Source organism: Esox lucius, chromosome 16 (assembly GCF_011004845.1).
Source record: "Esox lucius isolate fEsoLuc1 chromosome 16, fEsoLuc1.pri, whole genome shotgun sequence".
Taxonomy (NCBI): Eukaryota; Metazoa; Chordata; class Actinopteri; order Esociformes; family Esocidae; genus Esox; species Esox lucius.
The window spans coordinates 19,787,857-19,926,458 of record NC_047584.1 but is presented as its reverse complement, the minus strand read 5'-3'; the positions used below and the strand labels follow the sequence as shown (position 1 = coordinate 19,926,458).

General features: G+C 40.5%; 3 protein-coding genes across 5 annotated transcripts; 1 reads left to right on the top strand and 2 right to left on the bottom strand.

Annotated features, from left to right (window-relative positions):
- Positions 1–6,506: 6,506 nt before the first annotated feature.
- Positions 6,507–20,981, bottom strand: wnt6b (wingless-type MMTV integration site family, member 6b). The gene is made up of 4 exons (XM_010902930.4): positions 20,329–20,981; positions 16,363–16,583; positions 10,551–10,876; positions 6,507–9,479 (listed from the first exon to the last, which is right to left on the bottom strand). The coding sequence occupies exons 1-4, from the start codon at positions 20,406–20,408 to the stop codon at positions 9,018–9,020; spliced, it is 1,089 nt and encodes a 362-aa protein (XP_010901232.1). The 5' UTR covers positions 20,409–20,981; the 3' UTR covers positions 6,507–9,017.
- A 6,591-nt stretch (positions 20,982–27,572) lies between these two features.
- Positions 27,573–42,465, top strand: chpfa (chondroitin polymerizing factor a). Its single transcript, XM_010902929.3, has 4 exons — positions 27,573–28,086; positions 29,571–30,135; positions 38,178–38,360; positions 38,565–42,465. The coding sequence occupies exons 1-4, from the start codon at positions 27,797–27,799 to the stop codon at positions 39,825–39,827; spliced, it is 2,301 nt and encodes a 766-aa protein (XP_010901231.1). The 5' UTR covers positions 27,573–27,796; the 3' UTR covers positions 39,828–42,465.
- A 989-nt stretch (positions 42,466–43,454) lies between these two features.
- Positions 43,455–131,428, bottom strand: asic4a (acid-sensing (proton-gated) ion channel family member 4a). Of its 3 annotated transcripts, none has more exons than XM_034297634.1 (11): positions 130,470–131,428; positions 56,495–56,639; positions 56,011–56,138; positions 55,741–55,894; positions 54,962–55,015; positions 53,559–53,712; positions 52,914–53,005; positions 52,615–52,694; positions 47,596–47,703; positions 47,197–47,231; positions 46,721–46,838 (listed from the first exon to the last, which is right to left on the bottom strand). In XM_034297634.1, the coding sequence occupies exons 1-11, from the start codon at positions 131,043–131,045 to the stop codon at positions 46,823–46,825; spliced, it is 1,542 nt and encodes a 513-aa protein (XP_034153525.1). In that variant the 5' UTR covers positions 131,046–131,428; the 3' UTR covers positions 46,721–46,822. The 3 variants fall into 3 exon arrangements, with proteins under 3 accessions (XP_028981607.1, XP_034153525.1, XP_028981606.1); XM_029125773.2 differs by having other exon boundaries at positions 46,729–46,838; positions 47,089–47,231; XM_029125774.2 differs by lacking the exon at positions 47,197–47,231 and having other exon boundaries at positions 43,455–46,838.
- Positions 131,429–138,602: the final 7,174 nt, after the last annotated feature.

The following is a 138,602-nucleotide window of genomic DNA, read 5'->3' as shown; positions in this document are numbered from 1 at the left end:
ATTCACATTTCTGGATAATTTACCATTATTTAATGGGACCTTATATTCCTTCCTGTCATTTGTAATTACATGGCCACTTTTTCTATCCACATACTATTGTCTTGAAGTAGTTTTGCTGGTGTTTATGTCCTTCATTACACATTTACGACAGCTCTCTGTTTAGGAGTAGCCCCTTGTGTTCAAACTCTCCCATTAACATTGGCTGAAAGGTTGGACAGCACTGCTACTCGAATGGGAAGCAATGGTAACTCTCACAATGTCAAATATCACTGTATAGAACAGGGTATAACACAGAATACATTTATTTTTCCCAGATGAAATGTCAGTTCCTTTTTTATGGTAATGCTGTACTTTTTCTGAACATTTGTACTGCAAATATTTCTCATTTTTGAACAGCATAAAGGAAAAGGGGGATTCAACACATTTGAGTGAATGTATGCAGTACTATAGTGCGACTCTTGCAGCTGACAGTTCAAAAGTTCATACCAAGTTCATGTTTCTTGGAGAGTTTTAAAAAGGAATGAGAAGAAAGCAGAGGTTAGACAATTACAAGTCTCTCTTGAAGTAACAATCTCACAGGCCAACAGGCAAATACTTCAGAGTCCAGCATGCGAGGTGGAAAAACTACAAGAAAAACGTCTCTGTCTGTACAGAAGGTAGGGTAGACAGTAAACAGAGGGTTGCTGGTTCCAATCCCTATGCTGGTAAGGTGAAAACTCTCTGAGCAAGACAAATAACCCAAAATTGCTTCCAGGTCATTGCTGAATATGTGTTATTAGTCATAAAAAGTAATGACAATAAAGAAACATGCTGGACCATGTGGACAATGGAATAATTAGGATTTGGAATGGATGGGTAATAGTGCAGCTTAATCAAATGCTGTAAAAAAAATAAATCCCTAGACCCTGTGATTTAAATGATTGACTCATAGTGTACATCTCAAACAGTTGCAATAAACTATAGATTCAGCCCAGTACTATGTTCAGAACTTCTGCCTATGCTTTTCTTCTCCATATTGACAATACATATTGAGGTGTAAAAATATAACTGAAAGGATTTTTGAATGTAACCTTTTGAGTTTATTAATAGTAGAATATCATATGCGATTTATTTTATTAATATAAACATTTATATAATATTTAAAACTGCAGTAGTAACTGTTGCATGGTGCATCATAAAGTCTAGGCTGATCTTGTTGTTCCTTGTGTATCTGTGCTGAAATCGTCTGAGAGAAAGCACTATATGGTTTTAATCAATTAACTAGTGGAACAATATTTTGGACAGGTCTTAACGACTCACAGAAGGTACACTAATCTGTCACGGAGGGGAGGGTTTAAAGTTAGTGAAACATTTCATGGGCTTTTGAAGGAAATGTGTTGTGTTTTGTTTTGATCTTAGCAATTCAGAAGTTGGTTAAAATAAGGAAGAGAGAGTCTGGTGTCTATGCAATACTATTCATACTCATTTATCTAGAAAGGACATGCTTGAGGTCAGGCTTTAGGTATTGCACCCAATATGCTGTAGGTCAGAGGTATCCAAGTGTCATTTAAGTATGTCCGGTCACACACATTTTCTAGATGGCCAAGGTCAAAATGGCACACTGTTACAAACCTCCGACCTTGCACACCATGCAACTCCAACATTTTCAAACTGTCCATTCCCCTCTGTTGGCAGAGATACAGTATGTATTTTTAGGACATAGCAGCTTGCAGGCTCTCTCTGATGTCCAATATGTACAGTATAGGAGCAAAAGAGAAAACAAGCGCTGTCCTTCACTGCAAATTATCCAGTGCTAAATCAACATAGATTTTTGTTGCATTCATCCAATTTCAGTCCTCACTTCACTAAGTGATCCTGAATATTTTTATATTTAATTTTACATACAGTATGTATGTAAAAGCCTTGCTTCCATATTTAATTAGTCTTTATTTTGAGGGACTTGTTTTACCCTAGTATGGTGGTCATGATCTTATACATAACTTTGTCCGAATCCCTGCATATCATTATCAGATATCTGTGCATGTTCTTTCACAGATTGATTTTTGTAATAGATTGTTTCATCGGTTTTAATATTTTGATTTAGGTACATTCATTTATTTAGCATTTATTTGTTTTTAATCAACTATGTTCCCAGACTACTGTAAGAATCATGGATTTCTTGATCATTCCCTCCAGTTTCTAGGAAACCAGTATTTCTGGGAAACCAGGGTATTTTGGAAAAGTTACCCACATTTTGAAACACACCTGTGACTTATATTATATTTGCTTGCAATGGGATTTGTAATTGCTATTGGACTGAATATGGTCCACTCCAAGTCAGGATCACAAACAGTTAAAATGTGTATTCACCTGAAAGCTTCTGTTAGAATGACTGCCAGCTTCAGGAACATCGTGAGCCATCCTACTAAGCCAGAGGCTATTCAACTCCAGCCCTGGAGGGCTCAAACACCTGTTTTTTCATCCTCTCATAATCAGGGATTGATTCAGACCTGGGACTGAAGGCAAGTACAATTAACTACCAGTTAGAAACACAAAATCAGAATTTTTTCTGTCCTTCAGGACTTGAAGAACACTGCAAGCAATGGGATATAGAACAACGAGTTGGTCCCAAAGACCAAACCTTTATATATGAAACAATGTCTCTGTCAAGTTATGGGAAGCGACAAGAAGAGGCCCTCTGGGATATATTCACGTAAGTTGGTACATTAAGTGTCATTATTTCAAGCTGGTTCCAGCTTGTTAACATTTTTATTATTGTTAACTCAGTAAAATTTGCCGTGCTCATATGACATTTTGGTTTTGTCATGTTTCTATTGGAAGATATGATCTTGCATCTCTATTCCATTTATAGTCCCTATTCCATTTATTCTACCAAAAAAGTGGAAAACATAGTGCTGTATAAATCATATTATGATATTTTAGTCTGTGTGTGACTAGCTAGTACAACGGCTTTTCATGCATGAGTTACAAAAAGACAGTGGGTACAGGCTGCATGGTCACGTTAAACTGGGAAAAGTGGTTATTGGGAAAACAGTCTCCCTCTTCTGGACAAGAGTAAAATGAAATATAACAAATGCCTTCTGGTGCTTTTTTTCCAGCCTAAATATGATCCTCAAGTTGAACTTCTCTCTACATTCTATCACGTCCTGTACGAATTTGCTTTTCATCCTGGTAAAGGAAAAAGCAAGAATCAACACTATTCCAATGTATTAGTTAATGTTGTATCCTATATTATATTCTACTGCATCCTAAAGCCTTCATGTATGGCTATCCCCAGCTATTCAAATCCATCCCATGACCAGGTAGTTTGTTTTCATCCCCTGAGGGCAATAAGCCTCTGTTCTGGTGTTTCTCTATAAGCTGGCTCAAGCACTCAAAACCATTAAGGGGAAATCAGAACATTGCTTATTTTCTTTAGTGCTTTAATTACTCCCGGGTATTCCTAATTGGACATAATTACCCAATGTTTGCCTGCTATTGTTATTGTGTAGTAACATGTGTGCGTGCAGTGCTGGTGATACGACTAGAGGCATTTGTACAAAACAGAGGAGGTATGAGAACTTTCAAACCATCACTGTTTGTTGCTTTTGCTGTAAACATAAAACAGCTATGTCGGTACATCTATCTCCCTCTCCTATATGATGTGTATACCTCTTTCTCTATAAACTTGTATATAAATATATATATATATATATCCAATAAATATATATCTCTGTATCTGTATTTATCCATTATTATTATAGACAGTGGACACTCTTTGACATAGATGTTGGACTTTGTCTCTCTGTTTATCTGTCTTTCCAAGGTGGACTGTGCTGATCCAACCATCTGGACTCCGTCTTCTGTCTGTGGAAACATCCACCAACGTCTTTTATCTTCAAGACAAGGATCACAACAAAATACATATTGGCACTTTTACAACTTCAGGTGAAAGGAATGGCTTGAGGCATTATTGATAAAAAAAAAAAAGAAATCTGAGGGGAGAAATGGGTTAGAGATAGAGATCAGAAAGAGATGCTGATCATTGGCTTCCCTCAGAATGAGCTCTAAGTGGAGTGGTGTCAGGTCATGGAGATAAGGATGAGTCTGTGGAAGCACCTGGTCCACCAGGACACTAGAGATGTCCCAAATGCCATTCTATTTACTACAAAGTGCATCATTTTTTAGCAGGACCCAGAGGGTAAATAGGGAGCAATTTTTGTCGGGAAAGCCCATTCTAAAAACGACTGTTGCTGGCTGGTGGCATTGAACAGAGAATTGGTCCTAGTGGAGGGTTTGAAAGGTCCACAACAGTCGACAAGAAGCTCCAAAACCCAGATGTGTTGATGTTGCGAGTAATCCCCCCTGCAATTAACCAGCAGCTGTTCCATGACACTTCAAGTTGTCTTCCAAGCATGGCACCGTGTTTTCTGTTTTATTCAAACACCCTGTTCAAACAGCGCCATCTTGTGTTCAAAGATCATCATGCCTCCTTCTGAGATGAACCGGCACTGAAGTGCTTTTGTACGGTAGGGTCTGTTATAACTTCTAGATCACAATGGACATGAGAATATCGGGGGGACTGAGCACAGAGTAGTACTCCTACTCTGAGACATTCTAAATATGTACGTCCCATAGACTGTCTCCAATTGTACCAGGTATCATAAACACGTGACAAACACGGCTGTACAGGGAAATCAAAAATCTATATCAGACAGAGGCACCACCACATTAGGGAATTCCCATATGGAATGTTCGCAAACAACATTGTTTATTGACACAGTCCTGGAGTGACGGTCCTGAGGCCTGTTTTCTTTTGAACAAGCAGTGCCAAGTCAACCTAAAACAGCAGGTTTCTCAATCACCCCCCGACCAAGCAGCAATGTTTTTACTGTGAGCAATAACAAGGAGGTCTACTTTTACTACACAAAGAGTGCTCAATTTTATGTTCATCCAGCCAAAGTAATGATACACTGCAAGCAATTGTGCTAGGCATGTAACCTATTGCCACCGACCTAGGTGGGCTTCTCTTACACAGTCCACCAGGAAGACAACAGCTGAACTTCCATCTCCAGAGGCATATGCCTCGCTCGTAAATATCATTGTTTCATCTGAACCCTGTGCTTACACACCACTAGAACGGAGGTTTACACTGTGGGTTATAATTAGACTGATTACAATCAGATCAAACCTCACACAACGTTTCTGAGTGGGTTTGGAGTGGCGAGGATCCCAGTGAGGAACAGGACCAGTTCGCAAAGTTCACGGAACATTACGGAGCTGAGTTACCTGTTACACTTAGCTCTCCCCCTCAAATGTTCTGAGTCAAGCCGAATGACGTCCGAATGATAGCTCCCTGATCGAAGGAGCCAGCGAGAAGAGATCTAAGTCATGTTAACCAGCTTTCATATGTTCTCATGTCAACAGTTAATCTGTGTCAAAGGCCCAAATGGCACCCTGTACCTTATTTTTTCCCTTTAAGGGGTCAGCCTATGGCCTTTATAGTGCACTTTTGATCAGAGCCCTTGTGGTGAGTAGTACTAGACCACCAGGAGTTCACTGCTCTTTCTGATAATCAGACGCTACCACAGGAGGACTCCTATTGGCCTAATTGATCCAAGGAAATTACTGTCTGCCTTCTGACACACACTGTGTATCCATTTACCGTGGCAGGCCGTCATTATGCAAAGACAGACATCTCCAAACACTGCATTCCCCTGTCTGGAGCGGGGACATGTGGAAAAGTACACCTCTATTGAAACACGGTAAGCAGGTAGGCAGGCAGGCAGGCAGAGTGAAAGGCAGCTACGTTAATACCAGGGCTTCTATAAATCTGTCCACTGTTTATGCAGTTCCCCTGGCTTTACCCACGCTGAGCCGTGGCAGCTTGAGGAGAGAGCGCTTCTGGCGCTTTCCCTGTCTGTGGCCTGCCTGCCTCTTGAACACTGCTGGCTCCACTACAACCAGAATTCCTGGAAAATATGAACTTGTGTCGACTTGCATGGCTCAAACTAATACAGACCCCCCCCCCCCCCATCCAACAGCACACAAAAACTCTAAACAACACCTTTTTGCTGAGTGGCAAAACGATAGTTGAAGAAGTGTCGAAAATATATTTTAGGGAGTAGCCATTGGACAGTGGTGAGGTGAAACCCTCAACCCTGACCAGTATGCAGTCAACCCATCAGAATAACACACAAGATGCTAAAGGTCTATGGAAGGAAAAAGTGACATAGGTTTCTACTAGTTTATAAAAGGGTAAATATATTAGGTCTCTGCTTTGGCTTGGTCTTGGTCTAACAAAGTTACTTAATGAATTTCACATCAAATACATTTTAAAACAAACACTTAGGTGAGACAAAAATAGCTGGAATGAATTGCAACAAACAGGGATGGAAACTGTTGAGGAAAGAAAAAGGTGAATATTCTGTGAGGAAACAATCGGTGTAAATGATACCAACATTTTATTTACAATACGATACTGCTTTAGTGATTATTCAAGCTAGCACAATTAATGTTGTGTTTGCCCCACCCACTATGACAGCTGTTTCCATTTTCGTTCTGCACATGTGCTACAAAAAACCTATCCCTGATACTCTTCTAGTCATTACAACACATTGAATTTAACTTCACACTGCTCATTGTATAACAGAATAGGCCACTGCAAACAAGTTTCGGTTTTCTAATATCCAAAGGTCTGCCAGTGATTTGGCAGGAGAAAAATCATAATGATCAGTTTAGTTTTCTGATAACTTAACACACTCCCCAGCTGCGCACGTTCTCTCACACCATACTCCTGACCTAAATACAACAAACAAATAAATAAACTACAGAAAAAAGAAATAGTTGAGAGAACAGTGTGATTTTATTTATATAGTAAGTGCAGAAACATCTCAATTTACTCCAAATTTGAATAATTCTGTAACTTGAAAATAACAAAAATGTGGATATGAAATTAAGTCTGAAGAGTAGAAAGGTGTATTCAATAAACAACCAAGTATGAGACTGTTATTATGTCTCTGAATCCAAAATGCTGACAAAAATCTTTCAACATGCCATGACATAATTACTTTTTAAACTTGGAAATTATGTTTTGTCTTAATCCAGGAAACGACAAATAAATGTTCTTCCATATTTACAAGGGCTGTTTAACAAAGATACAGTACTAGTGAACCACCTGGCTGCCTTAGTCCTTCAGCTGTTCTTTGGCGAATAGACAGGCCCAGTCCTTGCATAGTGATACATTGCCTCACATGTGAAATGCAACAGTTGGTCTAATAAAGTGAGAAATTCTACTGCTAATCTACATGCAAAAATGCCTGATATTGTCGTAGAACTCCTTCAGAATAGTCCAGTAATACATTATTCTTTTTTTCTCCCTTTAGTACAAAAGTTTTTACTTAAATGAAATTAAACATCAAATGGTGTTGATTCCACAGAGCTAGTAGCTGAGTAATGCTGTGTAGCCACAGTCACAGTAACAGTATTAGGTATGAACCCCCTGGCAAGGAATCATCTGGTCACACACCATGGTATATTTGCAATAAATTATAGCAACATCATCTCTCATTGTACTCTGTTTTCCCAACGGTTTCTTGTCTTACAGATCCCTGAATGGTAAGTAGCAAAAATTATCTAAAGAAAGTGTAAGAAAAAGTACACTTAAAAACCTTACATACTGATACAAGTAAACAGTGAAAATATTCAGCAAGATTTGGAAAAACACATTTCTGTAATAATCACTATTTTTAATCAGCGTAAAGATTGAAGAATTAATTTCCCCCAAAAACAAGGAAAGAGATCAGATCTGTCTATTCTAGAGAAATAAATGGACTTTTAGTATTAACTACCTACAGCAAGTTGACTTTTCGAGGAGCCAGATGTATGTATTCGCTGTCAGCATTGTATGTGATTGTGACTGGCCATTCTTCACAACATGACTATATGTGACAAATCTATATAGTACGTAACAAATGCTTTAATTGAAAGTGCATACAAAAGCCCTGTATATTAAACAGATAAACATAATATCATACTTTCTCAATACTGCACCTCATACAAAACCTACTCAAACAAAACAAAAAAAAAAGTTACATATGGTTTACATAGATAGCTCCCATATCAAAGTGCTTTTCAGAGAGATGGTAGGCACGTTCCTCATCAAACTATGAGTAGTTTTGTCATAAAATGTGCATAAATAATAGTCTTGGATGTCAGTTCAGATTCTCGTTGATGCAAACGTAATGGGGTTTGTCCTCAAAATAACTCCACAATTCCCTTTTTCATAAATGTTGTGCTTGATACAAAATCATTCCATGTGGTTGGTGCACGTCCATTCACCTTTCTTATGAAAGAAATATTTGGTATATGGGAACGTATCTGGTGTGGTTTTTATCTTATTACCACAAGCACTGTCTAATTTTCCAAACTCAAAAGTAATTTCATTTTTGTGACAATGTATCACGAGTTGTTAATACACGGTTAACTGACTATGAAAAGTGTTTCTAATGGTGGGTTGCAGCGTGTTCCTGGATGTTCAAGGCATTGGGCTTGAGGCTAGAAACAGTTGTTCCGCTATTTTCTGGGTCAATAGCTAAAGGCTTAAGGTGGGTCACTGCGCACACACGTTTGGAACCACTGCTTCAGGCGCAAAGACCTCCGTATCAACGACAAGGAAAACACCAAGCTTTCTGATTGGAAATGTAACTTTTAACTTTAGATGTGACATTCAATATTCCACAGTAGAGAGCTAGACCAGACGTTGGAAAGTTCCTCCAGAGGGTTTTCAGAGAACAAACTTCCTTAAAGAGCCTTGGTTTCAGGGTTCTAGTTCTCTACGCAGCAAAGTGTTGCAAGTGTTGCAAGTGGCCTTTCTGGACTGTTCTACAGCTTAAGGAGAGCCGCTGCAGCCGTCTGGCCAAGTTGACCCAAAAGATACACTAATCTCTCAGCCTGCTCCTGAAGCGCCCTACAGGACCCTAATCTCAGTGCATCTTTCCTGTGAGGCCTGAAACCGACCAAGCTCCTCATTGGTGACGCTATTTGCAGAGACTCAGCTCTTTTCTCACCGAGCACTTCTTACACTGCACCACGCAACACCAGTGGAAGCGGCAGAGGCAGTTCTCCTCAAACACCACCGTTTCGTCACGGTAGCCTCGCTCGCAGCACAGCAGGTCACAGCCGCTCACGTCCATCGCTGTGCTGTTGCATATGCGGCCCCGCGTTCCCAGCGAGCCCGTCTTCCTATTCGGCAAGCAGAAGTCGGGCGACTCGGCAGAGTAGATCAGGTCTTGTTTGTCCGGAGGTTTGATGTTCTGGCCCACGGGAATCAGGGTCTTGCCGTCGTTGCCTCCCATGACCTTGGAAGCTCCGTTGAACCTCTCCAGCAGGCGATCGCCCACCTCACGGAAGTGAGGCATCTTTTTCCAGCATGTCCGCAGTGTGCAAGATCCGGACAGGCCATGACATTTACATTCAGTCCTCATATAATTCCTCACCGCCTGTAGTTATAATACAAAGATAGATAGGGGAGATAAATGCACATGCTATTCAGAAAGAATTTACCTCTCCCTCTTGCCTCAGGCCTTCCTTGAGCTTACAGGCCTTGACAACAGAACAGAACAGAGAACTTTCAGTTATACTTGTGGTAATTAACCCATTCTGCATGCAAAGCTCTAAGCTCCAAACTCTTTCACCTCACTCATTCTACTCACGGGCACCTTTTGCATTCTGGTTGTTGTGTTCAAAAGCTATCCTCATGAGACTATAATTGGCCCAACTAAACAGCCACTCCTCCCATTTACCTGTCTCTGACCCCTTGGAAAGGTTTTGGCTTGTGTGCCAGTGTAACATACTGTGATGAAGCAACACTGACAAGGGGAAGCAAATGTTAGTCCCAGGGAATTCAATAACCTGTAATTAGCTTCTACAAAGAGCAGACAACTTCCAGACTGTGTGCAATCTTCCTCGGTCCCTATCAACAAGCAGGCCATTGTAAATTCAGTATTTCACTTTGTCAACGTGCACAATGTGTTTAGTTAAATATTAGCAGCTACTTGCCTTAAAGGCTTAAAAACAAACTGTGCGGCACACACTTGTTTTCTGGTTTCAGACAGCTGTTAAAATATCAGTTTACAGCGTTACAGAACTATGACTAGAGGCTGTCTTGGATGATGTATGGGATGGGAAGAGGAATTTTATGGCCGGCTAATTTTCACCGTTGTTTAGAACAAATAAAAACGAGAAGAAGCATCATGTGAGCATGATCCCTGGTCCAAGAAGGATAAGAAGCCTGCCATCCTGTCCCTGAGCAGGACAGTTCCCAGGTTGTTGCCGCAAATAAGAATATATTGTTAGTATACTTGCCTTGTAAAATAACAATAAAAAGGGATAAAACTAAAAGTTTGCTGTCTAAGCTGCTGCCTCCAGAGCATGTGTACATTGTACCGGTGCCAGCATGGCTTCCATTCCAACCCACTCTCTTCACATTCTCTTCTCTCTCTATGACCTTCGTAGTAAAGGATGAAAAGTATAAAAGTACAAATGAAATGTACCAAAATAGAAAGTCGTACCAGTCGCCCTGCTTCATTGTTGTGGAGGTCGATCAACGTCCTGATGTCACTCTTGCCTTTTTTCCTTTTGGCATCCATGAACTGCTTGGACTTCTCATATCCAAACTCCACGTCATCTCCACAGCCACCCCACTCCCACTTGACTCCTTCGCCCGTGTCGGCGGAGGAGGACGAGGGGGAGGAGGAGGAAGCTGGCCCGGGAGGAGCCCTACTTCTCGTCGCCTCACAGCCGCACTGCAGGAGCTCCCCCATGCTGCAGGCCTGCGTCACTGTGTGGGTGACCCCGGCCGCCGTGACGGCGTACACAAACGCTGTCTCCCGGATGTCTGGAAAACACACACACACACACAGACAGGGAGACATCAGAGACATGTGGTGACCCAGGTCACACAGCATGGTGATAGTCCTGGTATCTCAGATAAGGACAGCTGCATGTCTATTTCTGTAGCGCGGCAGCTTACCACCCTGGTCTTCATCTAAGGGACCAAAACATCAATGTAATCTGTGTTGTCCTTCGCTGCTTTGGACGAGGTCCAAGTCTTAGTCCATTTGGGCAGTTGTCGACGGCATCTCCTATTTGTCTAGCACTCCTGGCTGCTAGATTACATCCAGAACGCAGGGGGGACGGGTGGGTTTGGGGGGGGGCGGGGGTCCATTGTGTCGGAGCTGAAATGAATAACTTTTATTTTCTGGAGCTGGAAGACTTGAGCGTGCAGTCACCGCTCAGCCCTGTGCCAACTCCATATCGCATGATTCAGTGAATGGGATTCATTAAATCTAGTGAAACGGAATCGGTGCCGTGCAAGGGCCCTTCAGACCAGCACCACGGGGATATTAATACCAGCTGTCCGTCTGCACACCCAGTGAGGGCTCCATACAGGCCTGGTCTGTGTCTGCCGTCCCCCTGCCAGCCCATCCTCATGCAGGCCGGCCCGGCCTAACCCAATACAGCCCAGCCCTGGCCAGCCAAGCCCCCGCCCAGGTCTACCTCTAGGCCAGCAGCTGAACACACCTTCGCCTGATTCCTTCTCTCAGTCCTCCTCACATTCTGATCCAGAAAAGACGCTCCCTGCCTGCGAGTGCTGTGCTCTGTGCAGGTTATCACACAGCAGCATTTCTCCTCATGTTCGTCAGTGGTAATTTTATCCTTTCAGGTCAATTGAGTGTACATAATGGGAAAAGCTTACTTAATAACTTCTGTTGAGACCTGTTTACTGCTGGAGCAGGGGAGGTGGCAATGAAAAGGATGCAAACAGAAAACCACTGTAGACAGCTAATGAGCCTCCACAAGAATGCCTCAGTAGGTCACTGTCTAAACAAGTTACAGTAATAGTTGTTTCAGCCAATAGCTATGTCCCCCAGGCTGGCTTTTCAACAGCTCGAGCTTGCTTATCTTTACCCCCAATGTGCAATGCAGTTTAATCATCATGTCTCTATTGGACAGAAGAGATTCAATGAAATTAAACTATTCATTACAAATATAAATTCTAAAAGTCCATCTGTCACTTGTACAATGTAACCAACCGTCAGCACCTAAGCAAATCACATGACTAAGAGATAGGAGGTTATGGAAAAGTATTACAAATCTTTTGATTTGAACACCCTTTTATATTTTTCTCTAAGACACAAATTCCAAACAAATTTCTTCAGCTGCCTATGCCTGGGCCTGTCTGGCAGATCACTTAGTGCCAGAAGGGGCTTCGCCAGGAATTAGCAAATATTTTTTTAATACTCAATCTTTGAGTCAATGATGCATAGGGGCAGGTTAAAAAGAACATTGAGAAACTCAGGGCCCCTTCTCTACAGCAGTACATGTGACACAATCTAATGAGGGTGAATCTTTTTTGATGGATTGATTTTGCTGCCATGTGCTGTAGTCCAGGAGAAGTTCAGGTCTTGTACAGTCTCATTGCATACCTGAAATCCATTCTATCAACTTGGAACAGAAGTTATCCAGAAAGTTAATCCTCACAGCTAAGCACAGGGTCAGGGTAAATTCAGCCAATGAGTCATAGACTCTTCAACACGTTAGTTCTACTTTTTTGTCAATGTAGCTACCTCCTCTGTGTTGTTTTGTCAATTTTTTATCTCTTGCTGCTGTTTGAACAGATTTTTTCTCTAACATTACATTACATTACATTACAAATGCACTGTACTGTATACACTGGGTCTGATGTCTGCTCGGTAACAGTACAAATACACTGTATACAATGGGCCTGATATCTGCTCTGTAACATTACAAATGCACTGTACACACTGGGTCTGATGTCTACTCTGTAACAGTACAAATGCACTGTACACACTGGGTCTGATTTCTGCTCTGTAACAGTACAAATACACTGTATACACTGGGCCTGATGTCTGCTCTGTAACAGTACAAATACACTGTACACACTGGGCCTGATGTCTGCTCTGTAAGAGTAAACAATATACTGTACACACTGGGTCTGATGTCTGCTCGGTAACAGTACAAATACACTGTATACAATGGGCCTGATATCTGCTCTGTAACATTACAAATGCACTGTATACACTGGGTCTGATTTCTGCTCTGTAACAGTACAAATACACTGTACACACTGGGCCTGATGTCTGCTCTGTAAGAGTAAACAATACACTGTACACACTGGGTCTGATTTCTGCTCGGTAACAGTACAAATACACTGTATACAATGGGCCTGATATCTGCTCTGTAACAGTACAAATACACTGTATACACTGGGTCTGATGTCTGCTCTGTAACAGTACAAATACACTGTATACACTGGGCCTGATATCTGCTCTGTAAGAGTAAACAATACACTGTACACACTGGGTCTGATGTCTGCTGTGTAACATTAATCCACAGTTTATTCATTATTATTTGCATATACATATTTTAAATTTTAACATGGTCACTACTGATTTGATTGTGGTTTCTTCCCTCACAAACTCCATTACATGAGAAACTTTCCCTAAATAGGTGGTAATTTGATTGATTTGTATATGATTTTCTAGAAAAAAGGGGTGTCTCAACAAACTCACTCTCCCCTACACCACGTAATCCCTAAGCATGCATCGGACAAACACACTGTAAAATGACACACATTCCACCCTAAAAATGACGTATAACATAAATAGCACAGCTTTTACGATAATCTGATAATTGACTCATAAATAATGCACACTTACTCCAAAATGATATACATTCCACCATAAAATGATACATAGCCCTGTATTGCAAAGCTTTTACCATAATCTGGTAATTGACTCAATGCAGCTGCTCTGCTGATCTCGTAATGGTGGAAACATATTTCTTTCATCATGCGGAGTCCTAGGCAATATTACCCACTCAAACACTAAACTTTGAACCAGAGGAAAGTTCAAGCGTGGACTGATTGTATCTGGACATTGGTGTTGAATAGGCGTAGCCTACACTTCTGTGACGCAGACATGGGAAAAAACTACTGTATTAAAGAAACTATGGCGATATAACTCCTGGAGCAAACGGGGTCCATAATGAAGCAGTGAGAGTTTGATTGGTAGTTAAACGGTGCTGCCTAATTGAGACTAGATCATTAAATCCTATTTCACAGACTTTAGAACCAAAGGAAAGAAACAGCATCTCCACTTTGATAGTATCAGTGTCAGGGCCTGATGTAGGACCAACCCTTTGTAATTAACCCTTCAGGGCTAATTGGCCCTAACATAACAAAGATCAAGGCAATTACGGTAATAGATCACCGCAAAGAAATGTGATCTCCAAAGAATGTGGGTAGCGCACAGCTTTGAGTGTACACAGTGGCATGAAACTGTTGTTCAATGTATTTGTCCAACTTATCCCATGTCAAACTGGGATAGTTTTATAGACATCATCGTGAAATGATGCCACAACTGCTCTCATCAGCCAGAGAGGAGTGCATGCAATGCCAAATAAATACCTCGCATCCCAAATGACAACTAAATCCAACAGATCCAATACACTATGAGGGGAATAAGATGCCATTTGGGACAAAGACCAAGTGTGTCACATTGATAAGTTAGGATAGCGACTCAGGAACCTACAACGAGTGGGGGTTGTTTTCTCTCCAGGAGTCTCCGCCCAGCCAGACGATGCAAAGCTCCCAAATGATGATTGACAGAGAAAAAGACAGAAGCAGGAACATTTTGACAGCGGCAATAACGACCCACATTCCTGAGGTGGCGGTGGGAACAACATTCAGGCTGCGTCACGATCACTCCATTTGATCACAAACACAAATTTGTCTTTGAGCGCGTCTAATGACTTCATTACAACCGTGAGACATGTCGAAGCAGCCAGCAGGGCTCGCAGTATACCTCTGGCACGGAAAAGCCAACACAACAACAACAACTCTGGTTTATATGATTGAATAGAAAAAGAAAATAGCCTCCAGTTATTTTTTCAAAGGCAGAAAAATGTATGCTACCCTGTGGGTCAGCCCCGACCGGCTGTGTGCATGTGAGGAAGTAAACCTGTCTTTACAGAGCTCCCTGCACTGACAAATGGTCATTAGAGGAGCATTTTGGTAATTGTGCTGAATGCTTCAAAACAGAAGAGCACTTAAGCCTTACCTAGAGACAAGGAGGAATTTATGATTAATTACCGTTTTGCCTAGCATTTTCACCAAGTTCTGTGGTGTTCAGTGAAAGGAGTAGCCAGGGTTGTGGCCTAATCCTGACAGCAAAATCTCTTCGCTTACAGTAATTCACACTCATATGAAGCTACAAAGATACTATTTAGATCAGTCTGTCTGGGACCAGGTCAGTCCAATGAGAGTGGTCCCAGGTCAAATCCATGTTGTAGCTGTACCAGAGGAGCCATGCCGCATCACAGGCACTCTGCCCTCTGCTGGTTATCAACATCAAAACAGGAAGGTAGCAAACCACAGTTCACATGGAGATCGTGTATAGCATATAATCTAGCACTTTACAAGATATCATCTTAATACCCAGATCATTCCTAATTGAGTGACCAGAATTCTGTTAAAACGCCCGCAGAATACTCAGCTCTGCCACATGGAGATTACAGGATTTGTCTAGGATGACTTACAGTGTGTGGCTCGTCTACAGCAGGAGACGTTTCATTCGGAATTTGGTCTTAAGAACTAAGCAGTAGTTCTTTGAAAGAGAAAAGCTGTTAAGTGAATGTTATAACTGATTACTGTACGGAAATTCTATCATTGCCAGCAGTTTGTTAGTTTTCAAACTTTTTGGAATATAAAGGATATACTCTAAAGAGTCTTCGAACCACTGAGGCCATGTATTAGCTAGATAAAACCCATAAAGGATACACTGTATTGGATCTCAAGGGTGGCATGTTGACAAAACACTTCTTTGTTGGTACACACAGAATGGTATATATGAGACATGCAAAGGAAAGTGAAAAGGGACCAGACAATACACAAAAAGCAGGAAAATAATTACATAGTAATAAGGCCCTACATTAGTTTTATTACTCACTTCAAAGAGCAGAGACAATGTTAGAGATCAATGGTTATGAGAAGCAATTTGGGGGATCAGTGTGCAATTTGATGCAAAAGAAAAGCAGTCAAGGGTAAATCTGTGTAGTTAACATACAACAGCTGGCCTTGTTCTGCACTGCACTTGGGATCCGACCTGAAGTTGAAGTGAGGCCAATGGCTGTGCACTCAAAGGTCAACGGGTCGCGTCCTAAGTGAGACACTGTCGGCCCATGAGAAAGGCATTTAGATGATCATTCTCTATGTCCGACTGTGTGCGAGTGGAGGTGAAAACGTCGGGAGTAACTATCAAAGGGTCCTATTCATTTCCATAGCGACAAGTCCTCACTCACCTTGTTGGAGGATTTTGCCAAAGTACTTGTTCTGACTGGTGCAGTTCCAGCGGCGAAAGCGAAACTGGTACTGGCACTCCCGAACGCCCAACTTGGCACCCTTGGCGACCTCGTTGACGATCTCTGGCTGGGTCTGGCATAGCTCGGCCTGCTTGCCCGCTAGTCTCTTGGTCTTCCTGCAGATACTGTTAGGGTCCATGTGCAGAGGACTTCCAACTGCCCTACGGAGAAACCACGCAACACAGACCGTCACTATAAACCCTGTGTCAAAATGTGGTGTCGAAACATTACTGCAAGGTCTTGTTACATTTCAGAAAAAGTATCTTACCTAGAAGTGGCACCTAAGCTAAACGTACGTGTTCTCTCAGGTGTGGAGAGAAACAGTTAGGCAGCAGTGAATGATTAACAGTGAAAACTGGAAGGAGTGGAAAGGCAGCATCTTAATTGCTGGGTTTCTTACATTGCGTTGACAGACGTATGTTTTACAGTATGGTAAATTGTTTATTTAAATTTCCCATGGGAGTACGGGGCCTAAGGTCCAACACTGTGAGCTCTTGCCAGTACTTCCCGTGACAGTTGCTATGACCTAATGTGAGAACAGCCCTTTTCCCCTGGTCCTCCGTTCAATAACTTGGCCCCTGACTCCAGTTCAGCCAGTGTGATCTGTAAAGCTTGAGTCCATTTTTATTGTTATGTGGGAGTAGGAGTGTGTGAAAATACCTCATTGCTTTTCATTCACCCCTGTCAGAGCTAATCTTTCTGACTAATAACATTCATCTGCCTCGTGAGTTTGTTTTAAGAAGTCAAGACAAGCACTCTTGCCAATCCCTAGCATGGCGGTCTGATAACAAGGGTGAGATACAGGATAGTTGCTCTTAAAATGTAATTCATCCCATATCCGGTAAGTCAATTACTTTATTAAAGCCATTTATATAAATCAATGTCTAAAATGTAACTATATATCAGTGATTCAATCAAAATACCTATTATTTACACAATTAGATGTACCTTTTTTAGCCATAGCGTCATGGAAAACCACAAATTGAACTGCCAACATAATGTACGCTTGTCCTTGAAAGACTGAAAAATAGATTAACGGCTGCACAGATAAAGTAGAGCAAAATTCTTGAAAGCCTAATAATTCATGTTGTCCTTAAACTGGGGAGTGAGCAGCAACCGGATGCCTACAACGTGAGTTATCTACACTGAAGTGTGAGAACCTGACTTTCAGTCCAGCCTTCAACTGCTTCTGGGATCCTGAAATCCTCCTGCCACTTATTGACTATGTATTGACAAGGTCTCCATGGAGACGGATCGCGGGGGAACACATCCCGAGCATGCTCCAGTGTTCCTACACAGATCCGACTCCAATGAATCCACACCCCTGTGTAATTAGCAAGTGCAGATACAGTACTTAGCAGACACACCAAGTCTTTACAACCCCTGATTATGTGATGTGTCATGGCCTTCAAACCTGTGGGAATCTGTTTGCCAGGATCACAGCTTTGAAACCGGCTCATCGAGCTGCTCACAAAAAAAAACGGAGCAGAATTTACAGCAGGAGGTGTAGGCTCATAAAAAAGCAAACCATCTCGGAGGGCATTTCTTCCCCAAGTTCTATGTCACTGACAGAGCAAAAAGTAAACCCCCCTGGACCAATTCGAATGAAATGCTTGACTATCACACAGGCAATAAGCGTTAACACTTTCACGGACGAAGCATGCAGACAGAGTATGGTTCCAGCAAAATGTACATGAAGACATTTGTCTGTTTTGAACAAAACTTAATCCAAACCAAGACTGACCTGAACGGGCCCTTAAATGGAACATGATGCTATCAATGTTGAATGGATAGGAATCTTTATAAACGCACAAATAAAAAGAACTAACTAAATCAGATAAGCACTTAATCTTCCCTGCCATATGCCATTATTCTTTCCCTGTATCAGTGACAGTGAAGCTCCTGGACACGATAAGGCAGAAACAGATTCTAATCATAACAGAAACAAGGATGTACAGACATCTATGCAATCAAGTGCCCTCTGAACAGCGTCTAGCCTAAAATATCAGGCAAATAATCAGCAATCAAAATAAAGAGAACCTGATAAATGATTAGTATCCAAATAATAAGTACCAAAGTAGGCTCACGTGACCTAGTGGCGATACAATGTTCTTCTAGCTGTGTGTGGATCTCAGATTACACTATGAACTTCACAGCCATACTGTACGTGGGCTTTTTGTCACGTTGCAACAAAAAAAAAAAAACTGAATTTCATTCTCCTTAATCCTGTAAGTATGCTGGATATGAAGTCACTCACGACAACGTTGGAACGCTATCTAGAGAGCAACTTGTGTTCAGCTCTGTGGTCTGTGGCTCAGAGCCACGGGCAAAATCTTTGCTAGAACTTAACACTAAATCAAGTGACTGGATCTGGGGTCCTGCACGACACAGGCGCAGCGCTGCAGTCTGTCACGTGTGTCCTGTGAGGACAGCAAAAGGCGTACCCGTGCACCGGGAACCCCTGACGCCCAAGAATCAGCAGAGGCTGCAAACACGCTTGGGAATAGTAGTCTACATTGTCATCCCAGCCATGTAAATAGACATTTCAGCCGAGTCACTGAATCTGATTCCATCTTGACTGCAAATCATGCAATTTTCCAGAAGGAACTATTGCTTTGAAATGGGAGTGAGAACGATAATGATCTGATACAATGAAGTGCTTCCACGCAGGTGATGCAGAGCTAGAGATTGGCCCGGGGACCCATGCAGTCCGGATGAGTGGTAGTGGAACGTGCTTTCCGCACACCTGTGGGCCACACTCCTGGCTGTCTGCCAGACTTTGACCCACACTCACACAAGAGTGGGAGGTTGCTTGTCCTGAAAAAGGCATTCCATACTCACTGGTCTCCCTGCTCTCCCTCCAAATGATTTGAGCCTAATCAAAGAAGCTCTGAAAGAAGAGGTTTATCTCAGGGACGTTTCATCTCCCCCACAAATGACATCCTGTCTGTAAGGTCTGGTTGACAACCGTTTGCTTTAAAAGACATGGGGCAGAGAGACAGGAGTGAGACGCCATGCCCAGCTCTCAACAGAAAGCATCTTTGTCTTGTCAACCTGCAGGACCTCCAGGTGTGCTCATCCGGGTGCTCCAATTTTGTCTTTGGGGAGAAAGGTTCACAGTTCAACAGCACTAATGGCCTGCCTTGATCAAGAGTGGATGAGAGGCAAACTTGAAAAGATTTAATTTGGCTAAACATCCCTTTTCAGATGAGCATGTCAAATACATATATCATAATGTATACAAAAATATCAGACTCTGTCTATTTAAATTTCATACTTTTTTTTATGATAAGATATCCATTGCCTCAAGGTCTACCTAAAATTCCAGCTGTGACCCTAATAATATCTAGTTTTACACTACAGGATACCTCAGACCTCAACGAGATGCAGCTGAGCCTGTCTTTCTAGCTTAGTCCTATCTATCATTAGGGTCTTTCATTTTATCCCAGATTTTTCAGCACATTTCCTTTATTTGTCTGTCATCAAAATAAAGAATGTAATCAAATTTTGTAGTTGGCTAAGAAATGTTAACAGAATGATCATTGATTGATCAACTGATGCAACTTCTTGAAGTAAGTTTGTATAACAGTGTGGTCATAGGTTGTGAGATCCACAACCATTAATTAGATCGTAACTGTAGATGAATTACTACCACATGGTTCAAAATGCGGTCAAGGTCATCAGACGTGCTACCATGGTTTAGCTTGCACTTGTCAAGACAACTCTATTTCAATAAAGGTTAGTCTAATTCACATTTGATGTATCTAAAATCATGCCAAGCAAAATATCAAGAACATGGACATACGTTCATAATCTACGTAACATCAAATGACTTAACACCTTATTCTGAAAAACTTAATTCCCATTTGCAAATACAGAAAACATGTTGTGTATAGCATGACTTACCACCATAACCCAATGATATTGACCGGACATAAGAGGATGAAAAACAGGGCAAGTTGAGTACGAGATAATGGAATAGTCATGATAAGAGTAGCCTATCCGTTAAAAAAAAATACACGAAAGTTCAAAAGTGAGAGCCGCGAATCCCCAATTCAATTAAGAAGGTGTTGTTTTCATAGGACGTCCTGCAGAATTTGTTATCTGCAGGATTCAGCACCCCAACGAAACAGGCAAAAAGTCCATTGAAGTCATCTTTGGATGCATCACTAACGTTCGATTATTCGTTCAGGAGAGAAGCGACATCCGTGATTAAAGTTGTTAACCTCTTCATAGTCGTCTCTCGGGTAGACAGATTCACAGCTCAAATACCACAGGAAGGTGACAAGCACGTCCGAACTAAAACACGAAATTCCAATAGCACAGCGATTTTAATCTGGCAGCGAGGATACTACAGCCCGGGGGTGATGGAATGTAGCCAGACTTAGGGCAGAAAAGTAAACCCAAGGACCCAGCAGATTCCGTGAGGACAATCAATGCTAACGTTATAACCTATACCGCAATATAAATAAAAATGTATTGGCCTTGGTGACATCTGCTGGATTTGTGCTTTGCTCCGCATCGAAGTAGTCGGTAGTTATCGATTCACAGGTAGGCGACGGGCGTCAAAGCGCACACATTTACCAGGTTGTCTGCGCGCTCGTGCACTTTTCCCTCTCAAGTGGGAATGTATTTTCCTTGGACAAGAAATGCGCTCATCTCCCACCCGGTATGACGCGCTTCGGGCCAAGTTAAATCCTTACTGACACTCAGAAAACTGGATAATTTGTGTAAGGAACCTGTCTGTGTGCAGAAAAGGTATTTTAAAGTGGATCGGGAGAGAAAGGGGAATATTTCCCCGCATGTTTACAGTAAAGAAATCAGAGCTCTCAGGAATGGATGAGCTCATCTCGGGTGTTGCAGATGTCTCTGTGATATTTGCCAATATCTGTTGATAACGTGAAGCTGCATAATTTGGGGAAAACTACTTAGGCCTTTTTTGAGCAGAAGTTGTTTTTCTATTATATAGTAGCCTAAGATAATTGAGAGGTAAACCCAACTTGCACTGAAGCTGTTAACAGCTGCGTAAAAAGCGAAAACATATTAGCACACACTTAATTTCCAGCCTGATAACAGAGAATATATTTTGAATAAGGCACATCTATAAATCTATATATGTTTTTATTTCGACCAACTACCGATAGCCAGACTATTGGCTATATGTTTTTATTGCGACCAACTACGGTAGTTGGTCGAAATAAAAACATATATAGATTAATAGATGTGCCTTATTCAAAATATATCCTCTGTTATCAGCCTGGAAATTAAGTGTGTGCAAGTATGTTTTCGCTTTTTACGCATCTGTTAACATCTTCAGTGAAAGTCGGGTTTACCGGTCTATAGCTTAGGCTATATAGACCTGTGCTGAAATGATCTTTTATATTTTGTTCCTATAAGAGGTAGTACTGTATGGAAACACCTGCTATCGGAGTTTTTTCTTTGCTGAGTTCACAATTCATTTTTTTATATACTAGTCGTTAATGAAGAATTTACTAAACTTATAAGATAATATGAGACTTTGTGCCCGTATGTCATACATGTCTAATATGGATAACGTTACCATCTAGCAGCCTATCAATCTCCCTTTAGACTGCATGGCCATGGGCATCCCAATTGAAACGTAAGCTGTTCTTTTAGCCCATCCAAGATATATCCCTACATTCCAATACAGTTAAGCAATCAATCATGATACAGACACAACACAAGCCATTTTTTTATTTCTCTCTATAGCCCTGAGCAGCTTAGTGGAAGGAAGAGCAGTTGTTTCTTTCCATTCTTTGCTTTCTTCACTTTTATTGAAATGTAAGTGTTCACACTCATTTTAAAGGTGAAAAATCAAATAGATTTGTCCCATCTATGAATGGATTACAGATTTGTATCAAACAGCTGATAAACAATCATACTGTAGGTATGAAAAAGTAGATATTCAATCAAAGATATGTTTTAAATATGTTTTAAGACAGTAAAGTTACGTGATCAACTCTACAGATGTAGCATGAAGTTCCATCCTTAGAGGATTGATTTGTGTGATCATAATTACTACACTTCTCTCTTCAAGTGCAAAATTACATTTCAGCTAATCTAGTAAATACACCTAGGGGTTTAACTATGCATTTTTGGAATTCCTGCGAGAAATGCCCTTCTGTTTATATGAATAGTACTCAAAATCAAATAAGAACATTATGAATATTGCATTATCATTCTATATTTAACTGAAGCAAAATTGCAAGCATGACTACTCCACTTGTAGTTCCCCTCGCCTATGAGTGACTGTTTTTGTTAGAGGACTGATTCTTCATACTTGGCTTAAACTTTATGGACAATAAAGATCCCATTTCAAAGTACAGCAGGGTGTTGAACCTGGGGTCTTGGCTGAGTGTTCCTGGGAACAGCCCTTAGCAGACCCAAAGTAAGTCTTTAGCCGGCTTACTTGCAGGGCTAGTGTGTACACCATACTTCAATACCTTGCAGGGCTAGTGTGTACACCATACTTCAATACCTTGCAGGGCTAGTGTGTACACCATACTTCAATACCTTGCAGGGCTAGTGTGTACACCATACTTCAATACCTTGCAGGGCTAGTGTGTACACCATACTTCAATACCTTGCAGGGCTAGTGTGTACACCATACTTCAATACCTTGCAGGGCTAGTGTGTACACCATACTTCAATACCTTGCAGGGCTAGTGTGTACACCATACTTCAATACCTTGCAGGGCTAGTGTGTACACCATACTTCAATACCTTGCAGGGCTAGTGTGTACACCATACTTCAATACCTTGCAGGGCTAGTGTGTACACCATACTTCAATACCTTGCAGGGCTAGTGTGTACACCATACTTCAATACCTTGCAGGGCTAGTGTGTACACCATACTTCAATACCTTGCAGGGCTAGTGTGTACACCATACTTCAATACCTTGCAGGGCTAGTGTGTACACCATACTTCAATACCTTGCAGGGCTAGTGTGTACACCATACTTCAATACCTTGCAGGGCTAGTGTGTCCACCATACTTCAATACCTTGCAGGGCTAGTGTGTACACCATACTTCAATACCTTGCAGGGCTAGTGTGTACACCATACTTCAATACCTTGAAGTGCTAGCATGTGCCCTATACTTTGAACATCCACCCTGGCCCAACACACTTCCCTTTTCAGACTGCTTTCATCAAACCATGAAATGGCTACCTGTCTGCCACAGGTTTGCACCTTCTATCTCTGGTTATCAGGGTTTCATCGTTCTACAATACCACATCCTTTGTCTAATCCTTCAATTCACGGGTGTTGGCAAAAAGTCGGTCGATACATTTCTCTAGGATTATCATCCAAAATTATTAGAAGTCCAAACACACTTCAAATTTTCAATGATGAGTTGAATTAAGGCTGAATTTAAAACACATGACAGCTATTTGCCTCAAACTTTCTTGAACAATCCACAGTAATTTCTGGAATCCCCTTGAGAAGTCAAGTTCATGAAATTCCTTTACAACTGGCAACATAATAATATTATAAAAAGCATTCATATGGCCACGTGATTTCCCATTATCTGTAAACACTATGTCCGTTTGAAAGACAAAACATAGGTCCCTGACTACAGAAAATGAGCAAAACAGACACCATGTTTTTAATAGAATTGGGTATTTGTTTATAAAAATAATAATAATACTGACAAAGCATTATTGTTTTCTCACATACAGTAGCCAAGGCCTATTGGTGGGGACACCTGTCACTATTCTGCCCGCTGACCTGTGGGGTTTTGCAGTCACTGCATGCTTCCTCATCACAAGCTTTATACCAGTGCAGATTAGCTTTTCTTGCTTAAAAAAAAACAGTGTTACATTTTTTACTGATCATGAGGTCATCCCCTCAGCAGCAAATAGTCCCCTCAGAAATGGTCCAGCCTATCGGAAACCTAATTAAATCCAGCAGCGATCTTCCAACTGCGTCACATTTAATTCTCAGTAATAACATCACTGTTCAACTGAAGTTCATTAGATTTAAGTTTGTTCCAATCGATGGTGTTGTGTGAAAGGGAAACACGGTGTGTTTCGATCAGTTACACTCTATGTAATAATTATTTTATATTACCACATTCTTACTGGACAGTCACCATTTACACATAGAGCTACAGAAAGCAGTGCTCTTATCTCAGAAAGGATGACCATAAAAAAACACAGACGGAAGGAGATGAGTGGAGCTGCGTCTTCATTTTCTGTCACTGAGCATGTCTTCATGACTGCAGTTATACAGGCAGCCCAATATTTTGAACCAATCTGATCAACTGTGAAAAATATCAAATGGGAACAGACTGATGGGTCAATTACAGAGAAAACCATCAGAATTGGGCTGCCTGGGTGTACCCAGCCGTAGTAGGTCTCTCCTGCTAAAAATGCTTAAAGGGTTTTTGTTGTGTTGTACATTTTCAGGGAGATGGCCTGAGTAGATATCAGGGTATACACAGATGGTTGGAATGATAAGCCCAGGTCATTCAAAGTGCACACAGTGAGAGAGAAAATTTTACACCCCACAGTGTGAAACTCCGGGGGAAATGCATGATCCAGCATTTACAACAATGTGTACGTTTTCTTTACTTTTCTTGCCTAACCTTTTTCAGCATTATTTTCTTATTGGCAAACAGCAACTGATGTAGTATACAAAAATTATGTAGTATACAAAAATCCACATAAACAAGCCTGGCACTTTTTGTAGTTGTTGTTTGATTTGTAGACGTATTAGCCTATTTAATACAGAACAACATGAAATTCCCTGCATGTAAAAGGTTTATAAGTATACAGCGCCACCTTGTGGAAATATATGTAAAGAACGCTTCAAAGAGGAAAGAGGAAATGACTAGCCTACTTGAGTGAGCACTTGAAAAACTCTTACATTTATTGTTATAAGGCACAACCTAGAAGAATGAATACTCTTCATTGGTAATTTCAATTAAAGACATAGGCTTACCCATGGACTATTGAATAACATAACCAATAAAACAAAGATTAAAATATCAGCATAATTCTATGAACACAACCCAAAATGTAAAGTATTTTTATTATTTGTACAGCTTGAAATAATGTCTATTACAGTATCAGAGAAGCTTACTCAAAATAGGTTTACCTGCTGGTAATCTGTTGACTATGGCACAAATGCTGTGTGTAATGGGCTTGATTCATTCAATGTTGTCATATTGTATTTTAGATCCGACTGAAATGTTCATAAAAAAGGCATTAGCATAGACTATTGTGTTAGAGCAAGGGCAAAGCTATGGGGGAAATGTGAAAATATGTGTACAATTACATGCTGCTTTTGGATGCATGTTGGTTCATGTTGTTTGTCAAACAGCTTTCGGGAGAGAGTGCAGAAGAGCAAGTTTAACCACCCAAAACCCTTCATTTACTCTATCGTAAAACTGATGCACCATGTGGAAAACAAGACCCATTCATTAAGTGTAATTGTTAGTGTCAATAAAGGCTGAGTTTGCACACGTAGCCCAAATATGATATTTGTCACTTTAATTGGGCTTTTATTCAATCACATCATATCTTTTCATATCAGATCTTTCTAAATGATCGAGTTTGGGCTACATGTGTAATGCAGCCTAGATGTCCCATGTTCATTTGCTAGTCAGTAATTTGTCAGGGCTTAAAGACAAATTAACATTCCAGAAGGCCCCTACAGACTGGAAAGCTATGCACCAAAAAAAAAAAACACATCTAACCCTTAATTTATAATTTAGCACCAGTTTGGAAGGCTTTTTGTTTTTTTACAAAATTAAAAGAAAGTAAAAATGTCACTTAGTCACCATTTCTGATAGTCCTCTATCCCAACATGAGTCAGGAAATGTTGCAGTTAACAGACTCATCGCCGCTTGCTTTTATCAACAACCTACCAGTTTGGTGGAAAGACGCCTTCGGTGGGATACATTTTATTTAATGAATGCTGACTTTTTAATACTAGCCTAAAAAAAACAGCTGCAGACCGAAACCTAGCTATTTACAAAAACTGAGTGTTTTTCTGATTAGATGTGTTACAAATATCTAAAATAATAGACTCTGAGCGTTTTCGTTATAGACACTAGTGCGGGAACTATTGCTTTCAAGCTTCCATGGCACAGATGTTTGATATGTAATTCAGACTGAGACACACTACAGACAAAAATGACAGGTATTGTACCAAACAAAGCCATCCGTTTTGGGATCAACTCTAATCGGTTTGATTATCAAAGCCAATGTCAAATTTTCAAAATGTTGCTTTACTTATGAGGATCTGAACCAAGCCATTGATTTCTGTGATCAGTCAGGTGGTCACAGATTTGGGAACCCAACTTTGATCCAGACTCTTTGCAGAGAAGACACAAACATCTATGGACTTGGCATAGCATTTCTGAAACACAGTGTTATTTAAGTAATTGGAAATCAAGGATAACCATCCGTGCACTTCCTATCTTGACACAAAGCCTCTGTTTTAGAGGACTGAGGTTAATTCAACACTCTAAGAGTTTATAATAAATTCTATACAATATTGTGTGCATGTCTGAACATTTTCAGCATTAAAGAGTAGAGATAAATATTGCCACATGCCAAAATGCTGTTTAGAAGATGTTTAACAAGCATATACTAAAGATATCTAAACAGAGCGTGCATCACAATACGTTTCTCATCTCTTTTGGTTAGTACTCCCAGGCTCTGGCACAGTGTTGGACAACATTTTCAGGAGAATTGTTTCCATAATCCAGTTACTTATCTCCTTTAAATTGATGGCAACTCAATTTTTTTAATGCTGTGATCTTGAAATGTTTTACTCAGAAAACATGTGTCATTCACAACCACAATGAATCATTCAGCACAATAACCTATTGTTTTGTCTTATACGCAATTCGGGACTGGAGCTGAGATTGAAAACATAATACTCTAGGTTGCCATCTAGTGTGACAATCAGTGCACGGCTGTAATAGGCTTTTCAGATGAAGCTAAGATCTACATTGCTACAGCCACTTATTTAAACCAACATTGAAACAGGCCACATAATAGAATTGTGATATTTTTAAACCTGTGCGTGTAAAATCTTTTTTATTCAAAATTCAGTTGATTCTTTAATTCATTTGTGAAAGGGTGGAAACGTCTGCTTTCTTGCATTTCTGACGGTTTTTTTTTAATAAAGGGGCGGAGCTAGAGACCATTGACACGTAAGAATCCAGCACTATTTTTAACGAATGAGGCTAGATCTTTTAGTATGAAATAATGTTCTTTTTAAATATCGCCAGGTGCTAAAATGCCCTATTTGACTTAATGTATATGCTTATCCAAAGCGTCTGGGATTAGTCCGGGTGTAGGCTAGGCTGTAGAAAGGACCGACGTAGTCAACGTTGAAAATGAGATTTTCTATGTTTATTTCTCTGCTGAGGCCGATCGGGCCGGTAATTATCGGTATTTCTTTGGGATTTACCTTGAGTTTACTTAGTGTGAATTGGGTAGAGGAATCTTGTGTTCTCGACGGGAAAGCAAGTGAAGAAATAAGTTTGGCCCAAGATGGGAATTCGAAAGGAGCGAGGAGACCCAATTCGATATCGACAGCAAACGATGTGGACGCCGATGAGAATTTTGAGCCAAGAATAGTGCCATATAAACCAATCCAACAAAGCCAACCAAAGAAAGTTTTTAGGTAAGCGCTAAATATAATTGATACCCGACGAAGCCAAATGTAGTTTTATAAATATCCTATAGCTACATCGTACTTTCATTAGTTTTTTTTGTTTTCTCCATTTGACTGCATAGAGGTAATGTTCTGTTCCGCTGTGCCAAGATAACTTAAGAATTCATGTTACCAGGAAAACTGTGTTAAATTGCAATTCAGTAGGAGAGTAGGCATTGGTTGTGTGCATGGTTTTTTTATTTAAAAATCTATATCCCTATTTCACATTATATTATCTCAGGCCTATAAGACCAAACTAAACAACACCATCCAAAGATTTACGAACAATAGGCCAAATGCCTTTTTAATGGAGCCAGACAGACTGACACGTGACATTACATTGAAAATAAGTCAGTCTTTGATTCAGATGTTACTGTGTCCACCAACAGAGAACAGTTTTGAAAGGCCAACGTTCCTGAAATGTTTAACTATTTTTAAATACTTTGCCTTATCGGTAGCCTTCAGTCTCCACTTATCAGACTACAATATTTTTGTACACAACAAATTATTCAAAGTTGTGTGATGTAGTCTGCCTACTGTCCAAGACTATTTTAAGAATATATTGTAGTGAACATATTGTGATGTACTTGCCCAATACTGTGTAGCATTCACAGCAACGTTTGTGGTGTATTATTATGTTATTGTCAGCACAGAATAAAGTGGTAAATACAAGGTACTGGTAATAATTAGTACTATGATATGACTTGGACCTCTTCATCCCCCGAGGGGCATGAGGCCACAGGTATTATACCACTGCCTTTGGCTACAGCTCTCTTCTCATTCAGCCTATAACATGAACAACTAAATGTAACTAGACAACATTTAAGGAGATGTTCTGATCACGAAGCTAACAGCAGTGTCTTTGTAACAGCGTTTGGTATGATCTGAATAAAAAGTTAACATTTTAACACCAGCAGGATTATGTTAAATCTGCTACTAGTGTCCTGGAGTTTGAGGACATTTTGCTTCTACACATGTTATGTCATCATGGCCTGCCAGGTAGAGATGCACAAAGTAGATTCTGTGTTTTTGCCCTTGTTACACAGACATGGCCCTCCATTGCATGAGATCAAGCTTTGAGGTGGCCTCCTTTGGTGCTGTTAAACCTTGGACTCAGTCCAACTTGCAGGTTTCAAAAGCAGACCATTCTAAATCATGTCTCAGAAGGGCCCTAGAACCTGACTTCCATTACTATTATCTACATCAGACTGTGTATGAAAGGGTGAAACATTTGCTTGTGGAACAAATACCTTCATCGTTCATTTTTAAATAAATGAAATGCCACAGTACAGACAAAGTACAAGAACATTAGCAGTATGGCAGTGGTTAATGACATAACTGTATAGTAGGTATGCTTTTGAAAACTTTTTTTTTGTCACATAAAAAATAAAATTACAATAAAATGTAAATTTGTCCAGTTACTGTTTGAATGTATAATTACATTTTTTGTCCAGAGCGAAGTACATCAGTACGGAGTTGGGGATCCGGGAGCACCTCTTCGTGGGCATCCTGACATCCAAAAACACCATCAACACAATGGGAGTGGCAGTGAACCGCACCATTAGCCACCACCTGGACACGGTAGTCTTCTTTACGGGCACGCGCAACCGCAAAGTGCCCCACGGCATGTTTGTGGTCACCCATGGCGACGAGAGGCTCATATGGAACATGTTCCAAACTGTCAAGTACATCCTCGAGCACTACGTCAATGAGTACGACTGGTTCTATCTGGCCCAGGACGACACGTACACGGAGGCCGACCGGATCAAGCACCTGGTGGCACACCTCAGCATGGACCGGGAGCTTTACATGGGCAGTCCTGAGGAGTTTATTGGCGGGGAAATGGAGGGCAGGTACTGTTACGGTGGGTTCGGGTACCTGCTGTCCCGTACCCTGCTGCTCCGACTTAAACCCTTCCTGGAGAACTGTCGCAACGACATCCTGAGTGCCAGGCCGGATGAGTGGCTGGGCAGATGCATCATTGATTATGCCAACTCCCACTGTGTGGATGAACACGAGGTAAGCTGTGTGTTATTAGTGTTCTAGGTGATCAGATCTAGTATTAGACTAAGAAAAGTGCTCCATAGGCATTGTCCTTTCAGTGATTTTAGTCCGTGGCAATGTTAAATCTGTGTCCAGGAAAGACGTTTTCCCCCGAAGCAAATGTTTTGTTTTGTTGATGAGCTATCTCTGTGTGATGTACTTAATATGTTAAGTACCTGAGCTACTTTTGATTTAGTTAGTGCATCTGCTCCAGCACAATGGGACCTTAGATGGGCCGCACAAAGCCTAGTTGTTAGAGCATTGAGCCAGTAATGGAAATGCTGCTTGTTCAAATTCCAGAGGACCACATGTCGTTGAGCAAGGCACTAAAAAGTAACTGCTCCTGGAAGTACATTTTTATAATTTAACCAAGGCAAGAGTTCTAGAAGTGGACATGTGTATTTTGCTGTGGCATGCTGTGAAATGAAACCGCAAGTCAATTGTCTTTCAGTGAGAACTCCCTCAAAAAGATGAAACAGAGTCTGACTTTATGAGCCCTTAAACTTTTCACTGCTCCCTACATGTAATGTAATTTCTGTGTAATAGCCTGGTTCCTGCTTAGTGAAAGCTTAAACATAAACACACACATACACTTGTTTTTCTATCCTTGTGAGGACAAGTTCCTTACCCTAATCCCATTCGCTGTGAACATTAATACCTAAACTTAACCTAGCCCTAATTCCTAAATCTAACCCTTTATTTTATAAATTTAAATGTAACTCCAATTCTAATACTAACCCCAATTGTAGGTGTCACTCATTCTAACCGCTAAGCCAGTTTCCTATTGGGAAACAGCTAAAAAGCCTTATGGTGACTGATTTGTCAGGAATATATAAAATAAGGGATGTTGTGTCATAGTGGTGCTACAACATCTGTCAGTGTTTCAGAATTGCATTCTCTGTAGAGAACGAACCTTGTCTATCAACTCACTGGTCCCTCAGGTACTTGTCCTCTGCTGTAACAGGGAGCTTCGCTTCTCCGCTTTTACACTTGACAGCTTGGACTCCCAGTAGAGCCCTGTCACAGTCACTCTGTTGTCCAAGTGACAGTTGAAAGACTGTGTAGCTAACTATACTGATGTAGCCCCATACCGGTTTTTTTTGTAGCCCTGAACCTAGCAGTGTTTGGAATTGTATCTGCTGTCAGCAAGGCTAAAATCATCTGGAACTATGATGCCCTCCAGGCTCTTGATTTTCTGGCCCTTTCACAAACATATTTCCCAAGAAAATACTGCCACTCTGGCTGCTATCTCTTCATCTATGTGTTTTTCCATAGTCCAAGAGCATCTGGTTGCCGCGGTGGTGGCACAGGGCTACTTGTTTTGTGAAATTTGATATTCTCTCTTCTTCCTTATTCAACTACCCATTTCCTCTTCTGAATTCCATGCTGGCATTGTGACCTTTTCTTATTCTAGCTTAATATTGTTGTCATCTATTGTCTGCCAGGCACTCTTGGTGACTTCATGAATGAACTTGACATGCTGATTAGTTGATTCTGAGATGATGTCTCACCACTCATTATTGTGTGACTTCAACCAAGAGGACATCTGTCTTTGAGTCGTGTCTTTCCAATTCTTTTTTCCCCTTAACCACTCCTACTCAAAAAGCAGGCAATGCACTGAATTGAATCTTTACTAGATGCTGTGTGTCAACTACTCACCACCACACTGCTCCAGTTTTCTGACCACTTCAATATCGTACCTCATTCAGCTTTTCGGGCCCACTGGTCGCTCACATGCCAAACCTGGCCATTCATTAACCACTTTGAGTGATGGCTAGCTGCTCAAAATCATGCCCTCCTGACCCTATCCCCTCCTCCCTTCTCTGGGCAATCACCTCCATCATCGCTGGTTTGCTTAGCACTGGCTGTGTCCCAGCAGAATTCAATATGACCAGAGTCTCCATCCAACACTCTTCTTACATTTCTCTGAACAATCTCTTTGGCCCTACCCGGTCATTGATTCAAAATGGGCCACTCCACCGAGGCTGCGCTTCTTTTAACTGTTTGGGTAACTAACCCAAGTTAATCTCCTCTTGTCATCCTCTTTGATCGGAGTGTGCTATGGTTCACAGCTATCCGCTGCCTTTGACACTGTGAAACCATAGCACACTACATTCCACCCTCTCTGATTTGGGCATCTCTGGCACTTCTCCCCTTTTGATTGCTTCCTACCTGGCAGACTGCTCCTGGCAGACTGCTCCTGCCAGTTGCCGTGGAAAGGATTGGTGTCTGCTGCGCAGCCTCTTACTACTGGTGTTCTACAAGGTTTTGTTCTTGCCTCTCTCCTCTCTATAGAACACGTCTCCTGGCTCTGTCGTATTCTCGCACAGCCTTTCCTATCGCTGCTATGCCGTCTGGGGTTCAAGTCTCCCAAGTTGTCCCATGCCCCCCTCCTGCTTCTTTGTACTCTACACTGGATTCCAGGTGAAGCTCGAATCTGCTTCAAGTCTATGCTTCTTGTTTATGGAGGAGTAAAGGTAGCTTATTGGCAATGCCCTACCTTCAGACAATGTTCAAACCCTACATCCCTACCTGAGTTCTTTGTTCAGCCACCTTTGGGCTCTTGGCTATCCCACCCCTTTGGGGCAGTTCCCGATCCACACAGTCAAAACAGTTTTGTCCTGGCACCTCAATGGTGGAGCCAGCTTACCTTGGAGGCTAGGGTTCAGAGTCTCTACCTATCTTCAGAACATGTCTGATAACTCACCTTTTCATACAGTACTTAAAATAGTCCCATTGCCTCAACCTCTGTCTAGTCTTTGATGTTTATTTGTATGGTCTTCTATTCCGCACTGGCCTTTGTTGATAACTAATTTATTCATTAGAGTGCACTTGCTACTAAACTGTGGTGTTTTCACCTAGGTCTTTTAATATGTTTGCACTTACTCTAAGTTGCTCTGGATAACAAATTGAAGTGTTCAATTTGTGTGGGCACCAATGGCATCAGCCTTTGTATGTTTGTACATACACTATTGTTCAAAAGTTTGAGGTCACTTAGAAATGTGCTTGTTTTGAAAGAAAAGCAAATCCATTAAAATCGCATCAAATTGATCAGAAATACACTGAAGACATTGTTAATGTTGTAAATGACTATTGTAGCTGGAAACTGATTTTAATGGAATATCTACAAAGGCATACCAATTGTCAGGCACATTGTCAGCAACCATCAGTCCTCTGTTCCATTGGCATGTTGTTTTTGCTATAGTAATCCTGGTATATCACTTTAAAATGCTTCTTGATCATTAGAAAACCCTTTTGCAATTATGTTAGCACTGCTGAAAACTGTTGTGCTGATTAAAGAAGCAATAAACAGGCCTTTTTAGACTAGTTAAGTATCTGGAGATTCAGCAATTATAAGTTTGATTACAGGCTCATAATGGCCAGAATCAAATAACTTTCTTATGAAACATGTACGTCTATTCTTGTTCTAAAAAATTAAGGCAATTCCATGCAAGAAATTGTCAAGAAACTGTAAATCTCATACAATACTATGTACTACTCACTTCACAGAACAGTGCAAACTGTCTCTAACCAGAATAGAAAGAGGAGTGGGATGCTCCGGTGTGCAATTGAGCAAGAGAACAAATACATTAGTGTCTAATTTGAGAAACTGATACCTCACAGGTCCTCAACTGGCAGCTTCATTAAAGAGTACTCACAAAACAATTCTTAACGTCAACAGTGAAGAGGTGACTACGGGATGCCGGTCTTCTAGGCAGAGTTGCAGAGAGAAAGCCGTATCTCACACTGGCCTATAAAAAGAAAAGATTAAGATGGGCAAAAGAAGACCAGAATTGGACAGAAGAAGAAAAAAGTGTTATGGGGAGACAAATCCAAGTTCAATGTGTTCAGATGACAAAGAAGAACATTTGTGATGTGCAGACCAAATGCAAAAATAGGCTAGTGCAGTGCTTGACACCATCTGTCATGCATGGTGGAGGCATTGTGATGATCTGGGGGTGCTTTAATGGTGGTGAGGTGGGATATTTGTAAAAGTGATTTTGAAGAAGGAAGGCTATCGTTCCATTTTGCCGCGCCATGCCATACCCTGTGGAAGGTGCTTGATTGGAGCCAGTTTCCTCCTACAATAGGACATTGACTCATAGCACTGCTCTGGACTATTTAGGAAAGAAGCAGTCAACTGATATTCTGTCTGTAATGGAGTGGCCAGCACAGTCACTGGAACTCTGCCCTATTGAGCTGTTGTGGGAGCAGCTTAACTGTATGGTACATAAGTGCCCATCAAGCCAATCCAACTTGTGGGTGGTGCTTCAGGGGGCATGGGGTGAAATCTCTTATTGACATCTAGAATGCCAAAAGTTTGCGAGGCTGTAATTTCTGCAAATGGAGGATTCTTAGACAAAGGCAAAGTTTGAAGAACACTATTTTTATTTCAATTAAAAATCATTATTTCAAATCTTTTCAATGACTATTTCCTATTTACTTGCTATAATTCCTTTTCAAACTCATGTTATGTATGTTTTCATGGAAAACAAGTACATTTCTAAGTGACCCCAAGTTTTGAACGGAAGTGGATGTAATATATATGTGACAAAGTCAGCTGCCACTTTACGGTGAAGCAGGTTGCCATGGTAACAAAGTCACTGCACTTCTCTGTTGGAGAATGTACCTGTCACTCACTAGCTTAAATCCAACTAGTCTTTGCTTGCACTTAACTCTAACAAAAATGTCCACAAAGCTTGTAAACAAGAGCATGTTAGAAACACAGGATTAAGTCTCATTTAAGGAAATATTCTCCTGCAGGATTTATATTTTAACTTTCCTTTTTCTGGTCACCTACAACAGTCTCGTTGCCACTGTGTGCTGTTGAATAAAATGAAATACAGCTATTAAATAAATGACAGAAATACTTTGAAAACCGCTATGGCATTTTGGGATTTTGTGTACTATCAATCGCTACCAATTCACTTACCCATTTAGACAAGTGCAGGCCATATTCTCATTGTCCTGCTGCTGTTGTTGCATACAAGCTTTAATGTCATGCCCTTTCAGCAAATGCAGTGCATGTAAAATGTGCCCCGAATTTTGTATTTTGATAGTCTTGTTTCAGACCATTGACCTTATAACTTCTCTTTAGTCACATAACTGTTCCCTTTCAGTTGGTACCATGGTATGCATATGCTTTTCATATCTGATGTAAAAAAAAAAACATCTCAGTATAGCCCTCTCTCCATATAGGCCAATTCCCACGAGTGTAAAGGGTTACTCTGTTTGAATGTGGTTCACGTTTTGGCATGTAGTGTGGCTGCATTCACATTACATCTGAATTGGTTGCAACAAAGTCAGTGGTTGTACACCATTCCACCGCTATACCCTTTTAGAACTTCGTTGTTCATTTATGAGAGTTTCTGAGTGTGCTTGAACATATTTTTTTTTCTGTGGCAGGCTGTCTTCTATACCCTCTCTAAATGGGCTTCCATTTTCTCTTCTTTGGTCTGGCAATTGAGCTGGAGGAAACAATCTTTTTTCAGAGCCTGTAGTCGAACAGAGGGTTTGTTTCACTGCGGCTTAGTCATCATGCCTCAGGGCCAGCAAAATTCCAGCCGGGCAATCTACGGAGGGATAACGAGGGAAACGTTAAAAAGAAACGCAGGAGTGAGTTATTTGGGACTCCCGTTCCATTTCACTGCCTTTGTAACAAAAACATACTAAAAATGGCTCATAATTTTAATAAGAAGGGAGCACTGGCTTATATAGTCATTCATAAATCATTGTTTAAATGATTTGTACATGTAGCAACTAGATGAAATCTGAAGCAAATAAGCAGGAAAAAATGGCTGAGGGGCCTTCACCAAGAACACTTGTACATCAGACCGTGCCAGATGTTCTGATAAAGCCTGCCAGAGAGGCTGAGCGAATGTCAGGACATCAGTAGCTACAGCTTGCCACATATACATTCAGTATGCCCTTTGCATCCAATCAGATGTTAGTCACTTGACAGAAATGTGTTTAATGCACAGCCTCAATTCTGTCGAACATTAAACGATAAGTCTGCTATTTTTGAACCTGGGGCCTATTTACAGATTATTTAGCATGATCATAGTATCTATAGACATTTTCTTTCGAAAATGATTACAGGTTTGGCATTTTCTTTTCGATTTCTCTTGCAGTCTCTCTCCTGGCTACAATGGAAGTGAACAGGGCAACCGATATAGCATTCGAAAATATGATACATTTGGTTTTCCAAAACGGGAAGATCAGGGTATATTGATATAATCCTCTGTATGTTCTTCTGAAAAAATTGTGCCAAAACAATCATTACATCAATGGTTATTGTTGTTTATTCTTTCTGGCTAATGTATTAGTGGCTGCCACATGGATGAATCTGTCTGCAGCTTTATCCGGTCACTGGCTTTGGTTACAAAACTGTAGCCCACGTTAGCTAGTTGTCTATTAGCTTCTGTTTACCAGCAGACATATTGTTTAACCGCTATATAGGTTGCCCCGTTCACTTCCATTGTAGCCCGGAGAGTGACTGCAGGAAAAATCAAATAAAAAAAAATTAATGTATCACAAAAAGGCTCTAGATACTAGAATAATGCTAGATAATCTGTAAATAGACCCCAGGTTAAAAAATAGTGAGCTTATCCTTTAATCAAAATTAGTGTCATACAATGAAAATTATGTATACTGCTGAAAGGGAATGTATAAATATTCTAGTAAGAATTATTATTATTTTTATTTTTTTTATCGCTTCTTTCTGAGTTCTTGTCTTTATTCTGTAATGCTTGCTCTGTTTATCCCAAATTGTTTCTTTAGATTAAGTAGAGTCTGATTACTTTACTTGGCCACACAGGTGTTACTAATTTCTCTTAAGTTGCAGACGCCATAAATTCTATTAATATTTTTTCTACAAGGCCATTTACAAAAGTATGTTAAACATTGTTTAACAGTGTTTGTACAGAAGTTTCAGTTGAACCAGTGGGATGAGTGTATAAAAAATACAATCAAATTCAGTACTTGCGTCATTTAGGATTTTCAGGAACTTTTTCTCTAAAAGAATGCTGGATGATGGATACTGACACAGTCATATGGGTTAATGTGTTTAGAAACAGCCATTAAGGATTGTTTTTCTGTCAGAGAATGTCAGAAGACCAATGTGTCAAACTGGAGCATCATTAGGGCTAAACATCTGTATATCACTGAAAGGTTGTTTTGGTGAGGAAAGAGGATAAATAGCCTCAAAGTTGTATTGTTACCATTTTGGCAGAAGTTCCAGTGGATGTATTAAAATCTGCCCAATAAGCAGTGCATTTCATCAAATGAAAAGTATCTAACATTAAAAAGTTGACATTAGACAAATTACGGTCCAATCAGTAATCCAAATAATACTTTGACTTTTTGAAGTTGGACTGTAAATAGGATATAAATAAATGGATTGTGACCAATGCTCATTTATCATGAGAAGGATTGAGAGACTCTTATTGGTGTGTCTGTCTAAATTAGCTGGAGTGTGTATTTTTTTTGGGTGCAGGACATATGAAGTTTAAAAGATTTTTGGTCTGGAGTTAGTCTCTTTGACCTGGTTATGACACTCCTCAACAGGCTCTGCTGCTTTTAGTAGATGGCAGCCACATGGCTGAGGTCCATAATGGATTCTAAGGCCCTGTGTTGAGTAAATGTCCTCAAGGGCTGGGAGTGTGCTCCTGTCAGAGCTTGGGCTTACCTCACCATCCGCCAGAAAGCCATACGACCGCGGGCCGTGTGCAGTTGCTGTACTCGTGATGCAGCCTGAGTATCTGTAGAAGTTTGTAAGGCTCCTCTGGGACATGCCACATTTCAGATGTGAGGTTCAAGTGAATTTGGACTTATACCCTGTCGAGTATTTTTCATGACCTTCCTGCTTTTCAATGAACCCCTCTTCTCCACTCTTATGTTCATTTACTTAATCTAAATAGATTTAGTTAGTAAGGACAAATGTAGTTTTAAGTAAGCGCTTTAACCAACTTTTAACCATAACTGATAAGTACTTATAACTCTGTGCTATCTGTTTACAGGGACTGCAGTACTTCCACTATGAGATGGGCAAGAACTCCGATCCGAGTAAGGAGGATAATGTGCAATTTAAGAATGCCTTGACTGTCCACCCAGTGTCTGACCCTGAGCAGATGTACAGACTGCACAAGCACTTTACTGAGATTGAACTGCAGAGGACGTATGATGAGATTGAGAAGTTACAGGTAAACTGTCTGATTCTGAAGGCTGCAAAATTTCCCCTGTTCTGTGAACTCTAGTCCTAGTCAGTCTCCTCGCCCATTTTGATTTAACTTGAAGCACTGAAGACTGATTTATTCCAATTGAATAATTGTTCTGTAAATGCCTCTGTTGTATTAGTTGATAATCAGTTTTCAGTTTATGAGGTATGTCTCCCATTGTCTCCACAGGCAGAGATTAAAAATGTGAGTGAAGTGGCTTTTGATGGCAACAGGAGCTCCCAGTGGCCAATTGGGATCAATCCTCCCTTTGAGCCTAAGTCTCGCTTTGAGGTCCTTCGATGGGACTACTTCACAGAGGAGCAGGTGTATTCCTGCATCGACAGCTCCCCCAAGTGCGAACTGCGCGGTATTGATCGGTTGGATGTAGCCGACGTCATTGAGATAGCAATGGGGGAGCTGAACAAGAAATACAAGCCCATCCTCCACCTGAAGAAGCAGCAGCTGATCAATGGCTACCGGCGATTTGACCCAACTCGGGGCATGGAGTACACTCTAGATTTGCAGCTAGAGGCGGTCAACCAGAAAGGCCGCAGTCGCTCTATCACTAAGAGGGTTCACTTGGTGCGTCCTTTGAGTCGCATTGAGATCATTCCCATGCCTTATGTCACCGAAGCCACCAGGGTTCACATCATCTTACCATTGACCCTTCAGGATCGGGACTATGTGAATCATTTTCTTGAAGTGTTTGCGGCAAATTCATTTGAGACCAGTGAAAATGCGATCTTGACTTTCCTGTTCATATATGACCCATTCGAGGCCCAGCAGGTGAACCAGAATGACATATTTGCCAGTGTTAAAGCTCAGATCAACGCCTATGAACGCAAGTATCCAGCTGTGAAGATCCCATGGATAAGTGTCAAGACAGAAACCCCTTCTCAAATCAAATTCATGGACATTATCTCGAAGAAGCACCCAGTGGACACCTTGTTCTTCATCACTAATGTCAACACCAATGTCAACTCTGAGTTCCTCAACCGTTGCCGCATGAACTCCATCAACAACTGGCAGGTGTTCTTCCCGATCCACTTCCAGGACTATAACCCAGATATTGCCTTCCATAACCAGGAACCGCCGCCCACAATGGACCTGGTCAAGGACACCGGGCACTTTGACCGCAGTTCGTTCGAGGAGGCGTGCTTCTACAACTCGGACTACATGGCGACGCGCACACGCATGGCTTCCGACGTGCAGGAGAACGAGGAGATCCTCGAGACCTTGGACATCTATGACACGTTCGTCAAGTACTCAGTTCTGCATGTGTTTCGGGCTGTGGAACCGGCCTTGCACCAAAAGTACCGCTACCAGGCCTGTAACCCGCGACTTAGTGAAGACATGTACCACAGGTGTGTCCAAAGTAACTTGGATGGCCTGGGTTCACGCTCCCAGCTCGCCATGCTATTATTTGAACAAGAGCAAGGAAATAGCACTTGATCATACCCACCTGAAAAACATATGAGTGTTTGTGTGTGTGTTTGAGTGTGCGACAGTGTGATTGTGTGCGGGTTTGTGCGTAAGTCATAGTGTATTAAAATGAATGCAGTACATTCCCAAGAGGACTTTTTCTTTTTTTTTTTTTACAGAATGTTTACAATAAAATGTGCTGCCGTACAAACAAATAATGCTGGAACCAAACATTCATGTTTTATACATTGACATTATTTGAAACCTTTGATTTGGCGGTCATGCTGGGAGGCTTATCTTATTATTTTAATGTTACGAAAGTTCTAAGTACCTTAGATTTTAGGGTTTAGCTTTAAACCTGCACAGCTTTTAAAACTTTATTTGCAGTTAAGTAATCACTACTAAAGCACATTTTAAAGGGGAATTTTTCCATAGCTCAGCTAGTTCCTAGAATCTTGCAGTATTTATTTCCTCTGTACTTGTCTGTTGATGGAATACCACAAGGTCCAGCGTTCATTGTGAATGTAGATTATTTCCCGATTTATGTGCACTAAAAATGTTGTTGCTTACATCGACCTTTCTAAGTTAGACCTGTCTGCAAATCCCATTTATTGCACCAAACCGATCTCCTTGGTTGGTATAGCTGTAGAATTACCACAAGTTCAATTTCCCCACCATATATAAAATCCTCTTCAGTTTCCTCCATTTCAAACAAATATGGTTTAGTATCAACATGTATAAGCACATCAAAATACACTTAATCCGACCTCAGTCTTGATGAGATGCCAGTATGTTTTTTTTTAAGTTAGTTAGCTAGCTGTCTGCCAAGGATAAAAACAAACTTGACAAAAATAAGTTTAAAAAAACAATGTGCTTTAGCGGTGGACTGTCCATAGCAGGAATCACCACCCCTCAATTGTTGTAGCCAGATTATGGAAGAATGTCGACAGCTTGTATATTCATCAATATATCAGCTCACAGGAACATTGCTGAAATACATCCAGTGGCTCCATCAAACAACCACAATTGCGACTACACATAAAATGACTCGTAGCACAATCAGTAACACATGACATTTTTGCAAAATGAAACAATGTGACAATTATTTTTCTGATCTTGCTTGCCCATTAATACACATTCTGATGTCACATTCTGACTTTCGCCATTCCCGCACTCCGTCTTGTCAATTATGCATGAATCCAATCTCGCTGATCTAGAAATGTCTCTAACCACCTGAAGCTTAATTTATACCTCCACTTAAAAGCGAGTGCATAGAATTCTGGGCTAGTTTACAGTTGTTGCTGGTTTGGTTTTGTTATAAACTGACATGTTATCTCTATATTAAAGTAGGTATTTGAAATTAGTTGAAATCAGAATATAGTTATTAAAGGTATTGAACATTGTTACACGATACATTTTACATTACGTTTTTATTACATTAGAAAATACCAAAAAATATATAGTTTAAAATAACATTGATATTGACATTTCCCTGCAATATAAGTATGATTATTGTATTTATTTAAATGGTACCACATTGTAGCCTTCAATATGTAATAGTTTGGCATCAAACTATTAATAATTTTACATTCAATTCCCACTCTATATTGTGCAACCAGAGGCCTTTTGAGTGGGTGCAGCAGGTTGTAAAACCGAATTGAGATGTCAGTTTGAGTTAAATATGTGCAATACTGTATAGATTATAACAAAAAATGGATAACTGTCCAATTAAGGGCAGTGATTAAATTTGTTTGAAATGTTGCAAGTTGAGTACATGTTCTAATTATATTTTTAAAACATACCAAGGTTATATCCCTTGAAACACTGAATGTGATGACCTATAACAACTCAACTGACATTTACTGTTTTTTGTTTGTTAATTATTACACTGTACATTTAAAAAGATTCAATATATATTGTATTATACTGAGAGAAACAGTACTGACACTGAATCTATCATGAAATGAATACACACAAATTAATACACACTACACACTACAATTCCCTTGTAGATCTAGATATTACTTGGTAATTTCCTCCAGGATTCTTAATATGTACAGGACTATTTCTCTAGAGACCATATGAGATTACATTATGCAAATTCAGAATGCTGAAGCTCAGAGATTCTCATTTCCCTGTATCTGAGGTGTATATATGATAGTATTCTAATCATCATGACAAATGACCTGTTATTAGATTTGTTTACACGTTATACTATGTCCAGTGTGGAGTATTCTCTTTTTACTACCAGTGTAATTGCAAGTATTGGATTCAGTCGGCGTTCAATCAATCATTTATTTAACCAGTAATTTGAAGTGTATTGTAGTATGTTTCCAATGGTGGCGTTAACCAAAGCCATTACTCATCTAATTGAGAAACAGTGACAGGTTGGAAATTCAATCCATATCCTCCCCTTAAAGTAGCTGACCCAAGGCTATCCAGACCTATATGAAAAGGTCCTGCGTACAGAACACTGTAAATTATACAGAACATTACAAAATTAAACAACTGTAGAAATGCAACAAATGGAACACAAAATACGAATTGGTAAATCTTCTGTTACAACCGCTTTGCATGTGTCCTGTTACTCAAAATACGTAATGTAGATCAAATCCTCAATGAACTGTGAATTATTGTAATTATTGAATAAACAATATTTAAGTATGTACATTTTGTCTTTGTTCTTAAAAAAAAATTATCTGTGATTTGTTGATGAACTAGCATTGAGAAATGGGGAACAGAGCACATTATCTTGCCTTTTACCAACAAAGCCACAGTTGTCCTTTAGGTGTCAGCAAAAGAGCGCAATCATTCAGCCTCTGATAAATGTTGGCTGTGTATCTACCTTCCGAAAACTGCTCAACAACCAAATTGCTTTAGTTATATGTCTGAAACCATACAATTGCAATGTCTTAAGCCCTATAGGTTATAACGCATATACAGTATGTATTCCATCTAAACACAGGACTGGCTCAAGTTTTGTAGAGGCCCTAAGAAAAATGTAGTCAGACGAGCTCTAAACAACTGCTGTGCCTAGCTGGACTCAGCACAGTAGATATTTTATCATTCTCCAAATCCAATTTTAATTTTGAATGTAAGTATTTTTTAGTTTATTTGAAAAGAAACTTGCATGTGAAGGGTATTTATAGTGAGTCTATTTGAAGGGCTCCATACTCAGTACCCCAAGGCATGCTGTGAAACCACCTAACTACAGGGTGGCTGGGAGCAAATTGTAGGTCATTATTTTGTACTCCATTTTACATATACGATCCTTGGACTTTCTCTTCCCACAGGCAACAGTGATTCATTTGAAAAATTCAGTATCCAGGTTGTGTCCTAAATGGACTGTAATTCTCAATAGGCTTGTGTCAAAATGAGTGCACTACATCTGTTATATGCAGCTGTTTTGGCCAAATCTTGAGCAAGCAGAATTCCTACAAAACTAAATGCTACTCAAAATACTCACATTAGTTACACCAGTTGTTTTGGAGCCAACCAGTTCAGTCTCACTCAACCTGTCTGACCTGAATGCATAAGCAGTATTTGTGTCGTCTTTTTGTGACAAAGGCTACAATGAATATAAATAGCATCTGACAGTCAAGCTCAAGAACAAAGCAACAAAAAACATGTTTTTATGATAATATAGGAGGCATTTCATTTACCAATCTAAACTTTAATATTTCTTGTACTTAACATTTATAAAATGTGTTCTAACAGAAGAAACAGTCACAATAGCAGACTTCTGTACAAAATCAGCATTCTACTGTGAATTGAAGTGAATTGTCAGTTTCCATTTTTCGTTCCTTTTGATAGAATTGCTTTAATCCTGGTTTCAACTTTGACCCTTGACAGCAGGGTTGGGTCAATTCTGTTATCATTACAGTACATTCAACAAGTAAACCAATTCAGTTCCAATTCAAATACTAAATCTTCCTAACTGAAGAGTTGAATTAATTTCTTATATATTTACTGAATTGAATTAAAATGGAATTCATCCCAACCCTGGATGTCTGGCTGGCTGGCTGCATTGCCATTTCACCATTATCCTCTATTGCTGTCATTTGTGGAACATTCGGATCAAAATTAGAAAGTCGCAATACACAAACTGTTATTACAGAAAACTGGGTTTTGATTGGTGAATATACAATATGCAAACAGTATTGCGAAACACAATGTTTTGAAATTGATCAAGCAAAGAGAAATTAAGTGACACGTTACGAGTAGAGTGACACATTTAGAAATGGTAAAATGTACAAAATATTCTTATGAGTGACTTAAAGTCACCTCCAGCTCCACAGTTACTGTTTATTTCCACAGTTATATATATATATGTATATGTTTTTGTTGTAATTTGCCCATATTACCAATATTACATAACAAAACCTTTTCATATTTCCAGCACCCATTCACAGAGAGACCATGTAGGCTATATAAGTAGCTATCAGTTCACTATACAGGATGTCCTAATCATCAGAGTAAAAATACTTTGATGAATGGGCTTTCCTGTATCTACAAATACTTGACCGCCTGTAGATAACCGTAAGTGAAGTAGAGCATTACAGTAATAATTTGTCCTCAAATCCAACTGCATCTCATCTGTAGTGGAGATGGTGTTATTAATGGAGGAGAAACTTGGTATGCATAGCCAGTATAAGCTACCATCAGAGACCGTGATTGGGAACCTTTGAAAATGTCATAGTGACACATGATTATGAATATTTAAAAGCCATGTATGGCCCATGATTACTTGATGGACGAGAGTGGATTCTTTGTACGCTGATGAATGTGTAATGTCACTGTGAAGTTGTCTAACAAAGCACAGCTTAGAGCATTTGACTACAGCATGTTTACTGATATTAAGATCACAAACAAAATGATCTAGAAATTGTTGTATTCAAACATCTTTATCTATTTATGTGATCATATAAGCTCTAATATGAGGTAAAAATGGATTACCCAGCCAAACGGTCAGAGGTTGTATACACAGTGGATTGTCAGATAGTACTTTAAGTTATTTCTTAGATAGGTATTTTACTGAAGTTGTTTCACATGGTCTTAAAAACTGTTTTAGTCCTGGATCAACCTTAACTGTAGTAAATTCACTAATAATGCCATAAGCGTGTGCAGTAGAAATAAAACAATTATTTTGTAAGACACTTTACGTCCAACAGAGTTTTCATAAAATACTTCCCTTTACCTTTCTTAAAAGTAACTGCCCAGTGAAAATATTTGTAAAAGTTAATATTCTGGTAACACATACCCAAATAATGTTGAGTCATTTGTGGCCAAAGCTTACATTGGTAACTAAACCTTCCCACCCACCACCTCAAATGGACCACATAAAAAAAAAAAAATTCTAAGGAGTTTGAGCTGGACAATCAACAGTCTAAAGAAGGATGAGCTGACCAATCAGCAATCTACCAACATACATTTTTTTATGACCTGTACACACCCACACCATTCTGTTGTAAGGGTGTATGTGCAAACCATTCCTGAAACCTGCTTTTTAACATACTATAATACCATTTTATGAAAGGAAACAATATATTTGATATTGTAAGTTATTATAAGTCATACATAATAGTTTATCTAGAAAGACTGGGCGGTTACTTTAATTAGAGCCACTTTGCTAGTAGTCCATTGAATGTGCTCAGTAAAGTCTGTTACAGTGCGCACACACTAACGAGAGCCTGATTAGTGAAGAACTTCAAACATTCCCCACAGCACAGTGTATAGGAATGATTATTGGATTAGCTCAACAGAATTCACCCTGTCATTTGTTGCTCTGGCTTTAAGCGGCAGGGACACTGACTTGTGTCGGAGATGACCACAGGATCCACAGAAATGCCCAAATGTGAAATTATTAATCAATGCCAAGAGGATTCAAAGCTTGTCGCTGTTCATTGCACTTTTGACTGCTGTCCTAATATGGACACCATTATTGTTAGAACTTCACTCATACTGAAGTTAGTACATTTAAAAAATAATTACAATAATATTAACCATTTATGCGGTTTGTTGCTTTGAGCAAAGCAATTCCAGTCATAGTGTTTCTGACTGGTTTTGCTAGTAAACAAGACGTCCATGTGATTGCTACAATCATAATAACTATAGTTTTTCTAAATAATCTTCTCTAAAATATATAAATAAATTACAAAAATGAGTGTTAGAGATTAGTGGATAATTATCCATTTAAAACAGTGCCCTCTCTTTGTATTCAGGTTGGACTTATGTACACACTATACATATAATGCTACTATTCAATACACATTTACCCTAGACCAGACATGGTAAATTTGTGGTATGTAATATATGGGCCCTATCATCAAACTGAGAGCTAAAAGATTAATGTAATTTTGTTTGCTGAAATCTCAATATAATTGTTAGATGGAATATTAACTTTTCTCAATGTGACCACAATGTAGAGGGCTAATTATAATATCTCATCAAATAATTACACAATTTACAATGGTATAATAATTTAAAATGTCTCAGTAGATTAGAAATGTACTGAGAAATTGTCAGTGACAAACAAGAAAGAGGAGTGGTACATAAATCAATATGGTTGAGTAATAAATTCACCAAGATAACTCAAGATGACATGCAGTCTTTGTCTGGTTCCCATGTGTTGACCATGTACCAAAATGAATGCCGTTGAACTCGGAGAGTGGTCAGCTCTCCAATGGATGAAAATCGAAAGGTAGGCGTCTCCAGCTGGACAGTTAATTTGGCGTCCAATCTGTGCACATACAAGTGGTCTGTTAGCAGCACAGGTTTCGTGTTCGACTTTGGCTGTAGCATGTTTCACTGGTGACAGCAAGAAAGGTATAGAACTGAGATTACTGGGTCTGTTTTGATGCCCGATCCAGTCCAGAGAGGACATCTTTTGTTGTCATCAGGGTGGAAAGATGCCCGCTGTCTCTAGCAGGCGAAGTCCTCAAACACTCCATGAGGGTGTCCTTGGTGATGGAGATGGTGGTTGGGTAAAATTGTATTTGCGTAGGTTCCTTCAGGATGACTTCTGGTCAGGTCACTGGACTCCTGGTAGCCACAAAGACCACAACACAATAAGATATACTACATGGGCCAGTTTTCCAGACACTGATTAAGTTTAGCCTTGGACTAAGAAGCACAATCAATGTAGATTGTCCATTGAAAAAGCTTTAAAGTCTTGGATTAAGCTTAATACTCTGTGTTTGGAAAAACCGGCCATAAATGATGTACATTATAGTAACATTGGATCAATTCACCCAAAATGATAATGCCTTTAAATGAACCAAAATGATAATACCTTTGATGCAATGGTAGATATTAGTTTTTAACGTCTATGGAAAATTGATGATTTTGGATGATTTTATATGGACTCAAGGAGTAAATTGGTTGCTCATGAGAGAGGGACCTGGGAATTGAAGTTGCCTCTGAGGGGATGTAATCCTGTACAATGGGATAAAACATTCATCTTTTTAACAAGAGATTAAGCTGATCTCTCTGAGAGATATTGTATGTGCAGTGATATAGCTGGTAGTAATGAAGATTAGTAGTGATAAAGAGTGTAGCGATACAGAATTTCAGTGATATACTGTAGCTTGTAGTGATAAAAAGATTGGTAGTGATATTTCCATTTCCAACCACTGTGCCAAAGATGTTGTATATCAGTTGTGCTGTTTGAGTGTGTATGGGGCCAGACAGAACTGAACAACCCCATCTTCAGGAAGGCTCATTTGCATCTGGGCACACCCAGCATGCACAGAGAACGCTAACATGCAACATGCTCGCGTTCTATGAAAAAAGCCCTTACCTTATTGGCTTTTATGTCTTGCAGATCCACTGTTGCAATGGTTGTTGTCTGTTGTTTCTTCTCCTCCTTCTGTGGCCTGAGCAGGCGCTGTAGCCTGTGCTTGATTACCTGGGTTTTACCAGAAGGGAAGATGGAATGAAAGGAGGAATAGAGGGAGTCAGTGGTCAGGAGTTCACTCTATCAGCACATCTATCATGTCCCAGATATGTCCCATGTGCTGGTGGATTTCCATTTCATTAGCCTCTCACAAGTTAAATCCCTAACACTCAAATAGATACCACTGTTTTCTCTAGGATTTTTTCCAAGCAGTGGTGGCGAAGTGTGTTTTTGTGTGTGTGTGTGTGTCGGGGGGTTGTTCTTGGACCGATCATTTTAGAACCTATCCATATGTTCATTTGTAAATCCTAAAAAGAGGTATTTTTAATGGATTAAATGGCAGGTCTTACTTTTGCCACACGGTACTGTGCTGATATTCTGCAACTGGGCTGCCTCTGAGGTAAATGTTCTCACTCAAAGCATTTGCAAACGAATTGGTTAGTTGGTGGGTGTCCCTTTGGTTGATGCCTGGCAATGTGGGTGGATTGATTTCCTGCCTGTTGGGCCCTGTCCATGGCCTCCCCCAGGTAGGGCCACAGTGTCACCGGACCCCCCCGTCTCAGTTCCAAGGTGTTACGCTGCTATATTATTGTGCTGGGGGATATGAGGAATGCACTACTAACTTTTTTTCAGTCTCCTCCAGTTTTAAATTTTAGGAGGAGATGAGGTCCTGGTCCACACCTGCGGATTACCTGGTTTGGAGGTCCCGTTGCTGTCCCTGTCCTTGTCCACCTGGTCATACTTCTGACCTAGTCTAAAATCAAATAGACTCTGGATTTAGCCCAGAGAAATGTATTTATTATTCCAATTGGTCTCTTAATATCTCCCCCGGCACAGCCAGAAGAGGACTGGTCACCCCTCTGAGCCTGGGTCCTCTCTAGGTTTCTTCCTAAAATTCGACCTTCTAAGGGGGTGTTTCCTAGCCACTGAAATTCAACACTACTGTTGTTTGCTCCTTGGGGTTTAAGGCCGGGTGTCTCTGTAAAGCACTTTGTGACAACTGCTGTTGTAAAAAGGGTTTTATAAATACATTTGATTGATTGGGTGTTCTCACCTTTTGTTAATGCAAACCAGTGCTTACCATGGACAGGAGCTGTCCGTAGCACTGTACTGGCTAGTGGCTCCTTTATAAAACAACTATCCAAGCTTGTCACTCATCCAGACACATACACAACAGCAATACAATTAGTTGATCAAAGAGGAACAAAGAAAAATCTGCAATGAATAGCAATAGAAGTGGGCCTTCACGTTGTGATTCCACTGTAAGCACACCAGTACACTTCTGAGATTAGGATGCGCTGTTCCAGGTCATGGGAAATTTGAAATCTAATTCTTGTGACCCCACCATCCCCTTCTCCCCTCCAAAAATAAGAAAGCCGGAGGACCTGCCCCTTTGAACCAACGGGTCCTGAAAAGTAGAGAAGGATTTAAGAGCACACAACTTAAATCCTCCCTGTGTGCATGTTCATCCTGCTTGTGTGTGCCTGTGCACGATTGGGCTGTGGCCCGAGGAGAGAGACGTGATTTCAGCATCAGATAGGCCCCTAGCCTATAAAACAATGATAGACGACCGACTAACTAGATTCAACCAATTCAAAAACATAGCATGTAGCATGGCTAGTTCTCTTGCTAGTTAATAATTTACTTTGACCGGAGCTAATGTGGATACGAAAAAGCAGCAGTATAAGTTGGCATGCTGGCAGAAATTGTGATATTTTTGCATTGATTTTGAAAATATGATTGATCATGTGATCGTATGGAGCCATATCTTATTACATAGTTATTTGGCTCCTTTTTAAATCATAATGATAACAGAAATCACCCAAATGGCCCTGATCAAAAGTTTAAATACCCTTGAATGTTTGGCCTTGTTACAGACACACAAGATGACACACACATGTGAAAATGGCAATTAAAGGTGAATTTCCCACATGTGGCTTTTTAAATTGCAATTAGTGTCTGTGTACAAATAGTCAATGAGTTTGTTAGCTCTCATGTGGATGCACTGAGCAGGCTAGATACTGAGCCATGGGGAGCAGAAAATAACTGTCAAAAGACCTGCGTAACAAGGTAATGGAATTTTCTAAAGATGGAAAACAATATAAAAAGATATCCAAAGCCTTGCAAATGCCAGTCAGTACTATTTAATCACTTATTAGGAAGTGGAAAATTCATGTATCTATGATACCAAGCCAAGGCTTTAGCCAAAACTGCCAGAAGAATTGTTCGGGATACAAAGAAAAACCCACAGGTAACCTCAGGAGAAATACCGGCTGCTCTGGAAAAAGACGGTGTGGTTGTTTCAGGGAGCACAACATGACGATACTTGAACAAAAATGAGCTGCATGGTCAAGTTGCCAGAAACAAGCTGTGCCAATGCCACAAAAAAGCCTGGTTACAATATGCCCGACAACACCTTGACACGCCTAACAGCTTCTGGCACACTGTAATTTGGAGTGACGTGACAAAAATAGAGCTTTATGGACACAGCCATAAGCGCTATGTTTGGAGAGGGGTCAACAAGACCTATAGCGAACAGAATACCATCCCGACTGTGAAGCATGGTGATGGCTCATTGATGTTTTGGGGGTGTGTGAGCTCTAAAGGCACTGGGAATCTAATGAAAATTGATAGCAAGATGAATGCAGCATGTTATCAGAAAATATTGGCAGACAATTTGCAGTCTTCTGCACAAAAGCTAGCATGGGACGCTCTTGGACTTTCCAGCAAGACAATGACCCTGAGCACAAGTCCAAGTTGATCCCCAGTGGTTACAGCAGAAAAAGGTGAAAGTTCTGGAGTGGCCATCACAGTCTCCTGACCTTAATATCATCGAGCCACTCTGGGGAGATCTCAATCTTGCGCTTCATGCAAGACGACCAAAGACTTTGCATGACCTGGAGGCATTTTGCCAAGACGAATGGGCAACTATACCACCTGAAAGAATTCGGGGCCTCATAGTCAACTATTACAAAAGACTGCACGCTATCATTAATGCAAATGGGGGCAATACACAGTAATAAGAACTAAGGTTAGGCAGACTTTTGAACAGGGGTCATTTCATTTTATTTCTTTGTTGCCATGTTTTGTTTTATGATTGTGCCACTCTGTTATAACCTAAAGTTGAATATGAATCCCCTATAAAATAAAAGATGTATTTTGCCTGCTCACTCATGTTTTCTTTACAAACAGTACATATATTATCAATTCTCCAAGGGTATGCAAACTTTTGAGCACAACTGTACCTAATGCATTCTATTTGCCATTCAGTGAAGACTTTTGTAACGATAAGTATTTGGTTGTAATATTACAATTTGGACCATAGGTGAGAGTAGGAACGTAGATTGACCGGTAAATCGAGACCGGTAAATCTTTCTTCACCACGACAGACCGATACATTGACCGCATTACTGCAGAAGCTTTGGGTCATGACCGAAAGGATAAGATCCCGGATACAGGCGGCCGAAATGAGCTTTCTCCGCAGGGTGGCTGGGCGATCCCTTAGAGATAGGGTGAGAAGCTCAGTCACCCGGGAGGAGCTCAGACTAGAGCCACTGCTCCTCCACATCGAGAGGGGTCAGCTGAGGTGGCTTGGGCATCTGTTTCGGATGTCTCCGGAACGCCTTCCTGGGAAGGTGTTCCGGTCCTGTCCCACCGGGAGGTGCCCCCGGGGAAGACCTAGGACACGCTGGAGGGACTATGTCTCCCGGGTGGCCTGGGAACGCCTCGGTGTCCCCCCGGAAGAGCTGGAGGAAGTGTCTGGGGAGAGGGAAGTCTGGGCATCTCTGCTTAGACTGCTGCCCCCGCGACCCGGCCCCGGATGAAGCGGAAGAAGATGATGATTACAATTTGGAGGATTTTAGTAGTTTTTTACATCAAACCCACAAATTCTAGTACTGAAAACTGAGTTACACCAGACTTCCACAGTCATACACTCTGTGATGAATTTATTATGTGCTCACCGCTATGGCTAGAAATGTACTGCTCCCACAGACAGTGTCACTTGGTCATGCCTTGCTATATAAAGCAGGTGGCTATACTTTTTAGACAATCACTTGCTGTTCGATTTAATGTTAGAAGGGGTTAAATAACTAACCCAAGCAACTTTGAGCGTGGTATGTCAAAGCCAGGCAAGTCGTTTCCAGTATTACTCAAGTTTTTTTTTAGAGAGTACAGCTGTCAAGCCAGGACTAGATTGGTGTACCTAATAAATTGGCCATTGAGTGTATGTTGCTCGGTATATAATGATTGTATGTATCACAATCTTAAGTGTGTTTCTAACTACAGCTGGAAATTTGCTGTCACTTTTACTGAAAATGTTGTGTAATGTTCCTGTAAAACAAACAATAAACTTAACGTGTAAAGGGTTGTACAACTCCAAGAACTCCAAGAACAAAAATGTATTCTAGGTGGAATCTGGTGGGAAGACCATTGCTGACAGCTCCAGCCCCACTCATCCACTGTTCCGGTAAATGCTCCTCCGGCAGGTGGTAGACTATGCAGGTCAATCATGACCAACAAATGTCTAACACCTGAACTGTTCTTTTCCCTGGGCTGTGTTTTGCAGAAACAAGACCATGGTCACCACTTCATACTAAACAAAACTGTAAATGTGTGAATTAATTCTATGTATATTACCTTCTAACCTCTCATATTCTATTACCCTATATGAACACCACCCACTGCACTTCATGTCTAAACTTTGCATAGATTTGATGTATTCTGTCCCTATATGTTGTATACCGCTAGCAGCACCATAACACCAAGTAGTTATGAGTACATAATAAACAAACATGATGCTGATTCCAATGCTGAACAAACAGGAAATAAGTACAAATGTTGCAACCCCAAATGCGGGTCACCATTTCTGGACTTCAGGTACATGCATTACACATACAAAATAGAAAATGGCTGACAAAATACCTCATAAACATAATCCAATATTTCCAAGAATGTCAGAATACTGGCTCCAATGAACAAACCCATCTGGCCTCCAATGTCACCTGAAAGGAAATACATATAATATTCAGGATTTATCATGCTATGGTCCCAGGTAATACCAATGATAACCCACAAGACCATATTCAAAACTTTTTAACAAAATGTTTGTAATCACTTCAGGACAAATGTCTGATAGTTTGGCTATTAGGAAATATCAACCACATAAAATACCAATTCATATTGACCAAACAAAGAGGCCATGACAGAAAAAATATACCCACCTAGTAAACCTGCGACATCGTATGCTTTCTTCTGTTCAATAGTTTCATAGTTAAGTGCCTCAAAGAAGATATCCAACACAAGAAAATTGTCTCTAGAGATGGAGAAAAACATAAAAAACTGCAAGTGTTAATTCCACATAGTTATAACCATTATTAAGAACCTACTTACAAAAAACTATGGAAAATATACAATTTCCTTTTACATTAACAAGCAAGCAAGCAAGTTTATTTATATAGCACAATTCATACATAGAAGCAATTCAATGTGCTTTACAATAGCACATTAAGCACGGTCCTACAACATCCTGTCATTTTTACGAATGCCACTGATTCTCATGACGGCACTTTTGCGACTTTAAGCAATTAAAATGAGTCAAAGTTAATGGTTGTCAGATTATAGAGTCATAAACCTTTTAACAACGTGAAAATCCCTATATTGTTCCCTTAATGCGCTATATTCCCTTTATAGTGCACTATTCTTGATTAAATGATATAGGGGTCTTTTTAAAAGTAATAAACTATGTAGGGAAGAGGGCCCCATATGGGAGTCAGACCATGGTGTTAATTGCCCCTGAGGGTGGCTCCATGTTCCAGCGCTGATCATTTCTAGGTCACAGTTATGTTGGTCCTCATGGTCAGTCCTACCTGATGTATTCTTCGGTCTTGTCAAATTTCCTGGACAGGTATCGAGCGGATCCTTTGCTTGGTATCTTGACCATTGACAGCTCCTTGCCGTAGCGGGTCAGGTTACATGGTGTCTCACAGGGACAGGTATCCCCAGTGCTTTTCTGGAGTAGGGCTGGAAAAACACAAAGCGGAGTATTATGGACTGGGATAGGGACAGTCTCAAACATAAATTGTTATAGCCTGGGTCTCGATGTAGCCTTGAACACAGAGCAGTGTGTTAGCTTGGCTCTGTGATATAGCCTGGGTCAATAAGCTAGTCTAAAGCCAGGTGAACCTCAATGAGCTATAGATTCCAGTGATGATAGCATGCCTGTCATGCACAAAGGAATGCCCTTGTACTCCAGGGTACTTGTCCACAAAAGGGATGCAAGTGTATTTCAGCTAGCAGGCTAAAGGGAAACTCCATCACTTAAAAAATAATATAATGCACAAAAATAATGCACAAGTATCTACATGGAGATAATTATTTTTGTGTTAGGGCATTCCCTTTACAAAAAATTTTTACATAATTAATATGCATACTGAGATCGTGGCTATCCATGAAATGTAATTGGGGCAAACATAAACACATATATACAACCAGAAAAAAAGGAATAATAACAAATCTTGAAATAGACCACAAAGCACGGCATACTCAAATCAATCTCAGAATTAAAACGGTTCATGTCTATGACCCGATAAACAGTTATTCAAATTCAGTGAGTTATGTCTTATAACTCTTTTAAGTAGGTTATATGTATGCAGGGGCCACAACCAATCTATTATTGGATTGAGAGACACAAAAAACACCTATATAACATAAATATATAAATTATGTTTTAAGTTATTTCGTTTCACAAGGGGTGAATTTATTCTGATTATTTGAGCAGAAATTACAGCTAACATAAATATGAGCTATTCTTGTCAGATATATCTAGATTTAGCGCAGCCAGCCATTAAATGGGCTTGGATTCCTTTTGAAGAGCAAGATAATTACATTTCTGGCTTATTAGGCTTGAAGATCATAATTGTACTGATACATCTCTCATCATACAATAAAGCGTCTCTTTTATGACCATCATAATACCTTGGAGACAAGGCTCCTGCATAAAGATAACCCAGGGCCAGCCAGTGGGGAGACAGGCTTGCAAAATTGAGTAGTTTCATTGTGGAACTAGGAATGTATTGTAAAAGCTCAGAGAATCAAGTTGACTGATCAGCAGGTAGGTCATTTCATTTCGCTATCTGGACCCCAAGCTGTCCCTCCACCCACACATTGAAACCCAGTTTTTCCTTATGATGTAAATAGTTATTCTAAGTTACTGATTTCACTGTCATTACACTGAGGGCCTATTATGATACAAAATGAAAACATGTCTTACCAAGCGCCTTGTCAACACACTTGATGTTACTGGGAGTGCAGATATCGGCAGTTCCTGGAGTACAAAACATGAAATGAGTTTGATCAATCAAAAACGAAATAGCCGGAGCCTGTATTTCTGCCAACATGAAAAACTCTGATTCATAATGGAAGGCAAGCTTATCATTCATCTGCAAATGCAAGTAGACATGTGGAGATGAGTGCCATTCGCACAATGTCTCGGTTACGCTGGGCATCCTCTGATTGCATCGAGAAAATGGAGTAGCGCAACCCCACCCCAAAGGCATATTCAGAGTCCTTAAAAAACAATCAATGATTCACCTTCTCACTGGCAAACACAGTACAGGGGCCACCAATGATTGGAATTCATCAGATCAATTAATGGAGGAAAACATGAATAGTGAGCAGACGAATACATTGTCTTTGAGTTAATGTTGTGGGAACAGCCGCCTTTTCAATTTGCATTAGGGGAAAGATTGATTTGGGGACATTAACGTCAAGGGGGGGGGGCTGGCGGGCAGAACAACAGATGATGATTACAGTAGGGGGACTGCAAACCAAATCTTTCTCCACCCTCTCAATGGGGAGAGGTCAGGTGTGTCTCTGCGGGGGCCGCTCAGGATGCCGGACAAGCAGATTGGCAGATTCCATAAGTTTTCGGTCCTGACCAGACATTGACCGTGTGTACGGTGCATTCACTAGGTAATATATGGGCGGGGGGGCTCAATACCAGTTGACCGGATCTCAGTGTGCGTTTTAGGGGGGGGGGGGTTTACTTACCTGGCATGTGCACCATCCTGCAGTTGCACTCCCGGAGCACCTCCCTGGTCTCACAGCGTAGGCGGCAGGCGCTGATGCTGTAGGTGTCATACCCCGGGATCATCTGGTCGCTGGTGGAGCGGCAGTTCCCCCAGGGCTGGGGCAGGTAGGTCAGCTAGGCACAGAGGTGATGAATTAGAGCCGCGTGTGAGTTACGGGACCCGGGGGATGGTGGTGTGGGGGGGTAATCTGTGAGAAAGCCGGGGGGGGGGGGGGGGGGGGGGGGCGTACCCTTTGCTCCTGACACGAAACAAAGGTCTGGAATCCCGGCGAGACTCCGAAGCCGAGCTGGTGGATGTAGGGAGGCTCCTCCTGACTGTGTATCTGCACACGGATCCCTGCCTCTAAAGACGTCTCGTCTACAGCGGGAGGGAGTGGGGGAGGAGTGTTCAGCCAGTGCAAAGAGACACAGAAATGATTGATTCATACAGCTCTTTGGTCCAAGGACCCTATGGCAGGCTAATTGTGACTAGGCTCATTTCAGGTATTAAATATTTTTTTACCGTGCCGATAATTACATGTACATGTCTGATTACCAGTGCAGTGACTGAATTATCCCTTCTGCTAATGTTTATTCGAAAACATTATTTGGGAAACCATTGTAGAAATATATCACCTTCTGTACAAAACAATCAACATGAATCAGAGCAGGAATGGAATATAATTTATGATGATAAATGAGATCTAGCAGCGGTGTGTCGCATTCATGGCTTACTTGTCTCTTTCCAGATTGGGAGATACTCATCCTGTTGAATATCCAGCATAATCTCCAGTCCATTCCCCATTCCACCTTGTTTCGTTTTCCTGGACGTCGACTTGTTCCCATTGAAAGTGTAGCATTTTCCATATCTGGTGTAGACCTACAGGAGAACAATAGTGCAAACTGAAATATCATAATATCATATCTATGATATGACAGATTCATACTGGTATGTTGTATGTATGGCGTGTCACAATGAAGCTGTAGATACGGACCATATAAAATACATTATTTTCTTGTCTATAAATAACCCAGGAGATGGGTATCCTACTTGGATAGGGCCATGAGATATAGACTATCAACAATCTAGATCCTGTTTATACCTCAAAACACACAACAACACAAAACGCATAATGTAAAAATGTACCCTGACATATTTGTATGAGAATATATAGAGCTTGCATTTGACATGCAAATAATATGAATATTATGTGCAGAGCAAACAGCCATTCCAATCAATTCAGGATTTTCATTTTACAACTTAGTCACAGGGACGTAAGTGCTGCTTTTGATCTATGTTGATAAGAGAATGTGAAAAATAAGATTTAAATAAAAAATGGAATCATTTGAAATGGAGGTGCCATATCCTTCAAAGGCTTAGCCTGACAGCAGCCTTTATCTCAATACAGGCAAAAGTGAACACAAGTCTATTATTCTGACTTGACACCGGTAACCTTTTTGAGCAATAGAACAAAAGAATGAAAGATGAGAAAATCACATGACAAACAAGATCAGCCGACAAGAACGGTGGATTGACAGTAAAATAACAATGGTGCAAAATGGAGTACGTTTCTGTAATAACAAGCCTGATATGACTTCACTATCAGCACAGATGCAACATTATAATGGCAATTGGAAGATACCCTAGAAAAGTAGGGAATTTCAGAGAATTCTTTAAATTAACTGTGTTTTACAACTCTGAACACACGCTTCAAAAGGATTGGTGTGATGAAGGAATCAGGAATAAACACGAAAACACAGGAGCATTTATTTACAGACCACGGGTGTGCTTTGATCCCAGGTAGTTACAGACAAGTCAAAGCCACAGTTGAACTATAAAATCTGCAAACTGTCATCTGGCTCGGCAGCTGGCTCTTGTACAATATCCACAACTGTTATTAAGACCAGTTTTGTTGTTTTAATCTCAGTTTTCCCCTTTATGTCCCAAATATACATATAAAACACTGTTTACCAAACACTTAATAAACAACATCATGATCATTCCATTAATGGGTACTATATATAGAATATGTCACCTAGATTGTGGCAAGATTATACAGTTATGCCTCAGCTAATGGTGCAACCCACTTTAAGTGACTGACATCTGCTATTAGTGAGGGTTGGTCTAGTCTGTGAAACATTGACAAGGAGCAGCTAAGGAGGTAAGCTGCACCTATCGTAGATTTAGCCTGCTTCAATTACATACTTAAGCCCCCACCGCTGCACACCATCTGATCCAGCTACAGGGATTCAAGTTTACAAATGCAAAAAAAAAAAAAGATAACGGAGAAAGAACAGACAGTACCCGAGTTCTGCTCTAAAACTTTGGCTCTTGTGAGAACGCCGAGGTATTCACAAATGATGTCCCCAGAGAGCAGGGGAAGTTTTCCCATCATCGCAGCCTGGAAATGGTTGTTGGCAGAGCCTCTATGATTCATTTGTCAGCTTTAAAGCCTTGCTCTCGTCTCTCAAACAGCCTGTGTGATTGATGGAGCATTTTCCCCAGGTTATATCTCACACCAAATTTAGCCAAGGTAACAGGACTGACTTTGTCAATTCCAACGAGGAACATGGCATTATAGCTGAAAAACCAAACATCCTGTACCATAGACTCCTTGAAAACCTAGTAACAGAGTTACAAGTATTCCTAAAAAGAATACCTGAACAACTTTTATGGTAAATGACATTTTGGACCAGTGTTCTTGGTAAACCTGTAAAAAATTTACAACCCCATTTCCCAAAAAATGCTAATAAAACAGAATGCAATGATGTGCAAATATTTTGATCCCTATATTAATTGAAAATAGTACAATGACAACATATCAAATGTTGAAACTGACAAACGTTATTGTTCTTGGAAAAATACATGCCCTTTTGGAATTTGATGCCAACTGTTTTGCATCACCTCGTCTTTTAACAATACTCTGTAAGCGTTCGGGAACAGAGGAGGCCAATTGCTGGAGTTTTGAAAGTTAAATGTTTACCCATTCTTGCTTGAAATATGATTGCAGCTGCTCAACAGCTTGGGGTCTCCTTTGTCTATATTTCATTTAATAATGCGCCAAATGTTTTCAATGGGTGACAGGTCTGGACTGCAGGCAGGCCAGTTTTAGCACCTGGACTCTTTTACTATGGAGCTCTGCAGTTGTAACATGCGCAGAATGTGGTTTGGCATTGTTTTACTGAAATAAGCAAGGCCCTTCCTGAAAAATATAGTGTCTGGATGACAGCATATGTTACTCCCAAACCTGTATATACTGTACAGCATTAATTGTGCACTCACAGTTGTGCAAATCACCCATGCCATGTGCACCAATGCACCCTCATACCATAACAAATGCTGGCTTTGAACTGTGCGCAGATAACAAGCTGGATGGTCCCTCTCTTCTTTAGTCCATGATTTCCAAAAATAATTTCATATTTTGATTTGTCAGACCACAGGACAGTTTTCCACTTCGCCTCAGTCCATCATAAATGATCTTGGGCCCAGAGAGGGCTGCAACATTTATGGATCTTGTTCATACAGTGGATATAAAAAGTATACACACCCCTGTTAAAATGCCAGGTTCTTGTGATGTAAAAGAATGAGTCAGAACTTCTTCCACCTTTAATGTGACCTATAACGTGAACAATTCAATTGAAAAACAAACTGAAATCTTCAAAGAATTAAAAACTCACAATAACCTGGTTGCATAAGTGTGCACACCCTTAAACTAATACTTTGTTGAAGCACCTTTTGATTTTATTACAGCACAGTCTTTTTGGTTAGGAGTCTATTAGCATGGCACATCTTGACGTGGCAATATTTGCCCACTCTTCTTTGCAAAAGCACTCCAAATCTGTAAGATTGCGAGGACATCTCCTGTGCACAGCCCTCTTCAGATCACCCCACAGATGTTCAATTGGATTCAGTTCTGGGCTCTGGCTGGGCCATTCCAAAATGTTAATCTTCTTCTAGTGAAGGCATGCTTTTGTGGATTTTGATGTGTGCTTTGGATCATTGTTGTGCTGAAAGGTGAACTTCCTCTTTCTAACAGACGCCTGAAGGTTTTGTGCCAAAATTGCCTGGTATTTGGAACTGTTCATAATTCCCTCCACCCTGACTAAGGCCCCGGTTCCAGCTGAAGAAAAACAGCCCCAAAGCATGATGCTGCCACCACCATGCTTCACTGTGGGTATGGTATTCTTTGGGTGATGTGCAGTGTTGTTTTTGTGCCAAACATACCTTTCGGAATTATGGCCAAAAAGTTCAACCTTGGTTTCATCAGACCATAACACATTTTCCCATGTGCTTTTGGGGGACTGGATGTTTGTTTTTGCAAACTTCAGCTGGGCTTGGATGTTTTTCTTTATAAGAAAAGGTTTCAATCTTGCTACCCTACCCCATAGCCCATTCATATGAATAATACAGGAGATTGTTGTCACATGTAGCACACAGCCAGTACTTGCCAGAAATTCCTGCAGTTCCTTTAATGTTGCTTCCTCTTGGAAGCCTCCCTGACCAGTTTTCTTCTTGACTTTTTATCAATTTTGGAGGGACGTCCAGCTCTTGGCAATGTCTCTGTTGTGCCATATTTTATCCACTTGATGATGACTGTCTTCACTGTGTTCTATGGTATATCTAATGCTTTGGAAATTATTTTGTACCTTTCTCCTGACTGTTATCTTTCAACAATGAGATCCCTCTGATGCTTTGGAAGCTCTTTGTGGACCATGGCTTTCACTCTGAGATGCAACTAAGCAAATGTCATGAAAACCCTACTAGAACAGCTAAACTTTATTTGTGATTAATCAGAGTCATTTGATATGATGGCAGGTGTGTAATGACTTCTATTAACACAAGTTTGAATGTGATTGGTTAATTCTGAACACAGCCACATCCCCGGTTATTGTAAGGTTTTTATTGTTAATTTTTTCCCCTTGAAGATTTCAGTTTGTTTTTCAATTGAACTGTTCCCATTATAGGTCACATTAAAAGTGGAAAAGGTTCTGACATGATTTATCTTTGTCTGATTCATTTACATCACAAAAACCTGGCATTTTCCCAGGGGTGTGTAGACTTTTAATATCCACTTTATATGGTTTCTTCCTTGCATGGTAAAGTTTTAACTTGCATTTGTCGATGCAGCGAAGTACTGTGTTCACAGAAAATGGTTTTTGGAAGTGTTCCTGAGCCCATGCTGTGATTTCCACTACAGAATTGTGTCCGTTTTTAATGCAGTGCCACCTGAGCCCCTGAAGATCACAGCCATCCAGTATTGGTTTTCGGCCTTGTCCCTTGCATACTGACATTTCTCCAGATTCTCTGAATCTTTCAATGTTATTATGTACCATAGATAATGAGATCCCCAAACTCTTTCCAATTTTACATTGAGAAACATCATTCTCAAATTATTGCACTATTTGTCTGCACAGTCTTTCACACAGTGGTGAACCCCTGTCCATTTTACTTCTAAAAGATTAATTCTCTCTGGGATGCTCTTCTTATACCCAGTCATGCCACTGACCTGTTGCCAATTAACCTAATTAGATTTTCCAACAGGTAATTTTTTTAGCATCACACAACTTTTCCAGTCTTTTGTTTCCCCTGTCCCAGCTTTTTTTAAATGTGTTACTGGGATCAAATTGTAAGTGGGCCTATATTTTTCGAGAAACAATAACATTTCTCAGTTTAAACATTTTATATTTTGTCTTTGTACTATTTTCAAATAAATATAGGGTTTAAATGATTTGCACATCATTGAAATATTTCATTATTTACATTTTAGTACTTGGTTGAAGGAGCAAAAACCATAATGTTCTTTAAAAACTACATGACCTATAAAAATACAAAAACAGAGTGTGCTGAACTCTGGATGAGACAAATATTAACATGTACCAACGTAATGGCAGAAGGAAAGTTAGGAGAAAGAAGGTACTGGTATACCAACCTATTTTGAAATAAGGTAGAGGGATACTGCGTTTTGGGCATGTATTGCTGCCACTGTAACTGGCTCACTTGTCTTCATTGATAATGTAATGGCAGCAGTAATATAAATTCTGAAGGGTACAGAAACATCTTGACAGATCCAAATTGAATGCCTCAAAATTAACTGGATGGCACTTCACTTGCAGCAGGACAATAAGACCAAACATAGCAGATGTTTTTTCAGGGCCAAAATGTAGAATGTCATTCACCCAACCTTAATTCAATGAAGAATTTATTTTGCAGCACAGGTCAGTGGCAGTCATCCAATGCAAATTATTTGCAACCAAGTACTAAATATTTTTACATTTTAGGATATAGTAAATGTTTTAAACAACTTTCGGCCCCCAAAAATGGGGCTACTTTATCTAAAAAGGGATGTAATTCCTACACGATTCATGGATTATGGATGTAAACACCTAAAAATAAACAGTCTGCATTTCTTAGTCACTTCTAATTCATTGTTTCATTTCAATGTGATGAAGTATAGAGCCAAAACAACAAAATCATGTAACTGTCCAAATTCCTATGGACTGCACTGTAGTTTCTACAATGAAAAAAGATTGTTCTTACACTAACCCTAACCTACTTGGAGAAATGCTTATAGGAAATACAAATGTGTTCATTCAGATATGTTCATAGGCCATCACCAACTACAATAGCTGGAAAGTTACATACTATCCACATTAACATGCAACCCAGGTCTATTGAAGCAATTTTGCCTTGGAAAGATGCCTACGACCACATCATTTGCATACATCTCTACTATTCTAGTGCCCAACTTAATTGGACTTAATGTCATCCATTAACAGTCTTTTGGCAGTGTTGTCTTGTCAAATTGCCTTGTTTCTCCCCATGTCTCTCAATTTGAAATACATTAAGAGGCTCACCACTTGCTGCTTGTAATTCCTGAGCCCTTGTGTGGCAAACCCTAAAACACCATCTTTATGACAGTAATCTGACAGTTCCCTGTGCTTGCCGTTTACATTACCCACAAGAAACGCTTCAGCGCTTCTCCTGAGGACAACCATTTCGTAGTGTGCGGCTCCGTGTCAGCGACCCAGGCTCTTTGTGTATGGATAAGGAGGAGGAGGAAGATTGGAATTCATTTCAGAGAGTGGCGGAACACGCCACATGGCTGATTGGCAGTTGAGTCCCATTAAGGTTGGCTCACGCAGGTTTAAGGTTGCGATAGAACGTTTCCTGGTTTAATGGCTTCATTACAGTCCTCTGGCAGAGTGCTAGAGATCACACGGTGGAATACATCTATAAAATATTTACATGAGAGCAGCAAAACTTTCAGGCATATCTTGTCTCTCGGTTGATTGCTCTTGTGAGTGAATCCACACCAGGTCCTGATAAAAAAGACCATCATTTGTTGGATTTTTACATAATTTAATCCGTAGAATGGTCTGTTGGATAAAGGATAGTTGACAGGAAGTATATTTTACATTTCTAAAAGCATACTGTAGAAATAATAATGAAGGGAAATGTATGTAATTTGGCCTTCCCCAGAATCCCTTTAAAAGTCTATCATGTTCAAAATTCATACAGGTACAAGAAACTAAATTCCATGAGTGCAAAGTTAACATATGGAATTGTTTTAAGCTTAATTTTGCATAGATACTTTTGTATTTTGATAAGGAGTTGTAGGACATTAATTGAAGTTACAATGCCTTTAGAGTTTATCATGTTTTAGTAAGTACAACCGATGAGGGGGATTTTCCACCGATAACCTTCTCAACTGATGTATACCACGCGTTTGTTTCTCAAAACCTCCGCAAAGAGACTGCAAATCACGCATTCTGGTAATGCATTTACTGTAATGGCTCATATCGTCTGTTTCGCTTTACCAGGATAGCTAACAAGACTACTGGAGTTTCAAATTAGACTTTTATAACTTAGACTTTTATAACTTAGACTTTTATAACTTAGACTTTTATAACTTTCTACATTGTGTGTTACTAATTATTTTTTATAGAAAAGGCATAACAATAGATAGTTTCCATATATGCACAGATTAAACATCGGTTCTTGTACCCACAGTATAAAGTTTTAAGTTTCCATATATACACAAATAGATTCATGATATTATTATATTTTGAACCATGTTGTGAGGATGTAGAATGTTAGTTTATATTTACTCTTTCTTTTTCAAAACAACTTGAGCATGAAGCATTTTCGAATTATATCCTTCAGTGAATAAATATCATGCATTAGTCCAAGAAGTGATGTTAGACTGCTTTGGTTTTATGTAAAAATGCTCTTCCAGCACCTGGATTTCACAGAGTATGGATAAATACTTAGAATAAAAAGATTTGAAAGCCTATCAAAAATTCCCTCTGTAAATATATCTCAGGATGATCACACCAAATACGTGGTGAATGTAGATGCAGCTGAAGCAGAGAAAAATCAGTTTGCGTGTGGGAATAATGTTTTGCTAAATCTGAAGACAGTTACATGGACTTGAGCCTACCAATGCCCAAACAACTATTTAGACTCAAACTCAACCTCTAAAATGCAAGTGACTACACATACAGTCTGATTGGAGTTGAAATGTTTTGAAAATGTTTAATGTTATCTCTTTGAAAGTACTCATAGGTTTTAAGATTTCTTAGTATTTTTGTGTCTTTTAATATAAGTACTGCAGATACAAAATTTCATTTCAACCTGTGGTGCCTGGTATACAATAGCAAGTGTCAATCTTTTAGTACAGACATATAAAGGAGCCTCAGTGTCTGAATTACATATAGTATTAGGTAAGAAAAATTAAAAAAATATCCAGGGGGCGATTCTACCTCACCCTTCAAGATACCCTAGCTAGATACTTAAATAGATACTGAATTAAATTACCCTATTAGGGTCTATCAGCGGCAACATGAAACATAACAAGATCTGTCATGGGTGAATGCTTTCAGGATCACAATGAACTAGGGAATAAGAACTCTCATTTAGGGAACATAGGAGTCCATCAGGCTTTGGTCAATTATAGTAAACTATGTAGGGAATAGGGTGCCATTTGGGGTGCACTTAGACTCCACTCCAGTTGTTGAAAGACAAGGGCAATGTGATTTGGGTAAATGGAGAGACGAAATTGAAACGGACCATCTGAACCGAGTGTATAAGAATGTGAGGCGTGCAAGGTTCTGCACCATCAGTTGCTGTCTCATGGGTAAGCCAATCAATTTGGTGTTACGTTGGCACACCATCAGATGTATTACATTTATTATACATCAATTCCATACTTCATTAACCAGCCGACTGGCAGCATCTTGAGTGGTGGCTTTTCCCTCACGCATACAGCGCCGTAACTATGACTTATCATCAAGGGCTTGTTTGCACTGCTTTACAACCCGAGACACGTTGGACAGGATTGTATCTCATCACACAATACTTTGAGATATGTAGCGTAAGTATGAAGAACTGACACAGACGCAATGGAGATGAAATTATCCTTTATTAACGTAGTGATTCTCCATCCGCTGTAGGATTCATGAAACGTCAACATTTTTCACCACCTTCCGTTATGTTTTCAAATTAACAGTATATTTAATCATCGACCTCATGATTTTGGTGAACCTGGGCTAAAGAGAAAACCAAGTTGGATTAACCCGTTTGGATTCAAACACACTGCCTCGCTATATGTATTCTAACAACCCCCCCCCCGCTTCCCATTGAATGTTGAAAACGATGGACACTCGGCATAAACAGTCCTTCGTTTTAAAAGGACACAAAAGCACAACTCTGCTGAGAAATCAATTACACCATATGTTTCTCCCCGACTTGTTTGGTTTTTCAGCTCCCCCCAAAAAAACTATGAAGAAAAAAACACTGGCACTATACTTCCAAGAAAGGACACACTGTTAATCTCCAGGAACTAGCAGGCAGTAGCCCTCCTTTCACTCGTCATGTTGGATTATAGCAGGCTAATGGAGCAGCACACGAGCACTTCACACAGCCTGCATCCCAAATGGCCCCCTATTTGAGTTTTGTCTTTTTTTCTCTTCAGTGCACTACTTTTAACCAGGGCCTTAGGCTCTGATCCAAAAATAGTGTGCTATGTATAGAGGAGGGAGGCATATGGGAGGCCGCCAAAGGCTCAGACAGATGGGAAGAAATCTACCTTGACAGTGTTGACAGTGTTCCAACATCAAGCAGCCTACACATACCCACAATTGAGTCATTTGGAAATGTGATTAGATATCGCTAATATAAAGGAGATCTATTGATTTCTATTGCTGAAGAGACACATAGTTCTCTTGGCAGTTTTTGTTGGTAATGGAAATGAGTCCTCTCTTGCTCGTAAAGCTTTGGTAAATGCCTGAAAGTACCGACAGGACACAGCAATGTTGCCCTCCAAGATTTCCCCTATCAGACAGAGGAATAAATCTCCCCATTTAAAAACATCCAACAGCTTCTACAAACGTAGCATTGGGATAAAATAAAAGTAAGCTCTTCGTTTATCTACACTGTCAAAGAATTTTAGATATCTATTCAAATTAGCACTTTCCTAAGACAGACTATGCATCATGTGTCTACACTAACCATTCTTGACAGTTGACTTATGGGCTTTTTCTTGCCCGTGGCATTGTAGTTACAATCTCTGGCTCTTTTTGTCTTCTGCTTGGATGGGCAGGATCACAGCACGGCTGAAAGGACTGGAGCAGATCACCACAATGGCAACACTGACTACATGCTTTTATACAGTAGGTCACTACGGCCCCGGCTAGTCTAAAATTATTCACTTTAATCAAATATGTGCCTGGCCCACTGGGTTAGTTTGCTGATCCCTGATTCTACTTGGTAATAGCTTATAGAGCTGGAATGAAAAGGGAGATATCTGCCCTAGGGATAGTGCACAGCAAACAGTCCTGCCTGAGGCATTTGTCTAAATGTCGAACTTTGTTTTTCTGCTACTGTTTAGATTTTTCTATTTTAATTAAGGCACCTCATTAACTCAGACCTTTATTTTTCCAGCTCTCAATCTTCAACATCCCTTGCTACTCTAGCCTGACCTCCTCCCTGGTGCATTTGCTGCAAACTGCTCCTGTTGTCTCCACAGGCCAACCTAGGTGCCACTTTTGCCTGGCAAATGTTTCTTTTTAGTATTCATCATATCTGAGAAACCTTCACAGTGGTTTTTCCTTTGTCTGGGAAAACAGTATTATTTGTAGAGGAAAACCTAAATGCAGAGGGCCGAGGCTTACATAAAGGAAGAACAGCCCTTTTTACAATGCCACATGATTCACTAGTTCAAAATAAAGGGGTTTAATAGTGACGTTCATCTGTCAGTGACCCTCAGAGACCCCGCACAGTCATTCTACATGTATTAAGGACATTAGGGCAAATGACAAAACCTAGCATTTTAACTTTAAATATGGGATGTACATGTAGGTAGACATATGGTAAATGTATATCACTCTACTAACATTGTTATTTTAAAACTAAATAAGACTTGCAACACTGTCTTTATTCACAAGGTGGTGCAATAAGCGCAACGTTCGCTTCAACCTGTTTCAAAGGGCTGAGATGAGCAAGGAAAGGATGTTTACCTAAGACCTAGTAATATTGATGATCTTTGCGGCCAACGTGTTCAATGGTCTATTAATCACTGATGCGTCTGAGCGGGATCCCTCCTCAAGCCTATACATATGTTCATAGAAGGAAGTGAGTGTAGTTGGATTAATGACAAATTTGCCATATAACTTTTGCTACTGTGATCTCTGTCCAGAGTAGATTTAAACAATGAGTGCAGTTCCCCTTAAAAAATATTTAATTGAAGAAATAACGCTGCATACCGATGAAAGGGTTCTGTGCATAGATGACCGCAAACTAAACAAGTAAAAAGACGACTGGGGACAACGTGTGAGAAAGCCACAAGAAAGTCCACAATTTGACAGAATGAACACATGAAAAAGTGGACATCTGAAAAACGGCAGCTCCCAACCCCCCAAATGAGAATGAAACAGAGTTGGACACACGACAAAAACACACACAAAGGACCACAACCCCCCCCCCCCCAGCTGCCTCCTATTCAAACACTCCCCTTTCAGATACCTCTTCCAGAGGGTGCACTTCCCATAGAGTCAGTGTTAACTGAGGATCCATTAAAACTTTCATATGTTGACGTTTCATGAATCCTACAGTGGATGGACAATCACTACGTTAATAAATAAAATATATGTAATAGTCACAAATACATGTAAAATATGTGTTTCAAAAAACATTTACGAATGTTAGAATAATTACAAAAATGCATAAAAAATGATTTGGCCATTAATTGGCCATCTCTAAAACACAAAGTATCATGTATCCTAAAATCTATCCAAATAAATAGATTTCAATGGATTTTCTGAGCTGATAGGAGGACCAATCTTATATTTTAAGCATCTACATGAAAGATGCAAATATGTGGCCAATATCTTCCTCTGTGTTAATGCATCAAAGATCCCAGTTGGTCTAGATATATGCCCCGCCATTAGCACCACGGCTGGATGCCATCCTCACAGATGTTTGGCATGTGGACGCTGGAACTGCCAAATTGAGATCATGAGACACAAGGGTATTTTTTCAAGAGGCCTGTGTAGCTCCAAAAACATCAAGGGCTAGTTTGTGGTCAGTCAATAACAACCCAGGGTGGCTAGCTATGTTCCCCAGTTACTGCTGACTACTACTAGTCAAGTCTGAGAAAGTTCATTGCAAGAACTTGGATGAATGTCACATTAGTCATAATGTGTTATACTGCATGTGCTTCTTGTTATTTTCTGAGACAGATAAATCTAAGAGGATTATTCAGGTGTCCATCTGTGTGGACAGAACCTCCAGTGTATTCTGAGCCAGTGGCAACTCCATCCTGGTATTAATGTGGTTGCCACAGGTGGAACAGATTACTTCCTCCAGTTGAATGACTTGCCTGGTATCCACAGGTCTGTACATATTGGAAGAGCTCCTGCGGTCACAGAACTGACTGTCAATGTGAATTTGATCTCTCTGGTGTTGGTCAATGATGACATGCATTTGCTTTTATTTATGAGGCATTAGAAATGTTATTCTGGTCTTGGAGGTCTAAACATTGGAGGTCAAACTGACCATGGCCCCTGAATAGGTCAAGAGACTTTGGAGTGAAGAGGATTCACTGTTGTAGAGTATACCAACAACAGAGAGAATAGGAATTTGACTAATTCATAAGACATGAGCAGTGAGGTGTGGCATACAAGAAACCATTCTTTCAATTCAAGTTTTCTCAGTCAAAATTCTTTTTAAATTTTCTGTCAAATGTACTGACAATTTGATATTAGGAAATGCTCTCAAATAGCCCACAGGGTAAGAAACTAAATCTTTCAAAACAAAAAGTTACCTGATTAATATTCCTAGCTACTATGGCATTGACAAATCTACATGTAAGCGTTCTTTCTACGAGTTTGACGCGTGACATTTATTCAGGCTGTTAAATTTCCAGAAACACAGAAGGAATTGAAAGTGCCCTAAATCGAAAGATAGACACCAGTTGAAATATGCGTTCTCAATGGTACATTCTACCCAATGCATGCCGCATATGACCAGAACCGTAGACAAAAACTGCACTATAGAGTAAATCTGGTCCTTGGTCGTTTGTATGGCATGTGGAGAGAGGATCTCATAGACATACTTTACATATCTGCAATTTCATTGACACAGCGAAATGGAATGCAGCAATCTGTGTGATAATCAGACGCACATTTTCTGGGATTTAATAGATTTGAGGGACATAAATGGGGAAATTTCACCCATCATTTGGCCCCTTTATTTTGCCAGGGGACCATTAACCCCCCCTCCCCCGTTTGATTACTGAGCTCTTCAGTAAACCACAAGGTCATGAAGAGAGAGACAGAGCAGCAGCGAAAGATGCTGCTAGATGAGGAAACTGAATTCACAGGGGGAAACCAAGCCCAACATGGCATAGGGCTCTCCCACGGGGCTTTGCCCTTAAGAGGGTTCATGTCCGATTTTTTAAATTTTTTACATAATTGCATTGTTAGTCAGTGTGAAAAGCTAAGTCAGAACACTATTTGTAGTCGACAGTGTGTGATCATCTGGTAGCCTTAGAAACAGTGTGAAGTGCTCAACTTAAATGTTCGTAAAGCTATTATCTTTGGGTTGGAAAAGGTATACGCTGAATCAAAAAAGGTGTACACTGAATCAAAAATGGTATACGCTGAATCAAAAAAGGTATACGCTGAATCAAAAAAGGTATACACTGAATCAAAAAAGGTATACGCTGAATCAAGAAAGGTAGACGCTGAATCAAAAAAGGTATACGCTGAATCAAAAAAGGTAGACGCTGAATCAAAAGAAGTATCCGCTGAATCAAAAAAGGTATACGCTGAATCACAAAAGGTAGATGCTGAATCAAAAAAGGTATACGCTGAATCAAAAAAGGTATATGCTGAATCAAAAAAGGTATATGCTGAATCAAAAAGGTAGACGCTGAATCAAAAAAGGTATATGCTGAATCAAAAAAGGTATATGCTGAATCAAAAAAGGTATACGCTGAATCAAAAAGGGTATACACTGACGTAGGCTGTCCCCGGAACATGTCCATTTGTTGTGACCGTTGCTGCCAAATTAATGGTTATTATAAAAGGAACATACTTGTTAAGGCGTTTTTTTTTCTTTAATCAGTATATATCAATTGATGTCCTCTCTGCCCCCCACCAATATGTAAAAGGAAATCTTCCTGTCTACAGTCACCCATTTCCAGTGGCTTCAGTTGGTGAACATAATTTTGTTCAAGATATTTCTAAAGATGGAAAGAATAAGCCTAAAGGCAGACACATTACTTTGGTTAACCTTGATGACACTACAGCGCTGTTCGCTCACCTACTCTAAATAGAGTATCACCAGCTGATCAGAATTGGATCCAATACGTCTATCCGTCTGTGTGTGCATGGGGATAAAGCAATCAATGTCATTTTATCCATGTTCTGCCAGAAAGCCTTCATGCTGGGATGGAAAGTCATCAGCTGAACTCACCCAAGGGGAATAGCAGACACCTGATATTGATGTTTCAAGGGTGGCTGGTGTCAAGAAACACCCTGGTAAAAAAAGCTACAGCAACCCATTACCCACGTAACTATGCTTCCTCCCTTCGTCTTGTTTGAAGTGTCATTTATAAAACAAGCTTCATGGACCTTAACAGTACATTATCTAGATTTAACAAATTTCTCGTATAATTGACAGAAAATAGTATTGACAAAGGGAACTTTATACTGTGGATATAAACTGATTTTTAAAACTGAAATGGATAAAGGTTTTTGCTAAATTTCTCATGTAACAATTGGGGCGGGTGTGTAACTCTCCTTAAAGCAGATGTTGGAGAAATACAGCAAATTAGAAATATTACCTAACTTGGATACCCTTTCTGTGCCCATATGGAAATCTAATATATGGCCATATATATTAAAAGACTTAACATATATTTTAAAATATACATATTTAAATCTGACATTTATAAAATTAGCCAATTCTTGTATATTTTGACATATATGTACATACATATACATGTCTGTTGATCAAACCAAATATATGTTTACAACATATATGCCAATATATTTGCCATATATTACTTTTCCGTATGGGTGGTGCGGTTTTAGGCTGGATGTGTAATATGTTTTTCAATTAGCCATGACATTTCCTGTTTGAAAGCAAGTGGTTTTGATGACATAGACATATCTGCACTTATATACATTTTCAAGGCGAAAATGTTTGGCTCCAAAGAGTGACTTTTACAACTAGTGACAAAAACACTTATTCTGAAAATACTATAATTTTCCTTCTTGGTTTTAGAGGGTGAAAATGACCGTTAGGGATGTTTTAACCTCAGTTATACTTGTTCAATTCAAAGTAACATATTTGTTCTCATTTGGAATGTCTTTAAATGTCAACTGAAGATTTAACACTGGATGAAATTAGTATATTTTGGGTGGCTTTCATTTGAAAGAAACACCCCAGGACTATTAACAGATTGTTGACAAATGCTCTTCTTATCTATCTAAAAACATTACAGACATGTATGATGGTTGCATTTCAGCATATATTTTCTATGAGAGATGAAATACACAATATGGTGAATGCACGTGCTCCTGAAGACATTATTATCCATCACTTCTTAGACTGATATGGTTGTTGCTGATAACCTAACAGAAAAAGGACATTGACAATAAAAAGATTCTAGATAATATGAAAAACGTAATAAAAGTGAACTTTCCAGGAAGATTTTTAGATGATCCGGTTTTACAAAAATATGCATCCGGCATTTTTCTTCACCACTTCAGACTAGAGATCACAGAGGTCCTCTGCAAGTGCAAGATTTTATACACCGACTTTTTATTAAGTATTTAGTCCTTTGGTGTTACGGAAGAGGACACAATGCAATTTGAATGGTTGAAAATGTGCTTGTTTAACTTGTAACAGTAGTCCAGGTTATTGCAAACAAATGCATGCGACAAGTCAATTTGGGCCGCATTTCAAACAGATGCAAGAAGTAGACAGAGAGCACGGGTTTCTTTTTCATCAAACACCAGGTAGGCAGACAAATAACTTGCCCACTGTCAATCTCTGGTTATTGACAGCTATGGAGTTGCAGGCCAGGGGCAAAACTCTGGCAAAACGCAATCTTTTGCTGTCTTAAATCCTGTGATAGTCTCCTGGCAGGATAATTGGTACACAAGCAGTCAGTTCATTTTCAGCAAAGCTACGATATGGCAGCATTACTATCCAAATTAAATGACAAATGTAACAAGCTACAAGCGTGGTTTAAACAGAAATTGTTTCGTGCAATGTTCGGACTGTGTTCAACTTCTGCCACTACAATAAAAAGTGGTCCAAATGCGCACTTTGAGCCCTTTCAAAAACACATTGCAAAAACACATTGCAGGTCAAATAATATGTGTAGGTTCTGATGTGGTTAGACAGGTATCATGCGGCGTAGATATATTCTTCTAGAAGTCCAAAAATTAGTCTATCAAATTTCCCCTATAAACAATGGTAAATAATAGTGCTGTTTAAGGGCTGATTACAGCAATTCAGGTTAGCCTCAAATATTCCAATGAATGTTAAGTAGAGGGTTAAAGCAGCAGTTCATTTTAAAATGGTTGAAATGCTTAAAGGAGCACTCAACATGTTCATGTCATTAAAATTGCCCAAATCCTCCAAAAACACATCATTTAAAAAGAAGTGGTCTCATCTTGTCTGAAGCTGGTCTCACCCAACCTCAATTATATTCCCACCAATTACAAAGACCAATTACAAAGACCCACATACTTTGGCGGTGCACAGTATATCACCTTGAAGGCATGATGCACCCAATCGTATCACACATGCCTGGTTTAAAAACCCAGTCAGTTGGTTCTCACAGAGAGACTCTTTTGCTTTACCCCACATGGACATAGACAGTCTTGAGATACACACCCTTTTTGATAGACAAACACTTTGTTCATTCATACATCTCACTTTGTCCTGTTCCACGTGAGTATGTATTGCTGGGGTGTTTTGTTTGGTGTTGCCTAGTCAATTGTTTGCTGTTTGCTTTTTAGTCCTTGTTCAACCTATGTGTTTTTGTTTGTCCCTGAGCGGACCACCCACTGTATTTTTGTATTGTTTAGTAGTCAGGTAAGCAGTTCTTGAGGCAGGCAAGTTCAGTTTAGGGGTGTTTGGACTATATCATTTCCTTTCTTGGGTCCAGCTCAGCCCCTTTTCCCTAACCCCTGTACTGTGTGTTTATAATAAACGTTTTATGTTTGACGGTAGCTTTGGTTGCCTGTGCATTCTCACTGTGCATTTACACTACACTAATATGCACGAGTTTTATGTTACGGGTCTCTGTACCATCCACCCTAGACTGCTAGAGCCACAGGGTTTGTAACAATGGGTGTGTACAGACATCGATTAACACTGTGAAATTTAAAGTAAAAATTATGACCAAAGTTCAATGGACAGATCAGACTGCACAGTGAACATTCGCATTGGTCAGTCTTACAAAAAACCTTGAAGGCATGATTCACAGGCACTATCCTGGTTCTAGGGGACAAGGAAAATTTACTGACTATTACTGGGTTGTGTGGTTGTCCCACCAAGCTAGCTGCAGATGAACTGTAAGTCGCTCTAGGTAAGAGTGTCTGCTAAACGACTGAAATCTAAATGTAAATCAAGAGGATGTAGCTGAACCTGAATATGACTGTGGAATTCCACACACACTTTCATCCCTCTATTAATCAAGTATTAACCTGAACTTTTTCTCCTCCTTTTGTTATAGAATTTTGAACTACCCACAAGCTTGTCTAACTTTTGCTCAGACCAAAAAAACGTTTAAAACCAGCATCAAAAAGAAGAGGTTCCTGTGAAATGAGGTGATGAAATTCAACATTGATGTGCCATGGAGCAAAATATTAAATTTGCTGGCAATCCTTTGTGATGCATGACATCAAAGAGTAGGGACAATGTGGAAAGTGACAAGGAAAAATAGAAATGGTCCAAACTTTTGTCTTCTTTCTTTTATTTATTTTTATACTGATGAAGCTTTCTTACCTGTTTCTCACCAAAAGTTATTGAAACACACAAATCACTTGAGCATGGTTGTTATGAACTGCAGATCCCATCAAAATGGAGGTGACTGTTCCCAATAGACCCTAATAGTCCAAACATGTTTTAGATGGTCCATAAAGAACATAAACAGATAAATATGAGAGCTTGACCTGTCACAACTCCCAGTTTAATTAAAGACAATTCCCCTGTTCAGTCATTTAATGTCTCCTTTATTAGAAAATGTTAAAAGTCCCATCCCCAGAGAGTCAAAGTCACAGGGAAACTGTGCCCAATATGTTTTTAATTTCCCAGGAGACCACAGCGTGGTAACTATTTAATGATGGGAGGTGCATCTTCCCAGAATAAAAATAAAAGGTGCCACAATTTTCACCCCCCCTGTCACTAAGTGTGTCCTCCTCTTAACAAAATGATTGTTTTATCCGACACTCAATTGCCCTTCAATTATCATTCAACTAAAACCTGGGCTTCATTTCATTCATCACCATACTCAGATATAGGACAGTAGGGGGGCCAGAGGGTTTGGTGTTGTACTGTAGGTCTCTTACTGGAACAAAAAAAATAACAAACCTTATCTGTAACCAGAAACATTTGTAGAAAAATGTATATATCATTTTCCATTCCTCCAGAAACCATTAATTGTGCATTTTGAAGGGCTAAAGAGGCTATTGTAATACAGCACATAGGAAAATTGTTGGAGGACTGAGGCCTAGATGACAAGCACACAGCCAGTGATCAGTAGCCTGCCACCAGTACCAGGGATCAACTGCACCATGTTAGTTTTTCTACCTTTGATCATGCTTAACAAAAAGTCAGTACATTTCCCTCAGACAGACAAAGAGAGAGAAAAACAGACAGACCGAGAGACAGGCCTGCCCCTGGCCCCAGGGAACACCCCGGCCTGCCCGGGATGTGGAGGGGCACTGCAGACGTCAACACTTTGTCAGACCCCAAGTCTTCCAACCTCCTATGGGGCCACGAGGAGGACACACAGAACTGCGGTCTGATGGGGTCAACAGGACAGGTGGAACTCTATTTGAAGTAAAATCACTGTGAGAATATTGCATTTCGAGGAACCTGGACTAAGATGTAATGACTTTCACCTGCTTTTGATCTCTGCTTACCAAACAGAAAGTGGGAAATTCACTTTTAACCTGGATCTTTTTAACACAACGATATTTGAATATGGACCAACATAAATGTATAGTGACAAAATACTGAATGTTCTTCATGTCAGATCTCCATTATAAATAAAAAACTTCAGATTAATCTTAATAATACAAAACAGTGGAGAGCAATCTAACGAAGGTACATTAGGAGTGGCCTGTAGTTCTTTATATTTTTTTCTTCTGTAGTGTAAGGTCAGATGGTGGCCGATATACTGCCTGACTTTCAGAGAGCCTGCTGTTTATAGCCTTGACCACCTTATTTGACTTTCATTTAAATGTTAACAGATACAGTGTTCCTAATCTGTAATACACTGGATGCCAATGATGACAGAAATCAATAGACCCTTAAAAGACATCCAGTATGGCACTCTTTTATCCTTAAGGATCTTCAAACACTAACGTAAACATCTGTTGAGTGGTCTTTGGGGTGGTATTCTCATTCCTGTCAGCGATAGTGGGATTAGGGGTAAGATTTAAAGCTCCTTCCAACTTTTGCAAGGAGAGGAGGAAAAAACAAAAGAGGACTGAATGTTACATTTTGCTAGTGCTGAGTGCCAACACTGTGATACAAAATATAATAATACATATATGTTAAAAAAAAAATCACTGACGAAAATGCCAGCTGAAAAGCCATCTGTTATCCTCTATCGCAGACATTTTTCAACATCAGTCGTGAAAATATAAAACTGCCTTCCATGGAAAAGAAAGTCTGTCTCCTGAATCACAACAATCTATAGCTGGAAATAACATGGAGAGTAAACGGAACACCTGCCTCTTTCCCAGGGTCTGTTGAGACAAAACTGGTATGTGTGGTTGTGCCAGAGTGTACGTCTGGTGTGTTTGTATTATGCTTAAGCCATCAATTAGACCCCAATCCCCATCACACCTGGCTAATAGCAAGGTTCTGCATGCAAGTAATGAACTGAAATGGATTTATAATGCTCAGTCAATTTGAAGAATTACAGAGAACGAGCAACCGGGAGGAGTGTAAAAGTGTGGCTTTATGTAGGACTCGAAAATGTCCAAGGCCTTGTAATTGTATTATAAAAATTGTTTAAATGTGCTTTTGTGTCAAATAATCAGTAGAATCTAATCAATTATTTTTTTATCCAAATCTTTCCTCAAACGCCTACAAGCATCTCTTGGAATAATACTGTGGGCTTTTTAAGATACAGGATGGCGGTATTTTGCAAAACATCAAAAGGTTTAAAAATTGTGTTGATTTCTTAAAACGTCATGCAAACAATAGTATACTATTCAAATTACAAAGTGCCATGGCTGTACAAGAATAGATCATGTAGTACTTCATTAAAATCCCAGAAGGGATTATTTGAGTACAAAAGCAAATACACACAGTACATCCCTAGCAAAACAGAAAAGCACACATACATTATAAGCAGCAAATTAACAATTATTCTGTAAAAGAATTGTTCTAAAATAAAAATCCTCACAGCAAATGTAAAAACCTGGGTAAATTACAATATCAGCCAATGGTACCACAATGCATCAGGCATTTACTGTGGAGGTGATGTTGGCCCCCATTTTCCTGCGCTGATCTGCTTACACAACACAGGCTCCAGATTGTCCTGCTGGGTGAAACATTTTTAATAAGTTTTTGTCTGGTTGCATGATAACCTCCCAAAAAGGTAAAAAGGACACAAGACATGACACTGCTAAAAAAGAATTGGAGCATTTTTAAGCAAACACTGAAGGCCTTCATATTGCACCTTACAATAGCAGAATTGCTCAATGACTTTTGTAGATAGCATGGAGCTTGGGCCAGGGAATGAAGAGGAACAGTGACAGTATTGTCTCTTGTGGGGCACCTGTGTTAGTGTTCTGTGGACTGACCTGTTCTGGCCTGCTTGGAAGGCGGATCTATGAGCCTTGTGATAATATGTAATTACACTATCTAGGAATTGTGGGCTAGAGGATCTGCCTGAATGCTGTTAAAGGCATTATAAAAGTAAAAAAACATGAACTTGATTCATAAAGTTGGTTTGGAAATTTGCTACTAAATTCAGACAAATTCCACTCCTAGCTGTCCCTGTCCAAAGTCCTCCTGGTTGTGTCGCAGATCTTGTTTGTGCCGGATGATATAAGCTTTTCACCAATAATTTTTCTGCCACTGGTTTGTTAACAGCATGTCTAAAAAACACTTTTACGTGTCTTTAGTGGAAAAAACATACCGAGTCTTTAGTGGAAAGATCACACAGTAATAAAGACAGAATATATTCTATAATTTTCCACTCTGTTTGCCTGAGTGATCCTCTTAACTCAGCTTACTACACATTAGGGCTGCTTTGGTGTCAAGATGTCCCTGTCTGCTCCCTCCTCACATCCAACTCCAACTCGGCTGTTTGTTGCTATTTTTAGGACGAAGCAAATGGGGGTAACATAAGAAACATGATTGACAAATTATGACAACTCACAACCAGGAGAGGATATAAGATTGGCACAGTGGACTGTTTTGGTGTGTAATTGAATTGAAAAGGAAAAAACGACAAAGCCGCTGAAGATCACACTCAACATTGTTCAAGCCCCTCGAATTCAAAACCAAGTCACGAACCTGGTTGCCGTAAGAGCCATCCAAGTCAAATCCCAGTTGGTTGTATGTGTGTCTCTCTGTCAGAAGCAATCCAAATTCCCCCATCAATCGGGTGGCGGCAGACACGATCCCTGACAACTTTTCACATCAGCCAGGGATTAGAGGCAGAGGGGTTTACGCTGGCCTTGCCAGAATCGCGGATAACATTTTTTGATTCAGCAATTTAAACTAATTTCAAGGCTGGCTCCGCAGCAATTTTCTGGATCAATGGAACGTCAGAGCTCAGTTGGTCACTAGCCCTCTTATCACAGGTACCTACAGCAATGGGTTGTGTGTGTGGCAGGGGGTGGGGGGGGGGGGGGGCATGCTAATCAGTGAGTCAGGAGGGAGTTAAGGGGCGCATCTTCCTCTAACAGGGCATTTTTGTTGCTTTCCACCAGGCAAAAATACAAAAAAAGTGATGATTTTATTATTTCACAAAGTTTTGCTAGTGTATCTAAAAATTTGAAATTCAGGAAATATTTTTTCAATTTACAAATACTTTTATTTTTAAACATATATTTTGTTAAAGACATATTATTAATACAGTTTGTTATATTGACTATTAATACAACTAGTTATCCAGCTGGTAGTAATACAGTTATTTACACAGCTAGTAATAAAACACCAAGTTATACAGTACATTACTATGTAAAAGTCTTAGACCAGTGGAGATGACTCTAATCAGAAGTGTTTATTTGTTAGAGAAAAAATACACAATATTTAAGTCATGTCAACGATATAAAAACGACGAAAGATAACAAAAACTTCATGTTTTTAAAACAAGTAAATTATTTGTGTGGCCTCTGTAAGAATACAAAACTGAAGCAATTTGCTTTGGTAGACTGTTCTATAATTTTATTGATTAGTTCTATGATTATTCTAAGCTTCTAGCATGTTTTGCCATAACTTTTCTTTTTTCTTTTCCCTTTCCATGTGATATCACATAGCTTCAGACAAATTAATATTGATTGTTCTATCTGCAGACATCCAGTCCAAGTAGATATTAATTGTGTTTCAGAGTGTCTGGGGTCATTATCATCCTGACAGTTAATGTTTTTGATAATAGGTCAAAAGTGGCAATTTCTGTTAAGTCTTCTTCTCATCGAAGCATCTACAATACTAGTTTGCTGAACACTTCACTTTGATTTCCTTCTGTGACTCAATGACATTTCTTCTAGCCATCTCACACATTTCGATAACCTTTCAGGACCAGAATTCTTGTCACACTTTATTGTATTAATGTTCATTTGTATGCAGTGTATACAGTGCGGTCCGAAAATATTTTGACAGTGATACAAATTTTGTGGTTTTGTACTACAACACATTTGATATGAAACAACTGCTAAGATGTTAAAGTGCAGACTGTCAGCTTCAGTTAAAAGACCAATTAAAAGACCATAGTCCCTCCATTTTAGGGGACCAAAGTAATTGGACTGGTGGATGCTCAATTGTTTCTTGGCTATATTGTGTGTCGTTGCATTGTTAGTTGACGCACAAAAGAGCTAACAACACATGAACAGGTGATTCTAGGTGTGGAATTTGCATTCAGAGTCTGTTATTGTTGAAGAGCAAATTGTCAACGCCAGTAAAACAGGCTATCATGAGGCTAGAAACTGAATAAATCTATTAGAGTTTAAACCAAAACCATGGGTCTGTCAAATTACTTATTTGGTACAACAGCAAAGAGGACAATAGCATCACCTCAGACAGCATCACCTCAAGGTTTACCGCGAGATGTAAACTACTAGCAAACCTCACAGGGAGAACGGACAGGTTACAGTGTGTTATAAGTACCTATAAAATCTGTTCTGGAATATTGTCTTATGGACAGATTTGTCACAGATAAAAAGATTACATTGTGGAGAAAGAAAGAAAACTGCTCATGACCTAAAGCACACCACCTCATCTATTAAACATAGTGGAACTAGTGCTGTTGTGGCTTGGGCATGTGTGACACCCACTGGAACTGGCTCATTTGACTTTTTTGATGATGAGACTGCTGACAACAGTAAAGGACAAATTCTGAAGTGGACAGGAACATCTTATCTGCTCAGATCCTACAAAATGCCTCAAAACACTTTCGACAGCACTTTACTGCGCAGCAGGACAATGGCCCTAAATGTACAACTAAAGCAGCCAAGGAGTTCTTCAGACTGGCCAAGTCAAGCAAGTCTGGTTATGTCTCGGAGTCACAGACTTCAGGAAGTCATCGAATGCAAAGGATTTGCAACCGTGTATTAAATATGCTAACTTTATTAAAGATTATGTTAATCTGAAAGACGTCTATTCAGCGTAATTTTAAACAATTGAGTTTATACAAAGTCTATTCATCCTTGAGCCAGACATTTAAATCGGTATTGGTTAAAGGCTCCCTGGGTCATCTCAGAATATATGTAAATAGAAACCATTCAATTTTATTGGACACGTTTAACATATTTCAGTGGCCATGAAACTAAGCCCATCTGAGTGCTGAAGACAGATACTTTCGTAGAGTGTGGTTTTAGCTTGGAACCCCGAGGGAGGGGTAAAATAAATAAATATCTACAAATCATTTCTGTTGTGTGGCTTCGGGGTGGCACAGCTGAGGACAGCATTATCACAGCCACTATTTATTGGTGCTGCTGGCGCCCCTATTTCTTTGAACACGAATAACTCAAATGGGCGACTGAATCTTCAAAGTTATTACATCTGGGAGAGTGGAAGGGAAAATAAATCTACAAAGATCATTCCATTGTAATCTGTGGATTACTCTGCAGTGCCTTCACATTTCCAATATCCACATGCTTTCTCATGTACAGTCTGGGACAAAGTGAGGGGGGAAAGAAACAAATGAAAGACACTTTGAATTCTCCATTCTAACAAGACTAACGAACAATGCAACTTTTTTATTTAGCCAGTGTTGGCTATTTTTTTTTTTGTAGGTTTCAATTACCAGAGATGGAATGCCATAAGGGTGCGGAAAGCAATTTCCCCCAAGATGACATCTGTACAAATGTATGGTGGCAAATGTTGGAGGAAAAAAGGGGCCAGATAAGGGGTGGAAAAAAAGAGGTAGTGGTGGAGGGGAGAGGTTAATCCGCCTGTTTAATTTCTGGAGGTATACAGACAGGAATTATCTGTTCCCCCTATAGCCTCTGCACGCGCCTTCAGTATCCAGGTAGTCTGACTGTCTGAGATCACTCAGTATTGAGAGGCGGTTGTCGGAGGGACCAGAGGGAAAACCAGGGACAGCAGCCAGGGAACTAACATCACAGCCCAGCCCAAAACCGCCCAGACATCTCCAGCTGATAGTCCCGCCATCCAGCTCTGTAGGGGCCACAGAGAGAGAGAGCAGAGAGTGCCACAGCACTGATGCTATCGGACACCCAGGGGTTGGCCACTCAGTCTTTCCTTCCTTCCACTCCCTGTTTGTTTTACAGGGGTTTATTGACGGGGGCGATGAATCTGGGCCATGGCTCTACCCTCCAGCTCATTGGCCTGGTTCAGTGGGCTGAAAAAATACAGCAAATTTTGTTTGTAAGCTCAGCAGCTGTCAACTACCACAAGGCTTAGTAGAATGTGGGGGAATTCCCATGAACATAAATATCACTAAAACACATCTATTCAAAACCTGTTTTTTTTAATTTACTTAAATGCTCACAGTATTATTTGTGAAGCATTCATTAAATACAGCACCTACATACAGTTGCACTGTTTTCTGGCTCCAAACCAACATTACATTCTTTAGTAAAAAGACAATTTCACTTTTTTACAACTTAATATTAGTTGGTTTCTCACTCTCAAAGTAGTCTATGGTCCAAGAGAAATCCTAATCCATGGTTTAGTTTTCTTTAAACCGCCATGGAAAACTTCAGCTAAAATTAGCCACCAGTAGCTACAAATCAATGGAAGTAATAGGGGCATTTGTGCATGGTTGTTTTGTAAAGGTCAAATTACCTCTAAATAACATTAAACCAAACACAAGTGTTTATGAGAGTTTTTGCAATACATGTTCACACACCCCCATTACTGTCCTTCATTCTAGCTAGCGGCACTGGCTAAAAATAGCTGATCTTTGCAATGGCTGTTAAACTTAAGTAAACTTAACCTGAGCTTACATTTAACTTGGCCCATAAACTATTTTCAGAGTAAGGAAACTTCTAATGCCAAGTTGTAAAAAGGGACTGTTGTAAACTTGACATCCTGTTGATTTGGTAACCTAAATGTAACTTTACAGTAATGCTATTGGTCAACAACTTGAATCAGACCAAGTCAATGGGTACTGTAAAATGATCTTAGATCAAATGTTCTTGCTCTTTTCTGCATTCAGCCTGCTGGTTCTTTCTCCCTCTCATGAGTTAAAGGGGCCATAACTTTCTCTCTCAGATAATGCCTAGTCGAATAATGCATTATCTATCTGAACTATCTTGACATTTAAGCTCATGCAGTGAAATAAATCTATTTGCCTATGGTTTTCTATTCTCAGACCAATACTTAACATCTATACATTAATTTATACTGCTTGTATAGCTCTCCTTGTATTTCTTGTATAAATCCTGTACCTTCTTTAATCCTTGAAGTCAGGCTTTATTAGACCTTAATACATTTGCATAGTTTTATACGGGTCACATACACTATGAGGTACAAGCTTATTTCAATATTTCTGCACTACACTGGCATACAGTAACCCAGTTTCAGAGAGCAGGGGATGCCTGAGAGGTGGGTCCTAATCAGACTCAGGAGGGGGTCAAACCAAGCACCACTATTAAGCATTATCCTCAGCCGAAAGGACAAAGGTGCCCCAAACTGCTGCCTCACAGGCTGATGTTTAAGCAACTCATTTTCCAAGTCAGCTAGTCAAATCGTTCTAAAGTATAAGCTTCTTTACCAATTTGTTATCAGGAAGCAGCAGTTACGTAGCAGTTAGCCTTGCATCTAACTAGTAATAATTTTGTCCCTGAACATAGCAGTTACCTAAAATGGTTAGGTCACTATGGGTGAGATCCTCTGCTAAATGCCATAAAATGTACATGTATAGTAAATTGTTATCTGTTAAAAAATAGCAAAACTAGCCTATGTGCATATTAGGTGTAAGATCAAGGTTAATATTAGGTTAATGGTTAGGATTAAAAGGGTAAGATTATGGATTTTTTCTCAAGTATGTTTTGACATTTCATATTTGAATTGATGATGCAAAAGAATTTCGCAGTTGCTTATTAAACCTTGGTGTAGTAGCTTAAATATTAGTCTGTGAGGCTGCAACGCCTGGGAAAGTTTGTCATGGGGTGTATACTCATGAATATCTAGACCAGTTGTTCTCAAAACTCTTTGTGGGACCCCCAGTCATCTCACAATATTGTTGTAACCCTGAACTACCGCACCTGAATCAAGCACTCAAGGGCTTGATAATTAGTTGAGAAGCTGATTCAGGGTTGTTAACTCTGGAAAACATCTAACACATCGACCGACTGGGGGTTTGGACGCGCCTTGCATTACTGGATCCTAGCCTTCCAGGGTATCTGGGTGGGGGCTGGAATCCTGCAATACTGGATCCTAGCCTCCCTGCCCCAGGGGTCCATAAAATAATTGGGGCTCCTTGTTGACTCGAACGGAATTAGTCTAAAGAGTCTATCTTTTTTCTGAACGATTCGAAAAGATCCGGATCTGTAGAGTCGAACTTCCCATCACTACTACACTTCCCTTAAGAGGCGTTACGTAACTATTCGAAAACAACATTGTGGGATTGGCTCAGAAAATCAAGGGGGATTGATTGGAGTTACAAATCATTTTCTTCCGCATTGTGAACGGTTCTGCAACTCTGAGATGCTGAAAACATCACATTCTCAAATTAAGCAATTGGATTGCATGCAAACTCATGACCTTGTCTCATTAATCTGTGCTTTCCCCAGCATCTTTCAACATGTCCCCATTTGTACAACCATCCTGGACCATGAAGTGGACGTGGGTGATGCTGCTCCCATCTGACAGCATCCCTACTGGGCTAACACCCTATAACGGGAGGTAATGAAGAAGGAGGTCGCCTATCTCATGGGGCATGACTTGGCTGAACACAGTAACAGTCCTGCATGTCCCCCTTCATTCTCATTCCTAAGACTGACGGTACATCCCGGTTATGTACAAATTAACGAAGGGTGAACGCATTTACTGTACCTGATTCCTCCCTGTTGCCTTATTTCGATGATTGCATCGATACCATAGGCTTTGCTGCTTACGATAGTAAGCTCAATTTGTTAAAAGGCTATTGGCAGGTGCCTCTAACCCCTTGTGCCTCTGATTTCCGCATTTGTTAAACCTGACGATTTCCTACAGTACACGTGATGGTTTTCAGAATGCGTAACGCGTCTGCCATATTCCAGTGCTTAGTTCATTTGGTATTAGCTAAATTTCCTAACTGTACAGCATGTCTGGATGACGTTGTTATTCACTCCCCCACTCAGTCTGACCATGTTTCCACCTTAACAGTGGGGTTCCAGAGGTTGGATGAAGCTTGGCTAAGTGTGAGTTCAGGAAGGCTACTGTGACCAACATGGGCACAGGTTGGACGGGTTTAGGTGCGTCCCATTACCGGCAAGGGGGATGCAATCCTAGCCATTCCTCCCCCAACGACCCGCCGCCCTCTTACAGGAGAATGACGACCAGGTGGACTGGCCCGTCTGTTTCTTCTCCCGGAAGTTCAACCGGTGCCAGTCCAGGTATTCTACTCTGAGCAGGAGACCCTTTTTTATGTGTATGTTGGCTCCAGTGCCTTCACCGGGTAGGCTAGTGGTCTTCACCACTCATAACCCGCTATTATTCCTCAACAGTATGTACAATAAAAATGTCACCTAATATGGTGGGCTTCGATAGTACAGGCCTACAACCTGGAGGTCCATCATGTAATCTGTAGATCCGTCACCAACCAGGATTTTGTGTCTTTTGGGGTGGGTGTGTTACGTCCCCCGGTCTTCTTAGTGCTGTGGGTATGTATGGGTATTCTGTTCTATAGAGGTGTCGCTAATCAGGCTCATCTCCTGTTCTTCAGTGACCACTCCCTGCAGGTATTGTACCCAGTGCCGGCTCTAGCCTTTTGGGGGGCCCCAAGCAACATTTCCAGGGCTCCTTAGCAGTTAGAGGCCCCCTATCGATCGGGGGCCCTAAGTAACTGCTTATGTCGCTTATGCCTGGAGCCGGCCCTGATTGCACCCAGCTGGTTCCAGTTCTCATCAACCAATCCCTCCCTTCCCACAGCTGTATAGGGGTCCTACTGTTTTCCTTGCTCAAGCTCTCTCTTTGCACATGTATGGTGCTGCTCTGGTTTGTTTGATAGATTGTGTTTGAAATGTCTGCTGTGTTTCAGTTGATGTAAGAGAGGGCTTCCTAGTATCTAGACTGCTAAATCTGTCATTATTATTATAGTCCTGGAACTCAGTTGTTAGCTTTGGTTTGACTTGTTAACTGCCATGTGTGTGGTTTTCCCAGGAGCAAGCGAGAAGGCCCTGTGGGAGTGTTTAGGCTAGAAGCCCTTGGGCATAGAGAACATAGAGAACTTGGGCCGTAGAGAACTTCTTGTCTATACATCCTATATAGGATCTAGGCGGACCACCCCCTGTATTTTAGTGAGTCAGGCTAGTTTTACCTAACAGGGCAAAACTAGCCTGACTCACTAAAATACAAGGGGTGGTAAGCCTAGATCCTAATTTGTGGGGTTTATGAATTTTATTTTATTTGCTCTGATTCTACCCAGCTCCTTTTCCCACCTTTGCCATGTTTTGGGAAACATAAACGCTGTTAACGGTCATGTGCGTGATCCTTGCTCGTGCCCCCGATCCCATACCTCCACCCTGGGGCCTGAGGGTTACACGTGTAACCCCTACGGAGGTCCGTTGCAGTATGACCTGAGGTGGTTAGGGTAGACAACATCTCCTCTATGTCACTGACCAAATATGAGGGCACCCAAAAGGTGCCTATACTCCCTGTTTGCCCATGACTCTATGGCGGTGTATGACTACAAGTAAATCAGTAAGTATGCTAAAGACACGGCAATTGGCAACAAACAAACCGATCATGGACTTCAGGAGACGAAAAAGACTGCATTTCCTCATTAGCGTAGCCAGGAAACCTACGTTGTAATTGGTCAGTGACGTATCAGCTGATGCATATCACTCCTATCACGATGTTAGAGTTTGCACCCGTCTATTTAGACGTCAGGTTACTCACTCAGTCTGATATGGTGATGGTCATCCTAGGTCGTTTCCATGAGATTTCTGGGGTATCTTGTTCCGACTGGCCCCCCTTGTAGTGGAATATGGTAATGGAGGCTTGTTCAGCGTTCTCTTGAATGGTGTGTTTGGGAACGACTCCTGTTTGGGGCATCACCAAGTAGGTTAATTCCCAAAATATCTGGTCTGTCTTGCTCCGGTGCTCTCTGTGGTGTTTTTACGTGGGAATAAACACTCGGACAGAGCGCCCGTGCATGGGTGTTTGAGCATGGCCAACTAGGTTTATTCCCACATCACAAGATGGCTGGTCTATCTTGCTCCAGTGAGGCACCCTGTGGTGTTTTACGTGGGAATGAATACGTGGTCTGAGAGCGCTTGTATGTGTGTTGGGGAGCCATTAACAATAGGATCCCCATTGCTTATTAATAATGCTATTAATCATTTTATGGTGACGTTATTGTTGGTAGTATCATGTAAACGACCATGTGATGGCAGGGAGTTACCCGAGAGGAGCAGAACCTAATGCCAAGACATTTCATGTACAATGCTGTGCATGCGTTTTCTAATAAGTGGTTAAGCTAATACGTGGTGTTTTCTGTCTGAACTACTGATCCTATACTACAGTATAGTGCACGTCTCTGTTGGAAAGGTAAAAAGGTTCAGGTTCCTCTGTATGCAGATCACTGAGGACCTGAAAGGGTCCAACCGCATTGGCACTCTAGTGAAAAAGGCTCGAAATAGAGCCTTTTAAACCTCAAGCAGAAGGAGAAATGAGGCATGTCCTCAAGGAACTCCACAGATGAACCATCATACTCTCTGGCTGCAACACTTCTTGGTATGGCATCTACTCTTTACTCTCATCTGTCCCTTGGAGCCCTTTAGCGTGCACGCACACATTTGCACGTACACACACACACACACAAACAGATAACACACACACAGAGGACACTCTGGCACCTTATTTACACACACCCACAATTACGCATACTCGCCATGGATACAAAAGCACTCTCACCTAAGAACACTTCACGCTCACACCCACAGACAACGCACATATTCACCCACACAAATAAATACATTCAGCCCTGACTGCTGCTCATTGTGGACACTGTTCACATTTTATTATTATTTTGATGAGATTTTTGGTCAGCAATACTGTAGTTCTGAACTGGTAGGAAGTAAAGACACCAAACGTGTTGGGATGTAATGATATGTCAGCTTAATACATCCTAACACATTGCGCCTAAACAAGATTTGACTTCAAAAAGGTCAACCATCGCCTTATTATTTGAAGTAAGGAAAAATGTGCCTTTAGGTGCAATAATTAAACTGACCTGCAAAGTTGTTTGCCAAAGGAAAAGAGACAAGGGATGAAAGGAATATAGGAAATAGTTAAATGGGCAAAATGATGAAGGGCCTGGTTGATGACTGCAGCTACATAGTAGCTGCAATCATCCATAGTAGCTGCAATCATCAACCAGGCCCGTCATCCTCTTTAATATCCTCTTTACTGAACTTGGTAGTTTTTAAACAGTCCAATTGGGATTGATTTACAAGCAGACTCACAATTCTATAATCAATTTCTAAATGTGTAAACATTTTTATTTAAACTCATGTGGTCAGTTTCTTGTAATGTTACATGTTCAGTAACTTTATTTAGCTCATAGTAACTTATTTAACTGTATTGTTCAGTACACAATAATTTTGCTACACCCGCAACATTCTTAGTTTCATTTATTAATTGAAATGTTCAATGATTTTGTAACAAAATATGCAAATGAGGCAATATTATAATGTACCTATTGTTCCAATACAAATTTTTGGATACTGGAGGAAGTTTTGTGAGGGGCGTTTATAAAATATAAATAAAAGAAGCATTACTGACCTCTTCTATTAAAAAAATATTACTGCTACGTTTGATAACTGCATCAACAATTGCTTCAGTAAAAGACTAATAAATACATCCTAGAACCAAGAGTTGCCTCACTGTGTCATGCTCTAGCAACTCCTTTTGGTAGGTCAAGCACCTGAGAGCTCAAATATTTGCTGGCCATTGAATGAGTAAATATATATTTATTTAAAAAATACTGTCTGATCATGATGAATAATTTCCTGCATGACCTTTTACATTTTGTGTGCCATAAGTGTTGTCAATACTTTAGTGTTGAAGGGGACAACATCGAAGGTTATGGAGCCGCCAACTATTTTTTTAAGAGACTGAGTCTTTAAACAGTAACTGTCTTTCTGTGTAAAAGTTTACCCCTGATGAGTAATTGAAACATGATAGTAATTTCATAAAAGGTTTGATGTACAGTTCTCTATTGGCACACTTTCTTAAAATAACCAGCCGAAATAAGTTACAATTGACCAGTTTTTGGGTCTCCACAATTCTTTATTTTACTGTTAATTTGACAGAACCATTGTTTGTAATTCATACCTTATATACCTTTTAAATCGGAAAATAAACAGAAATGCAGATGAACATAAAGCACATATCGCACTGAGGCGAGGATTGAGTAATGTGGCAGACTAGGCTGATCCCTCATTATCAGCATGTAAAGCCAAGCCCAGTGTGTCATATATAGGGTACCATTTAGGATGCGCCTAGCCAAAACCAAGGCCACAGAACAAGTAGCAGATTTAATGACTGTACAATTTCAAAAACCTCCTATTGTTGTCCTTACTCACCTGACCTTACAAGAAGCATTCGGTTAGAGCTTGAGTCTTCCTAGGTACATTCATGCTAAGTGTAATGCAAAAATGCTCTGTATAGTACTGATTGGAGAAGCACAGTGAGACTGACTTCACTTTCTGCACAGAAGGGAAAACAAGTCAATTAACACAAATAAGCGGGGAACTGCAAGTGTTTATCCCAGTTTGAGATTGCTATAAACAGCGTAATTATTAAACAAACTAGTCCGCTGGTGATCATTTAATATACTGAATGTCGTCACTTCGAGCCCCAATCTATGTAAACTAAGTCATCATTGAAAGGTTTGGAAAATGTGTGGTAGTTGGCCCCTACCTGACCCAGCTGAGTGGAGGGGAAAGTAGAGATGATAGAAATATGATTGACAGCCACTCCTTTTTCCAAAGAGTGACTTCTCTTTTCGGTGCTGTCTAGTCTTATTAAATACGCAGAGGGTACCAGTCCTTTCAAACACTACACATTGATGTAGGAAATCGGTTACCTTTCTCTTTTTGCATCTCTGGCCTCCAGCTACAAAAACAATTACCAGAAAATCTATTTCTACATACAGCTACCTATTTCTTAATGAGTTTGTTAATGATAACATTCCGTTGACTTGCCAAGGTCCTAACAACACAAACAACCATTTTGTTTATTTTAAAAGAAAATTTACTTTGTTCTTGCCAAAATGTGAAATTGTTAATAACCAACCGGAAATGTGTAAAAGGTCTTCCATTCGTGCATTGCCATTACTTGCCTCAAAGTTTCAAACACAATGAAAATGAAAACCTGAGGTGGGGCCGTTTGCATAAAAAATCTTATACAGCTTTTCAGAGCCAGGGGTACATTACAACATTTACATCCCTTCATGGATTTAAAATGAAATTCAATTTTTGCGGGGTATACTCCCTCTAGCCCTTGCCAAAACCAATCCTTTGCTTTAAAATGTTGTGGAGGTTGTGAACCAGCTTACTTCAGGAGGAAGGAAAGATAATTGGGACAAAGCTTGGGTTTCTATTCTTCTGTATTCTCCTGGAGTATTAAGGGATGATGATTTGCAGTGTTAATGCACAGCCGATGGCTAATGACAGGTGTATTAAGTGATCATAGGATTTTAATGGGCACTTAGCCTCGACCCTTGAAGACAAAGTCAACACAGAGCTGCTGAATAGAACCTGAGCAGCTGTCACACTGCCAGAGGATAGAGCCCACTCAAATGATCCAGATTACACTCTTAACTTTAATTTCCTATTGCACACAAGCAGACTTCAGCACACAACTTAAATGAAAAATGCAGGTGTCAACATAGACAACTGCTAGTAAATGATGTAACGTGACATTTGTTTCAAAAACAAATTTGGCATTTAAAAATGTATTCTACAAAAGCAAATGCCATTGGCATCATCAAGAACACAGTGCCATTAGAGGTTTTGTATTTATTTATATATTTTTTTAACCCTTATTTTAGCATGTAAGTTGACTGAGAACACATTCCCATCTGCAGCAATGACCCAAGGATCAGTTATGGGGGAGAAGAGAGGATGATTGAGCCTGTCGGATGCTGGAGACGATTAGGTGGTCTTGATGGCATAGAATATAGCTGCAGCCAGGAGTTTGTTATGGTTGTTGCATACTACATATAAAGTGCCTAGGTGTCTTGCATAGGGTGGTGCAAATTGTCACAGCACCATCCGGTGGTGGGTTGGGTGACTGCAAGCTATATCTTGATTGTTGGCCAAGAAAGGCACTCTCCTCCCAACGCATATTTGCCGGTGAGTACGATTGTGCAAGCAGTGTGATAAAGAACCAGATCGGCTTGGCCAGATGTACATTGACAGACACGTTTTCATCTTTGACACTCCCAAACCTGCTATGACTTTCAGAAAAAAAGCCACATGACAATAAGAATTTTAAAAAGATTGGAATATGGCGCGTTTTGATGTCACTGCCACATTATCTATCTAAATCTAACCTTCAACCTTCAAATTCACAAAACCATCACATTTTCTTTCTATCAGACACAGACGTTAAGGGTGCAATTCTATTTCCATATTTTAAATCAAACTACATAAGACCATGTTGTGCCTGGAAATTAATTCCAATGTTATGTTTTTCACGTAAACATTCAGGACAATAAGGATAAGGAAAAAAGTCATTTGGGAGCACAGAGCAGAAAGAAATGAGGCAGAAAAGCAGGTTCACAGTAAACATTATTTCCTCTATGGATTGAGCACTCCCACATTTGTATTGAAACATGATGATGAATACATTGGCAGGAAGAAACACTGTCGGCAATCTACCTTTCTGGTGTTGATAAAAATGCAAATGTCAAAAACCTGAGATAGAGACTTTTTTTTCCTATCCACAGTTTTAAGCTTAAACTACAACCCTGTTTCCAAAATGGTTGAGAAGCTGCGTAAAATGCAAATAAAAACAGAACGCAATGATGTGCAAATCATTTATTCGTGTATTTTATTGAAAATAGTACAAAGGCAATGTATCAAATGTAGAAACTGAGAAATGTTATTGTTTTTGGAAACATATATGCCCATTTTGATTTTTATGCCAGCAACACGTTTCTAAAAAGTTGGGACAGGTGCATGTTTACCACTGTGTTGCATCACCTCTTCTTTTAACAACACTCTGTAAGCATTTGGGAACTGAGGAGACCAATTGTTGTAGTTTTGCAAGTGAAGTGTTTTCCGATTTTAGTTGCTCAACAGTTTGGGGTCTCCTTTATCGTATTTTTCGTTTTCAAAATGTGGCAAATGTTTTCAATGGGTGACAGGTCTGGAGTGCAGACAGACCAGTTTAGCACCCAGACAGTTTCACCACGAAGCCATGCTGTTGTAATACGGGCAGAATGTAGTTTGGCATTGTCTTGCTGAAATTAGACTTCTCTGAATTTTTTTTCTAAATGACAGCATATGTATCTCCAAAAACATGTATATGTTGTTCTGCATTAATGGTGTCTTCACAGATGTGCAGGTCATCCATGCCATGTGCGTTAAGGCACCCCCATACCACCACGGATGCTGGCTTTTGAACTGTGTGTTAATAAGAAGCTGGATGGTCCCTCTCCTCTTTAGAGGATGCAGCGTCCATGATTCCTAAAAATAATTTCAGACCACAGGACAGTTTTCCACTTCGCCTCAGTCCATCTTAAAATGAGCTTCTGCCCAGAGAAGGCGGTGGTGGTTCTGGATCTTCTTTATATACGGTTTCATCTTTGCATGGTGGAGTTTTAACTTGGATCTGTGGATGCATTGATGTGCTGTGTTCACAGACGATGGTTTTCAGAAGTGTTCCTGAGCCCATGCAGTGATTTCCACTATAGAATCATGTTTTTTTTTAATGCATTGCCGTCTGAGGGCTCAAAGATCACGGCCATCCAATATTGGTTTTCAGCCTTGTCCCTTGCATACAGAGATTTCTCAGGATACTCTGAAACTTTTAATGATATTATGTACCATTGATGATGAGATCCCCAAACACTTTGCAATTATACGTTAAGAAATTATATTCTTAAATTGTTGCAATGTTTGCCCATGCAGTCTTTCAGAGTGGTAAATCCCTCCTCATCCACACTTATGATAGACCCATCCTCTCTAGAATGATCTTTTAATACCCACTCATGTCACTGACCTATTGGCAATTGACCTAATCAGTTCTGGGATATTCCACCAGGTTTCGTTTTTTTTGCATCACACAACTTTTCCAGTCTTTTGTTGCCTCTGTCCCAACTTTTTTGAAACATGTTGCTGGCATCAAATTCAAAGTGGGCAAACAATAAAATCTCTCAGTTTCAACATTTGATATGTTGTCTTTGTACTATTTTCTATTGAATACAGGGTTATTTTGCACATCATTGCATTCTGTATTTATTTACATTTAACACAGCGTCCAAACTTTTTGGGAAACTGGGTTTAATAGAGAACATGTTTTAAGTCATTACTGAAGAAATCTACACTTTTTAAGCAAAGAGGTGGTTGTCAAAATATTCCAGACACATGTTACTTTTCCCATTGACTTGCCAAACCCCAAATCCCGCTGTGGTCTGTTGAGTCGGCTTCACTATGCGTTCCCGGATTTATCGCAATGCTCTGGGTTTATCATCATTTGAAGGGTTTTAAAACCTCAGCTACAGTATCAATCATATGTATACTTTACAGCATCTGCAAAGAAAACCTGCACCCCAGAAAAACGATCTTCCCTAAGCTAATTCTGTTACCACAAAGGAGATCTCTGGATTAAGTCTCAGAGGGTCACAGTAATACACAGAAACGGCATCTATCAAATGCAGTTAGACAGACTGGCGTTTCAAGATACCAGCACAAATGTCTATACTCCATAAACAATGGAAATAAGAAGAGAGAATATCATTAGCAAGGAATTGTATTGTTTTACTGAACAGCAATAAACTGGGTATCTTTCTCTTTTCCTGTTGCAAAAAATAAACAGTCCCACTTCTCAACAGGCTTCTCAGGCAAAGGTTCTGAGGCATTACCGGCCCACATAGTGCAGCCTCGGCTCTACGCCCCTGCAATGAGTTTCGTAGCTGACTGTCTCACAATAACAACTTGGCTCTTGTGTCGTCTTGCACTGCATCACTGGCAGACTGTATCATACAACCATGATTAGCTTTAGTACAGCGCATCTGTCCTCAAAGCTTTTGGCCAGGCTTCCGTGGGCAGTTGTCAGAAACAACAGGGCTGCGCCTCAAAGGGCACCCTATTTCCTTTATGATGCACTCCTTTTGTAGTCCCCAAGCAGTGCATTTTAGGGAATAGGCTATGCTAAAGTAGTGCACCGGATAAAGGGACCAGGGTGCCATTTAGGATGATGCAGCCCGGGATTCTGTAGACAGCAGTGAAGCGTAGACCAGGTCTCAGAATCAGTGCTGAGCAGTGGGAGCCCCACAGAGCAACCCAATAAGCAGGGGCACGTTGTGACTTTCAGCCGTCAATGTGCTTACTCCCCAGATCAATTCATTTCCTTTTCTCTTGGCCACTTCACACATTTCATCAAGCCACATTTTAAATGCCAGTGGTTTCATTGATTTCCATTAGAGTAGCTCACGTCTCTGAGCTGAGGCCATGGCAGGGGTATTTTAGCATTCCACTTTAACACACTCCATCGCCTCTGGATATCATTTGCCACAAGCTGCTCCCCCACCTTACTGAATAGTGTAAGTTGTGTTTAATTGAACAGCTGAAAAGGTTCAAGTCACATGAAAGATGGTAAAATGAAAGAAATCTAACAGTTTGAGGAAGGACAATAATGACCTGTGTTCATGTTCCATTCCCTCATTGACATTTTCTTGCACCTTTGAGTGAAGTCCTCCATTGAGTTTCTAGCTATACTCATTCCTTCTGTCTCGCCCCAGGGGCTTATCCTAAGACCAGAAAGACCCCTGGTTCAATCCCCAGTCTGACAACCTGTAGCATAGAGCAGAAAGAGAAGCATCTCTGTTCCCAAACAGGCACCAAGTGCAGGCTTTCTGTCCAGGGGACATACTTGAATGTCACCTTAGATCCCATCACAAAAATCAGGAGAAAAGGTCAGCATCCATGAGCTATTATTGAGAATCCTGCACCATACAAGCAGAGCTGGAAACAACATAGGGGTGTGTAAGGAAATGCACATCTTAACGACGACCTATTCATACCAGAGTGCACTACGTTTGACGCATATGGCTCTGTCAATTGTTGGGTTGTAGGGGACACATAAAGCACAGCCAGAGCCACCCAAACGATATCAGTCTGTTTCTGTGAGGGGAACGTTTGTACTTGTCTACAGAGGCCACCCAAAGAGAGGCAAGCCCAGCCTCAGCCATTAGTGAAACTGTCAGAGTGCTGGCATCAATTTGCCTCGGAACCATTGGCAAAACAAAACGAAAAAAGTTGCTAATCAGACCTAGCGATTAACATGGCATGGTCGAATGTCTGCATCTGCCATGAATGATCTGAGTACTCTCTGATGCCATGTTGTTTCTATGGCAACAGGCAAACATTCTCTGAACATTTGGATTAATGGATGAGATGGAGCACCACTCAGGATTCGACAAATGATTGCTGGTTGAGTTGGACCAACCGTGGTGGAGAAGCACGTGTCATCCCTATCTTTACGACCAATTCCCTATCAATGTCTATTCCGGACTGAATCTGAATATTTCCAGAGCCTAATTCAAGTTAAGAGTTCACCCTTGGACCAAAGGGGAAGAGAAGGCAAGCACTATTATATCGACGTAGACGGCACCCGGCCGGATGCTTTTATCTCACCTGTAAGCTCCGGTTGACCACACAGGTAGCAGCCACCATGATGACACTAGAGTTGGCAAGATCAAGGGAAACCTTTCCTTGGCCTTTTCTCACACAGTGGACAACAACCCACACACACACACACATGCACACACACCCACACACAGCTTCTGTAAGACAACATGGAAGATATAGTGTGTTCCAAATGATACACTATTCCCTGAATTGTACCCTACTTCTGACTAGGATCCTGCAGTTAAAAGCTGTGCACCACGTGGGGAAGACGTCGCCAGTCTTGATGAAATGTCAGCGAACAGAGCTGTGTTTCGTGGACATGCACAAGCCCCGGTACAAGCTCATTAAGGTGTGCTGTGCTCAGTATGATCCCCAGCCCTGCCGCATGCCTCCAGGTCTGTCAGCGGTTGTTGCTGGGAGAATCACGCCGGTCGTGACGGAGAAGATCAATGAGCTGATGATAAAAATGAGCACCCGTGCTGTAGCTGATAAGCCATTATTGATTCCACCATGAGAAATGGCAGAAGTAGGGCAAAAATTGGATGCCTGTTTGAGAGAAAGGGTTTCATGTATGGGCCAGGTGGAAGCCCTTAAGTCAGTTACAAGCTTGGAAATCATATAGTATACTCCGGCATTCTGGTATTCTGACGGAGGTCTACAAGGAAAAACATTAAAAACATTGTGGAGAGAAAGGACTGATTGGAAGCTAAAGTTTGGGGATATTACAGACCATCCCGACAAATACCAAAGTGCTCTCACCAGGTGGTTCCAGTAAAAAATGCTTTGAGTCGCATTCATGTGGAAATATTCACGTTAGCTACGTTTCCATACAACTGGCGATGGAGTCATGTGAGTATTCTTACATTCACAAAGAAAAACTGCTAATCTTCTCACCAGTGGTGGATTTCCTTCCAAGTGACTTGTAGCTGTTAAAAAGCAGTGCATGACGATTTAACACATATACAGTATAAGCTGCTTGACGCTTACATTGTGACGTACCTGATGTAAATGTGAAGTGAGGAGTGTTTCCATGTATTTTTCATCTCTCCCTATGAATTCACCAGAAAACATGTTGCCTAAAATTGTATATTTGCCCTCTCTGGTCTTCATACATGCCCCCATGCCAAAAGCAGAAACAGGTCAGGTACTGTAGGCTAGCCGATATTACGAGATTCACATTTGTAGCAGCAAGATTTTGTATTTGTCAAACATCAGCTAAGCATCAATCCCATCAATCCTCATGTCACCAGACAAAGGACTCTGGACATTTATTGGAGAAGAGCATGAAGCTTATCACCCTGCACTTTCACATCATAACATCATGCTTTCCCGAGTCATAGTGACAAGACCACACAAATCCCACTGGTTCTTGTATCAATGTTTGTGGTATTATAGGGTGCCCCAGTGGTCTAAGCCGCTGCCTCTGGTACCCACATCCCTTTGAAGCGTGGTTTTGAATCCAACCTACTGCTCTCTTAGGAAAAACTCTCTCCTCTTTCTCCACATTCCTGTCCAATAATGCATAAAATGTCAGAAAAAATATGTATTTGCACATAAAGGCATTTCAAATGCCTTGCCTCGCATTATTAACTTTACAGACACAGAAATACAGTATCCCACAATGTCAAACAAACTGTGTGCAGCCATTTATAAAACTATGTCAACTAGAGCTGCACGATATACCGTTTCAGCATCGACATTGCGATGTACGCATCCGCAATAGTCACATCGCAGAGCGGGCGATTTAGTAAGGTAAACATATCAGTCTGCAATATTTATTTATTTTTCAAATGGAAAACCAGCATTATATCTGTCTGATATAAGGTAATTTACTCTGATTTATGGGTTGTTGGATAAACATTTTATAATAATAATTATTATTTTAAACACGGTTCGTTTCTGCTGTGCTTGCGCGAACTGGCAAAAAAGACCAAAATTGAGAATTTGTTTGCAAAAGGAAATGCATCGTCAATTACATGGACATATTTCGGCTAGAGACAGGATAATGTTGACCAAAAACAGGGGAGAGTGCCTTGCAATTGTTGCCACAACACGACCAATTTGTTGGATCATTTAAGGCAGCACCACAAATCTTCGTATGACGAGTGCAAAGCATCTCAATACCGTCAAAAGCAAAAATCTAGTTCGGATGCATTTGCCAGTATTACACCATATGAGAAAGGTTCCAAACGGCAGAGAGAAATCACAGATTAAATTACATTTCACGTCGCCAAAGACATGTTACCAATTAACACGGTTACCAAAGAGGGTTTTAAAAACATTATCCGGTATGTAATGCCATTACGCAACTATTTTTCTCAAGTTGCCATCCCAGAGCTGAACGAGAAATGCAAGGCACATGTTGAAAAAGAGCGGTCATAAGTGGGATATTATACCGCAACAAAGGACTTGTGGTCCAGCCGGACAACGGAGCCCTACATAAGTCTGACCGTACACTTTATTAATGAGGACTTCCACCTGAAAAGTCACTGTTTGCCACCTGCATCATACAAGTGAGAACACCACAACAGGGATGAGAGAAGCTTTAGCTGATTGGGGCCTAGATGAGAGTCGTCTAGTCTGTATTACAACAGACAATGCCGTCAACATGGTGAACGCTGCACCTGAACAAGTGGACCAGATTGCAATTCTTTGGCCACAGACTGCATCTTGCAGTTGGTAAGTTATGCCCTATTACGCATTCTATTGTACTACTTGCTGTACTAAAATTGTTGCTTTTGCTATACTATTACTGTTACATATTATTACCTAGCAACCTGTTCTGAAATACAACAATTTTCATACATTTCATACATTTTAATTGTAGAGGATGGGGCTGGTGAAGAATGAAGAATACAGACTGTCAGGTTGATAGCCAAAGCTCTTTCTGGAGACATCCTCTATTTTTTCATTTCGCAATATATATCGCAGAAAAACAAAATATCGCAATGTCAGTTATTTCCAATATTGTGAAACCCTAGTGTCAACCTATCTGGTTTCCATCAGGCCTGTTCTGAGCTTTTTTTTACATGAGGATGGAAGTTGGATGGAAATAAAGTTACTAAGCATAAAATCATTGGGCAGAGTATCAGTTTCAAATATACAGCTCTGGAAACAATTAAGAGACCATTGCACCTTTTTCTTTCCTTTCCAAAAAAGTTGAAAAAGAAGGTTTTGAGTGAGGAACAGAAGGGTTAAAATTAGGAAATCCACTGCAAAAACGCTTCTGTTCCTCACTCAAAACCTTCCTTTTTGACTTTTTTGGAATGGAAAGATAAAGGTGCAGTGGTCTCTTAATTCTTTCTGGAGCTGTATATTTTTTTTTTCTTCTACTTCTACATCTGTATTAGTATATGCATACTACTATGCAGCTGTACCTTCATTGTTTGAACAACCGTGAATTCAAAATGACATACAGTATGTTAGAATAGATTTTAGCTCAAGCACAGCAAACATACTAAAATGGAAAGGTGATGAGTGATGACCACCACCAGTACTGTAACAGTTAAATGTAACAGTTAAATGAAGAAATAACATGGGGAGCTCAGGCACTCTCCATATTTAGCAATAGGCTATGTATGAGCATCTGGACAGTTTTTTTTTTTTTCTTCACAGGAGTGGGAGAGCAACAGCGGGCTGCGAAGGGTTGTGAACAGATGAACTGGTGGCCTTTGCTGCATTCAACGGGACTTCAGCCATGTCCGCTAACATTGTACACTGCCTCCCAGAAGACACCAGTCCGCTACGGCTGCAGGCTAATTTTAATTAGTGCTTGTCAGCAGAGAATTCTTTTAAAATGGGTCATGCAAAAGGTCAAAGTGTTACATTATAATTACCTTACACGTTGGAACAGGATTTTCTCTTTGAAACTGTCTGCTACAGATAGCTGATCTGATAGGCTTTCCCTCCTCTGCTATCTGCAATACCGTGTTACAAATCTTCCTTCATCATATAGGCCATGACTCTGATGTGTCGAGATAAATATCTAAACCCATCACAGACATAGGCCTGCAACTGGTTGGCACAAACCTAAACCGTCTTGACAGTGCTTTTAAGGGGGTTAAAAGGACTAAATTCATCAGGAATCTATAAAACCTGTTCCAAATATTTTCCACTAATAAAAATATAAATATAATTTGACGATTTGTGTTATATTTTCAGTGTACAAATTATTTTGGATAATTTTATAATTGTAATAATTTTCAGGCCCCCTGACCATCCTGATGAAAATTGGTCGCCGGCTGAAGCTAGGTTACCGCTGCGTTAAAGTTATTCCCACGGCCTAAAGGTGACAGGAGAGTGTGCTGTGCTGCCATGTCTGGTCTCTAAGGTACTTGACAGGCGTAGTATGTGGCCCAAAACATTCTAGTAGCTCATATCTACCCGTCCCTGTATTGACCTTCTGAGAGCCCACTAATCTAGTCCATATCCAGTTGCAAACAATTCGTCCACCATCCACAATGCACCTAACCAGCTGCAGACAGGTAGGACATGGGTCCCAGTGTAGGAAATTAATCACGTCTGCCGTTGATCTGCGAAACAACAGGCCAAAGATAATAAAGCATTAGTGCCCTCACCTTCATCGTTGTGACATTTCGTTACGCTTCGCAGAGGAAGCAGGTGCTCATCAGGGCCATGTATCAACATCACGCCTGTAATCTGTGTAAATGGGTCAAAGGCCAGCGTGGTTTAGGACTGTTGAAGGGGTATTACTCAGGGAAAGCCACTTAGGGGAATCGGTGGGTATGAACTCTGGGGACGACAGATCATTACCATGTCATTATGACCATGTCAGCATGAAGCAAAACAGTCGTGCCCTCAATTCACAAGGACCTCTACTGAGTATGTGTCCCAAACGGCACCTATTCCCTTTGCAGTGCACTACGTATGGAACAGGTCAAAGTTTTTACGCTGCATCATCCAAGAAGAGAGTTAATCTCAGATCCCCAATCGCAGCTCGTATATCGCAGAACAGTGGCGTGCTGTTTAAAAATGACATTTTTAATCTAAGGTCTGTTGGACTAAGATAACACCTGTAAATCTGACCCATATTTTACACAGCATCACTACACCAGATAGATTTGTATCTCTTTCCCTTGAACCAACAACGACTTCCTGATAACTCTTTACTGCTTGGTGGCAATTTACAGCTCAAACATCAATGTGGGAGATCAATTTCAAATGACTGTATATTAACGACATCTCACAGGCCGCTGGTCATAATTTGAAGACTGCCAAAACAACTTGATTCTTTTCAGGTTCACTGATATAAACACAGTTGTTAGAAATAACTAAGAAAAACTGTCTGTTAAAAATAGCAACAGAAGTAATCTATTAACCCCATTTCTCTGGAGACTTTCAAAGCGTATTCATTTATTTCAATCTCACTCTAAATTGTTTAATCAGCGATGCACAGCTTAATTGAATAATTATGAATGTGCCTGTGCTGAACAAAAATAGTTGTAGAAAAAATATGTTTCCAGAAAACATTTCTCTTATTTGTCTAAAATAATTTGATGTGCACAGCTTTTGTTCAGATTTAAACAATGCTGATGTGCACAGCTTTTGTCAGCATCAGTGAGACAAAAAAGTACTTATTGTGTGCTGTGTAATTAACAACAATTGTTATGTTTTAATTGTCTTTGTATATTTGATTTTCTGAAATATACACTCAGGAGTGCGTTTGAATTGTTGGGGTTTAAAAAAAATTCTGGAAAGATAGACTTTTCATTTTAAGCTTATGGGAGAGAGTCTTGCTCTCCATACATGATGTCCACATGTGGTCCACAAAATGAGTGTAAGAAGGTTGTCTGATCCTCATGTCCTCAAACACAAATGTCCAGGTGAAAATACCAGGGGGATTAACATGAAAGCCATTTTCTGCCGAACCTCGATCAGACCTACAGTACCATGCTTGAGACCACACACATGAACCACATCTCTTCTTCAAAAGCAGTCCAAGTGATCCTGTTCCATAACATAATCAAACATTTATGGTGCACCTTTCCTGCCTCTGTGATAGTCCTGGTTAAAAATGGCGACATCAAGCAGGACCCATGCTCTGCTCGCTGGATTGTGTGAGTAGTCGGCTTATGCAGAGCCACTGTCGTCCCACTGATGGGAGACATGTGCCAAAGAACGCTGGAGCTTAGCTCTGACAGACAGCATCTTAATTAATCTCAACCCTCTCCAGGACCAGCCTAGTATCTCAGCAGGCTATAGGTTGCATGGCTCTAAAGGTTTCCACACACAGAAATGTTTTCCTTTGAGAGTTCCTTATTGGTCCTTATATCCGACATGCTGGATATGCTGAGATGGGTATGCATTTTTGAAGATGAGTAATAAGTGAAATCCAAGCCTCAAGGCATATTGTAAATATATTCCATGTAGTCGAACTGGAAGCAAGTGTCTTAAAAATTAGATTTACAAATATAACAAAACTTTCTCCAACGCATTAAGGAATGTAACTGAAATGAGCAATTAAGTGAGTGAGAAATCAAATTAAATTGTATTCAAAATAAGATTTGATAAAGACTACATAATATAACTTCACAGTAATCAAGATTTAAGTTCTGTTTTTGAAGTTAATCAAATTTTACATTGGCCTTTCACTGCCTCCTGTTGCACTGGGTTATAAAAATGTAACATTACATAAACGTGGTGATACAAAGATGCTCCAGGAAGGAAAAAACGATTCCATCATTATAGTACATGTTCGCACCACGTCTCAAAATCTACAGCCTGGGCAGCAACAACAACAAAAAATGTTGGCAACGAATGTCACTATCTATTAGTTTGGATCTAAGAGGCAGCCACAAAAAAACGATTTTGAAAATGAAGTCGTGTACGACCATAAATTAAAAATTATGGGATCATTTCACATTGAAGAATTCAACCAAAAACGTTTGTTGCTAAATTTCTAAAGCAGAAATCCCATGGCACGGGATAAGTACTGTAATGCATGAGCATTTAAAGAGAAAACACGCTGTAGACCTGATGAGGGATGATGAAGACGGCTCAGCACGGTGAATAAAAAAAAATATTTTTAGTTTGTATTCATTAAGTTTAGTTTTTAATTGAGAAATAGTTCATCCTGAATGCATGGCTGAGTTAACGTTAACGGCAAGTTATTCACCACCAAACCAGTGATCCACGTTGAGTTTGTGTATAGTTGAGAAGCTTCGTCTACTGTAGCTTAAGCATTCACGTCGTTATGATGATTTAACCCATTAGTGTCAAATTTGGTGAATTCTGTATTTCCCCACAATAGAAACGTTGATGTATTTAAACACATTTCAGTTTGCATTAACATTTACAGTATCATTCAAAAGTCTGTCAACGAGCTTCATGTAGTACCCTGGAATGCTTTTCCAACAGTTTTGAAAATGATACTATTATACATTTTTTATTTGTTTTATAACTACTGCCTACAGTTGTTTCAATAAAGTCATTGTAAAAGCATAAGAAAAACGCTGAAAACTTATATTTAGTTTAAATATATTCTGGGAATTATGTATTTTTTCTATCGGATTAATCGATAAATCAAAGTATTAATCGGCAGATTAGTCGATTATTAAAATAGTTGCAGCCCTAATCTACAATTATTAGCGACTTCAATGCCAATGTTGTTTCACAGGACATCCGTATTGGTATGCTCATCTGTATCCTGTGTGGCATTCATTTTAGATGTGACTATATTTGCAACGTGTGATCTGCTCTATTGGTTTGTTTAAGACGAATCTAGTAGAGAGTGTGAAGTGGTGTGGAATGATCCAGAACACTGTTCAATCAGTTTGAATTGGTTATTGCCTACATCGATCGTAGTCATTTCCTTCAGTGTTCTGCTCTAGGAGAAAATGTACCAAGGCAGAGCTCCTTTTTCCTCACTGAACATGTAAGTGGCCACCCAAGGTGTCATTGATTCAGAAACAACAAAAGATTACGCTCTAAGCTTTTGATAGAAAATAGTGGCAATAAAGTTCATTACATTTGACTATAAAGCTCAACTGAAAAACATTTATACGAATTACCACATTAAAGTATCATTCATGGATGGCAGGTTTACAATAACTGACAGTGTCTTGTGCTGTGGCATTTTATTTTTTATAGTGTCTAATAGTGTATAAGAGGAGGCAAGTGGAGGAAAATATGCCCTTGTCAAACACAAGTAAGCCAAGCCACAGATAGCCAATCATATTAACATACTAATGTACAAGCACTAATTAAATAACGAATTAGTAATATGGTTTTAAAGCAGTGGCTAAAACCAGTATGGCTGCTGGAAGTTACTGTATCCGTGTATGTTGAAAATCACCAAGACAATTCCAACCATGATTAACCTGTCAAAGAGCCTGATTCAGCTCCCCAACCCTGGGGATTGCGGGGGGATTAATGCTACATTTGCAAAATTAGGGTCAGGAACGGACAAGCTGCATATAAATAACAACTGGGCTGACATGATCCGCACTGAACCTAATAGAAGTCTATCACTACAACAAGCCCCCAACATTGAACAAAGCTGTTGTGTTCCAAATGTGATAATAACCACAATGAGTAGACATGTGAGGTGACCAGGTAATAAAACACTTAACACCATTTTGATTAAAACTTGAACTGTGTTTTGAATACTACATTGTTGTAGGCAACACAAGGCAAAGAAAAAAACGGGCTATTCAAAACAAGGGTTTTGAATTTCTTGAACGGCTGTTGGCCAAAACTCCCAATTTACATTTTGAATGTAAAGTCACAGTGCCTGCCTGAGCAAGCCATGTTTCTTGTCCTTACCACAAATCCAGGGTTCTTTACACTACATCTGTTTAACACCTGCCAGCCCCCTATTGGCACAGCATTAGTCAAAGTAGAAATGTCAACATTCATATCCACACACCATCCCTGCTTGCAAATAAAGTGCAATTCTTCCAACTATTTAACCAAAAGGGAGAGGAAGCGTAGTAATTTGCATTCAGCGTTCTCATATGCTTATCAGTGTAAGCGCTTTGTGTAAAAATATAAAAAATGAAAACTTTAAATACTTATGATTGATTCGTTTATTGTTGTACGGAACACCAACATTCCCAGTGCTAAATAATTCTAAATATTATTTAGGTTTTTTCGTACATTTTCACATTTCTCGCTGAAGACCACCGTGGACGCTACTGATCAGCATGAAGTGGGAAGCAGTGAGAGAGTGCTGAGCCTACACATGTCCCAGGGAGACCCAGGAGCCTTCATTAGCAAGTTTCTGGGTGAGAGATACTGTAGCGTTATAAAGTGAGAAACTTCAAAAGGCTCATTGATCAGCGCGGTTGAAAATATAATCTCAAAATCAGATGACTACTTTGGGCTGCTTTAGATGTGCTAATTAAGATTATCGATCCCATATCACAATGTCACAGTTTAAGATGATGGTGAAAACCTATTGAGTGCAAAGGGTGCTACCTCACCTTTGAGGAAGGGTACTTCAAAACCTTTTTTTCACCTTTTTTTTTTCTTTTTCCGAGGGACGCATTTCAATGGCTGGAGTGGAAACGATGACAGAAAAAATACCCCTGAATGAGAACCTCACATCCGTGGAAGTGGAAACTATGAGGGAAAATAAATGAGTTACTTCAACAGGAGAGACTGACAGTGACATTCTTTTTGGAGGGATTGTCAGTGACTGGCCACTGCAGAAGTCTTTGAGGTTCAAAACGAGAGCTGCCTCCTAACTCTGGTGCCAAGTGAGTGACAGTGCAGTGACAGGATACAAATGTGAACCTTCATCACACTGGGCATCCACATAAACACTTGCAACCCCCTGGCCGCCCTTTGAATTGCTAATTTAGTTGTGATGAGGATGACAGGGACGCGTTTTGAGGGAGAACCAACGGGATGTACAAGCCTTCCTTCCTCCCTTTACAAAGTCATCCATTTAGTATGTTTTCCACTTCCCCGCTGCTCCCAGACAGAATGGACAGTCCACTATTTTCAACAACATTGATCAGCCAGTGTGAAGCCGGGCCTGGGATATTAGAGTGAAAATGATCAGTTAGGCCTGGAGAAATGGCTTACTGCAGGGAGACTTTGATTGACTTCCTTCAGGAGAGACACTGCATTAGGACTCCACTGGGGGGGGGGGGGGGGGGGGGGGGGGTTTACAAGGCTGGTGAGAGGAAAAGTGAAGCCAGGTTAAGCACCGGGCGGTTGTTGTTGAAAAGAAAGATACCAAAGAGAATAACAAAGGGTAAAAAGGTAAAGGTTGAGCGATGTCTAGCCACTCTCTGTTTGATATGCACAGGGGTTGGACTAATGCATTCATTTTCCTACTCTGTCTGCATTACTATTGTGAGATTGTTTCTTCGTTGAGGCTCAATGTAAGAAAATAGGAGACAATCTTGTTTACATTCTAACGCTAGGGGTTTGAGACAGATCGGCTGAAAGAAGTTACAAGAAGTCCCGATACAAGAGGTTTGCAAGGTGTGGTGGTTCTCAATACCCACTATTTTATTCCATGTCACACAGATCGTGACCTACCCCCTCTCTCTAAGGAGGCAGCACAACAGCTATCTGTCTCTTTATGTAGACTCATACAATCAATGCCGTGAAATGCTCTTATGGAACGATGGAGATAATGAGAGGAAAGTGTTTGTTCATTTGGAGAAAGTTCATTTTAACGCAAAACATCGATAATGAGATATGAACAGCAAATGCAATCAAGGACAACAAAATCCAATGTTGATGAAGTTATCTGTTTTCGCATGGACTTTCTTCCATTCTGCTGGATGCAGTTCAGAGGAAATAAACCTGTGGCTTTAGTTACATGGCCACGTGTTTCAACAGCAAACCAACAATTTATTACACACCTCCTAATCCTGTGTTTATGTTTGAGGTTCCCTTGAGGCTGAATATTTCTTCCATCTCTTGGCCAATTGTGTAGAATGTCTTTCCCATTTTCTGTACTGTTAATGTCCCTTGTGAGGTGTTGAAGGAAGCTTAGTCAATGTAGGTGCATTTCCCAACCCGTGAAAACGTTACTTGTTATTTGGAATATCTGTTGTTGTCTGTGTCGAATTTAATATTTCTTGTGCTATGAGATTTGAACATTAATGAATCACAAGGTCCGGAATTGATTATAATGTTGCTAGATGGAATAATGAAATACAGAATCTATTCATTCAAGATTGTTTCTACATTCTGCAATGGTCATTATTGACACAACATGGCATAAAAGATTGAGTTTGGGGGTGGAGGTGGTAGAGTTTTTCTGTAAACTTTCATATTATATGTAAACATTCATATAATCTTGCTTCATGAGTCATTGGTGCATAAGCAATGTAAAACCTGGGAAGCTTATTGTAGCCTATTAAAATAATAATAAATATATTTTTTTGCTTTCTTTGCAGTATTTTACCTCAACCCCCCTCAAAATGCCGCAATTGCCTCTGGATATAAGTATTCCTTTCTGCAGATAGGCTCTCAGTGGAGAAAACATTGCCCTGAATCTTCTAGATCTCATTACCAATGGAGATTATGGGACTGTGGCTGGGCATCAGTGGTTAAAAGGAATGGAGGTACCCTAGGATGGAGTAGAATGCTACATTGAAGAGATTCTGACAGGAATTTTAAGTCTTCTAAGCATCTCCAGGCATGGTGGGAAAAACCAAACAGAATGCTAAATAATCAACTATCCACCCTCTTTCTAATCTCCATGACTTTCCACGCCAAAGCAGATAAATAGCTTTAGACTGAACTTAATACATTGAGACCAAGCACAGCCAGCATGCAGGCTCTGAAGTTCAGGCACAGCAGTTTACCACAAAACAACATGACTAAGGTGACAGGAGGAACTGAACTCTATACATAGGGGAACACTCCAAACAGGTGCAGCTACAGCTACATGTAACTGTCAAATGAAAGTAAAAGAGATATACACAGCAAGCAAGTGCCTCCACACAGGTGCGGTATATTCTTTATTTTGGCCATGACCTGTATATCTAAATAGGTAACTCCTAAAATTCTGAAAAAAGTATAGTAATTACACTAACAAGGTGTATACTTTCAGTGAATCATTATTTCTAAACCATTTTATGAGACAAAATTAATTTACACTGTATGTGTAACAATACAAAATAGTATGAAAACAAACACATACCCTGACAAAGGCAAAAAAAAAAAAAACATATACAAAATATAAACAAATGAATAATATGCTGCAATCCAAAACATGCTTCTCTGCTGCCACAGGTGTGTTAGCACCGTACAATTCAAAATATTCCTTTAGTCTCAACCTAGAGTCAAGCTAGACTGGTTAACATTCAAATCATGAGACTGCTGGCTAGTTTTAAAAAAGAAATGTCAGGTCATTATAGATTGCAATTTTTGCCAGAGTAAAATGAATACATGAAAACGTTATTACCCTCAAGACGGTGTGAGAGGCGGGAAAGACACCTTCAGAATATTTCGGACTCTTTCCTGGTTCACTTGTCAGATCAGAATACGTTTTTTTCAGGCTTCTTTTACAAGTTTCTGGGGCCTGTCATGTCAGGGTCAGCCTCTAATCACATAAGGGCTTGATCAAAGTGCCAGGAGGGAGAGCGCGAACACAAGACCTAATTTCTCACAGTGTGGAGGATTAATCCAGCCCAACTCAGCAGCACTAGCATCGCTCTCACCCACCTGTCACCTCCAAAACCCCACCCACCCCCCTAGCATCTGACTGCAAGCAGGGCAGGACAGACAGCTCCTAAACCTGTTGTTATCGGGAAGATAGAGTATACAGCCAGAATCCAGACTCCATATGCTGGCGCGAGATAGATGATCTGAGCGATGACAAACCGAGGCTAGATGGCGTTTGTATACGTCTCCGAGGTGGGTGATCAAAAGATCTTAAAGTAGAGAGCGTGGGCAGAATGCTGGAGGAATATTCCTCGTATATATCTCTTCATACATCTTTCAGAAGAGCTGTTGCCAGTCTTTTATACCTCTACAGTCTTTTGGGATTGTCGATGAAATTGTTGGTTTTCCCGCGCAAAACCTACGATTTGGCACGCGAATGTGACCGTACAACCATTGTGATCAACTGGAAATATGTCATACTGTATATCCGTGATGAATTGTTAATGAAAATTGACTCTACCAATATTAATAAAATGTATCCTGACTGGTTACTTATCAAATTCATTGTCAATATTCTCTATTTCCACCTGTAATCCCTTGCACTTTTGGGGGATTACCCACCTTAGTAGGTAAACATGCTGATAGAATAGGAGTTGATACGGGGAGGAAATTGAGGGTGTGTACAACAGCAGATAGGTACAGAGACGCGGGCAATCTCTTTAGACAGTCATAGGCAATGTAGTGAATGATAGCCACCTCAGTGGAGATTCAGTGCAATGTCGCCAGGCATCCGACAGACCTTTAAAAACTCCTACTTGCTAAATTCTGTTGAAGTGGTGCAATGAGACACCGTCTGTCTCTGAGGCAATCTAGCATTTCACTCCTACCCTTCCCACACAATGCCCTGAGACATCTGCCCTCCAAATCAGCCAGGATATAGTGTTGCAGTCGTGGGGGAGGGAAGGAGCGGAGCCTGAGCAGACCCGCTTCCAAGTTTTATCAAATAGTTCAGAGCAGCGTTTCCCAAACCCGATCCTGGGGTCTCCCAGGGGTACATGGTTTTTGGCCCTTAACAGCCAATTCTGATAATAAACTCATTATCAAGCGATGCTTATTTAAATAATCTGTGTAACTGCTCAAGCAAAAACTAAAACATTCAACCCCACCGGGCATCAGGACAGAGTTTGGGCACTGGACGTTATCCCATTAACATTGAAAATAAGACAAAACAGCACCATTAGGCTGTCTTATCCAAATAACTATGGATTCAGTTCTTTTTCCCCAACAACAACAAAGAAAATTCACAAATGCGTATCCAAATTAGGGAGAGCGGATGAGTCCTTTAGAAGCCTCTTGTCTGTTGTAGTTTCCTGCTCTACTGAGCATTTAAACTTATCAGTGGGGAGTGGAATCCAGGCTAATTGCATGTCATTGGCACAGCCAACACAGATTGGCCGCAGTGGCCAGCAGCAGATTTTAGTTTTTGCCAATATATCTCTGTGGCAAACTGTCTCACCAAGATGTTCAATAAACTATTCTGGAAAGTAAACTGTCCCCCTTCCTGCAGGGACTTTGATATTAATCTCTCACTCACAAGTGGTCCCATGGATTTCATTTCTTAGCTCCCAAAACTTCAAAAAAGGTACTGTTCACTCAAATAGCTCACACAGTTTAGGTGGGGGACATTGCTGTGAAATATCGAACCCGGATGCACCACCTCAAAACAAATCGCAATCATGTCTGATAGCAAGTTCGCCACAGCAGAACCGATTTTAGAAAATGTTCTCAGTGAAAGAGAGTTGGGGTGCAATCCATAGTCTATGCATGTTTATCCAGAGCTCCTGGGAGAGACCTGGCGTCCACGATCTCTTTCATATTCAGGGGGGGAACTCTCCTAGTCCCTCTTTCGCTCCCTATTTCACACCCCTTTGTCCACAATCCCCATCACTGTAAAGAGATGCTAATCCTCTTTGTAATGAGATACAACATATTCCAGTGTTTGGTTGATGGAACGCTTTTATTTATTCAATTTCTATCTGTATGTACACATTTTCCATGTAAAGAGATCTCAAGTCCTCCTCCCGCAGAACCTGAATTGGAATGAGACTCATGGAGGTGACCTTTTCTGAGCATCATTATACCTGCCTGGTGCGATGTGTTAGTTTTAGATTTATTTTCCTTTGCATCTTAACTCAATTTCTCCATCAGGAAGTCTAATTAATCAAACAAAAGTACATGAAAACAAGTATTCATCTTGTGGACGGCTGAATCATTAATTTGTGATGCATTGTTAATTTGCAATCCAATTCTAAAGCACATACTGTTCTCCCAAATTGATTGTTTTTTAATTTGTTTATTACCAGAAGTTTCCACAAGCAGGCCCACTGTCCTGAGAAGACGGATGCACTTTACAACCCTTTACAGCAAATTGTTTTCATTTAGCAACATAGCATTTCATTTCAAACCCTTTGTTTCCCACAATAAAAAAACATTATTCAAAGCAGTATTTTGCTTATAACAGAAGGGGGGCTCTAGACTAGCTAATGGTAAGCATAGTTGATGTCACATTATGTAATATATACAGTGGGGAGAACAACTGCATTTGATTCACTGCCGATTTTGCAGTTTTTCCTACTAACAAAGCATGTAGAGGTCTGTAATTTCTATCATAGGTACACTTCAACTATGAGAGACGGAATCTAAAACAAAAATCCAGATAATCGCATTGTATGATTGTATTAATTTGCATAAGTATTTGATATTTGATCACCTACCAACCAGTAATAATTCCATCTCTCATAGACCTGTTAGTTTTTCTTTAAGAAGCCCTCCTGTTTTCCACTCATTACCTGTATTACCTGCACCTGTTTGAACTTGTTACCTGTATAAAAGATACCTGTCCACACACTCAATCAAACAGACTCCAACCTCTCCACAATGGCCAAGACCAGAGAGCTGTGTAAGGACATCAGGGATTAAATTGTAGACCTGCACATGGCTGGGATGGGCTACAGGACAAAAGGCAAGCAGCTTGGTGAGAAGGCAACAACTGTTGGCGCAATTATTAGAAAATGGAAGAAGTTCAAGATGACGGTCAATCTCCCTTGGTCTGGGGCTCCATGCAAGATCTCACCTCGTGGGGCACCAATGATCAAAAGGGATCAGCTCAGAACTACACAGCAGGACCTGGTCAATGACCTGAAGAGAGCTGGGACCACAGTCTCAAAGAAAACCATTAGTAACATACTACGCCGTCATGGATTAAAATCCTGCAGCGCACGCAAGGTCCCCCTGCTCAAGCCAGCACATGTCCAGGCCCGTCTGAAGTTTGCCAATGACCATCTGGATGATCCAGAGGAGGAATGGGAGAAGGTCATGTGGTCTGATGAGACAAAAATAGAGCTTTTTGGTCTAAACTCCTCTCGCCGTGTTTGGAGGAAGAAGAAGGATGAGTACAACCCCAAGAACACCATCCCAACCGTGAAGCATGGAGGTGGAAACATCATTCTTTGGGGATGCTTTTCTGCAAAGGGGACAGGACGACTGCACCGTATTGAGGGGAAGATGGACGGGGCCATCTATTGCGAGATCATGGCCAACAACCTCCTTCCCTCAGTAAGAGCATTAAAGATGGGTTGTGGCTGGGTCTTCCAGCAGGACAATGACCCAAAACACACAGCTCTGTCAATAACCCAAAACACACTCCGTAAGAAGCATCTCAAGGTCCTGGAGTGGCCTAGCCAGTCTCCAGACCTGAACCCAATAGAAAATCTTTGGAGGGAGCTGAAAGTCTGTATTGCCCAGCGATAGCACCGAAACCTGAAGGATCTGGAGAAGGTCTGTATGGAGGAGTGGGCCAAAATCCCTGCTGCAGTGTGTGCAAACCTGGTCAAGAACTACAGGAAACGTATGATCTCTGTAATTGCAAACAAAGGTTTCTGTACCAAATATTAAGTTCTGCTTTTCTGATGTATCAAATACTTATGTCATGCAATAAAATGCAAATTAATTAGTTAAAAATCATACAATGTGATGTTCTGGATTTCTGTTTTAGAGTCCGTCACTCACAGTTGAAGAGTACCTATGGTAGAAATTACAGACTTCTACATGCTTTGTTAGTGGGAAAACTGCAAAATCGGCAGTGTATCAAATACTTGTTCTCCCCACTGTATTACATTAAATATGAAATAGCCACTCCCAGTTATGGGTGCCACAGTTTTCTCTCCTTGTTGTTTTTGCATTCAGATTTCTCAACCCAAACCACTGTCTGACAACCAAAACGCTTGATCCGTCTTGTAGTTGAAGAGGCAAGGGGGCTGGGCACTGCAGGTTTAGAAAACATTATTCATTTTGTTCTTTCACTTGTACGCCCTGACAGGGTTGGATCCCTGTTGTTTTCATATATTCTATTTTTGGCCTGTTTGAGTCAATAAACTGTTGAATCTAAAATCTGTTGTGGACCTTTCATTTACGGCAAGATCTGGTATTACAATCAATTTAGATGAAGGAATAAAGATAAAGATAATATTTAATACATTCAGGGAAGTGCACAGTTTGCTCAATAGGCAATTAATGTGAAAAACTTATTTCCATTCGTCTTTTAGGGGCCAGGTTAGGAAAACTATATATAAAAAATATACAGTTTCTCACAAAAGTGAGTACACCCCTCACATTTTTGTAAATATTTGAGCATATCTGTTCAAGTGACAACATTTAAGAAATGACACTTTGTTACAATGTAAAGTAGTAAGTGTATAGCTTGTATACCAGTGTACATTTGCTGTCCCCTCAAAATAATACAACACACATCCATTAATGTCTAAACCACTGGCAACAAAAGTGAGTACACCTGTATGTGAAAATTTCCAAATTGGGCCCAAAGTGTCAATATTTTGTGTGGCCACCATCATTTTTCAGCACTGCCTTAACCATCTTGGGCATGGAGTTCACCAGAGTTTCACAGGTTGCCACTTCCTCCATGTTGGCATCACAGAGCTGGTGGATGTTAGAGACCTTGCACTCCTCCACATTCCGTTTGAGAATGCCCTACAGATGCTCAATAGGGTTTAGGTCTGGAGACATGCTTGGCCAGTCCATCACCTTTACCCTAAGTTTCTTTAGCAAGGCAGTGGTCGTCTTGAAGGTGTGTTTGGGGTCGTTATCATGTTGGAATATTGCCCTGCGGCCCAGTCTCCAAAGGGAGGGGATCATGCTCTGCTTCAGTATGTCATAGTACATGTTGGCATTCATGGTTCCCTCAATGAACTGTAGCTCCCCAGTGCAGGCAGCACTCATGCAGCCCCAGACCATGACACTCCAACCACCATGCTTGACTGTAGGTAAGACACACTTGTCTTTGTACTCCTCACCTGGTTCATTGCCACACACGCTTGACACCATCTGAACCAAATACGTTTATCTTGGTCTCATCAATCCACAGGACAAAGTTCCAATAATCCATGTCCATAGTCTGCTTGTCTTCAGCAAACTGTTTGTGGGCTTTCTTATGCATCATCTTTAGAAGAGGGACGACAGCCATGCAGACCAATTTGATGCAGCGTGTGGCGTATAGTCTGACCACTGACAGGCTGACCACGCACCCCTTCAACCTTTTCAGCAATGCTGGCAGCACTCTTACGTCTATTTCCCAAAGACAACCTTTGGATATAACGCTGAGCACGTGTACTCAACTTCTTTGGTCGACCATGGCAAGGCCTGTTCTGAATGGAACCTGTCCTGTTAAACTGCAGTATGGTCTTGGCCACTGTGCTGCAGCTCAGTTTCAGGGTCTTGGCAATCTTCTTATGGCCTAGGGCAACAATTTTTTTTTTCAGATCCTCAGAGAGTTCTTTGCCATGAGGTACCATGTTGAACTTCCAGTGACCGGTATGAGGGAGTGTGAAAGCGATGACACGAAATTTAACACACCTGCTCCCCATTCACACCTGAGACCTTGTAACACTAACGAGTCACATGACACCGGGGAGGGAAAATGGCTAAATGGGCCCAATTTGGACAAGGGTGTACTCATTTTTGTTGCCAGCTATTTAGACATAAATGGCTGTGTGTTGTGTTATTATGAGGGGACAGAAAATGTACACTGTTAAACAAGCTGTACACTCACTACTTCACATTATAGCAAAGTGTAATTTCGTCACTGTTGTAACATGAAAATATATACTCAAATATTTACAAAAATGTGAGGGGTGTACTCACTTTTGTGAGATACTGTATATATACAGCTCCGGAAAAAATTAAGAGACCACTGCCCCTTTTTCTTTCCTTTCCAAAAAAGTTGAAAAGGAAGGTTTTAAGTGAGAAACAGAAGGGTTAAAATTAAGAGAACACTGCAAACTGAACGTTTCTGTTCCTCACTCAAAACTTTCCTTTTCAACTTTTTTGGAATGGAAAGAAAAAGGTACAGTAGTGGAGTGTGTAGAAGAAACCGAGTCAAACGCAGAGAGGTGATAAACGTAACTTGTATTTTCAATAAGCAAAATCAAAGGCACGCTATAAACACTGCACACAAGCGCTAAAACAAGCGTGCCTATCTCCAGTAATGTAAGACATAGAACAATACCACACAAAGACACCCAGAAACACAGGAACTAATATAGGCAACCTAATGAGGGAATGGACACCAGGTGTGTGCAATAACAAGACATGACAGTGCCGTGGGAGGAGGAGCGGCGTGACTAGAAGGCCGGCGATGACGCACGCCAAATACCACATCGGGGTAAATACTTTATACTATATACATACTGCAACCCCATTTCCAAAAAAGCTGTGACGATGTGTAAAATGGAAATAAAAACAGAAGGCAATGATGTGCAAATAATGTATCTGTTTATTTCATTGAAAATAGTACAAAGACAACATAACACATGTTGAAACTGAAAAACGTTATTGTTCCTTGAAAAATATATGCCCATTTTGAATTTGATGCCAACAACATATTTCGAAAAGGTTGGAACAGGGGCATGTTTCTTACTTCACAGCTCAAAGAAATTAAGGGAACACGTAATCATCACAGTATAACACCAAGTCAAATAAACTTCAGTCTGTCCAGTTAGGAAGAATAAACGATTCTGAATCAATGTCACCTGTTTTGGTGCAAATGAAAGTGATAACAGGTGTACTGGAGAGGCAACAGCAAGACAACCCTCAAAAAAGCACTACCAGAGCCCTACAAAATGACCTCCAGCAGGCTACTAGTGTGAATGTTTCTGACCAAGCTGTCAGAAACAGACTCCATGAGAATGGCATGAGGGCCCAATGTCCACTAGTGGGACCTGCACTCACAGACCAGCATTGTGCAGCTTGATTGGCATTCTCCAGAGAACACCAGAATAGGTAGGTCCGCCATTGGCACCCAATTCTCTTCACAGATGAGAGCAGATACACATGGAGCACATGTAACAGATGTCGAGATAAAAGTTATGCTGTCTGCAACATCATCTCATTGATGACCTGATCCAGGACTGAAAGGAGATCCCCCAGGACACCGTCCGCCTCTTCATCACGAGCATGCCCAACATTGTCGTGGGGGCCATACAAACTACTGAATTTCTGTGATGAAATTCACGCATGTTGGAACAGCCTGTGATTTCAATTGTTTGCTTTGACTTTCAGTGTGAGTTTGAAAATCGGTTGGTGATTTTGATTTCCATTAAAATGCCATTTTGTTTCTCAACGAATTACACAAAGTCAAGATTTTGATCTTTAATATATTTCTTTCATCAAGACCCAGTGTGTGATTTAAAGGTTGACTTCATTTCTTGGAGCAGTGTATATATACATATACTATATAAAATATATATTTCATAATTTGTGCATCAAAGAAATAGATGGAAGGCAATGACAGTTCAGTTCTGTGGGTGGCTTGCGATTTCTCCCCTGTAGAAGGTAAATCCATTGTGGCAGCGCTCTCTCTGAGTCAGTTTGTAATGAAGTCAAGCAGCGAGGGGCAGGAAATGAGGCAGATAACGCCCCCCATTTGAAACACTCCAATAGCATACAGCAGGCCTGGACACGGGGTGGCTCCAATTTAGCTCCTGAACCAGCTGGCCTAGAACAGAAGTGGACAGCAAGGGACAGACGCAATCTCGCTGACCACTCGGTTTCCAACTGAGCTTGTTCAGTAGCACTTTGGAAAGATAGAGCTGTGCCAAGGGGTGTGTCACATCGATTACATTTCTGCTTTTTTGCTCTCCTTTTTACTTTTGCCAGAGTGTAAAATCTGAATTTAACTATGTATACTACATTGTCGTTCTATAGCTGTTGCACTTCTTCAGGAAGAGCTGAATTACACTCCAAGTATTCTTCAGATACTATGATATTATCTATATATATCTATATATTGATTTACAAGAATAAATGTTTTTTTGGTAGAAGCAGTTTTGTTCTTTACTCAATCCCAATCATAACCAGTATTTCTGGTTCCATTGTAAATTATCATCCTGGGTGTTCTTCAATGTCTTGGTGATTATTTTAACGTACACTCACCTAAAGGATTATTAGGAACACCTGTTCAATTTCTCATTAATGCAATTATCTAATCAACCAATCACATGGCAGTTGCTTCAATGCATTTAGGGGTGTGGTCCTGGTCAAGACAATCTCCTGAACTCCAAACTGAATGTTAGAATGGGAAAGAAAGGTGATTTAAGCAATTTTGAGAGGGGCATGGTTGTTGGTGCCAGACGGGCTGGTCTGAGTATTTCACAATCTGCTCAGTTACTGGGATTTTCACGCACAACCATTTCTAGGGTTTACAAAGAATGGTGTGAAAAGGGAAAAACATCCAGTATGCGGCAGTCCTGTGGGCGAAAATGCCTTGTTGATGCTAGAGGTCAGACGAGAATGGGCCAACTGATTCAAGCTGATAGAAGAGCAACTTTGACTGAAATAACTCGTTACAACCAAGGTATGCAGCAAAGCATTTGTGAAGCCACAACACGCACAACCTTGAGGCGGATGGGCTACAACAGCAGAAGACCCCACCGGGTACCACTGATCTACCACTCATCTACCACTCATCTACCACTCATCTCTACAACAAATAGGAAAAATAGGCTACAATTTGCACGAGCTCACCAAAATTGGACAGTTGAAGATGGGAAGAATGTTGCCTGCAGGCTGGTGGTGGTGGTGTAATGATGTGGGGGATGTTTTCTTGGTACACTTTAGGCCCCTTAGTGCCAAATGGGCATCCTTTAAATGCCACGGCCTACCTGAGCATTGTTTCTGACCATGTCCATCCCTTTATGACCACCATGTACCCATCCTCTGATGGCTACTTCCAGCAGGATAATGCACCATGTCACAAAGCTCAAATAATTTCAAATTGGTTTCTTGAACATGACAATGAGTTCGCTGTACTGAAATGGCCCCCACAGTCACCAGATCTCAACCCAATAGAGCATCTTTGGGATGTGGTGGAACGGGAGCTTCGTGCCCTGGATGTGCATCCCACAAATCTCCATCAACTGCAAGATGCTATCCTATCAATATGGGCCAACATTTCTAAAGAATGCTTTCAGCACCTTGTTGAATCAATGCCACATAGAATTAAGGCAGTTCTGAAGGCGAAAGGGGGTCAAACACAGTATTAGTATGGTGTTCCTAATAATCCTTTAGGTGAGTGTATATTACCTTAACATTCTAATAAATTATCAGTTAAGGGCCATTGTAACAATTATGGGAAGATTTACAGATTGCCGCAGGGGAGAACTTTCAATATGGTCATATACTAATGAAACATTAGCATCCTAGTATTCCCACCTAGGACAGATTCGATGGTGAAGGTCAAAGAAGAAAGGAACAGAGCGTGGTAATTTGTAATTGAAGCGCCATGACATTTATTTATTTATTACTTTTGAGATTTGTTTCGAAGCACACTATTACCCTTTTCTTGCTTTAGTCACAGGCTGTATCCCAAAGGGCAAACTATTCCCTATATAGCGCACTTGCAAATGGCTATGGGCTTTAGTGAAGTAATGCACTATGTAGGGAATAGGGTCCAAAAGTGGGACATGGTCTCTGAGAGAATGTCAAGGACACACAAACATGGGCAGGAAGGGATGCCATACCTCATTAGTGGACATATTTATTCTAAGTGATTCCTTCATCACAGTGTTTTGTAATGAAATGGAAGAGATCACAAATTTGAAAGGATCCATACATTTTTTTATTAAATATTTTTCCTGAGGGCATTAGGAGGAAAAGGGATTTACTTTCTTCTTTCAGGAAATAATTTATATCTTTAGATGTGAAAAAGTATCATAAACTCCATTTAAAGTAGTCATATTCAAGTGCTCTGATCCGCTCAGATCGCATGCATGCACTCGATAACGTTTGCATTCAATGATGGAACGGATGTGGTTACCGCCCTTAACGGGTGTGAAGCCCAATCCAGGAGCCACCTGTCCCACTACAGCTGGGACAAGTCAGCCACGTATCTGAAAATTGAGGTGGTGTTTTGGGAGTGGAAGGCGTCTGCTCTGGTAGGTACGTCTCCGTGGTGGCTGAGTCGCCGTGATGCCAGCCGTTCATTTTCCTTGTTACACAGCCAGCTCCAAAGTCACCGCTCAAGCTGCTGTGGCTGGCCCTGGGGACCCACAGGGGCTCCTGGTGAACTTCTTGAGGGTCACTTTGAGATGTATTTTGTCCAAGCCTCTGCTACACACAGCTGTGTAGAGAGACAGTGTTCGGAAGACCGACACTTAAGAAGTTTATTTTTTTCGGTTTTCCAATTACACGGGAGTGTAGCCTAACAAACTTAGCGGTCTGGATGAGTGAAATTGATGTTGAAAGGTGAAGCAGGTGAGCAAGAACGCCAGTAAGCTATCCACTCAGCAAACACATTTGAGTGTTTAACTGTGGAAAACACTCTCCCACGTCCAACTATCTGGTTACCCCCTTTTACACTTTCACCTTTGGTCCTCATAAATAAGAGTGTTTCTGTGATCAGGGGAACCTAGAACATGAAGACAGTGTTTCTATTAATGGCCAAAGGGGCTTCCCTCGTGGGACAAGTGTTAATCGGTGTCACAAGGTCCTCTCCTCGCTGGATCAATGTCAGCACAAATTTAAGATTGCTTTCCTGATGTGCGCCAAGTTATCTGTGATTCAACTTTAATAGGTTATTGAACGGAGACGGCATTTAGGGAGCAGGGCCGTATTTCAAGTTAATGACAATCAAACACACACAACCTTCTCATTAGCATACATTAGGCTAAACAGAATTAATCTTGACAACACAGTCAGAGAGTGCTACAGTTAATAAATAGAATAGATGTTAGGTGTGGAACGGTGAATGTTTCTTTTGACTCGTATGGTTAAAAACTAAACATAATTAGAAACAAAAAGTTGTTTAAAAAATATTATTGAAGGATGATTAGCAGATCAAAAGAGCCCTTCCCGTAGGGCAACATGAGGAAAATGATATTGGAAAGATTTCATTGACAGGTCCTAGTGCACACACTGGCCATATTCTGATGAGTTTAATCTCAATCATGTCTGGATGTGATCACTGAACCTAACACACCATCCTCCAAAACGCTGCTAGATGCCCTTGCTTTGTCAACTGTCAAAATCTTGCATCTGCTCATGATCAACTGCATTTCAAAAACTGTCACTTTGAGTTCTAGAAGCTCTGCACAGTATAGATAGTATACCAGGAGATGTGTCCAAAATGAAACACTATTCCCTGTGATGCACTAGCAAGGCCTATGGCAACACAGTGAACAGATGCTGTAGCAACCTCATCTAATAGGTAGTCATTTGGTTGCATTTTAGTGCAATTCATTACACTGTTCTGTATTCCTTGCACCTCAGCCACTTCATAAGTGAAATATACTAGCAGGATGACAAAATGAGAGGTGGCAAATCAAGCGCTAAGAGATAAATCAGTTGACATTTCTGTGCACCTGAAGGTCGAGTGGTTTGTCAACATCACACCTCCACAACCTGTTAGGCTGGCACACGGGTAATTGTCTGTCTGGAAAGATTAGGCTGTGTACAGAAATATAAATACCAATGTTCATGAAAATCATGTGGGCATAACTTGTGATTTATTCAAAGTACTGAAAAACCTTGTTCAAGTAACAACCTTCAGAAATTCCATTTTGTTTATAGTCAACCCTTTTTTATTATAAGTACTATAAACCTTGATCAAGAAACTGAAGTGCTGTCGAAGGCTGTTATATTTTTATTTTCTCTGACGTAACAGATTTAAATATGCAGTTACTGTGCAGCATTTAAACATTTCATGCACACATTTGAGCCCAGCTAGTTTTTATTCATTCAAAACATGCATAAGATAAAACAAAATAAAAGGTAAGCAATTTTAAATGTAATGTGTGAATAAAATATCTCAAGTCAAAGATATCATTGATTTGTATTTAAATAAAGCTGCTGGGCAGATTTCTCACTGAGCAATTGTATAGATAGTCATTACTTCAGCCATTGATCCTGTGTTCGTAGGCAAATGGACATTGTTAAAATGAACTCCCAGTACTCATATACCTTGTGACACTGATTCCATTACATCCATTAAAAAAAAGAAGATATTTCCATTCAGTAACACTTAGAAATTTCTAAGAAAATATTGCTAAGATAGCAACTGGGCTTCATCAGAATTTATTCAATATAATCTTTTTTTTTTTTTTTGAGACCAGCAGTTTTATGGGAAACGTTATGTTTGTAACAAAGAACATTGGTCAGTAAGTTAACACACAAGGGCCTGGATAAGGGGTTGTTTGTTGGGTCAATGTTTCCTTTGGAAATGTGAATGGAAAGGTGTATTTACATACAATTTAAATTGTATTTAAATTGTGATGTTATTCTGTTAACGCTTGATGACGTGAATAGGCCCATGGAAAGAGGTTCTAGTAGTGGTCCTCTAAAAGTCAGTGTTGTGATCCAATAGATCAGGATAGAATTTCACAGATGACAGTCCCGGAGCGCAGCGTTTCTGCGGAGGTTGTCCTTGGCCTGTGGCAAATACGAGAAATAGAGAAAAATGCAAAGCTTACCCTGGAAAATAGATTTGTTTCGGTGAAATTCCACCTGATTATTTATGCAAGTGTTGAGCCAGGTCACACTCGAAAGATCAGCAAGGCGCCGAGCCAAGTGTGTGACATTCGGCATAATTCAGAACACGGGCCAATTGTCCAGCCAAGCCAATATACCAGGCACAGGCCGTGTTTTATGCAGAGACAGCGCTGGGGGTAGATAAGCAGCACAACCTTCCTGCTCTTTCCTGCTGCTGAAAGGGATCACTGACATTTCCATTCAAATCGCAGCGACAATAGTTCCTACATTTGAAATCTCTTTGAAATTTAAACATATGCTGTCTCTTTCAAAGTAATTAAGCGACACTGGTAAAAGGAAAGGACAGGCACGCGTCCATTATCTGGTGGGGTCTAAAAGCAGGCTAGATAAATTTTTCCACTAATGTATTTTACTACTTTAAAACAGAGGGGGGAACAAAGCTCCCACAGCTAGTTCCACTAAAGAAAGGACAGGGTATTTCCATCTCTGGATCTCTGGTCAGTAGCTTCCATCATCATCATCACCACCACTACCTAGGCGGTTACCCAAATGGCAGCGTATTTTAAGCCCACTAATGTGTGAGGCATGGAAACTGCTGCTCGTGTGTCATTACTTAGTGGTGCTAGACCATTGGAGCACACCGCCCATGTAAATGAGGAAAGATATTGACTGAGTTCCACCAACAACTCTGTTTCTACAAACAGGGATGTGGCCTTTGACTAACCTCAAACTGGAACCTGGCTGCAACGGCATTTACAAATGCAGCAGAGACTCAGACCAAAACAGAGCAACCAGATAATTAGTCACACCAGGCTTAAGGGCTGGGAAGAAATCTGAGTGAAGGATGTGTCAGTAACCAGAGAAGGGAGGACCGCAGAGATAGAGGTTATCATCAATCTTGTTGAACCAAGTCCTTCAGCTAGGGATAAAACATCTGTGTATAGACAGACAGATACACAATCCAAGATCTTTTACACAAAAACATACACACAACAGTATATTTTGACACACACACACACACATAAAGCAAACATTAACATCACCCAACAGCTTGGTGTACTACTTGTCAAAAGGACAGTGTGTGAGTAGAAGACTCCCAAGAGTCAGAATCGGGTTAGCTGCACCCAAGCATCAGAAGCCTTCATTGGGGAGTTAAAAGCCATTCCTGGGCTCTAGCATATTCTCAAATACAGCCTAATGCTCCAAACCTTGCACAGGTTTTAAAAATTTGCTCTCCAATGCTAAAATGCCAAACTCTTCAAAAAATCCAATGTTTGGTTTGGTATTATCCAGAGGCTGGTCACAGATGGGATTTATCCCACTAGATGTTGATGATGTATGTCGAGTAAAGCAGCCGACCAATTTGACTGTAATTCATCTCCAGCGAGCGTTGCAGAGTGGAGAAAGAGGATTGTACGTGGGACAGGGGTGGGATAGTGTACACCCACAGTCACAGATCTCTAGTCAGAGAACAGTGAGAAGGGATCAATGGGGGTATTTCTTTACGCGTGTAGGATCGACATCTCGACAGACTGTGCATTAGGAAAGGGAAAAATGAATGCGAACGAACCGTCTCTGGAGCAGCTCACATACTAACCGAAGACGGACTACCGAACAAGAGGGAGTACATCCTGTGTTGCACGCTAAGCTGCCGGAAAAGAGGGGCCCACAGCGAAGGAACCTTACCACTAATTGACAGGCTGTTTCGGATGGAGCTCCAGAAAGGCGGTCACTTTCACGGTCCCTGGTCCTCCATCTCTGTCAGGGGACTGTGGGGAGTGGGGGAGGGTGGGTTTGGGGGGGCGGAGAAGAGCCAGACGCTGAACCAACTGGGGGGTGGGGTGGGGGGGACCTTATGTCATTCAAACACTCCTGGGCTTGTGTTCACCACTCACTCCAGAACAAGAGCGACGCAGCACGCTGGGAGAGAGGCACACGGAGGCACAACACACAGCACCTGTTCAAACCTTTCACAGGACCACACAATCACATTTAGAGAGGGCCTTGTTTTTTAGGGGGTTTTTTTGTCAACTGTATTTCTTGCCTGTAGGAAATTCACTGGAGCTTAGCAATAACAGGCTGTAGGTTAATACAAACTGGCTCAAAGCATCACTACTTGTACAAACCGCTGATCTCTGGCTAGGCAGTTGTCGGCCTCGGTGGGGATGGTCAACAGTGTATGAAAGTACATCCTGGCCTTTCTCATTTGGTATACTATTGATCTGTAATATCCTTGTTTCAACACATAGGATTTGATTGAAATAGATTAGGTGGAAGAGATCAAGGACAGTTGACCAGTCAGGTTCACATTGTTAGATATTCAATTATCTATAAAAAAATACATCAGCCTTTCCACAAAGACTTAACACACTGAAATGACAAATTGCAGGGGGACTTTTAAGTGTGCCTGCAAAGCCACTTAGTTAACCCCATGAATATATGCAGCAGGGATCTGTCCTTGCTGAGAGCTAAATCTGATAATGCAGCCGCAAACAGAGCCGAGCCACAGACCAAACCAATCCAAAATATCCTGTTTAAAAAGCCAAAGGGCTTTCTGCACATGCTGCTGAGCCTGATCTACAAGATAGCACAACACAGTGAACGAACAATTATTATACAAATGGAGAAGGAATTATTATTAAAACAATTATTCATTCATGTCATGTTGAGTAGCTCTATCTGGTTCTGATTAATCAGAGTCAATAATACTGCATGATTTTTTAATTAAACCAATTGGCGAAATGGCAAGAACTGCTAGTCAAACAATGTCAATCAACAAAGGTATTAGTAAAGGGTAATATATTTTCCCGATTCAGAATTGCGTATGATCACATCCTAAAATAGATCAGATATTTGTTTTCAGCATCATTACCCAGTCAACTGATTGTTTGACTCTTGTTTATATGAATATGACCAAAAGTTTGTGAATTTTTTTTATTGATCATCATTGTTTGATCTTACACTCAAAAAGTCATATGAATCAAAGCTTTAGTTGAATGAAAATTGTACAAACACGTTTCCCAGGCCTTTAAGTAAAACAGCCCCACAACATAACTAATCTGCCACCAATCAGTAAAATGCTTTGGAGACAGGCAAGATATTCTTCCGGCAACCCTTCCAAATGAATTGTTGGCATGGACGTGGTGTCTAATCGTAATTTTGGAGACCTGGTGACCCAAAGAGTTTTTGTCAATTGGACCATCCTTCTCACTGTGCATGGGGGTAAAATTCACATACATCCTCATCTAAGCAGGTTCCTCACAATTCCAGTGGTTTTACATTTCTTCATTATTTCCCTAATAGTTGAGATGGGTATCTTTTAATATCCTTTGCCTGATATGTGAAGGTCAACATCCTTTTGTCTTATTTAATTTGTTTATTCTCTGGCCTTTCCCATATTGATAAAGTTAAGGGAGTTTAGCCAGTGTGTCAACTCATATTTAGACCCCGGTGAAAGAGGATGACATGGATGACAACATAACAGTTCCCAAACACTCAAATGAAAAATCTGAATAAATATCAATTTTATTATGTTCAGAAGATTTTCTAGGGGTTTTCTAATAATTGTGATGAATGTTTTTGAATAAAAGTTAATGATGACTATTTTAATATAAATCTATCTTGGGTGTTTCTGAGCGTTTCAAACATTTCAGTTGCAAATGACACAAAAAATTGTTCAACTACAAGCCAAGAAATTAAAGATCAGGCGATATTATGCAAACACTTGAACTTCAAGAGGGTATCGCTTTAGATGAAGCTGCTTTATTAGTATGTAACAAAATATTGTACAGAGGTGTTTAAATTCTGATGGTAGCATTTTTTACACATGCTGCCTAGTACACCCTTGTAATATGAACGTCCTACCAATCCTTGATTAATATAATGCAGTCCATACGCTTGCTGCAGAAATTGTCATCAGTAAATTAGACACAATTCAACACTTATCAGTGTGACCTTTACACTCTGGTTAACTTCACCTTTACAAAGTCAGACTGACTGACACAGACTTATTTACAGGTCCCTGTTAGGTAAATGCCTTTCTAACTTAGTGCATTCCTTAACATCTACTACTCCATTAACAACCTGCGCTGTGGTGGATATTTCACTCTCTGGTCAGTCCTAAACCCTATGCTTACTTTGGTCATTCTTCATTCAATTTTGCTACCACCAGTGACTGACTCCTTTATGTATAAACAAAACAAGCAGCTATCTGATTAATACACCTGTTTATTCCATTAAACAAGTCTGTGTCTGTGTCTTGCTATATTCAGTTTAATTTGATGTTTATTATTCAGTTTAATTTGATGTTTATTGTCTATTCCTCTACATACAGCTCTGTAAAGAATTAAGAGACCACTGCACCTTTATGTTTCCTTTCCAAAAAAGTTGAAAAGGAAAGTTTTGAGTGAGGAACAGAAGCCTTCAATTTGCAGTGGTTTCTTAATTTTAACCCTTTGGTTCCTCACTCAAAACCTTCCTTTTTGAATTTTTTGGAAAGGAAAGAAAAAGATGCAGTGGTCTCTTAATTTTTTTCCAGAGCTGTATAGTTATCTTAATTTATCTGCATTTATTTTTTACATTAGTTAAGTTGTTCCATGTTGTCTTGTCTTACAATGGAATGCCTTAGGCCAGGTCACGACTGCAAAAGAATTGGCTCTTGGATAACTAACGTAAAATAAAACAATTACAAAGATCACACATTCTAGTGTTGCATAATGTTTTTGACCGACACATTATCATGTTAATAATAACATCAGATTGCTACAGTAGGATTACTAAAAAAACAAAATCCAACATGCTCCTAGTCTAAAACTTTGTATAGAATCTATATAACATGTCCACTAATCCATAAGAGAAGGGAAAATATAGTTCCAAAATTATTGAGCATGCAATTTGAATAATGTCAGCTAGACACAACCATTGTCTGATTAAGGCTTTCCTTTGTTGTCTTCAATGCATAAATGTGGTGAAACTCATTCCAAGGAAATATTAATGATTAACAGGTAATGACATTATTAATTCCTTTACTTTGCCATTCCTTTTGAAAACACATATATATTAATAATCTAGGAGATAGTGAAATGGTAAGGGAAATGGAAGAGCCAATAGGAATCAAGGGGATGAGTAAGAAAAGAAATTGACTAATGGATATTTGAACTAAACCAAACCGCATTCATTGATGAAGCTAAACCAATTGAACAAATCATACATACAAATAACTGAAACAATTTGTGCAAATAAAATAAAGAGAAATACAATTTTCATATGCTGAAAAACGTAGTACATTCCTACCATCACATTAGAATCATTAAATAATTACAATTAGAATCACATGCACAAAATAGGTGAAAATGATTAAAAAAATTTGGTTACACATTCTTTAAAGATTCACAATTTCCATCTGTAGATTTTCTATAGATAATATCTGTAGATTTTCTATAGATAATATCTGTAGATAATAATACTATCAACTGTTGATAAGCAACTCCTTGCTATGTTTAGGTTTAGAGTTATGTTTAGAAGAATGTTTAGAGTAAGGACTAAGGTTAGGGTTAGGATAAAGTTTAAAGTTATACTAAGGGTTAGAGTTAGTAAACAGTTAGTTAAAATGCTACCCGTAATCAGTAAATAATCCATAGAGTATCTACAGACACTTTTGTGACTCTCAAACAAAGGGTTTGTTGACATTATGCCACATTTTCAAAGAAATATTAAAGAACACTCAAGATTATTTTATTGAGTGAACTTATTGATCGCTTGAGACACCACCTTCCAAGGTAGCATGTGTCACATTTTCAATAGAATATGAGGCCATCTGTAAAAAAGCTAAAGCTGAACATCTTGCAATAGGACAATGACCCAAAACACATAAGCAAAGCTTTAAAATAATGTCTAAAAAAAAAGTAATGGAGTGTTATTTAATGGCAATAGATTTTAATCCTATCGAAATGCTGCGGTGTACTTGAATTGGGCAATGCATGCAAGAATGCCCTTGATCATGACACAGTTGAAGCAGTACTATAAAGAAGACAAAATAAAAATGATTTGTGTTTAAAAAGACAATTGTTATTTGTTAAACTGGGTTACCTTCGGGGGGGTGTGCTTACTTTTTCAAATGACTGTAGGTGGTAAACTGACCAGGAAGTGTTAAGATATATATACCACAATTGAATTCAACATTCTGGCTGGCAGAGACAATACATGTTTCTCTCAATTGTTTCAGACTATACATAGAGTAAACATGGTAACAGTCAGATGTAGTGGACAAATTCATTGACAACTTCGGCTTGAGTGTACTTCTATAGAGTGGGGACCTTACCACAGCCTAGTATTTATATGAATTGAAAAACAAAATGTGTCTCTACCCAAGCTAACTGGTCACTCATTCGATTTGCATTGTTATTGTTCAATCCTAAAGATTGTGTATTTGATTCATTTACATTAATATGGGCATTAGGCAGTCAGTCAGGCACTGCTGGCAAAAATGGTCTCTGGTCATGAATTTAGCACATCATCTGACTCATGAAGCAATCAGAATTACACAATTAAGTGTAACCTACATGCTGTAACATTTACATAACAGGGGAATTATTCTAATCAAAACAATATTTTTTTATTTATTTCAATCAGATATGACAAGGTGATGTATCTGTTATTTGTACATTGTCTGTCTAAAACAGTATAATGAAGCATGATTTCTCCACTGTATAAAAAAGCTGCCAGTCTCCTCCTGACCAGATCATATGGGCTTGCACTACAGAAATTCCTATTCAAAATAAGTAAAGAAAAATAATGCCTTGATGGTTTTTGAAGAGGTGACCAAGTATACTAATCACCCTTGCTACGATGAAGGTGAATTTCATTCTTTGGGGAAGAAAACAAACATCCTATCTTGCTTGCCAAGTGCAATGTGCTAATTTATTTAATGAATACAGGCTATTCTGTTTACTCTGTTGTTACTATAGCTATGTATGGTAACATAATTAACAGAGCGACTTGATACCCGGTTGAAGTTCACTCATTTTTACATGTGGCCTCATTTCCACTCTTTTTTTGTGCATGTAAAACCATTTTATATTTTTTATTTCATTACTGAGAAAATGACCTGTTTTAAGATGAACGCAATAACTTTCTGTCTGTTAAATGACTTAAATGCAACAATGTTACATGTAATAAGTACAATGCTTATTTACATTTTGCTTATTACATTTTGCAGTCATCACTTGCCATGGACAATAATGCAATATGAAAAGCATGTTAAGAACAACAGGTCTTTGAAAGGCTATGACCCAATAGGCAGATGAGATTTAATGAAGCTGCTATGTATGGATGACCATAACAGGTCTTGAACTGAGACTCATTTTCCTCGACACTCATTTTACACTCAATGGGGACCAGAATGTACAACAAATTGCTAAATTGCTGTATCTATATCTTGGTAGAGTCTTGAGTGCCTCAAGCCCAAATGGATGGTTCTAATTCCTTTTTCCCTTTCCAATGATTGCATTTCAAAGAATACGATTCTGACGCAGTGCACTGTGTGTTACTTTCATTTTCAATATGTCTAACTTGAGAGTACTGAAGTAGAGACCATTGCTTAAATACAATAGAAAATATACATTTTAGGGTATTAAAGAGTGACACAATGTTTTTTAGGTACAAATAGAAAAATTACAATGGCCTTGCAATGGGACTATTCATCAGACATTTTCTCCCTGAGAATAATCTCAATCATTACCTAAACATAACATCTGGAATCCTCTGAATGATCCATTGAAACAGCGCGCTGTGCAAGAAGGCAATCCTGATATATTAAAATCAATGAGAGGAAGAATAATGAATGCATAAGAGAGTGTTTGTGGTTGTGTGTGTGTGATTAATAGCACTCCACATGTAATAATGTTGTCAGTTTTTTTTTATATTCAGCCTTATCTACATACTATCCTCAGAGTCACAAACACATGAAAGTGTGATGGGTACAGCAGGGTTTTAAAAAGCAAGTACTCTTCCCATCCTCGCCTGGCCTCAACTGCATTTTTCAAACCCACACAGGCTGGCTCCTCACATGGAATTTGCCTTCCAGTTGTGCCCCCCCCCCCCCCCTCCAATAGAGATGACAGAAAAAAACTGCAACTTAAGGAACTTTCAACAGGATCTTAATCTGTGATGAAGTCACTGGCCATCCCGAGGAAGTAGTAAGATATCAACTGCTGACATGGGACAGCCCTGCTCCTGGATGTCACAACCTTCCCTTAATGAATGTACTTAGAGAGAAGTGACTGTCAATGTGTCAGAGGAAATACTCATCAGTTGGTCTGGGAATAGCTTGAACTGGAGTGCACAACAAACTTTTGGAATCAAATCACCGGAGCTGCCAGTATTAGGGAATTTTCACCTGCACTTTGATACACTGACATTGTCATTTTCCACCTAAAGGAATGTACAGAAATCTATATGTCAGGGGTAATAACACTACGTGAGAAGATCAAAAATGCTACAAAGAGAAAAAAATGTGTAATCACCTAGATAGGAAAGAATCCTTGGGTCTCAGGAAGGTGAGCATATCAATGTCCAACACACCCTATTAACACTTGGCACAGGTACTTCATCATCACTAAAGCAATTGCATATTCCTGGTCCTCCTGGAGAGAGGAAAAAATCCATCTCCTATCAGCACTGTGGCTTTAATAAATAGTGCACAGCACACAGACACAGTCACAGATGCGCACGCACACACACACACACACACACACGACCTTCCTGACCGGATGCGAGAGAAGCTGGAATGAAAATTGTTTCATTCCTTTTAGTCAATCTGGCTAATGCAAAAATCATGTATGACTGTCTCTAAATATTTTATCGTAACAGCAGCGAGATTGAAATACAACGTTGGTGGAACATTACTCCTTCCCCACTGAAAGGTACAAGAGCCGAGAGAGCTAGACAGCCGTTCCGCAATGCCATAGAGAGAGGGAGAGAGAGTGAGGGAGACAGAGAAGTTCGCTTTTAAAAGGGGATCCTGCAGCCATGTACTCCGTCTGAGCTGCTGGCATCGGAAGCAGCATTAAAACACAGCGTGTCGTTGAAACACTCAGGAGTGGCCCCGCTTCTTCCCCCATTTAGGGACAGCTGGAGCATGTGCTTGGCTGTTCCATGTGGATACATTCTCAATCACCGCTAAATCATGAGATAACTGTTGCTCCCCCCCTACACGATGAAAGCTGTGAACACAGAGATCCGTCTTTATCCTATGTGCAGTATGTAAGCATGTCTCATTAAATAGCACACGGCTCTTGAAGTGACACTACACAAGGAGAATGTCAATTATACAACCTTTAAACTATACAGACAACTTTCTTTCATGCCTCCAGGTATTTTGGAAGAACAAGAAATGTGCCACAATACGTCCCTAGGACATGTGTTTTATCCAAAGACGGAACACTTTTCTTCCAAACCCAACAGCAAGTGTACTTTTCTAATGCACTGTTTTTAGTTACCCGAAATGTCTTAGGTAAGAAAACACTGAATGACACAAAGTTCTTTCTCAGAACAACATCCAACTAGGTCAGGTAGTTTGGGAAACTTTTCACCTTACCACAGAGAAGTCCTCGGCGGAGCAGTTCTGCCCGCTGAAGTTGCAGCTCTTCAGCATCTCATCCAGCTGATGTCCCGTCCGGTTGAAGATGTCCTGCATGTCTGGCGCAGGGTAGTCCAAATCAGTCGGCTTGTGGCCATCCCTGTTTTTGGGCGGTAGACCTGTGAGGTTGGCCAGGTGGTAGATGTCGGCATCGGTGAGAGCAGAGAAGCGAAAGCGATTTATGTTGCAGATGGTCACCGCGGGAAAGACCATCTCAGGGCTCGCCTCCTCATTCAGGGAAGTGACATGAGGGTGCTCCAGGTATGAGATGGCACACTTTGCCGCCTGGTACAGAAATAGTGCCAGTGAAGCCAAAAAGGCAAGTGCCCAGAGGGTCTGCCGAATGCCCAGACGCCCTGAGACGAATATGTGGTTAATCCCGTGGAGAGAGCTGGAGTTGGCAAAGCCGACCAGGTCCTTAGCTGGAGGTGTGCAGCTCTCCTCAATCAGGCTCTCCTTGTCCCCATCCTGTTTGCCTTTCTGCTTCTCATCCTCCTCTGCAAATTTTATTTTGCAAACAAATTCGATCGGCATGTGGGCAGCCAGGTCTGCGTTTGGGGTTGTTTCGATGACAGCTTTCAGCCCTGATCCACTTGTCCCGTCTTCCCTGGCCGTTGTCCTCAGAACAAGATTACAACTCCACAAAGAAGAAAAAAAAAGGCACGAGGGGGAGAGTTGCTGTTGCTGCTGTTCGAGCTGCTGCTGCTATGCTGCTGCTGACGGCCACTGCTGCTAGTGACTAGTGCTGCTGTGCTGTGCCGCTCCGGCTTCTCTGGAAGCTTGTCTCACTACTTGATCAGCTCGCAGAGTCCTGCTTATCAGCAGTAATACAGCTGTCAAAAAAAACACCCCTGCTCTCCGCTTCAGACCAACAGATGAAAATGCAGCATTTTGAGTCGAGCTAAAAGAGGCAGGGGGCTGCTTAATAATTCATGAGAAGGCAGCATTGTGATTATTTCCCCCTCACTTCTCTCTGCCCCCCCCAACCCCCCCCCCCCCCCTCCCCGTTGTATGTCCCTGTGCTTCCCACAGCCTGCTCCTGCTTAATCCACTTGTTTGAAACGCCGTCTTATTCCTTGACCATAGTACGTTGGGTGTCAGAGGCTGTTCTGCCAAACATCTTGTATTTTTGATTTGAATTGCAGAGGGGGGTCACGTCAATGGTTTTGAATGCCATCCCCCACTCGGGTCTCCGGAGAATGCCTAATTGGAACAATAATGAGCAGTGAGAGAAGTGGAAACAAGCACCGGGTAACTCCTGGCAATCAATCTTCTCTTTGGAACAGAAAAAAAGTGAAAGACTATCGATCGGGTTGATGCATCTGTCAGAGATTAAGGAAGGCAGTACAACGGTCCTTTCTTATCAGGAATTAATGGTAGCATCACAGGCTCCAGCACGAATTTGAATTAGTGGGTGCCTTCTGATCTGGGACCAGGATGACGCCGAAGATGTTGAAATAAAGTATCGATCTACCTCCCCTTCACCCACGCCCCCCTTGTCTCTTACGCTGGGTTTCTTCATGCTGTTAATGGCCCCTTTCCAGGTTGCCCCAAAAAATAATGTACATCGAAGGCACAACCGTGGGCTCCCTAAAGCATGTTATTCCCCTTTAAATGTAATTAGTCATGCAGGTCACATCACACAGGGCTGGGACCTTTAGAGGAAAGGCATATTTAAAGGTGACTTGAACCGCTTTAAACACACGCGCCAAGTCCTCTCAAGTGGAGACAGTGAGAGCAACAGGAATATTACAAATTCAATAAAGAACTATGGGGACAATGACTCTTTTAAAAGCTTTTTTTAAATCAATTTTTCACTCCCCCTCCCCTGTCTTTCTCCTGCTCTAAATAAGCTGGGGAGTGAATCATATCGTGGAACAGTAGGAAAGTTATTTCTGCCATAGACGGAATTGTACTAAATAGCATGTCATATAGTCAAATTTTGAGGATTTAGTCATGATCAAGAATTGCAAAGACAAGAACAATATACTTAGTTTCTGCTAGACAAGGGAATTCCAATCCCCTGTGAGAACTGACAAAGTGCATTCAAGTAATGCCTCACTGTATATGCCTCCCTTGATCATTGTCATGGTAGTCACTTCAACAAGGGTTTTACTCTGTTCAACATAAAGGGACTGTTTATGGTAATTCCTTATAAAAACATTGAGCTAGATCCGGACTATTCCCTTCACTTGGTGGTTGGGATTATGGGTACATGTTTTAACCAAGCTTCTGGCAGTGACGTCCACTGGACGTGAAGTATTTTATATAGAGATTCCCTGAGGACACTGAGGTTATTTACAGCAGCCACATGGAGGGCTGAGTTGATCGTCATCCTGGGGGAGGGGTGCAACTTTCATTCCTGCCTACAAAAAACAATGTTGCAGTCACATCTGGCAAATAGAGCCATTTTAGATTCAGTGTTGGACAGAATTATATTTGCCTTTACAATTATTTATTTTTTGCGTACCACTCAAAATACCACTGTATGGGTAGACAAATTATTTTCCTTGTCTGAAAAGTCTTCGCTGTTTTCGACAGCCCTCATCACACAAACCCCAATTATAACAATGTGTGCAAGAATAAGACTTGTGGTTACATTGTGCATAGGTCTGATATCTCACTGGAAGTTACAGTGGGGAGAACAAGTATTTGATACACTGCCGATTTTGCAGGTTTTGCTACTTACACAGCATGTAGAGGTCTGTAATTTTTATCATATGTACACTTCAACTGTGAGAGACTGAATCTAAAACAAAAATCCAGAAAATCACATTGTATGGTTTTTAAATAATTAATTTGCATGTTATTGCATGACATACGTATATGATCACCTACCAAGCAGTAAGAATTCCGGCTCTCACAGACCTGTTCGTTTTTCTTTAAGAAGCCCTCCTGTTCTCCACTCATTACCTGTATTAACTGCACCTGTTTGTACTCGTTACCTGTATAAAAGACACCTGTCCACACACTCAATCAAACAGACTCCAACCTCTCCACAATGGCCAAGACCAGAGAGCTGTGTAAGGACATCAGGGATTAAATTGTAGACCTGCACATGGCTGGGATGGGCTACAGGACAATAGGCAAGCAGCTTGGTGAGAAGGCAACAACTGTTGGCGCAATTATTAGAAAATGGAAGAAGTTCAAGATGACAGTCAATCTCCCTCGGTCCGGGGCTCCATGCAAGATCTCACCTCGTGGGGCATCAATGATCATGAGGAAGGTGAGGGATCAGCCCAGAACTACACGGCAGGACCTGGTCAATGACCTGAAGAGAGCTGGGATCACAGTCTCAAAGAAAACCATTAGTAACACATTACGCCGTCATGGATTAAAATCCTGCAGTGCACGCAAGGTCCCCCTGCTCAAGCCAGTGCATGTCCAGGCCCATCTGAAGTTTGCCAATGACCATCTGGGTGATCCAGAGGAGGAATGGGAGAAGGTCATGTGGTCTGATGAGACAACAATTTCGCCTTTTGGTCTAAACTCCACTCGCCGTGTTTGGAGGAAGAAGAAGGATGAGTACAACCCCAAGAACACCATCCCAACCATGAAGCATGGAGGTGGAAACATCATTCTTTGGGGATGCTTTTCTGCAAAGGGAACAGGACAACTGCACTGTATTGAGGGGAGGATGGATGGGGCCATGTATCGCGAGATCTTGGCCAACAACCTCCTTCCCTCAGTAAGAGCATTGAAGATGGGTCATGGCTGGGTCTTCCAGCATGACAACGACCCGAAACACACAGCCAGGGAAACTAAGGAGTTGAGATGCTCCGTAAGAAGAATCTCAAGGTCCGGGAGTGGCCTAGCCAGTCTCCAGACCTGAACCCAATAGAAAATCTTTAGAGGGAGCTGAAAGTCTGTATTGCCCAGCGACAGCCCAGAAACCTGAAGGATCTGGAGAAGTTCTGTATGCAGGAATGGGTTAAAATCCCTGCTGCAGCGTGTTCAAACTTGGTCAAGAACTACAGGAAACGTGTGATCTCTGTAATTGCAAACAAAGGTTTCTGTACCAAATATTAAATTCTGCTTTTCTGATGTATCAAATACTTATGTCATGCAATAAAATGCAAAGGAATTACTTAAAAATCATACAATGTGATTTTCTGGATTTTTGTTTTAGATTCCGTCACTCACAGTTGAAGAGTTCCAATGATAAAAATTACAGACTTCTACATGCTTTGTAAGTGGGAAAACCTGCAAAATCGGCAGTGTATCAAATACTTGTTCTCCCCACTGTAAACGTACTGGAGTGCCATTGGTTAACGACTCATATTTGGAAACCAAATAGGTCCAATGGCTACAGGGACTACGCCAACGCTGGGATAGGTGGATACGATTCCCCGGGCCCCGTGGTTCGGCAGGACCCGTCGGCCATCACAACATGGCCTGTGCTCTCATCTGTTCCAATCGGGATACAACGTGTGTTGTGTGAGTGGATGGCCATCTGTCAGTCGTCTAATGTTGTGATCGACGCGTGTTGCGGGAGCAGACGGTTACGCACCGACCGCCCGTCGTCAATTCTAAACAGCAGGATGTTAGTCAGACCCATCCGTACATCGGTTTGCCGGGCCCGGAATTGCTTGCAACGGCCCTGGATGGCTATAAAGGATATTTTGATCGCTCTCTCTTTCATTCATGGTTCCTACCTGCTGTGGTGAGAGACATTGTCCCTCTCCCCAAGAACTTTGGGCATAGTCTCTCAGGCTATGAATTCTCTCACTCTCTCTCTCTCTGATAAGACCGAGAATGATATCATTACCATCTTGTTATTAATCCTTTGTTAAATGTATTCATTCATTTTACATTGTTAATTAAATATTTCCCTTTGAGAGAAAACTCAAGACCAAGTATTGCAGTCAACTTCTTAATATTGCTTGCTATGATAGATCCCATTTCTTCTTTTTTATCTTGGAGTCTGTTATATTGTCTTAATAGGATTTGGTCATTCATTTGCATAGACACACAAAATTGACATACTGTACAGAGGTATAATAAATACACATAAGGTATACAGTGCCATTGAAAAGTACCCATGACCAATCATTTCATATTATTGAATAAAAGATTAGCCACTGACATTGTGTTCTCTTATAAAAACATGTTCAAACAATTGAACCCAAAATCTAGGCCGACTGTATAGGATGACACTGGTATTATGTTTGGAAATGTTTTTAAGAAAAAAAAAAAGCTTGCATAAATATCTACCCCTGTGCTGTGGAAGCTCTCCGTTTACTGAGGAGTATCCCCTGGTACATGCAAAGCAGGACAGTGTAATATGAGACCACAGGAGTCCTGTCATCAAGTCAGCTTCTTGTACTACATAAGCCTTTGGCGGGTGGTTCTGGTAGATCTGTTCTGATCATCATCTCCCTGGTTCGATAATAAACAGGGGAGAACGTCTCCATCACCTCATAGGGAGCACCTCCTCTCCAGACCAAAACTCTAGTGGCTAGGCAGTTCAGATGGAGGCTCTGGACTACGCTTCCTGCGTCTCGGCCATTTGTTCCCTTACTACTGGCCACAGAGACGCCATCCGGTGTCTCATGAATGTTGCATGGTCACAGAGGGAGCAATAGGTTCTCCCAAAGCCTCTTTGGCAAGGTTGTGAATGCTACAGCAGGGTCAGCCATTCAGCAACCTGAAAGGTGAAAAGCCAGTGGAGGCCTCTGGGACTGCTGAAGCCCTTTTAATGTGAATGTTGGGATGTATCACATGACTCATCATATTTTGTTCCAGTAATGTTGAAAAACTGTATGCACTTCAGTTATTTGTTTGATGACAGTAAAGGCTGTTTCATGGCAACCCTCCCAAACAACGTATGGTTATGTAGGTAGAGTCTGATTATAGTTTTGGATGCTATGTGACCCGAAGTTACAGCTAACATCTGCAATTCTCCAGCTGTGCTCCTTGGAGACTATTTGGCCACTTGAACCATCCTACTGAGTCTGTGTGGGGTCAATATAGACAAACGACTTCCAGGCTGATTGTTAATACAATCCAGGTGCTTTTTAACTCCTTAATTATTGACCTGGTCAAGCATTTGGGCATTTTCAACCATTGAGCTATTTTCTAGTCTTGACACAACAGTGAGCAAGCGGGGACCCAAATGCGGACACAGAGGCAGAGGAGGGCGGTCCACAGTACTTATTGAACAACCAGGGAGCGGGCAGGCTCGCAGTGGGGGACAGGCAGAGGTCGTTATCGGGACGGTCAGATGGTCAAAGTTACAAGGGTAGCAGACAGGCTCGCGGAGGGGCACAGGCAGTGTTCGTTGTCGGGCGGTCAGATGGTCGAAGGTACAGGGGAGGACAGGCAGGCTCGTAATCCGGAAAACAGACAAGGGTCGCAACCGGGGAACAGAATGACAGGCAGAGTGGGTAAAATAACACATAGAACGCTGGAAACGACTGTACAAGACAAGACGATCTGGCAACTGCTAAACAGAGAACAGGGTCTAAGTACACAGGGCTAACAGGGAACCGGGAACACCTGGTGAGGGGCGGGGACAAGACAACAGGTGAAACACATCAGGGCGTGACAAGTCTGGAGTTATGGATATTGATTTCACATTTATTTCTTCTACTTCTACTAAAGGTTTGATTTTTGTAAACTTTTCAAATGAAAGAGTGTAAACAAGTCAATTTTGTTTATACTTAATGCGGTAATACTAGTGAAGGGCATTGTATGCTTTCTGATATTTACTAACGGCTGAAACACGTTAAAATACAGATTTAAGTCTGTATTTACTAATCACATTTGGAAAGTTTAATCAGGACCAAGACAACAGACAAGTTAGTTCTATTGATTTGTGCTTTGCTTTTTGCTAAATAAACTGTAGCTGTATACCGCTTACAGTGGCTATACAAAACAACCCCCCCCCCCCCCTTTAAAATAATCACATGATGTTGCTTTGCAGCCTGAAATGAAGACACAGCTTTTGTTTCATTCAGCTCTATTTACTCAGTGCAACTTATAACATCCAAGTGAAAGATATAACACCAATGTCATTAAAAAATTAAAACATTATAAAACATAATCACTGAGTTGGAAAAAGGATCAGCCCCTTGTGTCAGTATATTGTTGAACCACCTTTTGCTTTAATTACAGCATTTAGTCTGTTAAGATATGTCTCTACTAACTTTGCACATCTAGACGTTGCAATATTTGACCACTCTTCTTTGCAGAACTGCTCAAGTTCAATTAAATTTGATGGTGACCGTTTGTGGACTTCTGTCTTCAAGTCATTTCACAGATTTTCAATGGGGTTTAAGTCTGGGCTCTAACTAGGCCATGCAAGGACATTCACCTTTTTCTCCTTCAACCACTTTGTGGTCAGTTTTGCTGAGTGCTTTGGGTCATTGTTGGAAGGGAATGTTGGAAGGTAAATCTTCTTCCCATTGACAACTTTCTGGCGGAGAACAGCAGATTTTCCTCAAGAATTTGACAGTATTTTGCCCCATCCATTTTTCCTTCTATCCTGACAAGTGCTCCAGTCCCTGCTGCAAAGAAACAACCCCATAACATTATATTACCACCTCCATGCTTTACTGTAGGAATGGTTTTATTTGGATGGTGAGCTGTATTGGATTTTCGCCAGACATATCGTTTGGCGTTGAGGCCAAATAATTACATTTTTGTCTCATTTGACCATAACACCTTTCTCCACCTGGCCTTAGAATCTTCAAGGTGCGTTTTGGCAAAGCTCAGTTGTGACTGCATGTGGCCTTCTTGAGGAGTGGATTTTTTCTTGCAACCCTCCCATACGAGCCACATTTGTGGAGAATTTGTGATATTGTTGTCACATGCACACAATGACCACTCTTTGTCATGAATTCCTGCAACTGCTTCAGAGTTGCCGTAGGACTCTTGATAGCCTCTCTGACTAGTTTCCTCCTGGCTCTTTCATCCAGTTTGGAGCGACGTCCTGACCCAGGGAGGGTTTGTGTTGTACCAAATACCTTCCACTTCTTAATATTAGACTTCACTGTGCTTCTTGGCACTGATAAAGCCTTTGAATTTGTTTTGTATCCATCTCCTGACTTTTGCCTGTCCACAACTTTATCCCGGAGATCTTTTGACAAT

Coding starts and splice junctions, on each gene's coding strand:
- asic4a (XM_029125773.2), bottom strand. CDS start 131,045: ATGCCGATCGAATTTGTTTGCAAAATAAAATTTGCAGAGGAGGATGAG. Junction 53,713..54,961: donor GTGTGTTGACAAGGCGCTTG/GTAAGACATGTT, acceptor GTGTTTTTCCAG/CCCTACTCCAGAAAAGCACT. Junction 47,232..47,595: donor AAGACATAAAAGCCAATAAG/GTAAGGGCTTTT, acceptor CCCATTGTACAG/GATTACATCCCCTCAGAGGC.
- chpfa (XM_010902929.3), top strand. CDS start 27,797: ATGAGATTTTCTATGTTTATTTCTCTGCTGAGGCCGATCGGGCCGGTA. Junction 28,087..29,570: donor CAACCAAAGAAAGTTTTTAG/GTAAGCGCTAAA, acceptor TTTTTTGTCCAG/AGCGAAGTACATCAGTACGG. Junction 38,361..38,564: donor ATGAGATTGAGAAGTTACAG/GTAAACTGTCTG, acceptor TTGTCTCCACAG/GCAGAGATTAAAAATGTGAG.
- wnt6b (XM_010902930.4), bottom strand. CDS start 20,408: ATGACTATTCCATTATCTCGTACTCAACTTGCCCTGTTTTTCATCCTC. Junction 16,584..20,328: donor AATATCATTGGGTTATGGTG/GTAAGTCATGCT, acceptor GTTTCTCCGTAG/GGCAGTTGGAAGTCCTCTGC. Junction 10,877..16,362: donor TGGCAAAATCCTCCAACAAG/GTGAGTGAGGAC, acceptor TGTGTTTTCCAG/ACATCCGGGAGACAGCGTTT.